Source organism: Molossus molossus, unplaced genomic scaffold (assembly GCF_014108415.1).
Source record: "Molossus molossus isolate mMolMol1 unplaced genomic scaffold, mMolMol1.p scaffold_m16_p_3, whole genome shotgun sequence".
NCBI classification, from domain to species: Eukaryota; Metazoa; Chordata; class Mammalia; order Chiroptera; family Molossidae; genus Molossus; species Molossus molossus.
The window spans coordinates 92521025-92662329 of record NW_023425366.1 but is presented as its reverse complement, the minus strand read 5'-3'; the positions used below and the strand labels follow the sequence as shown (position 1 = coordinate 92662329).

General features: G+C 43.3%; 1 protein-coding gene, 1 non-coding gene and 1 pseudogene across 3 annotated transcripts; all 3 read right to left on the bottom strand.

Annotated features, from left to right (window-relative positions):
* Positions 1-23038: 23038 nt before the first annotated feature.
* LOC118642079 lies at positions 23039-31135 on the bottom strand (annotated as a pseudogene).
* Positions 31136-36859: 5724 nt separating this feature from the next.
* Positions 36860-92017, bottom strand: GRAMD2B (GRAM domain containing 2B). 2 transcript variants are annotated; one of them, XM_036280665.1, is made up of 15 exons: positions 91850-92017; positions 61574-61693; positions 58197-58308; positions 55679-55745; positions 54609-54712; positions 53358-53453; positions 50696-50767; positions 50516-50596; positions 47560-47671; positions 46886-47008; positions 45956-46049; positions 44718-44822; positions 41854-41947; positions 41172-41262; positions 36860-38035 (listed from the first exon to the last, which is right to left on the bottom strand). In XM_036280665.1, exons 1-14 carry the CDS (start codon positions 91930-91932, stop codon positions 41203-41205), a joined length of 1323 nt encoding a protein of 440 aa, XP_036136558.1. In that variant the 5' UTR covers positions 91933-92017; the 3' UTR covers positions 36860-38035; positions 41172-41202. The 2 variants fall into 2 exon arrangements, with proteins under 2 accessions (XP_036136558.1, XP_036136559.1); XM_036280666.1 differs by lacking the exon at positions 41172-41262.
* Positions 92018-107318: 15301 nt separating this feature from the next.
* LOC118642931 lies at positions 107319-107425 on the bottom strand. The gene has a single exon (XR_004961840.1). It is a non-coding gene; the product is annotated as a U6 spliceosomal RNA (small nuclear RNA).
* Positions 107426-141305: the final 33880 nt, after the last annotated feature.

Genomic DNA, 141305 nt, shown 5'->3' with positions numbered 1-141305 from the left:
TTACTTATACTTATATGATACTATGTTCCAGGTATTTTTCAAAACCCTTAACAAATAACCCATTTAATACTTATAACAACTCTCCAAGGTAAGAAATATTATGATCCTCATTTTATTAGTGAGGAAACAGGAACAGAGAAGTTAAGTAACTTTCCCCAAGTCACACAGCTGATAAACAATGGGGCTGAAATCAGAACCCAAGCGATCTGGCTGCAGAGTTGGCACTCTGGTGGTATGAATTGCCTGCAATTGTGGGATTCTTATAATGAATGCCCTCCTTCTCTGTCTGCCTCTCTCGTAATTACTGACCCTTCATTTTTTTCTTTGGTAATGTTCTTTATTTTTCATTTTGACATAATCACAACCTTAAAGAAAAACTGCAAGTACAGTACAAAGAATTTTCCCTGTAACTACGTGAGACTATGTTGTTGACCTGATGTCCTATCACCCCAAATACGTGAGTGTATATTGCCCACAGACAAGAACATTTTCCTACATGACTATAATACAGCCATCAAAATTAGGAAATAATTGGTATGTTACTAACATATAATTCTCAGACCCCATTCAACTTTTGCCACTTGTCCGAGTAATGTCCTTTATAGCAAAAGGAGCTGTGTTGTCACGTCTCCTTAGTCTCCTTTAATCATCCTGACTTTCATGACTTAGACACTTTTTAAAAAATATGTTTTTATTGATTTTCTTTAGAGAGAGAGGACTGGAGAGGGAGATAGAAATATCAATGAGAGAGAAGCATCAGTCAGCTGCCTCCTGCATGCCCCTCACTGGGGATCGAGCGCACTACCCGGGCATATGCCCTGACCAGGAATCAAACTGGGACTTCTCAGTCCATGAGATGATGCTCAGTCCACTGAATCACACCATCTGGGCTTTTTCATTGATTTTTAGATAGAGTGGAAAGGAGGGAGGGAGGGAGAGAGGGAGAGAGAAACTAATGTGAGAGACACATCAATCAGCTGCCTCCTGCCTCACCCCCACTGGGGATCGAGCAAGTTCCCCTGACTGGGAATCAAACTCACGACGCCTTGGTCCACGGTCAACGCTCTAACCGCTGAGCTAAACTGGTCAGGGTGACCTTGATACTTTTGAAATTAAAGGCCACTCTTTGGTAGAATGCCCTCTAAATTGGTGTTTCCCTGTGATTAGATTCAGGCTGTGCGTCTTAAGCAGTACAGTCAGAAGTGATGCTGTGGGCCCCTCATTGCATCCTGTCAGGTGGTCCTTGATTGTGATTTGCCCATTACTGATGATGTTAACACTGACCTCGATTAGAGTCTGCCAGCTGTCAGATATTTTCCCCCTAGGAAGCCAATGTCTTTTGTGAGGAAGTACTTTAAAATCACCATGTCTTGTTCTCCAGCCTTTCCATTTATTCATCTATTTGTATGTTCTTACATTTCCCTCTTTTATCCAATAAGGTATAATTTATTTATTACCCTACTTATTTTGATGTGTAAAATACGTTTTGATGTCTTTGTTCTTTTGATGTGTCCCGTTCCTTGAGCACTTTCTTACTTTCTGGAACAAGATGTCCTAGCTGCTTCTTGGCCTTTCCCTGCCCCGGCCATGGAATCAGCCACTTCTCTAAGGAGAGCCGATTTCTGTCAGTGAAAAGTCATAAGCAGGAGCTCAGGTCTGGAGTAGACATGCCTGTCGACATGAGGAGGTCACTGCTCCCAGGTCCTTGCTGGGGACGGCGCTGGGAAATACATGTACACACAAGTACATCTATGTTTACCTGTAAGTCTGTCTGCTTATGTTGACCACAAGTTCACATGAAAACTTCCATGTTCAGTCCAACACCACAGTGTTCATTTTAGTTTCTTTTTTTCTTTTTTTTTTCATCCTCACCCGAAGACATTTCTGCATTTAACTTCAGATGGAGCAGGAGGGAGAGTGGGGGGAAGAGAGAGAGAGAGAAACATCGATGTGAGAGAGACACATCGAGTGGTCAGCACCCACACGACCCCAACTGGGTCCGGGGACAAAGTGCAACCGAGGTACGTGCCCCTATTGGGAACCGAACCAGGGACTCTCTGGTCCGCGGGCGGACGCTCTAACCACTGAGCCAAACCGGCCAGGGCCCTTCCAGTATTTTCAACTCTTGTTTCTCATTCCCCTGAATGCATTTTCTGGTTGGTGTAACCAATCTCCCATCCTTTGAAGGACGCCCTCCTCACGTCTGAGGGTGCTGGTCTAACCCCCCACATGGATGTCTTCCTGACTCAACTCAGGCCCTGATACCCACGCAGAGCTGCCCCTGTGTGAAACCTCTACTCGTCCAGCTAGTGGCTTTAGGACTGACCTGTCCAGGAAGAAAGGAGGCAGAGAAAGAGGACCTTTCCTTAAACGCAGAACTTTCCATCAGCAGCACAATGGCACCTGACAGCCCCCACCCTGCCTACCTGCAGAGGGAGCAGCGATGTCTGGATGGGGGTGGGGTGGGGTTCAGCTGGATGTACAGGGTGGCGTGGGTCTGAATCTCTCCGTTTTGGACCTGGTTTGAGCTGGCCAACTCAGGTTCAAATCGCTTGCCTTTCAGCTGTGAAAAATCCCTTTGGTGGGAGGAGGAGACGTTTCCCCTATGTAGTGTGTCCTTCGAGTGCGCTACTGATGTGAGGACCACGAGCCAGGAAGGGGGGCTTTGCTCCGTCTCAACAGTGCCCATGAGAGAGAAGCATTGCCTGTGTCCTCTGTTGGGGTCTAGATGATGCAGCACCTTATCTTTGCTGGGGGTAGTATGAGGGGACCGTGTTTCAGGGCCGCATCTTGCTCTATGTTACACGGCAGTTGAGAGAATCTGATGTTTTGGACCACCGCTCTCTGTATTAACAGCTTCCATTTTTGAAATATAGCAAACGGTTATGAGAACAATCAAGATGATTCACTGAAGATTTTTCTTACTTGCCATAGGTAATGATCTGTTCCAACCTAAATATGTGGGCATAACCTTGGCAATGCTTTTCTGGGGTTTCAAATCCGGATACCCGAAACAGTGATCCAGTGACTTTAAACCTCTTTAAAAGGGGTGGAAACCCTCTGCAGAAGAACTTTTCTACGGCCCTGCAGCGATGATTCAGGGACCTTTTTATTCTCATCAGAAAAAGATGTTTTCCCACCTCTGCCTCCTTCCGCCTCCACAGCCAAGTAAATGGCAAACCCTCCTCGCATTTCCTTCGAACAAAGGTGAGCCGAGGGCCTCGGGCCTCATTCCCCATTTGTATGTTTTGACCTCTACACATGTAACGTTGACTTTCTGGTGATCACACTGCCTCCTTCCCTCCTTGGGGGTTTGTTTTATTCTTGCTCTCAGACAGCACAGAGCCCGCGGGCTGCAGCCGGTTCGGCCTCCCAGGCCCCGATGGCAGCCCACCTGCTGGAGTCCCCATCCCCTCGGCCCATCCTGGGGGGGGGGGCACCACTCTCTCCCCCAACAGGATGCTTCTCTGTAAAAGGCTTTCTCTGAAGTCAGCGAAAGCGTAATTGTTCCCTCAGAGCTACCTAAACCACTTGAAGGGCTTGCATTTTTAGTAGCTTTCGGAAACAAAAGGGGCTTTTTAACTGGACAAACTATTGCCTCCAGCACAGTTCCTTTGGCTGACCTTTATCATTAAGCAGCACAGAGCGAGTGGCTGGTGGCTTCCAGTCAAATAATCACTACAGGAAATGCGCTTTGGGGCTATAATTGGATTTCCAAGGTCGAAGTCTGCTTTGTTATTTCTTTGTCTTGCTTGTCTCCCTTAAACAATAAGGAAGAGTCCAGAAGCTTTGCATGACCGTCCTCACCACAAAGTAAAGTAGACTCTTTCCTCTTTCTGTCCCCGACGGTTACAGTGCACCAAGTTTTTAAAGGTCCGTTTCTTAGATCTCTTATCCTTTGAGACGACATGGAGGGACCTGGAAAGTATTATCCTAAGTGAAAGAAGCCAAGCAGAAAAAGACAAATACCACATGATCTCACTTATATACGGAATATAATGAACATAACAGTCTGAGGAATACAGTAGACCCAGACACATGGAAGTAGGGCACAGACTGACATCCCTCAGAAGAGGGGGTGGGGGGTGGGGGGGTGGGAAGAGGTAAACCACAGAACTTATATGCATGTATGCATGACCAATGGACATGGACAACTAAGCCGGGGACAGGGTGGGGGTGGGGGGTGGGGGGGTGCCAATGGGGTAAAAGGTAAAATATCTGTAACAAAAAAATAAATAAAAATTCATTAAAAAAAAAATAATAAAGGTCCGTTTCTCTTCCTAACGAAGGCTCCGTGAGGTCGGGACCTTCTGCTTCTAGCAATGTGTCTGCACACTGTATGGGATCAGTGGGTGTTTGTTGAATAAGCACATAAATGGAGGCTTTGTGAAGGCTTCTGCTTCTTTTTGTATGCGTAGGGGAGCAAAAACATCTTCTCTGCCTTCTTAAATGCTTTGATTGGGACCTGCGGATTAAGCTGAAAAAAATAAAAAGAGAGAGAGACATTAATAGGAGAAAAGGAATACACATTTATTGGATGCTACTATTTTGTGTGCACATGGAGTCCTTCATCAACATGAAGATCGGGGCTTATGTACCATTTAAACAAAGGGTGACAAATTGTGGAGAAATTTTTTTGACAAGACAAAAAAAGGGGGGTTGGGCCTCCACGAGTGTTCAATTGTGGGAAGGTGACTCAGTGGGGGTAACTAATACAAGGTAAGTGTTGTCTACTAAGCGTTAGTTTATGGAGACTCATCTCAGCGTCCTCTCCATCTCTGGGGACAAAGAGGACCCACCTGCCCTGAACTACACCCCCAGGTTCTTCTAAGACAGAGAGATCGAAAGGATTAGTAATGTTTTAATAGGTAAAGGTAGAAGTTTGCAAAAGGCGGGAACTGCGGAAATTGTGTTGCTTGCATGACCTTTGCTCAGCCTTCTGCTGAGTACGAATAAGGATTATCTGGATTATTCGCAAGGCCATGGATAACCCAACAGATGCTGAGGAGATACCAGACCAGTCCTACTGCAAAGTGGACAATGGGCCAGACAAAGTACATCAGCAGGAACTGCCAGAAGCTAAAAGTAGAGTATATAACTGACATTCCAACCCAGATTCGAGGCTGAACCCTCTTCTGCTCAGCCCGCCTGCACCCAGGCACATGCAATAAAGCCATTTGGCTCTACATTGGCCTTGTGTTGTGGATGTGGTCTCCCGCCGGCTCAGACCTTTTAGAGATAACCTTCTATCTTGTTTATGCTGCTATAATTTTGGTGTTTTGTTTATTACTTGCAGGTATGTTAATTTAACATTTGCATATATAAGGACCAGGAAGAGATTGGGATTAAAAATCTAAATCTAGCCCTGGCCGGTTTGGCTCAGCGGTTAGAGCGTCGGCCTGCGGTCCTGAGAGACCCGGGTTCGGTTCCCGCTAAGGGCGCGTACCTCGGTTGCAGTTTGTCCCCGGCCCTGGTCGGTTGTGCGGGTGGCAGCCACTCGATGTGTCCCTTTCACATCGATGTTTCTCTCTCTCTCTCTGTTCCTCTCTCTCCCTCCCACTCTACCTGAACAAAAAAATGGAAAAATGTCCTCGGGTAAGGATTAAAAAAAAAAAATCTAAATCTAGCTAGGATGACCATTAGAAAACTGTCAGTAAGAGGTGTTCAGAATCTTATGAGGTTATTTTCTTTGTTAATTTATTTCATATTCATTTCACAAATGTGGACCACGTCCTCCCTTTCCACCTTACCCCTTGACTCTGAAATATTAATAACAAATTAGTACATTAAACTGTTGATATATTTCATGCATCCTGTGAAGCTGAAAATATCTGTGCACCTGAAACTGGCAACAATGCCGGGAATTTGGTGTATTTTTTTACCCTTAGTCACAAAAAAAGGCAACCAATTGCTTTTTTGGTGTCTTTTAAGATTTTCCCCTATTATTTTTATGTCACGAGAGCCCATTTCTTTTTCATGGCTTCCTTTAAAGGGTTTTAATTTATTGCCTAGTTCAACTTAGCTCATATGAGTAAGAATGTCCCTGACAATGAATGTTTATTTCTTAAACTAGTTGTTTCCTGAATACATTGGTTCTCTAAACTGTGTTTCACTTACCTTCGTCACCATAAAGGAGCAAGGAATGTCTGTCTGTCTGCATGGAGTGGAGGCTGTGGGCAAAGGCAGACAGTGGGAGGAGCGAGCTGTGAGTTACACCCGGGAGGAATGGGTTTGTGAGCTATGGCTTCACGAGAAAACTCCTTTCCTTCATTTTAAGTAAATAATACCTTTTCTTTTTCCCCTATAGGAATTCCTATTAAGCTCAGACAATCATAAACTTGGGAGCTGCATGAGTCTAATGGGAGCTATGGGACACATTAAAATAAGAACTTCTACCCCTGAATGTCCCTGGACCCTGAGCTAGGAGGGATCGAAGGGCCGAGGGTCCGGTCCAGTCGGGCCGTGCAGGAGTTCTACCGGTTCGGACAGGCCTCGCTGGGCTGCAGAATGCAGATCATTAGGCTCCCTGCTGGCCCCCAGGATGAAACACACCAATATGCTGAATTGTATCACATGGCCATTTTGTTTTAAGCTTAAAAAATCGTCAAATTGGCATTTGGTTTAACCTACAGAGGAGGTTTTAATTTTCATGTTTGTTATTTTTTCCCCAAGAAGAGTTAACGTCTTAAAATACAAGCATAAGTATTACCAGGAATAAAATATTGTCTATAAAACAATGGTGGAAAATGGATATTTTTAAAATGAGTAATTTGTAGACAAAGAAATTAAGGCTCAGAGAGTTGCGGTTATTGCCCATGTGCTCAGAGCTGGGAACCTGGGTCTGGGGGAACCTGAAACCCATGATCTTTCCATCCAGGCTCGCTGTCTCCTCCCTTGTCTTCAGTGTGGTAGCCTCCTCCTTGGTCAAGTTCAGGAGACAGTCTCACTGGGGACATGAACCTCCCTCGTTCCAGAGCTCCTGGAAAGCCTTGAGCCGTAGTGTGCGGCTCCTTGACGTTAAACCAGCACTTCAGTATGTTGTTAACATGAACATTCACCTTTTTTTTTAAAATTTTCACCCAAGGATATTTTTATATTTATTTTTATACAGAGTAGAAGGGAGAGAGAGAGGGAGAGAAACATCGATGTGAGATGCACCAAGAGGTCGCTGGTTCGATTCCCAGTCAGGGCACATGCTCAGGTTGTGGGCCCGATCCCCAGTGGGGGGCCTGCAGGAGGCGGCCAACCCGTGTTCTCTCTCCTCGATGTTACTCTCTCTCTCTCTTCCTCTCCTTTCCTCTCTCTCTAAAATCAATAAAGAAAAAATTTTTTTAAAAAACCCACCACCTACAGTCCTGCCAAACCAAACTGCTCAGGTGTAGGGGGAAAGAGCATTTTGAAAGACAATGCTGCAGCAATGACTCAGCATATCTTGGGTGGCACTTGATGACAGGCTTACCCAGGACAAAGCACACAGACGGCCAGGGGCCTTTCCCACGCGGTGAGTACCCTCCCAGGTTCACGCGGGTCTCAGGGAAGAGCAGTCCTTTCCAGCCTCGGGCACTGGGAAGTTTTGCTGGGTCGCCTCCTCATTCTTACTCACCCAGTTCGAGGGGAAAGCCACTCAGTCCGCACTCAGCCGGAATTCCCCGTGCGATTTACTCTTTGTAAAACCTCAGAGCTGAGGAGTGACGGCTGGCTCCACCCGTAGCCTTTTGAGTCCAGAACATTCCACCACTGGTGTGGATGGGTGGGCGGGGGTGGCCACAGACACTGCAAATTCAGACCGGTTTGAGATTTAGAACATTTGGGACCATCATCCTTGGCAGTTGTTTTCCTGAATTATGAGGAAAAAAAGAATCAAGTTAATACTATTTGGTGATTGCTTTTTATGAATTGTCTCCAAGTAAAACTTAAGTTTCCTGGTCACCTGCGGAGGGAGGAAGATGCATGAAATGCATTTTATTAAGCAAATCTTTAGCCCAGAAAGAGGCAAGAAAACTGCCACCTGTGGTCAGGGTTAGGGAAGCTATGAGGTTCCAAAAGGAGGGACCGGGCGCAGCATGGGCAAGGATGGGTGGAAGTCAGCGCGTGGGTTTTCTCCACTCAGTGCCTCCCAAAAGCCCGGACACTCTATTTAGTTGAAACTGGAAATAAACTTATGTCATTGAGACATGTTAAAAAAAGCCTCCTCCAGGGTTATAGGATTATTTACCTGGTTTCTCATTCAGAGTTCGGCCTCACCTGGGCCTAGAGAATAGGAACACGTTGCAGGTGTTCTAAGCTTTGAGGGACCTAATGAAATAGTAGAGTTTACTGAGGTGCTATTTAAAAGAAACAGTGATGATCTCAGTGATCCCACAGTAGGGGCCCAGGAGTCCCCATGGACATGGCATTGTCCCAGATTGCTCTGTACTTACCTAGGCTCTGGAATTCATCTCCTAATTTCGGTGGGTTGGAAGCACGTTACCTCTGCTTTGATGGACATCTATTTAAGGTATCAGTGGCTTCCTTTTCTTGAACACTCTGTACCAAGGGAAGCACACACAGCCGTTTGTCACAGACTCTGTGGTGAACTTCGGACAGTTCCTGCAGGTGCAGAAAGTGTGGGCGAGGCCAGGAGTCAGCCTGCAGCATGGCCACCAGCGAGGCCTCGGAACCAGGGCGTCAGGTCCTGGCTCCGCCGCTGACTGGCCCTGACTTTGGATAAGTTAACTTCTCTGTGACTCAGTTTCACTGCCGACAAAATGCCGTGGGGGGATGTGGCCAGTAGGATGTGCTTTGCAAACCTCCGACTGCAGGGAGCATAACCGACCAAGGGCCCCTGGCCACTGCTTGGACGTCTGTCACAGGCTCCATGGCAGCGCCTAGCCTGCTGAGTGTGGTGGGACGTTCAGGAAGACCCCACACAGCCAAGCCGACCTGCTTTGTTTGCCACTTTGCTTGAGGGTCCCTTGATGGCTTTGTCTAGCTGACCCTCTGTGATCACCTTCCCTCGGGCTCCCGGCTGGGCTCAGCCTTGCAGCACAGCCCGGGGTTCTCCCAGCCTCCTCCGGCTCCCACCCTCTTTCCCCTCGAGTAGGCGGTTCCCCTACCACAGGGTTGTCAGCTTAAGCAACAAATAACGAGGTGACCAGTTAAATTTGAATTTCAGAGCAATAATTTTCTATCATAAGCATATTTAGTTTTTTAAAAAATTATTTTTATTAATTTGTTTTTGTTACAGATGTTTCTTCTTTTTCCCCCATTGACACCCTGCTCCCCATCACCCCCCCGCCCTATCCCCAGCTTTGTTGTCTATGTCCATTGGAACATATTTAACTTTTAATAGACTCATTTTATCTGGCAAAAAATCTGGGCAACTTTATTTTATTTTATTTTTTTATCCTCACCCGAGGACATTTTTCCATTTTTTGTTCAGGTAGAGTGGGAGGGAGAGAGAGGAACAGAGAGTGAGAGAGAAACATCGATGTGAAAGGAACACATCGAGTGGCTGCCACCCGCACAACCGACCAGGGCCGGGGACAAACTGCAACCAAGGTACGCGCCCTTAGCGGGAACCGAACCCGGGTCTCTCAGGACCGCAGGCCGACGCTCTAACCGCTGAGCCAAACCGGCCAAGGCTGGGCAACTTTAATACTATCTTGGTACCTGATTCTTGGAGAATCTTCACTAACACATAATCTTCACTAACACGTAATCGTACCTACCTCATAGATAGAATTGAATGAGCAAAAGATGTCCTGAGGGCTGGACTTAAACTCAGTAAGTGCTCCATCAGTGGCAGTGACTGTCAAGTCCGAGTGTGTGCCAGTACTGAATGGGCTCCTTGGGTCTCCCAACCTTTCTCCCCAGGTGACGGGGGTAGGTTGGCATCCAGGCTGTGCACCAGGTGCAGGGCACCTCCCCACACACAGTGGTCTGGTGGGGGCACTAGCAGGGCTGGTAGAGGGTGAGTGACCCACTCCGAGAGGGGCTGCCTGGCTGTCACCATCCTCTCCATCAGCACCTGTGTGTCACCTCCCTGCTCTTTCTTGCTTAGCATCTTGTTTCCCCGGTGCTGCATGGCGTTCCTACAGAGAGCCGGGCCTGGGCACCCCAAAACTAGGGTGCTCTTTCTCTTCTGGAAAACCTCCAAAGTGTGGTTCTCATTCTTCTTCAGGCTGTTCTTCTTTCTTTTTAAATGTTTTTATTAATTTTTCAGACAGAGAGGAAGGGAGAGAGAGACAGTAACATCGGTGTGAGAGAGAAGCATCAATCAGCTGCCTCCTGTATGCCCCCCCGGGCATGTGCCCTGATGGGGAATCGAACCGGGACCTCTCAGTCCATGGGATGATGCTCAATCCACTGAGCCACATCAGCTGGGCTGTTTCTCTTTTTCATTGTTTGGTTTAGTTTGTTTTACCTTTCCTTTGAGCTCTCAGGATTTGAGGTAGTCTGGTTGCTTGTGAATTTGGGAGGCTTGAGATCTGGGTAGCTGAGGTGAAGTCAATGAACATGTCGGAGTAGACACTAAAGGCACAAATGAGGAATTTCATTGTTATCTGGGACAAGAAGAGAATGTTTAAGCTCAAAACAAAATGACTTGTATACTTGGAATAGAATTTGGATGTTTTAAATCTCATGTGTTAGGATCAGAGTCATAGGAGATATTCAATAGCAGTAGTACAAGAGTTGATTTACCTTTCCCTAAAATCCAGAAAACTGGAATTTCAAAATACTATGTGAACACACATGAATTCTTATTAAAGATAACTTTGTAATGAATTTGTTTCCCCCGTAATAGCAGCCTTTTATGTGCATTACAGTCCCTCAGACTGATGCAAATTACTGGGTGCAAAAATTTAATCACAAATACTGGTTTACAACTGAACTTAAACTTCAGGTCTCATTAAGGTCATAGGATCATAACACTAGGACTTTGAAAGGCAATGGAACCCAACATTTTGCCTTTAAGCAAAGGTGGGTTGTCCCAAAAGATTAGAGTCGAACTATTGCAAAGTTTCAGAGGAGAGTTTACACAATCTGAGGCAAACTGTAAATCCTTTTTTTTTTTTTTTTTTTTTTGTTTTTTAATCCTCACCCGAGGATATTTTTCCATTTTTTGTACAGATAGAGTGGGAGGGAGAGAGAGGAAGGGAGAGAGAGAGAGAGAAACATCGACGTGAAGGGACACATCGAGTGGCTGCCACCCGCACGACCAACCAGGGCCGGGGACAGACTGCAACCAAAGTACGTGCCCTTAGCGGGAACCGAACCCGGGTCTCTCCGGACCGCAGGCCGACGCTCTAACCGCTGAGCCAAACTGGCCAGGGCCAAACTGTAAATTCTTGAGCTGCTACTGTTATACTTAACAAAAACTGCAAATTGGGTTAGTTATTTCAAGAATGGTTGTGTTCATCTTATCCATGTAATAGCTCGTTTGTGATGCATTTACTGGTTTATGAGTCGTAATTTAACATGTAGTCTACAATAATCTTAATTTTGGGAGTCCTTTGGAATGATTTTTCCCCCTTAGTAGTTAAGAGGTTTTTCAAGACATGATACTCTGCATTTAGGACAAAATCATGAGACATACAGTGTGATGGGAAGAGGATGGGATTTGGAATCAGGATACCTGGGTTCAAGTGCTTTTTCCTGCAATTTAGTCCCTTCAGTGCTACTGAGCTTCCGCGTGCAGCTTCCTCATCTGTAAAATGCTCATGCTGACAGGTGCCTGGTTTTTAAAAAGTTTTTATCCTCAACTGAGGACATTTTTGCATTTATCTTCCGATAGAGTGGGACGGAGAGAGGGTGAAAGAGAGAGAGAGAAACATTGATGTGAGAGACACACATTGACTGGTTGCCACCCACACAACCCCAGCCAGGGCCGGGGATGAACTGCAACCGAGGTACGTGCCCTTAGTGGGAACCGGACCCGGGACTCTCTGGTCCATGGGAAAACGCTCTAACCACTGAGCCAAACTGGCCAGGGCTGCTTTTTTTTACCAGATTGTTTTACGGCTTGAAGGCAGATTGTATAAAAAAGGGCTTTGTGAGGGAGGGGCCGCCACCTCTCCCCAGAGCCCTGGGAAGGAGTAAGATGACCACTGTCTTGCGTGGCTGCAACTCAGCAGAAGCTCTGAGCGCCCTCCAAATCCCGAGTGTCCCCACACAGTTCCCGTCCAGTCTGCCCTCCTCTGCTGGAGCCCAAGGGATCAAACCTGCAACCTTGGCGTATGAGGACGACACTCCACTCGACTGAGCTACCCAGCCAGAACTGGCCTGATTCCCCATTTAATTAAAATTGCTCCTGCTTGTGCCATTATGATCAGTACATACAAATTTGGAGAGGATTTTTTTCAGAAACAGGGCACTTGAAGACAGCAATACTAGTGATGCTGTTTCAACTTGAAATAACCATGGCTAAGTAATAAGATGGAGACTCTTAGGCAAGAACCTTTATTTTATTGTACAATGACTTGTATCTTTCTTGCTGATAATTTAAATGAATAGAAATTTCTACCTTGACTCTAAATAATGACTTATTTTAAAATAAATTGTGTTAAAGGTGAAAGATTTATATGATCTGAAGAGAAACTGCAAAAGACATTTCAGAAATCACAACCATGGAGCGTTTTTACAAAGAAAAATGATTCCTTTGCACTGGAAGCAATAATGTCTTGAGAGTTTGCTATTAAAGAACTAGTATTATAGACTGTTTTTGCAAGAGGGGGGTTTACTGATTGTATTAAATGATCACTAAGGTCAAACTTGGGTGTACAGTGGAAATCAACATTGTATTAGACTAGTAAAGATAATGTTTAGCACCAGAAGATCCTCTGGTTTCAGCCATGTATTTCATGTGTGACTGGAGTTTTCTAGGTCATTCTATTGGCTTGATATTATTAATACAACATCAGTTACAAAATTTCCCTCGGTGATATGTATCTCACGTTAGTATGCTAGGACAAGAGACTAAACAGGCAGATTTCTTGAAGAAAGAGCTTTTGTCACTGTGGGCCAATTTCTAAGTAATTTAGCTTATGACTATAGGAATGAATAAAAAGACTGTGGCAATAAAAAAATTTTTTTTTTAAAAAGGGCTTTGTAACAAGTCAAATTTCTGTTATTATCTGTACGAGGAAGACACTGTTTCTATCATTTGTCACTCCTACAAAAAGAGCACGGTGAGTTCATTCCAATGGATTTGTTAATTTCATTCAGTTATGAGGGGCTCATCTTCAGCACAGGTGATCTTTAACCAAGTTTTAAAAAACAACAACAACAAAACAAACAAAGGGGAAGTATGCATGCACCGTTCCCGGGAGGTGAGGCCCAGGCTCCCTGCCCACGCAGCTGTCAACAGTGTCAGCACCGAGCGCTGGGTCGCTGCTCCTGCGTCTGCGGAATGGTAGGCCTGAGCCCCATCACACGTCATGGGACCGATGCTCTCAAAGACAGGGAGCTTTGCCACACCTCGCCATTAGTAAGCCCCAGAAAAAAATATGAATCTAGAGATTGGGGTTCCAGAATCCAGGCTCCCAACACTTGATACCATTGCCTCTGAGCTCACAAAGTTACCGTCTTCAACAGAGCATCTCCTCTCTCAGGACTCCCGAGAATACCAGTGTCTTTTGCCTGGCCTGAGTCTGATCTAAAAATGCAAAATTCTTCCTGTTGTTCCAATGGATCAATGGCACAAACTTCCATGGACTCTACTTGCTATTATAGGGGTGGAGACACTTTTCCTCTACCTTCTCAGGCTCAGTAACTGGGGGTGGTGAAGCAAATTGACAAAAGGCAGATTAACGGGAGAAAAGGTATACAGATTATGTTGATGTTAATAATGTAACATATATGAGGGACTTCACAGAAAAGAGGTGAAAATCCCAAAGAAGCAGTTATATTTGGAGGACTATATACCTAACTTTATGGGAGAAAACACTTCTAGGAAAACAAATGACCTGTAGGAAAGATAAATGGCCCCTTGGGGACAGAGGGAGATACACCAGTCTTGTGATAAGGTCTGTTTGGGAATAATTAGATCAAAGTCTCAGGGAGAAGATTTGTGACAATTGAGCTTTTTGGGGAGGCTCTGCTTCTAGGTAGATAAGAAATTTCAGGGACTCAAATGCCTTCAACTCAAAATAATTCTTATAAAACAACTATGAGGTATCAGCTCACACCTGTCAGAATGACCGTCATCAACAAATCATCAAACAAGTGTTGGCGAGGGTGTGGAGAAAAGGGGACTCTCGTACACTGCTGGTGGGAATGCAGACTGGTGCAGCCAATATGGAAAACACTATGGTGTTACCTCAAAAAGTTAAAAATTGAACTGCCATTTGACCCAGTGATCCCACTTCTAGGAATATACCCTAAGAAACCTGAAACACCAATCAGAAAGAATATATGTACCCCTATGTTCATAGCAGCACTATTTACAATAGCTAAGATCTGGAAACGACCCAAGTGTCCATCAGTAGATTAAAAAGCTGTGGTACATATACACAGTGGAATACTATACAGCTGTAAGAAAGAAAGATCTCTTATTCTTTGAGATGGCATGGAAGGACCTAGAGAGTATTATGCTAAGCAAAACAAGCCAAGCAGAGAAAGACAAATATCACATGATCTCACTTATTTGTGGAATATAATGAACTAAACAAACTGATAAACAAAATTAACCCAGAGACATAGAGGTGGGGTACAGACTGACAAACCTCAGAGGAGGGGAGTTGGGGGGGAGAGATAAACCACAGAACTTACATGCATGTATGCATGACCAATGAACATAGACAACAAAGCTGGGAATGGGGTGGGGGGAAGGGGAGGAGGGTGTCAATGGGGGAAAAATGAGAAACATCTGTAGCAAAAACAGATTAATAAAAAAATTTAAAAAAAAAAATTCTTGTGCCCAAATGTCATATTTTGGGATGTCCTGTTGTGATCCTTTTAGTATGTTGGACTGAATACTAAGTTCTCAAGGCACCTAATAAATGTGACATTTACAGTTACCACTATCTGGTATATCTATAAAGACAATCTTATTCCCGTTGAAGCTGGTAAGCAAACCCGTTGTAGGGGGGGTTTCATCTTTGTGGAGGCAAAGCATGGAGAAGTTCCCTTGGGGACAGAAAGTAGGTTCCCAGTCTGGTGAGGCTGGCTGCCCAGGGCAGCTGCTGCCGGTGGTGCAAGCTCAGGGGAGGCCATGGTGTGCGGTGACCTTAGCAAAGGGCAGGCTCGGGTCAGGGTGAGAGGACTGCAGTGCGCAGCACAAGGCTGGTGAGCGCCTGGTGAGTGCTCTTCTCGGGGCACCTCCACCTGCCAGTAGGTTGGCACATTCACAGACTTGCACCAGGTCTTTGGAAGAAACCGATGGAGACAGTGGTGCCCGGGAACCAGCACCCACAGGCACAGAAGGGGCAACACAGGCACCACGAGGAAGAAAAAATGGGGGCAGTAAACCTGTCAAACAGAAGAATACATTCTTTTTGAGCAAAAAGTAAATATTGAAAACCACGTATGTGATGGTGAATTTCGTGTCAGCTTGAGTAGGCTCAGGGGTGCCAAGGTACCTGGTAAACACTTGGGGGTGTGTCTCTGAGGGTGCCTTGGGAAGAAATTAGCTTTTGAATCAATGGACTGAATAAAGATCGCCCTCCCCGGTGTGGCTGTGGGTGAGCATCCAATCTGTTGGGGCCAAACAGAATAAAAAGGGCAGGGGAAGGGTGCGTTTGCTCTTTCTGAGCTGTGACATCCATCTTCTGCCCTTGGATGTCAGAGCTTCTGGTCTCAGGGCTTTGGACTCAACTATATCACACCACTGGCTTTCTGGTCCTCCAGCTTTGTAGACGGCATGTTACAGGATTTAACCTCCATAACGTGTTAAGCCAATTCCCATAATAAATCGCCTCTTCTATATCTATATATCCTATTGGTTCCGTTTCTCTGGAAAACTCCAACACAATGCTCTAGGCCACAGAGGATGTCTTAATAAATCCTCAAAGGAACACTATCATCCAGATTATGTTATCTGATCACAACTGTCAATAACATTAGAAATCAGTAACAGAAAAAAAGTTTAAACAGCTCATATGTTGGAAACCAAATAACATTACTAAAGAAACCTTAGATTTAGAAAGAGCTCATCAATTTAAAAAGAACCCCAAATTAAGAGGTATTTGGAACTGAATGACAGAAGAGGTGAGGCACTGCAGATACGGACCCTCATGGACTGAGGTTAGGTCCACCTGCATCTCCGAGGAGCAAGAAGGCCAGAACTGTCATGAGCGTCCGGACACCAGAATCAGCCTGTTGCTAGAGGATTCTGAGGCTTTGCTTTCAGTATCTGACCACCAATAATGTTGCAAAGTCTTTCACGAGCATGTGCACATCTAGATGGCTGGCATGCCTACACTGTTCTTGAAGGACACGTTATGAATTATCACTTGGGTGGCCGCAGGCTCAGCTCTCCGGGATAGCTCTGGTGTATGCCTGCAGCCCCGGTGGAATTATTGATGGCGCCACCTTTCACTCTGAGAAGTGCAGATGATTAATTATGTCATTACCCTAATGGTCAGTCGCCACTTAAGCTGGCCATGACCTGGAGGTGTTGATATTTTTGTATTAAATAACACATTTGTGAAATTATTATTATGGTTTTGCTTTGGTCATTGTTTTGTTCTTGTGTAATTGCTCCATTATTACCATTTTGATTGATTTGTTACTCTCCTTTAATTCTGTGTTGTGCATCTCCCCCCACCCCAGGGGGAAGGTGGAATGTGGGCAAGCTGTGGGGACTCTGTTCCCTCAAGTGGAGGAAGTTCAAAAGCAGTTGGAGCCGTACTTCCGAGGACCCTGCCGCCGAGGCCGACTCCCGCTGCAGTGCTCATTTCCGAGCCCGAGACAGCACATCTGAGAGTCTTTTTAATGGTTTTTCTTGATCATGTGGTTTTTATCCTTCATTCTGTTTATGTGGTGCATCACATTTATTGATTTGCGAATATTGTACCAGCCTTGCATCCCTGGGCTGAATCCCACTTGGTCATGGTCATTTTTTTTGATGTATTGCTGGATCCGATTTGCTAGTATTTTGTTCAGGATTTTGGCGTCTATGTTCATCAGGGATTTTGGTCCGTAGTTTTCTTTCTTTGTAGTGTCTTTTTCTGCTTTTGGAATTAGAATTATGCTGGCCTCATAAAACGAGTTTGGAAGTCTTCCTTCTTGTTGAATTTTTTGAAATAGGTTGAGGAGAATGGATGTTAGTTCTTTGAATGTTCGGTAAAACTCCCCCATGAAGCCGTCTGGGCCTGGGCTTTTGTTTGCTGGGAGAGTCTTCATTACCTCTTCAATTTCCTTAGTTGTTATTTAATTTTTTTTATTAATTCATTTTTGTTACAGATGTTTCTCCTTTTTTACCCCCCGAAGACACCCTCCTCCCTATCCCGCTCCCCTCTCCACGCATTGTTGTCTATGTCCATTGGTTATGCATACGTGCATATAAATTCTTTGGTTTATCTTATCCCTCTTCCCCCCCCTACCACTCACCTCTCTCCTCTGAGGTCTTTCAGTCTGAACTGTACTCCTTTCTGTGCCTCTGGGTCTCTTTTGTTTATCAGCTTTTTCTGCTCATTATATTCCACAAATAAGTGATAGCATGTGGTACTTGTCTTTCTCTGACTGGCTTATTTCACTTAGCATAATACTCTCCAGGTCCCTCCACATCTTAAGATTCTCAACACTGACGCTCCACCAAGAAACTCACTTTCTTTGATGGGGATGCAGTCTATTTAAATTTCACCCAGGCAGGAGAACAGCCAGGAATACAAAGTAGAACAAATTGACCTGATTCATCATCTAGGCACGAGAGCCTCCCTGTCCTAGCAGCCCACAACGGGGTGATTTCAAGGACCTCTGGCTCTGGTTTGGGACCACAAACATTGCCTTGTCTCTGGAGATGCTCTCAGATCTAGACAGGCACTACTGAGTTTGCAGCAATAGACATGTCTGTGTGAAAAGTGCTCTGGCATCCCTTGAAGAACATTGTCATTCACGCTCTGTACTAATGACGGTGCAGACCTCCTCTTGCCATTAATCCACCTGGAACAGGCATAACCAGTGTGCTGTACAAACCAGGAGGACCACGCCTAGTCATGTCCTCAGGGCTGAGAAGGAATCTGGGCCGGCCTGAAGGATGCGGGGCCTGACCTGAGCAGAACGCAACGTTGGCTTCATCTTCCCGCTTCTCATGACACGTGGCCTCGGATTTTGCTTCATTTCTAAAGGATCTCATGATTGTCAGCCAGGGCCACTTTAAATTTAACCATTTCACTCTGCTGTAAGTGAGTGACGCTAGGTTCCCAAACCCACTACCAGAAATGGTGATTCAGGATATCTGACGGTGGGTTCAGAACCTGTTTTGACAATCGTCTACCTTCAGGTGACTTAGTGGTAGGCATTCCTTGGACCACACTGTTTTGTGGAAGGGCCAATGGCTTTAATTCCATGGCAAGTTAACCCCGGAGGAAGCTGGGGCTGCTGGCTGGAAGGGCCCAGTCGGGGAATTCCTGCTCAGGGTGGCCATGGTCCCTCAACCGTCAAGCTCGGGTGGAGGGGCAGATGGGCGGTGTGTCTGCGGCAGGCCCACTTTTCTGCTGGGCCACCAAGAGGAGAGCCTGTGACATCTCAGAAGGCAGGTGGCACTTAAATACCTGGGAAAAGAGCAGCTAATGCTTCACGTGTTCCAGCCCCGAGCAGGGTTCCTGCCCCAGCGGGTTTGTTAGGGTCTCATCCAGGAAATCTGGGGTCTGGTTATGTTGCTGGGTACTGTATTCATTATTGGTGCCAAGTACCAAAACATAAAGAAATAATATTATGAAATGTAAAATGAAAGTGTCTATGGATCCTAAACCCTTCACGGAAACCAAATTCCTGGGAGGAAAAACTAAGCTGCATGCTCCCTCGTTCCCTCTCCCCTGGGTCAGGGCGGTCGAGCTGCGGATGAATACAAACAGCCCTGTGGTGAGCGCCTACGTTTGCAAGGAAGCGGAATTGTCTACAGCAAGGCCCCTTTGGTCCGTCCTGCCTGGCCTCCAGAAAATGACTTCACCTCGCTGTCTCAGGCACCGTCTGCGAAGTTGGAAGCCAAGGAGGGGGGTGACATATTTTGTCACTTATAGACGTCATGGGTTGATTTGTTAATATTTACCTAGATGTCAGGAAGTCATTCTATGGAAAAAGTCTGCTTGTACCCAAACAAAAACTGTAAAAATATTGATTTAGAAATAGATGCACCTCCTGCTTTTCCAGGAAGATCACGGTCCTGGTTCTGTGCACCCACCTCAGCGGCAGGCGTGGCCCAGAGGGAATATTTACTTGGCCGCCTTTCACACAACCCTATTCAAGCCATCAGGCGTAGTCATTTCAGAGAAAATGCAGCTCTTGGTGCTGGGATCCTCTTATAGTTTTATGTCATTTTATAGCTTCACGGGTTTTAGGGTGTCCTCATTCCACATTCATTACCACTCTCCAGATAACATTTAGCAAACTTTTTTTTTTTTTTTATCCTCACCTGAGGACATTTTTTGATATTTTGTTCAGATAGAGTGGGAGGGAGAGAGAGAGAGAGAGAAACATCGACGTGAAAGGGACACAGTGAGTGGCTGCCACCCGCACAACCCAACCAGGGCCGGGGACAAACTGCAACCGAGATACGTGCCCTTAGCGGGAACCGAACCTGGGTCTCTCCAGACCGCAGGCCGATGCTCTAACCGCTGAGCCAGACCGGCCAGGGCAACATTTAGCAAATTTTTAACCTTCATTTAGGCACCCTGTAAAAACAGAAGAATCTAGTTCTGATTGGACTCTGTCATGTTCTTTTCTTCCTGGATAAATCAGGGGAGGGTGCATTTCCAGATCCTTCTTCTGGAGACTATAACTTGATGTCAAGTGTGGACTCTCACCCAATTTAATACTCTGCCCCTCTGAAGGGGAAATGAATCAGTTGCTCAGGAAGGTTTATAGTTGCTCCAAAAGACCACCAAATTCATCCTACCTTCGGAGACTTCTTTTTGTATCATTTAGTCTTTGAAATGAATCATTATTCCTGACATTGAAAGTACAAGAAAAAAGATCAGGAGGCTTGGGTGGGCTCAAGTCCCCCCCCCCCCCCCCCCAGAGAGTCCATTTATAGTGTTATTTTCTTATAAAACTTCATTCAAAAACCCATTTGGGCAGTAGGATCAATACCATCATGAGCCTGAAAGATAGGCCTGCCTTAAGCTGAATTTCATGTTGCAGCGTTAGAGAAATGAGTGTTCGAGGAGACCATCAATATCATCCACGACTCACTGATCATTCAGAAGGATGTAAAATACAATGGAAAATCTCCCTTAAGGTTCCCAAGAGTTAAAAAGCAATGACTGACAGCTAAAGGATGTGTGTGCTGCCCCAAAGTGTATTTACTTCCTTACCAGGCTGCCAGCAGGATTCTGCTCAGGGGGAGGCATTGGAGCCCGGATGGAGACTTATTTACCCGGCTTTAGCCCACTAGGTGACTGCGGATGGGGAGATGCAGGTAGCAGTCACCTTGTGTTTTATTGCAAGTGAATCCCTCTTTCTTCTTGTTATTTAATTTTCTTTGCTGGGGGTGGGGGAGACTTGAGGATTTACGTAGCATTTTATTCAGTTCAGCAGCCACTTGGCTTGGATTGTGCCATCAGTACTGCGCCTTCAATTTTCTCCTGTCAGTAAACTGCCTTCTGGAACAACTGCCTGGCAAACGAATTGAGTCACAAGGTGCTCGTCGGTAAGCCGACAGCACGGCACATCCTCCACGCCACGTTACACAGATCAGCCGTGTCCGGCCCCGCGTCATCATGCGGCGGTTGTTCTTCTTTCTGAGTTTAGCAAGAAATGGCTTCATTTTCCATGGGTGACTTTACCTCTTGAATGGAAATTTGCCACAGCCTTAAAAAAAAACAAGGGAAAGGGCAGTGGAGGAAATGCAGATTGCACACGTACCACTGTTCTCTCCTGAAATAGTCAGCAGAACGACTTAATGCCGAGCAACCTGGACAGTATTTTCACACCCCCTGATAGCTGTCTGGCTCTGACTGATTCCTCACTGAGCAGTCATTAAATAAGTGACATTTTAACAAGTCCATGCTGATGGCAAGGGAGACTGGAACTTGTGAATAGCCCCCCTCCCCCCTTTTGGAAATACAGCTGTAAGGGCTCTGCATTCAATCTAAAACAACCCTTTGAAATTTAATCTTTAAACAGAGAATGAAAGTTGATTATCATGATGTCTTATTCTGGGTTCATCTGCACAGACTTTCCCTCACCAAGGCTGACCTGGTTGAGTGCCTAACCTGGAACAGCAGAGGTAGTCACTCAGCCTTCGCTAGAGTATCATTCTCCTGCGGACTTCTTCCGGGGTGGAGGGGAAAGAGATGTGTTTTCTTTGGGATAGATATGTGTTCTTGATATTGATCTTCCCTCCTTGTTCATAATGTTTCTGCCTTATTTACCACCATGGTGACTTCACGCTGCACAACATATTGCTTCTGATCACAGCAAAGAAATTTCAGCGGAGGGCTAGTGCTCATGGAATTCATTGGTTTCTATCACATATTTCATCATTCAGGAGCTGCTGGCTTAATAGGACAGTGGCATGGATTATTGAGGACATCGTAAGTCTGCTTATTAAGAGAGATCCTCTGAAAGTATGGGGTTCTACCTTACATGCTACAGTAGATGCAATGAAGGAGAAGCCAGCACATGTGTGCCCTGCCCACAGCCATGGGTCCAAGAGTCAAGGTTGGAGGTAGGAGTAGCTCCTTTCATTATTACAACTAATAACCCACTTGTACAATTGTTGCTTCCCATCCCTGCAGTTTTGAGCTCTGCTGGGTTGGAGATTTTGCTTCCTAACAAGACATGTTTCCATTGAATTGGAAGCTAAGACCTTCAAATATCCATTTTGGTCTACTAATGCCATTGAACCAAAACTCCAGCAGCAGCAATCAGAACAAGAAAGAAAAGAAAACAAAAGCAAAGGAAAGGAAAGAAAGAGCAAGAAAGAAAGAACAAGAGAGCTCTGGCTGGTTTGGCTCAGCGATTAGGGCACCGGCCCTGGGACCAGAGCCCTGGGTTGGATTCCAGTCCAAGGGCACGTACCTCAGTTCTGGTTGGTTCCCCGGCCCTGGTCAGGGTCGTGTGGAAGGCAACCAGCTGATGTCTCTCTCACATCAATTTCTCTCTCTCACTCTCTCTCTCCCTCTTCCTCCCCCCACCCACTCTGTCTGAGGATAAATGAAAAAATATCCTCTGGTGAGGATTTTTTTTTTTTTTTTAAAGAAAGACAGAACGAGAGAGAGAAAAAGAAAAGGCCTGAGAATTCAGACCCTCTAAGGGATAGAAATTTGGGTCATCTCACCTCAGAATCGTGGCCAGCTGGATTTTTTTTTTTTTTTTTTGAGGGCAAAGAAAAGATAAAATGGGCAGTGGAGAAGGTTATAAACGTATCTTTGTGATTAGTTACAGAAATGAAGACTAGGGCAGCTATCCATATTTCCTTCTCGCTTCGCATGTGTTCACACATAGTATGGTATGTATATTATAAATGTTTGTCAGCAATAATTTTCTTTTCTCCCTTCTTTCCCTTTAATATTTTATACAAGTTTTGTTGGAGGCTAACTTTACAATTTAGTTATTAGGGAAAAGAATGGTTTAGATGGTACTGTGACCAAATTTTATTTTTTATTAATTAATAATAATTATTTTTTATTATTTATTTTTGCCCCTAGCGGGAATCGAACCCGGGACTCTCTGGTCCGCAGGCCGACACTCCAACCGCTGAGCCAAACCAGCCAGGGCGATTAATTTTTTAAAAGGGGGTTTTGAATTCATTATTTTCCCCATTCTTGGTCCAGTTACATCCAGAAATGGTCCCTGGATTACAAGACCAAGCGATAAGGCCAGGTACCGGGAGAGCAGAAGTGGGTGCCTGGCAGGTCTGGAGGCAGGGTCCTGGGGCAGGGTCCCCTCCTTCTCAGGGTAGGAGTTTGGACCCGGGCAGGTGCAGGATTTCGCCTGCCCCTTCACGTACTCTGCTGCCTTCTTCACACCGTGCCCGCAGGCAGGAGCTAGGTCACTGGGAACGTCCCGAAGCAGCTGCGCATGCGTCTGGGTAGCCCTGCAGAGTCCAGGGTGGTGCCTGCCTTCTCCCGCAGGGCCCGGCGATGAGCTCTGTGGCTTGGCTTAGACAGGCAGGGGCAGGTCCTCCTTCCTCTTGTCCTCCTCTTCCTCCTCTGTCCCTCTGGTTCCAAGGTTCCCGGTCCAGCCTTTTGGACTCTGCCTGTATCGCTGCCAGCTCGCCTGCGTTGGTGAGACCCGGGCCAGCACCTTCTTCCTTGGAGAAGGGGTTACGAGGGCGAGCTGGGCCTCGGAGCGGGGAGGGGTCTCCAGCAGGGAAACTGGACGCCTCCCTGGTGCTCCCACATTTGCAGAGGAGATCCAGGGCCTCCTGGGCAGGGCTGGGCCGTGGGGCCTCCTCCTGCTCCTCCAGCTCCTCCAGGCCTCCTCTCTCCGTGGGGAGAGGCTGGGCAACCAGACCTCGCTGGGCAGTGTGGGGATCCGAGGGGGTGGCAGGATGTGCAAGTCCCTAGACCCCTCGGGGACCCTGTCACCTCCCTGTCCTGAACGAGCTCCTTGAGTTGGGGGCTGCTGTTGAGCGCCAGGACGCGCACAGGGAAGAAAAGCAAGGCCTCAGCCCCCTGGCGGGCTCCTTGATCACCGAGGCCAGACACCTGGCAAACACCTGCGCGCGCGGGGAATGCTGGGAACTCCGGAGGAGGCGGGAGAGGTTGCGGCGAGTGCCGGCCGGGTCTCCAGCCGCGCGCAGAGGTCGCTGTGGCAGAGATGGACGTGGTGACTGTCGGGACTTGGCAGCTCATCACTTTCAGGTAAGGATGAGGACGTCTTCCTTTGTACGAAGTGTAGTTGCGTCTCGTTAGACGGAAACAGTTGTGCTTCTTGTCTGAGAGTTCAAATATGTATAGAGAGGTGTGTATGGCTGCTGAGTGGACAGTGAGTGGATACTAGCCACTTACTAAGCTATTACGTCTTAGTCCAAGCCCTCCCTTCTGGACCCCGCTTTGTGATGCTGATGTTGAGATTCTCCTAGCCATATTTCTGTTGCCAGCGTCTCCCGTTGGATTCTGCTAACACAGGGTACCAGCGAGAGCCCGTGAGGCTGGAAAGGAGGAAGGGATTGCTCCTTCCTGCTTGCTCTGGAGAACTGGAAATTCTCCTGTTCCAGTGTCACCTTATTCTCGCCTCTTCTTCACCTTGGGAATGGCCGTTTATTCCTTAGCAGCAGCTGAACACCAAGTGCAGCTTTCCCATGTACAGACCCAGCCTGGTCATGCCCCCTTCCTCAGAGCTGTTTCAGCTCCATGGAGCCTCTCCTGGGCTTCCAGCCTTCATAGTTTCAACCACGTCTCTCGTGTCCCCAAACCTGGCTTTGCTACGTCCACACTGCCTTGGTGCTATTTCCCTCTCCGGTCACCAAGTTAATTTTTCTGTTGGTTCACCATTCTTGATGTCAAATGTTCTCTGGTGTGGGACTTCCATTTTCACCCAAGATGGACAAACAGGGACTAGATTTGATTTGACCTGTGTCAAAAGTTCAGCCATAGCTGAAGAAAACAAAAACAAAAACAAAAACAAAAAAAATGAATCACTAAAGTAATGATTAGTTTATCATGTGCACACCAAAAAGTTCCCAAACTAGGAGCACAGAAATCAAACTTGGAATGAACCCCGGGGCTTATTGTTGTCCAGCAGGGAGAAGGCTGTGACTATTTACTCTTCACTGTGATTGGCTATAATATTAGAGGTTTTTTTTTTTAATGATGGGGAATTGGTCAGTGGTTACCTCGTATCAACCTTGGAAGCAGTTCAGGTTTTGCTTATAATTTCCAGAGGCATAAACAAGAAATGACCCAGGTCAAATTCGTCTTGCAAAATAAGCTCAATTAAGCTTTGCTTGTATGACTAAACAGGTTTTTGTCTGCTCAGGGAACGTTCGTGGCTGGTCTCCAGTTGCTTTTTTTTTGGTACGTACCCCTAGTGGGAACCGAACCTGGGACTCTCTGGCCCACAGGCCAATGCTCCAACCGCTGAGCCAAACCGGCCAGGGCATCCAGTTGCTTTTTATTTTTATTTTTTAAACACCTGAAACAATGAAAAAAATCCAGACAAAATATATATAAACAATGGTTTTCTTTGGTTTTTTTTTTTAATCCTCACCCGAGGACATTTTTCAATTTTTTTTTTTTTTTGTTCAGATAGAGTGGGAGAGAGAGAGAGAGAGAGACATTGATGTGCAAGGGACACATCGAGTGGCTGCCACCCACAACCCAACCAGAGCCGGGGACAAACTGCAACCAAGGTACATGCCCTTAGTGGGAACCGAACCCGGGTCTCTCTGGACCGCAGTCTAACGCTCTAACTGCTGAGCCAAACTGGCCAGGGCTGAATGATGGTTTTCAAGGCATTGGAAATCAGGTAATGAAAAACAGGTCACACCTGCGAGAAGGGAAACAATGGGGGTGAGCCCTATGATTGCCCCCATCCTCCATGCCTGCCTGGAGTGTTCAGGTTGTGGTGCAAGGAAGGGACCTAGACAGACATGAGCTACAGAAGTGGAGTTGGGAGTGAGCCTAGGTAGCTAAAGTTTGCAGAGCAGAGCACCAGAGAGGAGAGAACTTCTCTTTGAAAGACATAAAGAGAATGAAAAGCCAAGCCACAGTCTGGGAGAAAATATTTACACATTACATACCTGATAAAAGACTTTTATGCATAATATATAATGAACTCTAAAGCTCAATAATAAAAATAGTCCAATAAAAATGGGCAAAAGCTTTGAACAGACCCTTCACCAAAGAAGATATACAGATAATGTCAAATAGCGTATGAAAATATGGTCAACATTAACAGTCATTAGAGAAAGGCACATCAGAGCTACAGTTAGATACCAAAACACAGCTGCTTTAGAAACTCTCTGGAAAATTTCAAAGAGATCATATCAAGGGTTGGTGAGGATGTAGAGGAACTGGTATTCTCATACACCATTGGTGGGAATGTTAAATAGTACATTTTGGAAAAACAGTTTGGCAGTTTCTTAACATGTGTACCTTCCATAAGACAGCCATTCCATTCTGAGGTGTTTACCCAAGAGAAATGACAGTGTATGTCCATATAGAGGTTTATACAGGAATGTTTATGGCAGCTTTATTTATAATAAATAAAAACTAGAAACACCCCAAATGTCTGTTTACAGGCTGAGGAATAAACAATTTGTGATACACACACACACACACACACACACACACACTGGAATACTATTTGGCAATAAAAAGGAATGGAATATTGAAACATGCAAAAAGTAGATAAATATTAAAATAATTGTTCTTAATGAGAGAATCTAGACCCAAAAAAGAGAGAGCAGGAGAGAGAAAGTATATGTTGTATGGTTCCATTTATATAAAATTCTAGAAAATTAAAACCAACAGAGAGAGACAGAAAGCAGATCTGTGATTGGTTGGGGCTGGGGGTGATGCAGTGAGAGGCACAAGAGAGGAATTGCAAAGAGATTACTTTTGGGAGTGATGGATATTTTATTATCTTGATTGTGATGTTTTTCACAAGTATATACTTATGTACACTTTAAATTGTACACTTTAAACGTGTAGTTTACTGTATATAAATTATACATCAATAAAGGTGTTAAACGTTAGAAATAAAACAAATTGGAATGATGTTAGGATGATGCTGGTTAGACAAAACTACACAAACTTTCCTTTTGACAGCTAATAAACCCATTTCTCTCCTATCCTACTGTCTTGGACTGGACTCTCACTAGAGTAGTGTTTACCCTGGGGCAGCAATCCCCAGTTTAGTACTGGGGAAGGTTTTTGTTACTTCCTACTGTGGCCCATATGTGTGCAGAGAAGAAGGAATAGTTTACAGTCATAATCTTTAAATAGGGAAAGAATAAAGGGGAGATGGGATCACTTCCTGGCTAGCGCCCAAGAATGAGGGTGAGAGCCTGCGCTGCTTGGGTCCAGAGATTATTGCCTGTTCTGTCACCCTGTTCTCAGATGGGGAGAAAAGAATGAATATACAGCTGAAATTATTCATGCACATATAGCTTAGGGACAATCAGAAACAGAACAGGCAGCATTGTGAAAATACACAATTGTGGCTGTTTAGAGACAGAAGGAGGCATGCTAACATGCCCCCAATTGGTGCAATGGTGGCAAGACAGAGGGAGGCATGCTGCCCTGGGTGGCTCCCTCACAGTGTGCATCAGAAGGCTTTTTAGAATCAAGGTCTATTTCAGAAACAACAGTGAAAGTAAGACTTTCTGGCAGAAATTTTAAAGACTTAAGGAAAATGGGCTACATTGTTTTCACCAAGACCTATTGAGATAGTAGTCTATGGGAAGCAAGGGCTGTCTTCCCTTCCCACTTTTTATGCCACTACTGGGATCATTGTTATGGTGGATGGTGTGTGTGTGTGTGTGTGTGTGTGTGTGTGTGTGTGTGTGTGAGAGAGAGAGAGAGAGAGAGAGAGAGAGAGAGAGAGAAGAGCGAAGAGAAGAGAAGAGCGGAAAAGAGAAGAGAAGAGAAAGACCATATAAAGTGGTTAGAAACATAAAAAGAAGAGAAACTATAAGAAGTAAAGTGACAACAGTCAGGTCCCTGGGTTTGTTTTTTTCAAATTAAAAAAAGGCTTACATTAAAAAAAGTATCTTCATTTGTCAAATAATAGCAATATTAAAAGAAAACCATCCTGTGGTTCACAATTTCATCACTTTAACACAACAAGTATTTTCATTACTTTGTATTCCCTTCCAGGGATTTGTCCATGTGGGTGAATATTTTTACCTAGAAGTTGTCAGATAATTTTGCAGTCATATTTTTTTTCCACTGGTCATCATGCCATTGAACATATCTCTTTGCTGCTTTTTAAAATATTCTTTGAGGAAATACCCATCCCTAGAAGACAGAATTAAGCCTATAACAGCCACTCATGAGATGAAAAGCAGACACAAAAGAATTTCACTTAGCAAGTTTAGCTGAAAATAATTTTTTTCTTTTTAAAATTGAGGTATAATTGACATATAATATTATATATATAGTTTCAGGGGTACAGCATAATGATTCAACATTTGTATAAATTGCAGAATGATCATCACAATAAGTTTGGTTAACACTGGTCATCACACATAGTTAAAACTTTTTTTTTTCCCTTTCCTTTCATTTCTTTCTGAAACAAGGAGAGATACAAATAGAAGTAATGTAGGGGGTGTGCAGGAGGAAGCCAGTCCATGTTACACTCTTTTTTTTTTTAAACTTTATTGTTGAATGTATTACAGACGTTCTTATTTTTCCCCCTCCTCCCCACTCCCGTCTCCCCTCCCACCTTTCCCACACTATTGTCTGTGTCCATTGGTTATGCACATAAGTTCTTTGGTTTATTTCTTCCCACCCCCCAACCCCTTTCCCTTTGAGGTTTGTCAGTCTAGCAAGGAATTTGTACTTCTTAATCCCTTCACCTTTTTCACCCATTCCCCCAACCCCCTCCCATCTGGCAACCAACAAAATGTTCTCTGAAACTATGAGAATGTTTCTGTTCTACCTGTTCATTTTGTTTGTAGATTCCATTGTCGATAGATATGTATTCATTGCCATTTTGTTTGTTCATACATTTTATCTTTTTCTTCAAAAAGACCCTTCATCATTTCATATAATAACAGTTGGGTGGTGATGAACTCCTTTAACTTTTTCTTGTCTGAGAAACTCTTTATATGGCTATCGATTCTAAATGACAGCTTTGCAGGATAGAATAATCTTGGTTGTAGGTTCTTGCTTTTCATCACTCTGAATATTTCTTGCCACTCCCTTCTGGCCTGCAAAGTTTCCTTTGAGAAAGCAGATGACAGCCTTATGGGAACTTTCTTGTAGGTAACTAACTGCTTTTCTCTTGCTGCTGTTAAGATTCTCTCTTTGTCTTGAACTTTTTGCATTTTGATGATGATGTGTCTTGGTGTGAGCCTCTTGGGGTTCATCTTGTTTGGGACTCTCTGTGCTTCCTGGACTTGTATGTCTGTTTCCTTCACCAAGTTAGGAAAGTTTTCTGCCATTATTGTTTCAAAAGGTTTTCAGTTTCTTGTTCTTTCTCTTCTCCTTCTGGCACCCCAAGATGTGAATGTTGGCATGCTTGAAGTTGTCCCAGAGGCTCCTTACACTATCCTCATTTTTTTGGATTCTTTTTTCTTTTTGCTGTTCTGGTTGGGCGTTTTTTGCTTTCTTATATTCCAAATCAATGGCTTGCTTCTTGGATTTACATACTCTACTATTGAATCTGTGTAAATTATTCTTTATTTCAGTTAATGCCTCCTTCGTTTCTGACTGTGCATCTATCATTTCTGACTGGTCCTTTTTTATGCTCTTGAGGCCCTCACTAGGTTCATTGAGCATCCTTATAAGCAGTATTTTGAACTCAGCGTCTGTTAGGTTGCTTATCTCCATCTCGCTTAGTTCTTTTCTTGGGGTTTTGTTTTGTTCTTTCATTTGGGACCTGTTTCGTTGTCTTCTCATTTTGGCTGCCTCTGTGGGTTTTTTTGTGTATTACTTAACGAGAGGTATGGGGCTATCTGAGACCAGATGCTGCTTGTTTGAAAGGATTTAGGAAAACCTGAAGCAGGATCCAAGACAGGCCAATCCTATGGTTAAGCAACTGGCAACAGCTTGGGTGGGCCTGAAAGTTGGGTGGGGCGGGGCCTCAGGGAGTCACCAGGGCAGGGCTACCAGTGTGAGCCAGGTTGCTGGAGTCCCAGATATGGCAGCTGTCTGCCGCCCCAGGGAAGGGCTCACCAAAGGAACAAAGGCCTTTGACAGCACATTTGTCACGGAGAAGGCCCCCTTTCCAGCCCTCACTCCAGTGCTAAACAGCTCAGTTCTTCCCTGGATGTCTCTGGTGCCCCTGGAGCTGCCTCCCCTCCAAGCTTAGAGGGAGAGAGTCTGGTAAGTTCGCGCGGGCCCTTTAAGGAGCTGCCTGGGGCTCCAGCCGCTTCAGCTTCCCTGAGCCTCAGTTCCGGCTGGTTTTTCCAGCCAGAAGTTATGGGGATTCTCTTCCTAGCACTGGAACCCTGAGCGGGGTGTCTGATGTGGGATGGGGACCGCTCAGTCCTCAGGAAGGACCTTCCCAGCCGAGGTGTCCTCCTGATTTTTATCTGCCACACGTGGGTGTGGGACCAGCCCATCCCCCCTTCCCCCTCCTACCAGTCTGGATGTGGCTGCTGCTTTAATTCCGTAGTTGTAGGACTTCCATTCAGCTTGATTTCAGATGGTTTTGAATGATGGTTGTTCTGTAGTTTAGTTGTAACTTTGATATGGTTGTGGGAGGACGTGATACCGCATTTACCTACGCCGCCATCTTGACTGGATGTCTGTTTTTTTTTCTTAAAATTGGTACTTTTAAGATCTATTCTCTTAGCAACTTTCAAATATGCAATACAGTATTATTAACTATAGTCACCATGCTGTATATTACATTCTCATGATATTTATTTTACCCATTCCCCTACCCCTTGCCTATGACAATCACCAGTATGTTCTCTGCATCCATGAGTTTTTTTTTTTTTTTTATGAAGCTGCATATAAGTGAGATCATATGGCATTTGGCTTTCTCTGGCTGACTTATTTCACTTAGCATAATGCCCTCAAGGTCTATCCTTGTTGTTGCAAATGGCAAGACTTCATTTCTTTTTATGGCTGAATAATATTCACTTGTGTGTCAATCCAGTCATCTGCTGACAGCCACTCAAGTTTGTTCCATCTCTTGGCTGTTATAAATCATGCTGCAATGCCCCATTTACACGGGGTCCTTATATCTTTTCAAGTTAGTGTTTTCATTTTCTTCAGATACATTCTCAGAAGTGGAATTTGAGGAACCTCCAAACTGTTTTCCATAGTGACTGCACCAACTTACTTTCACACCAACAGTGCACAGAGGTTTTCTGTTCTCCACGTCCTCGCCAAGACTCCTTACATCTCTTCTTTTCGATAATAGCCATTCGAACAGAGGTGAAGTTATAGCTCAGGTGGTTTTGATTTGCATTTCCCTGATTATTAGTGACGCTGAGCATCTTTTATTTTTTTATTTTATGAATTTTTATTTATTTTTTTGTTACAGATATTTTACCTTTTTAACCCATTGGCACCCCCCACCCCACCCCCCCCTCCACCTGTCCCCGGCTTAGTTGTCCATGTCTATTGGTCATGCATACATGCATATAAGTTCTGTGGTTTATCTCTTCCCACCCCTCCACCCCCCATCCCCTCTTCTGAGGGATGTCAGTCTGTGCCCTACTTCCATGTGTCTGGGTCTACTGTATTCCTCAGACTGTTATGTTCATTATATTCCGTATATAAGTGAGATCATGTGGTATTTGTCTTTTTCTGCTTGGCTTCTTTCACTTAGGATAATACTTTCCAGGTCCCTCCATGTCGTCTCAAAGGATAAGAGATCTTTCTTTCTTACCGCTGCATAGTACTCCATTGTGTATATGTACCACAGCTTTTTTATCCATTCGTCTACTGGTGGACACTTGGGCTGTTTCCAGATCTTAGCTATTGTAAATAGTGCTGCTATGAACATGGGGGTACATATATTCTTCCTGATTGGTGTTTCAGGCTTCTTAGGGTATATTCCCAGCAGTGGGATCACTGGGTCAAATGGAAGTTCAATTTTTAATTTTTTGAGGTAGCACCATATTGTTTTCCATATTGGCTGCACCAGTCTGCATTCCCACCAGCAGTGTATTAGAGTCCCCTTTTCTCCACACCCTCGCCAACACTTGTTGTTTGATGATTTGTTGATGGCGGCCATTCTGACAGGTGTGAGGTGATACCTCATTGTTGTTTTAATTTGCATCTCTCTGATGATTAGTGATGTTGAGCATTTCTTCATATGTCTTTTGGCCATTTGTATGTCCTGTTTGGAGAGGTGTCTATTCAGCTCCTCTGCCCATTTTTTAATTGGGTTCTTTGTCTTCCTTTTGTGGAGTTGTATGAGCACTCTATATATATTGGAGATTAACCCCTTATCTGATACATCATTGGCAATGATGTTCTCCCATACAGTGGGTTGCCTTTCCATTTTGATGATTGTTTCTTTTGCTGTGCAGAAGCTTTTTAGTTTGATGTAGTCCCATGTGTTCATTTTCTCCTTTATTTCTGTTGCCTTAGGTGATGTATCAGTGAAAATTCTGCTCCGTATGATGTCTGAAATTTTGTTGCCTACATTTTCTTCTAGAATTTTTATGGATTCACGGGTCACATTTAAGTCTTTTATCCATTTTGAGTTTATTTTTGTGTATGGTGTAAGTTGATGGTCTAGTTTCATTTTTTTGCATGTAGCTGACCAATTTTTCCAACACCATTTATTAAAGAGGCTGTCTTTACTCCACTGTATGCTCTTGCCACCTTTGTCAAATATTAATTGAGCGTATTGAGCATCTTTTTATTACCTGTTGGCCATCATATGTTTTCTTTAGAAAAAAATGTCTATTCAGATCTTCTGCCCATTTTAAAAATCAGGTTGTTTATTTTTTGTATTGAGTTGTATGAGTTCTTTATATATCTTGGATATTAACTGCTTATCAGATATATTATTATTATTATTAAATATGCTTTTATTATTGATTTTAGAGAGAGAGGAAAGGAGTGGGGAGAGAGAAACATCATGTGAGAGGGTAACATTCATAGGCCGCCTCCTGCAACCTACTGGGGATCAAGCCTGCAACCCGGGCATGTGCCCTGACCAGGAATCGAACCAGTGACCTCTCAGTGCATGGGACAATGCTCAACCAACTGAGCCACACTGGCCAGGGCAGATATATTATTTATAAATATTTTCTTCTTTTCTCCCACTTAGTAGATTGCCTTTTCATTTCGTTGATAATTTCCTTTGCTGTGCAGAAACTTTTTAGTTTGATGTAGTCCCACTTGTTTATTTTTGCTTGATTGCCTTTGCTTTTGGTATCAGATCCTAAAAATCTGCAAGACTGATGTCAAGGAGCTTTCCACCCATGTATTATTTTTTAGGAGTTTAATGGTTTCAGGTCTTACATACAAGTCTTTAACCCATTTTTGAGTTGGTTTTTGTGTATGGTGTAAGATGGTGGTGTACACTTTCATTCTATTGCATGTGGCTGTTAATTTTCCCAGCACCATTCATTGAAGAGACTGTCCTTTCTTTTTTTTATCCTCACCCAAGGACATTTTTTCCATTTTTTGTTCAGACAGAGCGGGAGGGAGAGAGAGGAAGAGAGAGAGAGAGACATCGACATGAAGGGACACATCGAGTGGCTGCCACCCGCACGACCAACCAGGGCCGGGGACAAACTGCAACCGAGGCACGCGCCCTTAGCGGGAACCGAACCTGGGTCTCTCAGGACCGCAGGCCGATGCTCTAACCGCTGAGCCAAACCGGCCAGGGCGAGACTGTCCTTTCTTTATTGTATATTCATGGCTCCTTTGTCATAAATTAATTTACCATGTATACAGTAGTCTATTTCTTGGCTTTTTCTTCCCATGAGCTATGTGTTTGTTTTTATGCCATTACCATACTGTTTGGATTACTATAGCTTTCTAATATAGTTTAAATCAGGGAGATGGTGCCTCCATCTTTGTCCTGCCTCAAGGTTGATTTGTTTGGCTATTTGGGGTCTTTTGTTTTTCCAATGAAATTTTAGGATTGTTCTCTATTTCTGTGAAAAATGGCATTGAAATTTTGATTGTGGTTTTATTGAATCTATAAATTGCTTTGGGTAAGGCTTCACATTAGGAAAAAACACCTAAGTGCTGGTAATTTAATGATCAAAGATGCTTTATTTAATGTTGGATTTTTTATTATAGTCAAGAACTGGTAATATAATCATTAGCAGCAGGGATAGGCTTAAAAGAAGCACATAAAAAGAATATTATATTCCTGAGCAGATCAGGTTATGGATCCCAAGTGACAGCATAACTATTACTGATGTATAGAATTTTGACTTTTCAAAAAATGTTTGAGCAAAATCACCTGGGCTATTTGCAATATGACATTTTGATCACCAGACACAAACAGATAAACAAGGAAAGCATCTCCTGAATTTCACTATTAGGATACATAAATCAAAACAGCATATGAGACAATTCATATTTAAGCTGGAAGTTTTTTGGTCTGACTTCATGAATTTATGAATTAGAATGAGTTGTGGAAGGCAAGGAAATGCATCTTTAAAAGTGTCTGGAGCCCTGGCCGGTTTTGCTCAGTGGTTAGAGCATCAGCCCGCGGACCAGAGTTCTGGGTTCGGTTGCTGCTAAGGGCACGTACCTTGGTTGCAGTTTGTCCCGGGCCCTGGTTGGGGTTGTGTGGTTGGCAACCAGCCGATGTGTTTCTCTCACATCGATGTCTCTTTCTCTCTCTTCCCCCCTCTCTCCAAAGATAAATGCAAAAAATGTCCTTGGGTGAGGATAAAAAAAAAAAAAAAGTGTCTGGAATGGTTTCAAAGAATTGCATAAATGCATACCTGGGAAATTCCTTGGAGTGTTGTGAAGTATATGTAGGAAGGTACCTTAAATGTTGGCATAGCTTGAGAAGTCAATAATAATAGCTTTTCCCATTTATGTGAGGCTAATAATTTCTATTCACCAAAGTAGTATGTAGTCATAGATTAAAATATCAGAATGTACTGGAATAGCATTATGACCAATAACCTCTTTTTAAGGTTTATTCTTTTCTGATTTTATAAAGGTAATACTCAAGTTTTAAAGGGAAAGGTATGTGGTGGACATTTGCTATTATTTTGGCCGCTCGGCATCTGAAACCCCTTCCTATGTTAGAATTCCCTACTTTGATAGCTAGGTGGTAAAGGCTTGCTTCCCCATGCTTCTTTGTAGTTAATATGCAGACACATATGACCTGGGTGTCACCCTCTTCAGGGGTGGGGAACATCTAGCCTGCGGGCTGTACAAGGCCTGCAAAGTCAATATCAGCTAACACCACACGCCTCACCAAATTAGCCTGACCAAATATAGCAGGCTAATTTTTAAACTGATAATTTTGTATGGCCTGTGAATAATGTTATAAATATCCAAATGGCCCTTGGCAGAAAAAAGGTGCCCCGTCCCTGAACTTGCACCAGATTTTTTTTTTTTTTTTTTAATCCTCACTGGAGGATATGTTTTTATTTATTTTTAGAGAGAGAGACATCAGTGTGAGAGAGAAACATCGATTGGTTGCCTCCTGTGTACAACCCAACCGGGGATTTAACCTGAAACCTAAGTATATGCCCTGACTAGGAATTGAATCCAAAACCTTTTGGTGTATGGGACGACACTCAACTGAGCCACCCGGCCAGGGCCTCTTGTGCCAGATTTTGACTCAGGAGCTAGTTATAAAAAATAAAACAAGCAGTAAACACACAATACAATATATAGATGATGTATTGTAGAACTGTCTACATGAAGCCTATATAATCTTATTAACCAATGTTACCCAAATAAATTCAATACAAAAATAAGGTAAAATAAGACAAGCAGCAACATCCCCAAAGAAAATAAATAAATAAATAAAACAAAATCTAGAAATGATGAGGCACTTTTTTTCTCTTTGCAAGAGTCAACCATAGTGATTGTGGGAAAAAAACACTGTACACATGGCTGCCGGTGCAGAACTAGCCAGTGTTGGGAGGGGGAGGTGCACAGCTGTAGACGCTGATTCCCTGAGAACCACTTACTATTTTAAATCAACCTATCTGATTAAGAAAAAAGTAGTAACTATTCATTATGTAAAATTTAGAGAATATAGAAAAGGTCAATGTGTGTGCTTCCATATATATATATATATATGTATATTTATATATACACACACACACGTATGGGTACACAAACACATGTAGCAGTTTTTTATACAATTAGGATCAAACCATGTAGTTTTGTGCCTAATTTAATGTAGTTTTGTGCCTAATTTAATGCTGTTTTCCATGCCATTCTTTGACAGTACTTTTCTAAATAACTACCACATCATTTAACTGTTCTGCTGTTGAATATTTATAGTCTCTAATATTTTGCTGTCAAAAAGTTTCAAATAATTTTCTTGTGTACAAATCTTTGACTAGATCTCTGCTTCTTGCTTTAGGATAAATTACTACATAGCAGATTTACTAAAATTTGAACCTTTTAATGGCTCTTCATACAGTTATAAAATTCCTCTCCTGAAGTGGCTGACCCACTTTTAAATCTCTAACGGGTTCTGACTATAAATCGTTGACATAAAACTTTTCTAAAACTGGACTGCCAGACATGAAAACATTTTAAAAAATAATGAATATGGTACCTGTAATGAGAGTACACTATGTGCCTGACACAGCAATATACTTTAGAGACATTATCACGTTTACTCCTCAGTGACACTTTTCCTCGGTCCTTCCAGCCTAATCAATAAAATGGGGGAACTGGCCAAATATCTTGCTTCAGGTCACACAACTCAAAATGTAAACCCAGGAATCAAGCGTTGGTTTTCTGACTTCAAAGTTCATTTTCTTTTCCTCACATTATTGTAACCCAAGAATTTATTTTTTTGAGTTCTGAAATGAATCCTCAGGAGTAAAGAAGTATGAGTGAGTTGGAAGTAGCAGAGGAAGTAGGAAGCAGTTAAAAAGCATACTATCTTAGTTAAAAGAATTTAGAAATTGATAATGCACAGTGTTAGCAAGGTGTTTTAACCAATGAGTATTTATTAAAAGCCAGGGTGCACCAGGCACAATTCTTGTCCAGTAGGCTAACAGAAACAAATGATGTAACCAATTCACTTATTAGCTTACCTGATTAAATAAAATACATTTCATAGAAATGATTATAATATGCATTACAGACAGAAACAGAGTATCCTTTATATTACAGATCTTTCGGTACCTAAATAATTATTAAAACCAGGTAACCATATGGTAAAAGGAAGTTAGCAAACCACCAGTTATTTCTTTATTTTAGTCAGCAAAAGGAAAAAAGCATGCTATCGTCATGCGGAAATGGGTTTCAACAGTCAATATGATGTCCTTTTTCAAAAGTAACATAGTCCACCTAGAATCTTAAAAATTTGGTGCTTTTTATCCTGTATCAAATCACATTACCCTTTTTGGTGTAAAGATTAGTTTTGGTTTCAGAGTAAGCTTATTTAGTACTTCAGTCCCATGCCTCACGGATTCTTGACTTGGGGTGGGTGAGAATCAGTCCAATTAAGTATTAGTTAGAGGAACAAAACATAAATGGTTTATCTGCCTTGCTCAATATTCTTGCCAATATTCAGTCGGGAAGTTAAGATGCACAGATGATTTAAACCAGAATGTAACAGGAGAAGGAAGAAACAAAAAGGACACAATGCTGGTGTTATTTCTTTGAAGCAAGTCTGTCCGTTAGAGCTCTTTATTGCCTTTTGGAGAGTTACGGCTAATTCTTTAAAGGACCACGTCAGGTTGTTGGCACATGATATATCCCTTGGTGTGAAGGCGGGGTGTAAAGGAGGGCGGGAAGGGCTGAAAAGGCGCGTTGTGGAGTGTGTTTGCTGACACAATCATGGTGGCCACTGGACCACAGTCATTTCAAAGTGCCCACCAGGTCCTTCCAAGACCTCCCAAGACGGGTCTGTTTCCTTCAGGCAGCAGCACTGAAAACTTCCTCAGAGAGTCAAGGTCAACTTGTATTGCACAGGAACCAAAATTATTCCCCCTCCCCCTTGTCCTGAGCCGGAGACCTCCAAGTGCAAACAGGGCTGGGTGCCTCTCTGCTCGCTCCTCTGGCCAGCAGGGAGCGCTCCACGGGGCGCCTCCAGGAGCACCTTCTTCAAAGGGAAGCACGAGGTATCATGTTGGCCCGAGCGATCCGGTTGGTCAGTCACCATTCTCAAGCAACTTTTGTAAGTTGTTCTGTATCTTGAAATAATAACAGAGGAGCTCCTGTTATTACATAGAATGTAGTACATTAAGGGCATATTTGCAATGGCCTATACTACACATGGTTTACATTTGGGATGGACTAGAACTCAGTTTGACCATCCACTTTAAAAGGAAAGAAGAGAGGGCTGGGAAAGAAAGTGTCACAAAGATGGAAATGTCACAGAGACCAAGAGAGATCAGATGGAAGAAAAAGAACAGCAGCCCTGGTGATACGAGGTGTGACCCACAGTGTTCGGACACAATGGGGAGCTGGTGTTTACAAAGCCCACTGGACAAGTCTGAATCAGACAAACACTACTTGACAATGTTTAACACTCCTATTAGATATCACACAACATTTCCCAGAAGACTGAATTTCACAGGGACGGGGACCATGCCACAGCACTGGATCTCAAGACTACAGTACAGTGCTGGGCATTAAAAATGATCTTAGTAAGCCCTGGCCAGTTTGGCTCAGTGGTTAGAGTGTCGGCTCAGCAGACTAAAGAGTCACTGGTTCAATTGCAGTCAAGGGCACATTCCTTGGTTGCAGTTTGGTCCCTGGCCCTGGTTGGGGTCGTGTGGGAGATGACCAGCCAATGTGTCTCTCTCACATCAATGTCTCTCTCTCTCTCCCTGCTCCCCAACTCTATCTGAAGATAAGTGGAAAAATATCCTCAGGTGAGGATAAAAAAAAAAAAAGACCTTAATAAATGTTTGTTGAGTAAATGAGCTTTAAGGAATTCAGAGCAAGGAATTTTCAACAACCAGTATTCTGATGGGAGTAAGGAACCCTGAGGAACAGAAGCGAATATTCTTTTGGAAGAAGAACCTGTGATGTCCTACAGGCACACACAGGGCAAGTGAAGAGGGAGAATCGAACACGTCTGTGCCAGGCACTCCACGCATGCTCAACTTAACCACACACCACCACTACCACACAGAGGCAGGCCTTCCCCGTGAACTAAGGGCCTGAGAGGCTCTGGAACAAAACCACTCACACAGACAGTAAATGGCAGAGTAGGACTAAGAACAGAGGTCTGACTCCAAAATTGATGTGCTCTCTTCTGTACAGCTCCACCATAAATGCCAGTACTAAGAAAATAAGTCCTCACTTCCTTACCCATAAAAGGCACTGCCTTCATCCTCCACACTCCTACTTCCTGTCTTCCCTACCTCTCCACAGGAACAGAGGTAAAAGCAGGAGTGGGAAGACAGAAAAAGAAATGAAACCAAGGACTGATGTCCGAAATAGATAAACATACCTACAAAGTGAAAAAAATAACAAAAGCAAAACAGAGGAGATAAAAGGGAATTTATAGAAGAAAATGCAAATGGCCAATAAATATATAAAAAGATGTTCAGTCCGGCTGGTGTGGCTCAGTGGTTGAGCGTCGACCCATGCACCAAGAGGTCGCTGGTTTGATTCCCGGTCAGGGCACATGCCCAGGTTGTGGGCCCAATCCCCAGTGGGGGGCATGCAGGAGGTGGTCATTCGATGTTCTCTCTCATTGATGTTTCTATCTCTCTCTTCCTCTCCCTTATTCTCTCTCTAAAAATTAATAAAAGAAAAATATTAAAAAAAGATGTTCAACTGTGATAGTCATCAGGAAAATGCAAATAAAAGCCATAAAGAGGTCTGGACACCCACTGCTAGACTGGTAGCAGGGACCAGAATGGACAAAGACGGTGGCCCCGGGAAGAGACTCTGAGGAGACACTGGCAGACAGACTGCATAGGACTTCTCAACTAACTAGTCAACTAGTGGCAAGTGAAAGAGAGGAGGGGGAGTCAAAAGTTATTCTTAGATTTCCAATGAGAATGACTGAAGGGGACAGGCTGCCATGAACAGAAATCAGGAAGTGGCCAGCAGGGCAGACCAGGAGGGTGGGCACGAGCAGCCCCTGGAGGACAGGAGAAAGGGTTGGCTGCTGCGGAGTGAGATGAGGGACACATGGCTCCTGTGTCTCCACCTGCTGCACACTTAGCTGCAGGTTCCCGCCGGGCTGCGCTGCACTAGGCAGACCGATAGAAAGAACGGGGGGGTGTGCCCAGCCGGTGTGGCTCAGTGGTTGAGCATCGACCCATGCACCAAGAGGTTGCCATTTCGATTCCCAGTCAGGGCACGTGCCCAGGTTGTGGGCTAAATCCCAAACTGAGGGACATGCAGGAGGCGGCCAGTTGATGTTCTCTCTCATCGATGTTTCTCTCTCTCCCCTCCCTTCCTCTCTCTCGAAAATCAATAAGGAAAAAAAATTTAAAAAAAAAAAAAAAGAATGTGGGTGTGGCCTGGTAACTTCTGCTTCAATTCCTTTGAGCCTGGTGTGCAATTTAGAACTTTTTGGAACGTCAACCTATGCATTCTGACTCTATACCCAATTTGACTGCTTCTGCTTTGGGACAAAGGTTTCTGTTGGTACCACAGGCCTCTTAGCTGAGTAGCTGGGCTCTATCTGAGCTCTTGTTTCTCTGTCCCTCAATGTGGGGCCCCAGCCAGACCTGGCAGGAAAATGGGAAGAAATGTAGGAGAGGGCACCAGGATTCTGTGTGCTTCTGGTCCAAAGAATACTGGTGTATGCCAGAGTGAGCAAAATAGAAAATTAAAATTAGCCCATTCACTTGGTCAGCCTGGAAGCCAAACATTGGTAAACATTTCATTATGAAAAAAATTATCTTTACTTCTCAGCAACTATGCTCTAGAAAGGCAAACAATTCTGGTTGCTACCCTATACCTTCTCTAGGTTGATGTTGATTTAAAAGAGAAAAAAGTTTCAAGTCCGCCCATAGATGAAATGATTCGACAGGAATTATCTGGCATGCCTTGGTTTAAGAACAGAAGTTTGAAAACACGTTTGCTCTCAATCCTTCAGAGGTGAAATACTAGATAGCAGTTAGTACAGCAATACAAACAGGGTATGACTCATTTGTATTTCATGTTTCTTCCCCACTAAGCGTAACTGCGTGATTATGGAAAGCTACTGGGCACTTGTGGGTTTGAACTGGACACTTAACTCTAACCCTCTCCTTAAGGACTAGAGTAAACACAAAGTTTTAGATGGGAAGGGATAAACATGTTGAAAGGAGTAAGTAATGTTAATTAGGTTTCACTTTGGGGTATTTCTGGGGTGCCTACCTTTTTCTCCTGTTCACTCTCCTACTGAGTTCTAAGAATGCCACAAGCGCTGAGGACAGGTCTGCCCTAAAGTTGCCTTATAAGGAGATACCTGTAGAAGTACAGGTACATCAGTGGCCTTATCAGCAAAGACAAAGGTTGGATTCTGGGGGGCATCCAAGCACAACTTTGAAGTCACACAGACCTGCTTCAAATTCTAGGTCTGTCAACTTTCTAGATGTGTCTCCTTGACAAGTTTATAGAAGCTCAGATTCTTCCTCTGTCAGATAAGAACGATATCCGCCCCCCAGGGTTACAAGCGGGGATGAATGCATTATTTTGTGGATAGCGACAATCGGCTTGGGTGGAGGTGGGGCTGCACTCCCAGGTTGGGACACGCCTTAATGTGTCCCTCCCCTGAGCCCGGTGTCACAGGTCTCTTGCCACTGGGCTCAGTGACACAGGAAATATTTCTAACCAAGGAGGAAAACCAGAAGACAGACCAACAAGCAAAATGAGATCGAAACTTATTTCTTGGTGGAAATAAAAAATAAGTCTTTCACCTTTACCTTGGAACCCCTTGGCTGGGTTTGGTCATTTAGGCTGCCTGCTGCACCCTGTAAGTGTTTTAATGTGTAACCACTGATCTGTGGCAATCGACAGGCACTACCACGACTGCCCCCGACACAGGAAAATTGGTCACCTTTTCTAGTTTCATTATGTTAGCTGTAAGCTCCCGGCAGAGGACCTCCACGTTTAATTGTACTTGTGACCCTAGGCCGGGTGGCGCTGCTTGCCTGCAAGAACAAAGAGAAGAATTACTGTGGGCAGGAATGGCAAAGAAAGAAGCCGAATAAACACATCTGAAATGTATCTGTACAGAACACTAGGTTGTAATAAAAGAGAGGGAGCATTTAACTTGTTAACCTCAGAAAGGCCCGGCAGTAATCCAGGACTCCAGACTCGATGTTTGGGGACTAATTCTTAATAGCTCAGCTGGAAATCTCTTCAGCTATTTTTGTTTAAGTGGCTGTGTTGTGTGTGCCTTGGCTCCCAAACAATCAGACAATTGCTCTCAAGCACGTGGTTTCTTAAACCCCTTTTATTAGCCTCCAATATCCTCTCCCCCCCACAACAGCATACATTTGCAAGAACGATTGCTGTTCTCAGTCACAGATGGATTCTTTGTGGGAGCAGGAACTTTTTACCCAGAACTTGCAGAATGTTCAGGACTGCCTTTCATTACTTTCTGTTGAAGTGTGAGACTTCTGTAGTTCTTTGAGACTTGCCATACAAATGTAATTTGTCCTTGTCTTATAATCTATCAAATGTATTCATTATTTACCATGAGACTATGTCTGGCATGAGCTTGTTTTTACTGTGGGACCCACCGGGGTCCTATACCAGCTAAAACTGTAGGACTTTAGAGATGAATGTACAATTTTCCTGGAGAGATGGTCTAAAGCTCTTCATCAGATCTTTATGTTAATGTGAAGAACCACTATCTGTATGTTCTCTGCAATTCTTCTTGTAATTTATTTGCAGCCATTAAGTTTTCTGGGGGTAATGACTGCTCTAATTTATTTTACGTGTGATCTGTTTTTGAGATATAGGCACTTGGTAAATTATTGATGGTTATCTAAATGTTAAGAAAGCAATCAGATGTTTTTCATTTACTAGTACTGAAACAGTTTTTTTTATCATTGACCCATACTATGAAAATCTTGGACCACACCCCCCCCCCCCCCCAAGGAAACTGAATCTAAATCTTTCAGTTTCTAGATGGGGGATCTGAGACCCACAGTGCAGATTTATCAACATGAAATTCTGACAGTCCCGAGGCTGTCAGTGTAGTAACAAAGCTGGTACAAAGTACGGATTTAAAAGGATGGCTCTGTAGCAACTAAACAATCCATGAGGCGGGTGGACATAGCGACCTGGGCAGGGTGGCTGGATTAATTACCCTGGAGGTAGGAAGGTACTGGGGAAGCTCAGGTCCTGTATAAGTACTTTAGTCACAGTCCTTTCCATCATGAGTGTATCCTTGATCTCATGTCATATATGCTCTTTGTGAATTTTTCCTTTGAATGATTATTTTTCAGATGGTACTTCCTGAGTTGATTATTTAAATAGTAGAAGAAATTTCATTTGCCTTTGTTGGTGGAATTTCCCTCTCATCACCACCAAGTTAACTGAATGCTAACAGGCCTTGGTGTACATTTTCTTAGAATAATCAAACCCTTATGTGACAGTGAACAGAACAGTCTGCCGTAATCTAGAGTCACCTCCTAATTCTAAGTGTAAAACCTTTTGAACAAGAGGGGAGAGAGTATGGGCAGGGAATGAATTTATTCCAAACCACCCTTTAGACTTCTGTGTTCCTGGTTCAAACATATATTTATAGTTCAAAAATAACCTCTATGCCAGCATTCTAGTAAGCCACAGAGTAAGACTTTTAGTTAACTGTTAGAGCATAAAGAAAGGCCCTCACAGGATATAGCATAATAGTTCTCAAAGTGTAGACCACATCAACGTTACCTGGGAACTCGAGAGAAACAAATTCTCAGGCCGGATCTCAGATGCATGTATCAGAACCTTTGGGGACAGGCCCTGTAAGCTGTTCTAACAAGCCCTCTAGAAGATGCTGAAGCACACTGAAAATAGCCTAACCCAGTTCTAGGCTGTTTCTCACAACCAAGGAACCCCTGGTGGACTGGGCAGCCTATGATCTTTGTAGTCACACAGACCCACATTTGAACCCCGATTCCATTTCAAACTGTAAGACATGAAGCTAATTATTCCTCTGAGTCTCAGTTACCTCATCTGCAAGATGGGAGGAATGGTTACCTTATGAGGTATAGTGAGAGAAAATTGTATTTGTTTACGTGTCCATTAAAATAGAATCAATAGCACATTGTATGTACTCTGGAAACTTGACACTTAGAAAACTTGTGCTGAAAGTTATGTTTTCTAACATGGAATAACTTTTTATTTTACTTTTTAGGCAGTATGTCAAAATCCTTATGGAAATGGGTTTAAAGCAAAGGGCTCTATGTCTGAATAGGCTTCATTAGGTCAGGCCTGTCAAAATGACTGTGATGGAAACATTTTACAGACACAGTTGACCCATTACTAGTGTAACTTAACAGCGACCAAAAGTTCTGTAAATAAATGGGCCAATAAAGAGTTACAGGTGATAAAATGTGCCAAATCTTGAATTGCCTTTCTCCTATGAATGTCTTGACTCCCTGCCATTTTACTAAGATAAACTTCTATATTTCAATAAATGGGCCAAGGTCACATAACTGAGTCTTAGGATAACAAGATAATGTAAAATTAGACTTGTTTCTTGCCTCATCACTGGCAACATTATAGCAACTCAAGAACATGCACAATCAGGTCATTCATTTCTAGGACCTTCCCACCTCTTCCCATATGTACACTTTAAATGTCACATACAAAATGTATCCTTAATTAATATTTGCTAGGAAGGTTGCTAAGCTCAGGGCAAACATTATATTAATCTGAATAGCAAGCAGATGATAGCACAGGAGGGAAATGTCTTACTCAGTATGAAGGGTATCCATAACGGAGGTCAGTAACCCCAGCTGCTCCTCCAGAGTATTAATTCTATATCTCATGTAGAAGGTCGAGATGATTAATGCGCAGACACTAGAAAGGGATAGAAGAGAAATCTCAGTGGTCAATGGCCAGGCCCTGACGTTCGTAAAATAACAAACTCAGAGCCAATGTGCATTCGAGGTGAGGTATTTTCTAAAACGACTTGGACAAAGAGATTTTTTAAAAAGATCTTTATTCAACAGGCTGATGCTTGTCACAAAACTCTAGAGCTAACAGGGGATTTAAAATTTGTTAGCCCAAGTTCCTCAATTTACAAGATATTCTAGTAGGGTGTCCTGGGGCCATACACATGGCACTGTCTCCCTCACTAGAAGGGCCCAGCCTCATTCTCTGGTGACTCACAAATTCCCTAATTTATCTGGAAACTAAACTGGGCACATCCTTCTTGGTCTTGAGAAACAGCCTAGAACTGGGTCAGGCTATTTTCAGAAGAACAACTGATTAAAGACTGGAAGTGAGGGGAAGTTAAAAAAAATCCACGCCTAAGTTTTCAATAAAGGGGATGACATTTAAAGTAGGTTTGGCCTCTATCCAGAGAATAGGGATTGAGTGGGAAATAAATAATAAGGACAAAGATGCTCCATTGTAATTTCCCAACTAATGGTATCCACTCAGAACTTAGTCCTCGCATGGATTCGGCATGATCATTTTGCTTTTCCTTCCTCCTTTCTCATTATTTAAATGAGAAGGGGATGAACAGGAAAATGTGACCAAAAGCCTAAGGAACAAAACAGCAATGTTGAAGTAGGAGACAAAAATTGTTGAAGAAAACATTTGGGTCACATTAGCCACAAATGAGATTTATAATGGCTCTTGGCAACATAAAAAGGTTATTCCTTTAAACAACTGAATCATTTTCTTTTTTTTTTTTTTTTTTTAATCCTCACCTGAGGATATTTTTCCATTTTTTGTACAGATAGAGTGGGAGGGAGAGAGAGGAAGGGAGAGACAGACAGAAACATCGACGTGAAGGGACACATCGAGTGGCTGCCACCCGCACGACCAACCAGGGCCGGGGACAAACTGCAACCGAAGTACGTGCCCTTAGCGGGAACCGAACCCGGGTCTCTCCAGACCGCAGGCCGATGCTCTAACCGCTGAGCCAAACTGGCCAGGGCCTGAATCATTTTCTTATGTCACTTTTTGTAAGTTCATTTACTTACACAATTGCGTAGAAGATAAGAATATGGCGAAGAGTTGGACATTTCTGGGACTTGACTTTGTGTAAGATTCCAGTGGATTCTGATTGACCAACGGCTGGGTGGAAAACCAAGAGGGACAGTTTTAAAAGACGTCATCCAGCAATATTACTAAGGAGAGAGGTACTTGGAAGAGATAACTATTCCCAACTAAGAGAAATCACAGAAATACTAAGTGAAGCCTTCCAGGTGTCATTTTAAGCAGTAGTTACAATTCCTCCCACACGTTTTATCAGTCCATGTTTCCTGAGAGCCTTCTCTGTGTCAAGCATTGTGTTGGAGTGAACGGTGAACCTGACAGATATCATCCTCGTTCTCATACCAGTACAACTGGTAACCAGTTATTAGAGTAATCAGTAAATAAGTAATAACTCAATAATTTGCATTTTAATAGCATTTTTTGAATCACAATCTCAAAGTATTCAGAATAATGGAGGGGCCTCCATGAAGGCTATTCACCTTTATTTTTATTAAAAAAAATTTTTTTTTTCTTTTTTGATTTTAGAGAGAAAGGAAGGAAGAGGGAGAGGAGAGAGAGAGAGAAACATCGATGAGAACATCGATTGGCCGCCTCCTGCATGCCCCTCACCGGAGATCAGGCCCACAACCCAGGCATGTGCCCTGAACGGGAATCGAACTGGCAACCTCTTGGTGCATGGGTCGACGCTCAACCACTGGGCCACACTAGCCGGGCAAGGCTATTCACCTTTGTATCCCCCATAGTAAACCAGAGGACTGAGTAATATTTGTTTAATGAATAAATGCGTTAATATGCAAAGAGTTAAAAAAGAAAAAAAGGAGGGAATATGAAAGGCAGTCCAAAATGAAGCATGAGGGCCCTTTAAAAGTTACCAGCAGACCCCTCCCCTGGCTCCCCCATAATCCGTTCCTTACCATGTGCAGGGAGACTCTTGGCTTTTCCTTCAGGTACTCTGTTCACATGGGCATCTGCCCTTGTTGGTTTTGCTTCTCCCTTGGAGACTTTTAGAACTGTCTGGGATTCTGTCACATGGAAATCTATCAGGCCAAAACGGGGCTGGGTGAGTTCTTCCCTCAAAACATGTAAAACGTAGTATCAACCACAAAAGCAAATCAAGCTCTCAACATGCATAATGACCAAGATCAATGGGTCTTCTCATAGTTGGCTGAGTGGTTGGGGATTGAAATCTAATGATCAAACAAACAGGTAATAAAATGATGTAAGGGCAGTCTGTCTTTGCCTCACTGGCTCATGGGGACGATTCAGCTGTAACAATAATATTATTAAAGAGGGAGGGGAACATTATATGTTTCTTTCTTTCAAGCAACCTAATATTATGTTGATTTATGAGACATTTATTAAATATGTATAAATGGGAATGGAATTTTACCACATAGGCAATTCCATTTTCTGAAACTTGCAAACCACCCTTTCCCCAGATTCCTGTTTCAATTCTTAACTAGGAAAACAAGGGTTGTGTGTATATGTGTGTATGTGTGTGTGGTTGGTTGGTTTTGTTTTTAAGGGGTGGGATGAAGATATTTTGTGGAGAATTAACTTTTAGCCAAGATACAGAAATTGCCCAGACCTCGCGAGTTCTCGGATTCGGGAGTCTGAGAACCAGAACTGCTGTACCCTTCCATGTCTTGCCGTCTTTGCTGAACCACTCCATCCAGATCTGAGAATTCATCGTTGAAATCCTGGAGGGAAATAATGAAATGAGGAGAGGCTACTTCCCCTCACTAAAAGGGCAGTTCCTTGTGACCCCCGGCCTTGACTTAGGCCTGACCTATAAAATGTGGAAAAGAAGAAAGGATTACCCGCGACTACTGGGATCTTCCCAGCAGGTCACTGAGTACCTGGTTACTGAATCTATCAACAAACAGTGGCCAGCTTGTTGGAAACCACAAATGTCCAGAACACAAACAATCTGAAATGCCGACGCTTGAAATGCTTCTCATCAGAAGCTTCCATTAGCACTATGGAATGAGAAAAGTGACCAAAATAGACATATCTGAGAGAAAAAAGTAAGACAGAAGGATCTAAATGCATGTTTGAATGTGCAGACACAGAGAAAGGTGTTCTTCCATTAGTTAAAAAAAAAAGGTGTTGGAAACAGATAAGGGAAAATGGCTCTAACAATTAAGACCCCAAAAGGAAAACTTCAGCTCTTTTTCTTCCCTCCTCTAAATCAAAACAGGGTCAGTGTTGTCACCTTTACATCACAGAAGGATGGCAGAGGAGAGAGGAGTAGGGGAAAGAGCAGGAACATGTTCCTTTGAACCCCCTCATTCCCCCAAAGTGCTTCAGCACCAGAGACGAGCTGTCATTGAAACACCCCATGAAGGTGCAGTGTTGGGCGGAGCCCTCCGTCCAGTTAGCTGTCAAATGGAGAGACTCGCCTTGTAAGCAAATGACTAACCTTTTACCTTCAACTAGCTATGTTTTGGTCATTTCAACATTCATTTCAATTTTGTGCAAGATTTTTAGAGGGAAAGAAAATGGAAAAAATTCAAGTCTCTTCAATTTAATAATTATTTATCAACTGCCTGTCATGTGTCAGGCAGTAGGCAGAGCTTACACACACGATGCACTTCACCTCCCCGGCCACATCGTGAGGTTAGCATTGTACTAGATGAAGAAACAGAGCAGTCGGAGCCTGTTCGATGGCATGGCTCAGCTGGGCGGAACCCAGCTCTGAAATCAGGATCGTCGGATTCCAAATCGTCTGTGTTTAATTCTGTTTTGTACTTCTTCCCACTATTTTTAAAAAGTTTTATAAAAGTTTTTCTTTTTTTTTTTAATTGGGATAAAATTCACAACATAATAACTCACCATTTCAAGTGTACAATTTGGTCACTTATAGAGTATTTACAATGTTGTGTAACCATGACCACTATCTTATTTCAGAACATTTCCATCACCCCCCAAAAGAAATCTTTACCCACTAGCAGTCATTCCCATTTTTTCTCCCGCCTACATCCCTTGGCAACCACTAATCACATTTCCGTCTGTATGGGTTTGCCTATTTGCAACATTTTATATAAATGGAATAATCATACAATATTGTAGTCTTTTGTGTCTGCCTTTTTTAACTTAGCATAATGTTTTCAAGGTTCACCCACATTGTACTGTGTAACAGTAATTATTCATTCCTTTTTAGGAAAATAATATTCCATTGTGTGGACAGATTGCATTTTATTTATCTATTCATCAACTGATGGACATTAGGGTTGTTTCCATTTTTTGGCTATTATGAATAATAGCTATGATCATTCTTGTTCAAGTTTTTGTGCAAATATATTTTAAACCCCACTACTTTTTTTTAACAGCTCTCAAGAAAAAAAAAGATCTGTAGATGCTGAAACCATGGGCTCATACCACTTCATCAAAGGTATTTCAACATTTATAACAATAATCAATTTGGGGCCCTGGCCAGTGTGGCTCAGCTGGTTGGGTGTCGTCCATGCACTGAAGGGTTGCCGGTTTGATTCCCGGTCAGGGCACATGCCAGGTTGCAGGCTCCATCCCCAGTGCGGGGGCATGCAGGAGGCAGCTGATCAATGTTTGTTTCTCCCTCACATTGATGTTTCTCTCTCTTTCTCCCTTTCCCTTCCTCTCTCTCTAAAAATCATAAAAACAACTTTAAAAAATCAATTTGGGCCAGGCCGGTGTGGCTCAGTGGTTGAGCGTTGACCCATGCACTAAGAGGTCGCTAGTTCGATTCCCAGTCGGGGCATATGCCCAGGTTGTGGGCCTGGTCCCCAGTGGGGGGCATGCAGGAGGCAGCCAATCAATGTTCTCTCTCATTGATGTTTCCATCTCTCTCTCCCTCTCTCTTCCTCTGTCTCTCTAATAAATCAATAAAAAAAAATCAATTTGGGAATACTCATTTGAATCATATGGCTAGGACTCTTTCTGGGCCAACTTATACCATCATAGGTATACATCCTGTACAAATGGGGGGTTACTCCCCACTGGAAGTTTACTGTCTACCAAGTCTAAAGAAATCAAAGAATCTCTACCTCTCACTTGGGCATTGCAGATTTCTTTTTTTAGTTACTTCTATGTATTCCTCATCTTCTCCACTAAGCTGTCAAGTCTTTGAAGGCAAGAACTAGTCTAGATTTCTCCTGATGTCCTTATAGCATACTCGAACACAGAGCCTTGAACACAGAACACAGAACCACTTGTGGGATGAATCATGCTCTGCCCCACATAGATTGGTGAATCTCTACAACAGCACTGACAAGCAAACACAGCAAGACGTAATGAACACCTCTGGTGAGCAGTAGCCCTCAAGGCAGCCCACTATCCTGTTTCTCTTCCCTTGGAGGGCCACCCCTCAATTACTTGAAAAAAGTTTATGACATCCTTTGGTCCTCCACTTACTTCTTCAGGACAGAAATGCCCTGTTTCTTCAACTTGCCTCAAATGTTACGGTCCCAAGTTCCTCCTGAACCCTGGTCATGGTGTAAGGAGAAGTGTAGCTGTGGGATATATTCCCTTTCTTTTGCATTTAGATAGTTATGTAGGCAACTCACCAGAGGCAGAGATGAAGGGCGGTCTGCCCGGAAACTGTTTTCAAGAGAAGACGGATTGGGACTGTTCCCGACGCTTATATTCTGAAATTATTGAAACAAAATGAAACTCCAGATTAATTACGAAACCACAAGGAACAGAGAAGACAGACAGCAACTGAGGCTCAGCAAAGTCGTACTCACTTCTAAGTGTCCACAAACAGATTTTAGTAGTTTATAAGTTGAGTCTCTGGAGAGGAAGGAGACAAATATGTACTGAAAAACAAAACAGAGTAATTAATAACATATGGCCAGACGAGAAATGAGTCTTCAGAGTTCAAAAATTTATTTGTATATATTTTTTCATTTTAAATGATGCAGACCATTCTCTGGTCTATATTCTCATTCTGCTCACTCACACATTCAGTTTTTTAAAAATATTTTTTTATTGACTTTTTAGAGAAGAAGTGTGTGTGTGGGGGGGGACAGAAATATCAGTGAGAGAGAAACATGGCTCGGCGGCCTCCTGCATGCCCCATACTGGGGATCGAGCCTGAAACCTGGGCATGTGCCCTGACCGGGAATCAAACAGGTGACTTTTCGGTGCATGGGACGATGCTCAATTCACTGAGCCACACCAGCCAGGCTCACATATACAGTTTTTATTCCATTCCTGGACTAAAGAAAATATACTCTTGCCCTGGCCAGTTTGGCTCAGTGCTTAGAGTGTCAGCCTGCGGACCAGAGAGACCCCGGTTCGGTTCCCACTAAGGGCATGTGCCTCGGTTGCAGTTTGTCCTCGGCCATGGTTGGGGTCATGTGGGTGGTAACCAGTCAATGTGTCTCTCTCACATCGATGTTTCTCTCTCTCTCTTCCTCCCTCTCTCCCTCCTGCTCTATCTAAAGATAAATGCAAAAATGTTCTCAGGTGAGGATAAAGAAAAAGAAAGAAAGAAAAAAAATATACTCTCCAACAACAGCAACAAAACTCCCAAACCCAATTTAAGTAATAAACAAACAGAGAGAAAAAGGAAGGCTCCCATACCCTGATAAAGGTACCACAAATAAGCACAAGTAGGAAAAGAACTGGACATTAAAAAAAAGATTAGTGATATTCACTGGATCCTTTTTTAAGTCTCTAAGTCTCTCACCCCCCCCCCTTTTTTTTTTGAAGGTATTTAGCAATTCCTGAAGGTCTGCTTTCTCTGCCCTGACCTAGCTTTCCAATGAAAATTTCCCAGGGGCTCAGATGGGCTCGTTCCTTTTCAAACCACTTCGAGATCCTGCCTTGTACAAATATGGAGATTTCTGTAGTCGATGCTTATAAGTGAGTTATGGGAAAGTAGTAAAATCAGAAGTAGACGAGTAATTTGGAGACCAATGACAAAAGGAAAAATGATTTTACCCTTAATAGTACATTGAGAAAACCTTAAAACTGACCCTTTCTCCATCTATCTGAGCCATGGAATCTTCCCAGGCTTGCTTTCCCAAGTTAGTGATTACCTCTCTCATTCACCCATGGAAGAATTTGGTACAGTTTCCAATACAATAAAGTACTGTATCCCAAAGTGGTTAACATTATGGGTTCTGGCATTAGACAGGATACAGTTGCAAATTTTGGCTCTGACACTAAGTAGGCAACACTGGGAGACTGCTTACTTAAGGCCTCTTAGCCTCCGTCTCTTAACAACACCTGCCCCTTGCAGGGGTGGGGACCGCCCGACGGGCCGAGTACCATCTAACATCACCACCTCACCAAAGAGAAGCAGTGCAGCCATCATGTTGGGGGTGAGTTAATTCAGTGTTTGACCAAATACAGCAGGCTAATTTTTAAGTTGATAATTCTGTATGGCCCGCAAATGATGTTATGAATAGTTATAAATATCCAAATGGCCCTTGGCAGAAAAAAGGTCCCCCACCCCTGCCTTAGAGGGTGGAAGTGTGGAATAAATGTGAAAACATAAGGAAAGTATTTAGCATATGCCTGGCGAGAAATTCCTGATGTTTATTCGCCATTAGCGTATCTAAAAAAATTTTCAAAAACAGATATTAACATATTTCCTAGCTCATCTGCATAACCTCTTTTATCTTCATCTGTCCAGTATGGTAAAAAAATGACATGTGCCTTTTATGCTTCCATAGAAATCGGCAAAATATCAGAAAATAATTTCAAGTGAAATATGGGTAACCAAAATATTCCACTCCCTCTCTCTTCCCCAGCTAAAAGAACACCTCTCAGTACAGATATGTCTGGTCGCACGTGTCTGTGGTAGCCCGACAGTCGACACCAGCTGGAGAATTCCCACAGGAAGTGGGATAGTTAAGGCAACCTGGAGGCAAAGCGGCCGGGAACTGGCCCGAAGCTGCAGGTGCGTGGCAAGCGCATGTTTTATGCATTTGGGATGCCTTTGGAGAGGTCCCACTGAGGCTATGGGGCGGCTGGCCACGCCTCCCTCCGGGACTCCTTGGTGTCACCTGCCTCAGACTGCCAAGAAGGTGGTGATGGTTGTTGTTTTAAATCGCAGGAAAGAAATGGAACATCAGGTTAGCCTGACCTAACAGATATTAGGGAAAGGGGTTGGGAAAGAATTATATTTTTTCTGACCTTGGTCGAGCAAATATAATTAAGTCAGCAGGAAATTAAAAGTTGTCAACAATTGTATTAGAAGAGTTGTCCTGTGAGGGGAAAAACACTACCTGAATGTCCGAAGGCTAGGAATTTACAACTTAGTCTTACGTATATTTCCTGATTCCCTGTGGGAGATAATGACATTTGTGGTCCAAGGTCTTGGTCCTGGCAGGAGGCCCCAGGGCAGTTGAGATCGGAGCAGGACGGACAAGGTGCCCGTGCTCTGTTGGTACTCACCCTGTCTGTGACTGTCGCTATAATCAGGGCATTTGGCACCAGCAGGGCAGTTTTGGTTTTCTTTATTAGGGTTACAGAGAAGGCCGGAATAGAGATCTGAAACAGAATCACCGAGTTAACATACTGGCTGACTTCACGGAACACTTCAAATCTTCCTGTTCAAGGAAAAAAGTAAACAAACCGATAACAAAGAAACCAAAACCAGCAGGCTCTCCGGGATCCATGAAAAAATGCCCTTCTTAGCCCTGGCCAGTTGGGCTCAGCAGTCAGAACGTCAGCTCATGGACCAGAGTTGCAGGTTCGATTCTGGTCAAGGGCATGTGCCTCGGTTGAGGTTCGATCCCCGTCCCAATCCCTGGAGTCGTGCGGGAGGCAACCAATCGATGTGTCTCTCTCACTCTCTCTCTCCCCCTCTCCCACTCTATCTGAAGATAAATGGAAAAATATCCTTGGGTGAGGATTAAAAAAAAGCTTCTTACTCATAATCACAAATCAGAATGCTTGAAAACTCACTGAGGTCACGCACACCCAAGACGGTGTTTCTTACTCCTTACTCTGGTGGCCTGAACGTGACAGCCCAGCTCACAGGGAAGGAATGTCAATGGGATGCAATTATCTTTTCCCTTCTTATGCCGCCCCCATCCCAAGGTCCTTGTGGTAAAAGGCGGCGCCTTGGGAAACCACCAGTTCCTTCAGGCGAGTCTCCTTAGTGGCTCAGTGTGTCATGGCCTCTGCTCCCCCACATCGGTATTTAATGGGAATGGAAAGGTGTCAGGCAGCATCCACTGGGGACTGGGGCCCTATGACTCCCTCAGACTCAGTCTTCAATGCTGCAGTTCCTGCTCCTTTGTGCTGGGGATGGTACAGAGTGAACTCTAATAAGTAGCTTATGGAGAGGCCCGTTCTTCTAGACATCTTTGATAGTTAACTGATACGAACACACAACAAAATCAGTATCTCTTACAATGGTTTTAGGTTTGCTGTGCATCTTTGAAATGGATTATGGACCCCTTTTTATATGAACGTTGGGAGTTCTCGGGGACACCTGCCTGGGCGGGTCCAGGGCAGGGAGAGGTGTGTCATCCAGAGGCACCCAGAACCCCTGCTGTTTGGAAGCACCATAAAAGAGGCTCTAAGTAAGGGCATAATAATGGCACAAATATTTACAAGTATTGCTACATTTAAAACAATTCATATTCACAAATATAATAAGGTACAGGGTTAGCTTTCTTTCCAAAAAATTATACAAACCCTGGTGTCTTTTCCAAAGACCTTGGAATGAAAACAAATCCAGTTTTCTGATACAAACAGCTTCCCTTGGTACAAAAGTTCTTTCTGTAGAGCACAGGTAAAACCTGAGAAAACACACACAGGTATTATATTCTTTAGAATTTACATGTACAATGAGAATTCTGTATAGATGCTGGTGACTCAGGCATGGGCAGAGACAATACACTCACATACTCAAAAGGTTTATCAGCTTCTTTCAATCATCTTTAGTGCAATAAAAGTATGGAGATGAGAGTTATTTTTTCATTCAAAGTCTTACAAATTTTAGTCTGAAAATCAAAATGGAGGGGCAAATCTATCTCTATCTCTACAAATGAGGTTCAAGAGGGTGTTTCAAACATCTCCTCTAGGTGGGAAGGTGTGTCACCTTTGTGCTAATGTAAACACTCTGGCTCCTCCTTCCCCAGGACTGTCACCAATGACTCCTTTTGAAATAGATGGTCTAACCGCAGGAAGAGCGCATGACCCACACCTTCCTGTTTGGAGCTTGTGGCTGGAACCCAGCGTCTTGCCTTACTTAACACTGTATACGGAGAGGCTAGAATGGAACACTGGGCCCTGATGAGCCACAACAGACACAGGTGCTTGACTGGCCTCCTGAGCAAGGTGCTCAGATGTGATCACTGCACCCTGCACAGTGCAGGTATCAATGCATGTCTGTCCACCTGCATCTGTGTTTCTTTTTAGCCTTCTTTTAGTGGCCTCTCTTGCTCCAGTCTTGTTATCCCAAATCTCAGGACAATCCAAACACAATGCATGTCAGCAGTCAATATGAAGGGGAGGACATCATTCTGGAATCATACTGGATCAGTTCCATATCATGTAGAGAGGTCCCACTGCCCATCTGACTTTCTTGTGTCTGAAGGTACTTGGTGAGAGCCGACTGGACGAAGCTGACATTGTTGGGGCATCATGATTTTCAGAAACCGATCATCCTGGGTGATTCAGTCCCCAACCCTCTTTCTCCCCTCAAAACCAATTAGCATCTTTGCAAATATGTAGCTTAGAAAGTCAAACAGGTCAGAACTTACTTTGCCGCAACGGTTCTTCAGTTGGGACATCAAGAAACAGCTTGTGAAAGTGCATGTTCGCCTTGCACTGCAGAGCGGACAAGAGAGAGATGGCCCCGCTCTCAGTTAGATGGCAGGATACACCTCCCTTCCCTTTTTGTAGCATCACCCTGCGTTCCATCTCTCTGATCTTAGCCTCCAACACGACCCCTCAGTGCAAAACAGTGGAAGACAGGGCACCAAGTTTCCAGTTCCAACCAGACTAGTGAGTGACCTGCTGGCTGCACAGACAGCGATCATCCGATGCAGCTGGGGGTCAGCCTTCTGCCCAGGAGCTAAAGATGTCCCACCCAAGAAAAGAGGAGGCATTCTAAGGAACCTCACTAGGGAAGGGAGGTGATCCCAGGGCACTAAAGATACTAGTGACTGCTCTCATAAGAGGATGGTGGTTAAAATCTTTCTAGTCACATCAACCTGAGTTTAAGTCTTGGCTACACCTCTTCTGTGGCATGTGACTGTGGTCTAGCCACTTAGCCTCTTTTGGCCTCAGTCTCCTCTTCTGCATCAGAGGACCAAAACAGTACTTGCACCCGGCCAGTGTGACTCCGTGGTTGAGCATTGACCCATGCACCAAGAGGTTGCTGGTTTGATTCCCGGTCAGGGCACGTGCCCAGGTTGTGGGCCCGATCCCCAGTGGAGGGCATGCAGGAGATGGCCAGTCGATGTTCTCTCTCATCGATTTTTCTGTCTCTCTCCCTCTCTCCCTTCCTCTCTCTAAAAATAAATAAAGTTATTAAAAAAAAACCCACAAAAATAGTACTTGCCTCAGTGGGGTGCCATTAAGCTCAAATGGGACAAGACAGCTAAAGGACCTACTGCCTGGTATTGTCACCAATACTATTATTGTTGTGAAGGCATTTCCTTAGCCAGTGTCAGGGGGAGATGACTGTCAAGACAAGTAGGATTTATTTCTCTCGAGGGAGGCAAAAGGCCCAAGAGTCTGGAATGCTGAAAATCATGTCATTTTCAAGGCATCTATTCCCACCACTGTGACCACAGCGTACAGACTGCACTGGGCATTGTGCAGAATGCGCTCACATGCCACCCCCGCCATAACCGGGAACTGCCGTCCACATCACACGGGTCAGGACACTGTGCCTCAAAGGTACTGAGTTAACGGGAACCACAGCTACTCAAGGTAGAGCTGGGTCCTCCTTCTATAGGACCACTCTGCCTGATCAGTGCTTTTGATAAAAAAGTCTTAGGAGAAAAATAGAGAGAGATACTACACTTAGGTCCTTGATGTTTTATTATCTAAACTAGGTGTGGTCTCAACGGCAAAAACGGCCCTAGTGTTGCTGTAAAGAAGAGCTCCCAACAGGCCTTGCAGATGACAGATGGTCCCCCAAGAGTTAGCTGCTTGACAGATCAACACCTCGTGTAAAGTAGGGCTACCTCACGGTGCCTCCTAGGGAGCCACCTGCACCCAGGGCAGTGCCTTGATTAAAGCGAGGTGTCGAAGGCTTTTACTGACACTGTATTTTCAGTGGCTACAGTCAAACTGGTTGCCCACTGGACTTACAGACATCCTGGGCCACTGACTCTTCAAACATGTCATTGTGATAAGGGTTTAAAAAAAAAAAGGTAGTGGGACTAACTGAAATGAAAAACAAAAGGACAAATACATGTAGTACCTGGCTCTTGACCGGATGTTAAAGAGAGGGAGACAGACAACCTTTCTAAAGGTCATTCTCTGCTGGGGTCATGGTAGACGGCTGAAAATTGATTCTATATTAATAATTTTTTTTTTTTTGTGGTATGTGCCCCTAGCAAGAACCGAACCCTGGACTTCTCTGGTCCGCAGGTAGACGCTGAACCGCTGAGCCAAACTGGCCAGGGCAATAATGTATTTTTTTATATTACTATTTAGTTACATTTTTTGGGTGTGCCAACAATGTTCTGTAATAGTTCTTAGGAGATACATATCCCACTACTTAGGGGTAATGTATCAAAAACACCCCCTGTTGGCCCAGTAAGTGCGTCACACGGAACCGGGCTTCAATTCCTATCTAGGTATTGAAGAGCAGAAGCAAAATTACGTCTGGAGGAGAATCATGACACTGGTCACAGGTTTTCCTCCTGTGTGCAGCTGGGTGGCCTTCTGTTCACACAGGTGCCTTATCAGACTCTTTCGTTTTAGTGCAAGGATGTCACACCTCTCCTGGTCCTGGCCAGTTACCAGACAAGCACATGACTCAGTGCTGGTCCCTGCTGGGGCGATGCCCGTGGGCACCTGTCAGAGTTAGAGGCACAGTGTGGAGCTCACTACCCACTCAGTATGTGTTGAAAGATCAATTGTGAAATATGATATTGATGGAAAATCAAAGGAAGGATCTGCAGCCCGTCCTTTTCCCAGATTCTCTAAAATCTACACCTGTCAGTCCTGACCAGCAGACGGCTGCCCACTTGGGTTCTTTTTCCCACTGGCTTTATGCTTCTGTCACCCACTGAGACCACACACACCCCATTCCCTGATTACCTGGCTGGAAGACGAAGACTTTTTCCTTTCAGTCTTAGCGTCATTTTTGCTTTCTGATTTACAGTCGTTCTTATCGCTTGCTACAGAGGCACCATCACAACTGGATTTTGACCTGAGGAAAGAAAATCCAGTGAGTCAATAGAATGAGTTTTTTAGAAGAAAAAATTTTAATATGTTTTTATTAATTTTTTTATAGAGAGAGGAAGGGAGAAAGAAATAAAAACACCAGCTGTCTCCTGCACACACCCCACTGGGGATCGAGCGGGCAACCCAGACATGTGCTCTGACCGGGAATCAACTAGGAACTCTCAGTCCATGGGACAGTGCTCAATCCATTGAGCCACACCTGCTAGGCTAGAATGAGCTTTTTATGCTACTCATTAATTTTATTGTAATACATCTTGATTACTATACCATCTCACAAGAAAACCTGCTGTTTTCTTTTCCCTTCTAGATGTCAGTAAGCACTCAGGTGCCCTTGAGGGCTTTACACAGAGTTGTAGGACTAGGATGATGTAGCAGGCTGGGATCTCAAACTGAAGAAAAGGTCATTTGTAGAAGAGAAAAATAACAATCTAGTTGTGAAAATAATTATATCATCTCAAAAGTATTTTAATCAGCATAAAGAGTATAGGAGGCAAATTATTAAACAAAATTGCAGCTATGGTGCAATCAACACTTTTTATTTCAGAAATCTATTCATATCGAACAAGTGTCAGTTAAGTGGGGCATTGTGTTCAAGGCCTTGGGACACACAAGACAGTCTTCACCCTTAAAGAACCTGTGTACAAATCAAACATCTTTTTAAGTCCTCATCACAAGAGAAAAATTTTGTAACAATGTGTGGGGACAGATGTAAGTCAACTAGACTTATGGCAGTGAGCATTTCGCAAGGAATACAAATACTGGGTCATGTGGTATACCTGAAACTAATATAATGTCATGTGGCAATTATACCTCAATAAAAATACATTAAAACTAAAATAAAACTTCTTTGAAAGGCAGTATATGATTTAGCACCAAAACAAAACATATCATAGGCATTAGGAGGAGGTATAGAGACAATCGGTCTGTCAGGAGGAAAGAGAGGAGGCCAACAGAGCAATGTGGGTTTCATACGTGGGGCCTCATAGGATGAGCAGGATTTGGGAGAAGAGAGACGAAACATCTCACAGTGGGAAAACGGTCAAGTGAAATTAGGATAGAAAAAGAACATGCTTGGAAGTCAACCCCAGGATTCCCTTTGAAGTGGTTCTAGCCAAGGCCCTTCACTGAGCAGACTCGTGACTCAGCACATAGCCTCAGCCTGACTCGGCACTGTCATTTCCAAGTGGGACGCAGGTGTGATTTTTAGGGCTGTGTGTGCATAGTTATACAGATGAGTTTCAAATGTCAGATATCTTTGACTAAGGAAAAAAAATAAGTTTTATGATATGACTATGCAGATTTCTTTTGTTTATTGGGGAAAATGACACATGCCAGCCATGATTTCACAATACGATTCCTTAGAATGAGGCACCGTTAAAAAATTTTGGTGCAAAGCTGACTTTAAGGAGAATCTTAAGCTATTTATGGGTGTGACAGAGGGACATTAGGCTCTGTTTTTCTCAGCTGTGAAAAGACATGCTACATAATGTCCCAGGCCCCTGCCAGACTCCATTTGAATCTGTGATGTTCAAACCACATACCGCTCAGCAATTCAAGGGACATTGACTGGATTCAGGAACTGGCCACTGAACCTACTCACAGACAGGAATTTCTTTAGAATTCTAGGGATTACTTTAAAATCATTTTTTCAAATATTAAATTTCCTATTATTTATATTACCTACTAATTTGAATTTATCAACTCTACTGATTCAAATGAACAAATATCAATGGACTTGTCAACGCAACAATCAGACTTTTGAAGAACAATGGACAGGAAGTAAATGTGACAAGTAGGGCCCTATACCCTTGACAACTTCAAGAGGAACAACACAAAGGACCTACGGTCTCTGTGGTGGTGGTGGTGGGGGTGCACATTTAAATAGTATTGATTCCTTCTGGTCTTCTCCACCTTGTTATTCTCACTTCTCACAAGTGCCTATGAGCAGGACTAGTGCACAATGAAAATGCAGGGCCCCTTGTTCAAAACCTAAGAATTTCCCTGCAGCGAGAGCAGAGCCTTAAACCAAGTGCTGAGGTCTTTGCAAGTGCATAGATCACACGCCCTGTGAAGTTTAACAAGCATGCCCTGATGATGAGGGTATTGATCTCATTCAGAGCCTGGGGAAGTTGGAGTAAAATCAACAGTGTTTTAAAAGTGCACGCTGTAGCCAGCCAACAGCGGTGAAAGACACATGCTCAGCGCCTCTGGGGAGGGACCGTCTGGGGATGACACAGGATGCCCGGGCAGGAAGCAGCCACAGAGAACATGGTCGAAGTGAGAGATCGGCTCAGGCATGCAGCACAGATGGAGAGGGTACGGGAGTGACAGAAACATCGTGGGGGGAGAGTGCAGACTTACACTTGGTCCTGCAGGAAGTACAGATGTGGAGAGAAGGTATGGGCTGGGTAGCCAGGAGGGAAGGGAAAGCAGGAGTTATTTAATCATCCTCTAGCAGAGGCCAAAAGACGCAGAGGCGGCAGTTCTGACAGCTCTAACGACCGGGAGGAGAGCGAGCACTCCTCACCTCCTACAGATCAATGGCCACACTGCTCCTACGTGAACATTGGTTTAAACACCCTCTTCGAAGGGCTCAAAAGCCACTCTTCAGTTCCTACTTCTTCCTTCCGTGTGAAGGAAAGCACATGATGTCTCTGAGGGTGATGGAGACATAGCTCCACATCTCAAAACTGTCTGTCCCCCCACAGCCCCACAACCACACTGTGGTCCCAGCACCAGCCCCACAAAATGCCCCCCACGCGTACCCTGCCTGGGGGTCCCAGGCGGGGCTCCCCTGCGCTTTTCCATGGCTGCCAGGGAAGCGAGACAGCAGGTGTGCACACCCAGAGGCTAGGCAGACACTCCAACCTGGGCGGGCCTCACAAGCAACCTGGCCAGCTCTCCCAGGTGCTTTGTAAACCTAGTCCGGAAAGAGGGCCACCCTGGCTTATCAGTGAGCAGAGTCAGTACATCAAATAAAAGGGCAGACGTTCCGCAGAAGGCTGGGGTGGGAAGGAGAAAAAGGTGCTTCTAGGAAGAGATGAGCAAGGAAGGCAAGCGCCCGTGCCGAGAATTCAAGAAAAACACCCCACTGCTTTCTCAGGAGTGTTATTTGTCTATAGACAATCCTCACTCACTCTTTTAACAACCACCATAAAGTTAGAAACACCAGCTCCTCCCAGCAACCCCTCCTCCCCAAAAGGGCAAGAACAGTCAGTGCGAGGACTCACCGCAGGCAGATGACTCTCTTCTGGTCTGGGGACTCGGCCTCGCTGGACGGGGTGGGAGACTGGGCTGTTGGTGACCTGCAGACCTTCTTTTTCTCCTCCACACCATTCTCAGCCTCTGAGCTGGAGAAGAGAGAAAAACGCTTCACCTTAAACATCCAGAGCAGGGGGTGGATGGAAAAAAAAACGGTGAAGTCACCTGGCTTTTTGCAGAGTGGAGTGATCTTCAACCCCCACCACTGGCTGAGGTCAACTTGGGCAGCTGCGCCCTTTCCGAATCTCCATTCTAAGCCCTCTCAGCTGGCTTCAGCGGGTAAACATCTGACTTTGTGGGGACTTGCTGCCTCCCAGCTCTGTTCCCGTGGGCCCTGCTCTGCCCGCTCGCCGCTGGAGTGGCAGAGCACCTGGAGGCTGGGAGGGCCCCTGCGCTGGCTCACCGCCTTCAGCCAGGTGTGAGCCTTCCTGCTGGGCAGCCCCACTGCTTTTGTTTGTACTTCTCCGGTCACTTAATCACCTTTTGTTGTGGTTGTACAGGTCCCCGCTTTGGGTTGTTATTTAAAGCAGGCGCCTCTTTAGGCAAGTTCCAGTCTCATCTGTCTGCAAACCGCCCAGGCCCGTCGGATTACCCCCACGGTATGGATGTGGAATCCGAGACTCTCAGTCAAGATTTTACCCACGCAACCGGAACTAGCATCCGTCTGAGTTGATTCAAATTCGGGTCTGTCCATCTGATAGGCCTTTGTGTGCATGTGTGTTCTCTGTCTCTCCCCATGCACACTCCCTCCCCCCACGCTCTCAACCACCCATCTATCCATCTAGCCCCCTTATTAGCTCTTCAGTGCAAAAGCTCCAGGGTAGGGTGGGAAGCTTACTGATTTTTATACTGAATACGGGATCTAGGATAGAGGTGGTACATAGTCATGATCAACAGGCTTCTGGAAGACCCGTGTTGACCTTGGTAAAGAGGGAAAGGAAGGTCAGTCAAGAGGGTCTGCATGCTGAATCACTGTGGGTGGAGGTCAACCAGTGTGGTAGACTCGGGAGTGTCCCTTCAAACTCAGGAACAGAAGAAACCATTTCCACTGTGGGAAGGAGAGGAAGGCACAAGGGAAGGAAGAAGACGTGTTCCATATAGGGATCAGAACTTCCTTGGTGTCAGCCTGCACTGCAAAGAACTCAACATATTTCTAAGAACGTGAGAGCCCCATGGCGACTAAGCATAAGGGAAGACGCGTTTATTTGGCATTGCCATGACAGTTCAGCTCATTTGAATCCTAATTTAGCATCCCTTTTGCTAACTTCACCTGCAATTGAACACACAGGTAGGAAATGTTATTGGTTAGTTTCAGCTTGGTGGTTGCTGACTTACCACTTTTTACAGCATATGAACATTCCATTGTGGTGTCAAAGTCAAGACCAAGTATCTCTGACAACGTATCCATTATAATCCCCATGCACAGCTGATGCTCTCATGTTGGAGTCAGCATTTCTCTTTTCCTATATTTCTCTTTTCCCAAGTAGATTAAGTGTTTGAGGACAAAGGTCCAACCCTCGACTCTTCAGTTCTTTTCAAAGTACTCAGATCACTTACGTACAATAAAAGGGGTCTATCCGTAACCGAAGTGCTTTATGTGACAAAAGGTACATGGAAAGCCTTGAAATAGTAATAGGACAACACTGCTTTGGTTTTTTTAAAAAAAGATGATTTTGTTAAACTTTAGCATCAAGTTTAGTTTATGGACTCCAATAATTTTAGAACTGTTAAGGGCACTTCCATCATACCTCTGCCCACCCCCCTCCCCCGCACACATAGCACTCCTGTTCTTCAAAAGCTCTGGGCAGAAATCCAGAGGCCCTCCTGAAGCAGGGAGACTGAGTGTGTGTGGAATTCCAGTAATCCACCTCAGCATCCATTCAAACACTCCCTGCATTTCGGGCAGGGTCGGATGAAGACTCGGAAGCAGAGCCACCGCTGTCCCATACAGCACCTTTGTGTGTGTAGAAAGAGCCACCCTCACACATAAAGAAGTGCCTCTCTGTTTGGATGTAGTGCCCCTGATACACAGCCTGGCAGAGACAGGGTGCCCCTTGCTCCAGGCAGAAACAGCCCAGCTCCAAGGTGAAGGGAGCAAAGCTCGGCTGGATTTCCGCCTCTCCCTGCGCTTGCTGCTTAGGGCAGGGCTCGGAGTGCTTCACCACGCGGTGGTCCTGGTTCAGCCCCCACCCCCAGCACTGAAAAGATACAGTGCTCACCTCTGTATCAACCCACCAAAGCAATGCCTCTTTTTTTTTTTTTTAATGTTTTTATTGATTTTTTTAGAGAGAGAGAGAGAGAGGAAGGGAAAGGGAGAGAGAGAAACATTGATGAGAATCAGCTGCCTCCTGCACGCCCCCATCTGGGGATTAAGCCTGCAACCCAGGCATGTGTCCTGACCGGGAATCAAACAGGAGACCCCATGGTGCACGGTTCACGCCACCACTGCGCCACACCGGCTGGGCTGAAGGCATGCCTCTTCAGGACAGAACACGCTGGTCTGCTCCGGTGAAACAGCTTCTTTCTAGATAGTCTCCACCCACTTTCCCTTACACTGGCGCTTGGCCTCCAGCGCTGGTTCTGTCCTTGAGGGGCACGGGTGGAGGGAGGGGCCAGCCCCGCAGCCTTCCGCCCCGCAGTCTTGGCTCTGCTGCTGCCGGCTTTGCGCACCAGGACCCTAATTAATCAACGCCTTGTTCTGTTCATGTTTTTCTCCCAAATGGCTTACTGAAGCCAACTGCTAGACGACATTCCTTAAAAGCAGGGATTCTGTTTTTCTCTCCCCCCACACTGCATTTGGCTCAGCATGTCGCTCACAGTGGTCATTTATGTGTGTTGACCAATGTGGGATTAGTTCCGTAGTGTCTCAAAGAGTTAAGTGAAGTTCATCTACGGACCAACTCACTTTTAGGTTTTTGTTGACTTAACGATGCTGCCGAAACTCAAGCAGGTTAATTCCCCCCACAGGAGAGATTATTCCGCGAGCAAGCGCCCTACACTGGAGGTCTCCGCAGCAGACTGAGACCGCGCAGCAGGGACAGCAGAGCCTGGTTTGCAGCAGAGCGTGGGAGGGCGATGGAATGCCTCCTCGAGAAACCGACAGCGAGCCGAAATAACAGGTCTAGTTCAAATCATGAAAATAAAGAAACCAGTTTTTGTTTTTTTAAACAAGGCCCTTTCAGGGACACTAAAGAGTCAACAAAACTAAAATTAAAAACAAAACAAACCCTCCAAACAGCACTCTTCTTTCAACACACGTGTATGGAGGAGTCCCTGCTTCGGCGGAGCTCAGAGCTGGGCAGGCGAGAGCTTGGTGAGGGGTAAGTCTAAGTAGCCCCAGAAGCAGCGGAAGAGGCTGGGAACACAGGATCCCCCTTTCCCTGGCCACGGCAGGTGGTTTCTTCTCTCATCTCCAACCCAATGTAAGCGCCCATTATGGGCCCCCAAAGCTTTTCAGTAGGAATTTCGGAGCAATGAGACGGATAGTTATGCTTGTACCAACCAAACCTGACGTCTCCTATTAGGGGATGGCATTTTACCAACGAGGAAGTCTTGTTTCACTAAGACACTGTCCACAGTTACACAATCTATAAATACCAACAGGTCAGACAACCCCTATCAACAGTTCAATATCTGTCAATTGCCAGACCTCATCACTCTGATGACAACTTGATTGGGATTTCACCACTGTTCAGAATTAGATTCTTCCATGGGGGCCACTACCATTCCTCCCAGAGAGAGACTGTGTGTTTAAGGTAAACTCAGCACTCTGTCCTCCTGACACAGCGTCTCCCGGCGGCCCGGCCCGCCTGCTGACGATGTGTTGTACTCAGGCATCCTCACACACAAGTCTAATAAGTAGCTACTGGCCACAGTGATGATTCAGCTGCATCTCAGGTTCAGGAAAACAGACGCCTCACTGTGGTTCGGCCCAGGAAGCTGTGCTCCTTTCCAGTGACTGCGGCAAGCACTTTGTATGAGTCTAGCTTCGAGGTAAATGAGTCTAGGCTAAGGCATAAAAAAAGTCACGAAACTCCCTCATGATAGTATGGGGGGTGGTAGTTTTACACCCATTATCATTTTTAAATTTTATTCACTTATTTTTAAAGTCATTTTATTTTATTATTATTATTATTTTTGTTACTCCTCACCTGAGGATATTTTTTCATTGATTTTTAGATAGAGAGGATGGGAGGGGAAGAGGGAGAAAGAGAAACCAATGTGAGAGAGGCACTGGTTGCCTCCCGCACGACCCTGACTGGGGCCAGGGGATCGAACCTGCAACCGACATATGTGCCCTTGACTGGGAATCAAACTATCGATCCTTTCTGTACACAAGCCGATGCTCTAACTGCTGAGCCACACCGGCCAGGGCCATTATCATTTTTTTTTTATCTTCACCCGAGGACACTTTTACATTTATCTTCAGACAGAGTGGGAGGGAGAGAGGGGGGAAGAGAGAAAGAGACATCAATGTGAGAGAGACACGACGACTGCCTGCCACCCATACAACCCCAACTGGACCAGGAACAAACTGCAACCGAAGTACATGCCCTTAGCGGGAACTGAACCTACAACTCTCTAGTCTGCGTGCTGATGCTCTAACTGCTGAGCCAAACCAGCCAGGGCTATCGTTTTTAAAAAAAAATCACTGATCACTAGGCCCTGGCCAGTGTGGTTCAGTGGATTGAGTGATGTCCCATGCGCCAAAAGGTCACCAGTTCAATTCTGGTCAGGGCACATGTCCAGGTTGCTGGCTTTATCCCCAGTAGGGGGGGTGTAGCCAATGGATGTTTTTTTGCATTGATCTTTCTTTCTCTCCCTCTCCCTTCCTCTCTCTCTAAAATCAATAAAAACATTTTAAAAAAGAAAAAAAAAACAAAAACAACAAAACTCACACACACAACCCCCCCTCCCAAACAACTCCTGATAACCATTTCCTAAAACCACAGTCTTGACCAGCAAAAGTTTAGAAGTGACTTAAAAGATCGGATATGTTTCACCAGAGGATCTCCAAGCACAAAATCCTCGCAATGGGATTGTTGTGACTTAGGCCAGGTCTGTGACAGTCCTGTGTTGCCAAAACCCTGTATGAAAACTGGGCTGCACCTGGCCTCCCCCAGCCCTGGGGCCGTGCAGACCCTGTGTTGGTGTGCTGCCTGCTTAGTGGCTCTGTGGCTGGCAGGCGACACTTGGGAGGCACAGAGATGGGCTACAGGGGAGAGTGCTGGGGACTGCTGGGCAGCAGCCCTACTACAGAGACATCAATCACATTAACCAAAAAAGGAAGCAGAACGGGGTGCCCGACGTGCAGGGGTTGTGGTTGTGATGGAGACAGGACCTCCCCAAGTCCCTCAGCCTCTCTAACTGCAAAGTCAACGCAGAATCTCCCAGAGGATAGTCTTTCATTTACAATTTTGACATAATATACACTTTACTTCTTTATATGTCTACACATTTATTTCTGAATAGGTACTAGAAGCACAAGTCCACAATTCAAATGTTACAAATGGAAAAACAAATCTCCCTTCTACTTCTGTTCCGTGGGGGCCCTGTTTCTCTCTAGAGGAATTTACTGTTGTTCCAGCTTGTGTGTGTCCTTCCGGGGACAGTCTGTGTGCATGGCTGTGTGTATTATTTTTAACCACAATGATAGCCTGCTATTCTCTACCTGGGTTTTTATTTTTTTAACTTACTGTATCTTGGTGCTTTCCCTATCACCACACAGTTTCCTCATTCTTCTTCTTTTTTTTAAAAAAGGTTGTGATTGAGTTTTTAGAGAGAGAGAGAGAAACGTCGATTGCCCGCCTCCTGCATGCCCCCCACTGGGGATCAAGCCCACAACCTGGGCATGTGCCCTGACTGGGAATCAAACCAGGACCTCTCAATCCATGGGACGACTCCCAATCTACTGAGCCACACCAGCCGGGATTTCCTCACTTTTCTTAATGACTGCATGTAGTTCACTATAATGGGTGAATTACAATCTAACCAGTTCCTTATTGATGGCCATTTAGGTGGATTTCAGTTTTATTACAAATATAAACAACACTGCAACTCATTTCCTTGTATGTTTATTATGTGTGCGAATACTTCCATAGCATGATTTCCTGGAAATGGAACTGTATCAAAATGTACATAATTTTATAAACTAGTCAGAGAAAGACAAATACCCTATGATCTCACTTATATGTGGAATCTAATGAACAAGATAAACTGGTCAACAAAACAGAACCAGAGGCATGGATACATGGAACAGACAGGTCAGAAGGGAGGGTGTATAAGGGGACTGGATAAAGGAAGTGAAGGGATTAGTCAAGGAACATGTATGCATAACCCACAGACACAGACAGCAGTGTGGTGATGGCCAGACGGAAGGCGTGGTGGGGACTGGGTGGAGGTGGGCAAAGGGAAAAATGGGGGATACCTGCAATAATGTCAACAATAAAAGTAAAGTTGAATAAATAAGTACATAATTTAAAATTTTTAGGTATCGCTAAATTGCCCTCAATAGAGGGTTTGTGACCCACGCCCAAGACAGTAAGTTCACAGTCTCACTAACAAGGTGTTAAACTTAAATCCCATTATAGTTTTGACATTTACATTTCTCTTCTTATGAATAAGGTTGAGTGTAGTATTTTCATATGTTTAAGATTTTTTTTCTAATTTTCTGTTTTGTATATCAGCTGTTTGTCTATACATTTTGCCATTTTTTTCTAGTGGGCAGGTTGATTAAAACATGTAGGGAAAACAATTCTTATCATAACTGCCTCACCAATTCTTCGCAATATTCTAGAATTGACTTTTTAAATGAATAATCTTAAAAATTTAGAAAAGTTAAGCAGATATTAGGGGGTCAATATAATGTCAAAACACAATGTTAGGGACAAGTTAACTTTTGTTTTCCTTGACAGGCTTACTGGCAGATAGAAAAAAGAAAGAAAAAAAAAAGGAATGCCAAAAACATTGTCTTCTCTGGTTTCAGCAAAACCTCTAGTAGAGCAGACAGGCCTCCAGGTTCAGGTGCAGAACAGGAGACAGGTGTTTGCCCTCCTCCCTGGGGCCTGCTAACAAGAGCACTTACAAAAGTAATACTCTTGCTGCAGCACTGGACGTTAACCATCAACAGAAGAGTGATTTCCCCAGATCTCTGGGAAACGGAAAGTAGAAAGTAAAGTACAATTCAACTCTTGCAGCAAAGCAGAGGCGCCCATGGCAGAGAAAGTGATCTGCTGGAGTTCCACAAGGGGCTACCATAGAAAAAGAGGGACAGTTGTGATACTTTCAACAATAAAGATATGGGGGAGGGAGGAGAAATGGATGAAAACATCTGATTAAATTAAAGGTGTTCTGGTGGGAAACCTGACTCTCCCACCCACTCTCGCCAGGTCAGGTACTTAGGCCCAGCAGGGACGATATCAGAAAGGTTGTCCACTAGAAACTGAGCAACTCGGGTGCAGAAAACCAGAGTATCTAGTATAGAGGGTGGAGCCCAGAGCAAGGCTCTTCTCATCCTTCCGTTTTGAATGAAGTCATCTCCAGGTGAAGTGCCAACTCCCTACTCGTGTTCTCCAAGGCGGCTCTAGCTCATTCTTTTTCCTCACTCATTTCCCATAGTTCCTCATTCTTACCTGTGAAAGCACAACTAAGCATTGCCAGATATTCGAAGAAAATCTGCAGTCTTACAGAAAAGACCAAGATAAACCAACAAGAAAGTAAATTTCTTTGGAAACTGACTTCAGAGAGCAGAAGAAAGCTCAATACAAGAAAAGCAAAACCCCCAAACCTTCTAATTAGTATCTTCAGAGAAAGAAGGTGGGGCCCATAAATCAGATCAGTGTTGTGGAAAAGGAAACCTTCCTTAACTCCTCAATTCTCTGAGTGCAAATCTTAATAGCCTACGAGGCACTTTGTGACCTGCCCTATCCACTCACCCTGATCTCTGACCCCCTTCTCTGCGCTCCCAGGACAGAACCTGTACACCGGCTCTCCCTCTGCCGGGAATGCGTTCGGTCCGCGCAGCCATGGGCGGGGCTCTCTCCCGCCCCTCCCTTTAGAAATCAAATGCTACCTTCTCAATCAGACCTATAGATTTAACCTAAGGGTTGAAAGATAGCATCAAGATACAGAAATAGAAAAAGAGAAAAAGTGAGGGGGAACAACAGACATGTTTAAGCCAGGCATTTCCATATCAAATGAATGGAAGTTTTAAACAGAAAAAAGGAGCCGGTATTATTAAAAAAAAAAAACAAAACTGAGCCCTAAAAGAGTGAAAGAAAGACAGAGGTTACTAATTTCTTATCTTAAAAAGTGTGGAGTCAAATTGATTTACCAAGAGATTTAGGTTGATGTCTTCTTCAAAGAGACAAATGTATGAAAATAGGAACTAGAAAGAGATGCCTATTGAAAATTGGGAGTGGGAAGAGGGAGGCAGGGAGTTAGTGTGAGTTGACTCTTATTTTCCATCAAAACAGGAAGTTGAGAGATAAGGTTTAAAATTAGAAAGAACAGGATGCATACATTTTTATAGATAATACAGTAAACCACTACACCTCAAATCAGGTACAGTTACAAGAAGCCACTGGGAGGCAGATGGAGAACGGGAAAGGGGACTGAGTCCTTAATAAACCTGAATGTACTACATTATTTTGATAAACATTTATAAAATATATTTATTAATACCCTCAAGGAGAAGATGTAAAATAGAGAGTAGGTCATAAAAACAGATGGATTTACTATCTTCAAATGTTTGAGTTCTTACTAGGTGTAGATAATGCCAGATGCTGGGCTCTCAAGGGACTTAGCCTTTACTGGGTTAGTTTATCACATAAATAAAGCATGATCCAGGTTTTGCCAAGGGATATCTCCCATAAGGTGCCTTGGCAATTCAGAAATCTCTTCTACTTGTAAAGAGCAGAACCAGGGAAGTTGTGTGGAGGAAATAAACAGGAGCTCCTGTGAGGGTGGGTCAATATGTCTTTTCTAATTTAGCAAACAAATATTATAACTGTGCTTCTACTGAAATGTATTTCAGGGGAAACCAGAAATGTAAATTATATTTCTATTGGTCCTATACAACAATAAAAATAAAACAGTTCCTTTGATGGAAAAAATCAAAACCTTCCATTACCACAGTGCAGCCATCGGTGTGACCTCTCTATCCAAAGAAACACTGTATTGGTGCAAAGCTTCTCGCGGAAGGCTTGACATTTGAGCTGGGTACACATAATCTGGACTTGTGGAGATACCAAAGGGCAGGAGAAATACAAGGAAGGGCAGAAGTGAAAACAGGCAGACAAGGAAGAGTGACACGCACAAGGAAATCTAGCACTGGGGTTTTATCTGGAATGCGGGGAGTAGAAAGAAGCAGAAATTAGGTGGTTGTGAAGTTTGATTCCTAAGAAGAGAGGGCTCCTTTCAGACTTCATTTGGTTCACAGTAGGGGTTAATTGAAGACTTTTAAATAGAAGGCAGGAAACAAGGGGATCTGAGGTGCCCACCTTGCCCCACACATACATCATGGGGGCTTGTGAGTTATTTGCTTCTAGAGGATTGAATTCCAACCAGTGTACAAGAATGGCGGGGGCGGGGGGAGGAGGCTGGAGGGTAGATAGGGGGACAAGTTTGAGGGCAAGAAGCAGAGTCTGCATTGGAGAGACAGTCCAGAGATAACACCAGAAGGAATACAGAGAGCAAGCAATGGAGAGGAACATCCAATAACCCCAAGGTTGTCCAGGGGATGGAGAAGTTGGCCTTGCCATGAACAAACAGTTACAGGGAACACGAAAGGAAGTGTAGTCTGGTGGGAGGGACTTTGCGAATGTAGTTTCAGTATAATAGACTTCCATTGTGAGCAGGTGTAAACTGTATCTAAAACCAAAACAGCCCCAAAGTACAACAAAAAGAGTATTGTCAGGTTTTACAGAGGAGGGGGTCTGCTGTTGAGGCCCAGCACGTGGCCGCAGCAAAGAGCAGGACCTAAAGCTCAGCGGCAATGCCAGGGCTGGAAGAATGGCTTGGCACAGGCCCCCCACTGGCGCCAGCACTCCTGTGACCTGGTCTCCCCGAGGTCCCCTCTGTGCTCGTGCACGTGGAACAGTCACTGACCCATGAACAAGCTTGTGGTTCATTCCCACCTTTATATCTTCTCCCAATTCTATTTTCCTAAATCACTGCTTTTCTTTCAAAGCCCAAGGCAACTCTCAACCCTCCAAACTGTTTAAATGTCAGAAATTCTGATTCTGAGAGGACAGAAACCCAACTCAAATGAGCTTATATTTAAACTCCCTGCCCCCACCCCCATCCTCACCCCCAAGGGCTTTTGTCACTGGTATAAGATGAAGTCAGCAGCAGAGAACAACTACAGACATTTCCCTTCAACCTTTGAGCACACAGCAGTGACCTCCAGGGTGTCCCTCTGCCAGTCAACTGCTCCCGAGACACTGCCTCCATGACGTGTCACTGGCCCAGAACCAATGGCTTTCCAGTGAGCACCACGGTAAGGCACCTGGAGATGAGCCAAGACCCTCCGAGCTCTGCAGTCTCCCTCTACTTTCCAGAAAGAATTCTCCATGCCAGCCGTGGTCTTCCCCACGGCCTCGCTTACATCATACATCATGCTCCATCCTCTGTGCACCGGCTCTTGTTCTTCTGCCCTGGAAGGTCCTCTCTGCTCTTTCCTTACTACCCACACTATCCGCTGTTCAGTGCCAGGACGTGACCAGTTATATACCCTTCTGATGTTGGCCCCATTGCTCCATTTCCCATGTTTGGATGTAAGAAGTGGGGTGATTAACACTTGTTGACCAGACAACTTTGAGTACATTCGCAGGACAGGGCAACACTCAGCATTTAATAAAGGGCTTGGGCTTGAATTCTGTGAGTTCTTCCAGAAGAGGGTGGTGTTGAAGGTGGGGGAGGGGAGAGGGTGGCCATTTCTCAGTGTCCCTTTCACGGAATCAACATGTGTACAAGCTTCGTTTTCAAGCCGATCATCACACTGTCCCCACTGCTAAAAGAAAAATCATAATCCAACTAAAAAACTTCTCAGCAGTGGTATTTTGAGGTGAAGCATCATTAAAAACAACAAAAGAAAATGACAAGAATATGCATCGAGGAGGCAGTAACTGACTTTTCCAATTCCCAGGAAAGGTAGATGGATGCTCTGGTACGAGTTCCTTTATTGTTATTTACAGCCTCAGCATGTAGACATTATTTGGTATGTACTGCTCAGTGCTAACAACATTTCTACAAATACAGATTTAATATATCGCCTTCCAACCAGAATATAATTTTCTCAGGGGCGGGGACTTTAAATATTCTTTTTTTGAATTTCTATCTTCACTCCTTTTTTGAAGCTATTCTTCAAAACAGCTTCAAAACCAGCAATTGCTGTATATCAAAATAAGCCACTTTTCATATACTTCAGATATACCAGAGGGAACCTATTTCATTAAGGTGTTTGGCCTGGAGGATGTGTTTGGGGGAAGAACTAGATTTTAAAAGTAGAATGAAAAACTTACCAAGACAGAAAGATAGGAGTGCAAAAGAACAGGGCATGCAATCCAGGAAAAATTTAGAGAAAGTATAATATTAACTTCTTTAGCTATCATGCACATAGTCAAAATATCATAAATATCAAATAAGATCGAAAAGTACCTCAGGTGCTTTAGAAATAATTATACACGAAAACCTAGATTACAGAAAGCACCTGGATCATTGGGAATATTTGGGGGGAGGTAATACAGAAAAAGAATATGCCATGCAACACACTGAAACAACCATTTGGAATTAAAGACAGTTCTGAATGATAGAAGGAAGCGAAGAGGTTTGCATAAACCGAACTTGCAACTGGTCAAATTCACAACTATGCCCAGAGCAGGAACCTTAGAACTTAAGAATAATTCAGAAGTTCTTTCGCGTGGCCTTGGGTAAGGCCACAAGTAACAATGTCAAATGGGAATCTGGTCTACTTTTAAGCACCTCTGAACCAAAGGGATCCCATACCCTCGATGATCAGCCAGTTGGATACCGAGGACTACTCTGTTCTCAGTAGAAATGAAGACATTAAGCACACACGAGAAACAAAAGGCACGAACGGCTACACCAACCCCGCTAAAACCCAGAATAACACATGTTAATGCCCCCATCTGGATTTTTCGCAACTACATGGGGGTCCATCACTGAGAACAGCATGGGGAGCCCCCCTTAAAGGGACAGAGGACCAAGGGTCGCACAACATCGGGAGGGTGAGGGCTTGAGGCAGAGTCATAAACAGATTCGGTGTGTGAGGAAGGACGAAGGAAGAGCAAGTACCTCATCTATCAGGAATGGCAGACAAGCGGTGGAAGAGGGAAGACCCGAGAGCTGGGCAGCAGGGCAGGGCTGGAGGGATCCGGGTGCCACCGAGCAGAGGAGCTCGGGTTCCGAGAGGAACACGCCCGCCAAGGTTGCCGGAGATGGGGCCCGGCTTTATGAAAGTGACGCTCCTGAGAAAATCACTGCCTGTCTCCTGACAGGTGGGGACTGGAAGAGAGTCCCGTCGGAGACCCGAGTCAGACGCACTTGTTCAGGAAAGAGCAGGAATGAAGACTAGATGGTAAGTGAGAGAGGGAAAGGCGGGGAGACACCCCCCCAGTAACCTCCATGGGCAGAGGGCTCCTTCGTGTTAACACATTTCCTCTTCAATTAACTTTCACTTCTCTTGTTACCACACCTATGGCAACTTTTATTTGGAGAGAGAAGGAATGTATCATGCCAGAAATACATGTATTTAGCTAGAAGGGAATATCTGACCTATTAATAGCACAGTAACATTTAAGGCCTTAAAAAAAAACAAAAAAAAACAATTAAAAAAACCCAAGGCCCTTAGAAGCTAGAAGCTGACTTGCGAAGAGAGAAGTGTTTGCTTTTGTTTTGAGAACCCCCCTGTCTCCATGGAGACGAGCTGTGCTACTTTGGCCCTCAGCTGTCGGAGGGGCCTTTTGGACTTACAGCACCGGAGGTCGGAGCGCCTCCTGCCACCCCGGCTGTGATGACTAAAGCGCCCTCTCTCCTCTTACACCCTCATTTCCTGGGACTCTGTCCTGCTCTCCCACGGGGGGAGGGGACTCGAAGGCCAGAGAGCTGGAAGACCAAGGTGTGTGGGCATCGCGGCAGAGTTAAAAGAGTCCAAACTAGCACCAGAGACCGCTCCAGAAACCTGGCTTTGCTGTTTGCCCCCAACTCAAAGTGGGCAGCACGACTTCCTGTCTCCTGGGGTCTGACGTCATGGCTGAGAACGGCGAGTGCCTGAGGACGGCTCGCTGTCCGTGGGCTGCCACAGGGATTTCCCCGAAGTCAGCGCCCCACCTCCGCCCCCTCACCGCAGTGACCACGTGGGCGTGGGTGCGTGGCTGTCACTAGCACCCGTGAAAATTCTCGTTGCTGAAATGCTAGGTATTATTATTATTTTTTATCCTCACCCGAGGACTTCCCCCCCCCCCCACTTTTTTGTTAAGATAGATTGGAAGGGAGAAAGAGGAGAGAGAGAGAAACATCGATGGGAAAGGGACACATCGAGTGGCTGCCACCCACACGACCAACCAGGGCCAGGGACAAACTGCAACCGAGTTTGCCCTTAGCGGGAACCGAACCCGGGTCTCTCTGGACCGCAGGCCGACGCTGTAACCGCTGAGCCAAACTGGCCAGGGCTGAAATGCTAGGTATTATTAAAACCCAGATTCCTTTCTCGTGAAAAATTCCTTTCTAAAGAAGAAAGGTGCTGTCACTTTATAAAAACAGGTTATCTACATGTTAGAGAATACAGGTTTCTGTAAAAGGCTTTGGTTTAACCAAAACACTTCAAACTAGATATACTTACTTGAAAGAACAGTTCATCCTATCCTATGGCAAAAAATAAAAAAAGAGTACATTTTTAGTTATTTCAAGTTGTAAGGTTGAAAGTGTTAATGTAACCTACTTATGGAGGTAAATCCATTGCCCAGCTGGTGTGACTCAGTGGATTGAGCGTCGTCCCATGGACTGAGAGGTCCTGGTCCATTTCCCGTCAGGGCACACGCCTGGGTTTCAGGCTCCATCCCCAGTAGGGGGTGTGCATGAAGCAGCCGACTGATATTTCTCTCTCCCCCTCTCTCTAAAAAATCAATAAAAAAATTAAAAAAAAACTTTTTTTAAAGAAAGTAAACCTATTAACTGCCTCTTCTCTGTATTTGTTTTTCCCTGGAATCTATGCCTGTGTTTTATACATATTATTGTAAATGATATGGAATTATTAAATATTTATACCACAACATATCATATATGATATAAATAATATACCATATATCATATTTTATATTATGTTATATATTATCATTGTTATAGGTATCAAAATATGGAATAATTATAGAACTAACAACTCCTCACTGCTGTTGAAGGACAATGTTTGTCCTATTTTAAAGACAACAAACTTGCACAGGACAGAACTAGAATACATGTAACTTATACATGACAATTACTACCCTTTTCAAGGAAGTAAGCAGTAAGTTGCAATAGATTTTAATAAATCTTACATCTAACATTCTCACTTCCTGCTCTCAATTTCTCCCATGGCAAACGTATATTTTCCCTGCCTGTGCTGACACTATTCCTTTGGAAAACACCTGATCTCTGCCTCTTCCCTGCCACTCCTTCCTACTGGATTTTCCAGATGACTTTACCTTTATACTGCTGTTCTCAAAGAACATTCACACCCACACCATGATGCCATACCGGCCCTCACGCCAATTTGATGAGGCAAATCTGTGAGAAGTGTTATCCGTATTTCACAAATAAACAGCAATCTGCGACTGGCCCCTCCATTGCTCTCATACCAACACCGGTGGCTTCGACCGCCTTCATATTTCCCACGTATAACCCCCTCCTGTTCTTTCCCAGTTCTGGTGGCTTAGCGAGGGTCCTCAATGTCAGGTCCTCCCGCCCAAACCACTGCACCTCCCTACCGCACTTGTGACACTTCCTCTTACCGCGCTCCGTCTACATGGAAAATCCCTTAGCCCTGTGATCTTTGAAAAGCCCAAATGTGACATGATATTCACATCATCTCTCAACCCCACCGTATAAAACCTTTTGTTCTCCGCTGCCTGCAGGACAAAGCCGGATCTGAGTACCAGAGGCCCTGTGCAATCGGGAACCTCCCTCACTGGATTTACCCTCTGTCAGGTCTCCAACCCTGTGCTCAGGCTGCCCAAGCCCTCTGCCCCGGCCCTGGCAGCACTGCTCATCTTCCAAGATTCGGCTCCGGCGGGGCCTCCTCCTCCAGGAAGCCTTCCCAGCCTCTTCTGTGCCCTGAGGACTGACCCTCCTCTTTTTTAATGTCCTCCTCAGTACCCCTTAAGGTATGACTGCCGTGGCAACTGTACGATTTAACACGGGGTTTGCTTTAAATTATGAATGGGCTACTGTTTACTTGTCTTTCCCTCCTTAGACCACAAGCCCCTGGAGGGCAGGGTGTGGATCTAATACCCTCTGTCTCTAGGGGGAAGGTGCTCCACTCATTTCCCTTAAGTACTCATGTCTGCAAAGCAGCACCAGAGGCCAGGCTTTCTGGTTTCCAGCCCAGAGCCCTTTTTGGCGACACCAGACAGTATAATTAGCAACAGGAAGGGATGTACTTCACTTCAAATTCCTGCACTTGGGAAGACTGGCATGGCAGAGGCCGGGGAAGTTTTCTACGGGGGTTTGGATCGTGTTCTTTCACAGACTGATCTAGTCAGGGGCACTTTTAGCAAGGCAATGGCCCAGCCTTCCAGGCCTTCCAAAGACCTGCCAAGCCCATCCCCCAAGCTGTGGGTAAAGAAGAAACCTTTTCCTTGAGGAAGCTTCACGGCTTCTTCCCGCGAGACTGGGTGAACGGCAGTGCAGGCTGCCTCGCCGAGGCCAAGTGAGCTCCTGGTTAATGCTGGGAGGGGCCCTCAGGCCTTAGCTGGACTTCAAAGGGCAATGCTTAGATATAGTCCATTCCAAGAAACTAGAAGAAAGCAGGATTGCTTTTCTTCATTTTATACCTCTGGCACAACACAGATAAGGCTCAAGGAGGATAATCTATTCCAAAATCTGTCTTCGTATGAGGAGCCCAATGCAGTTTCTGGGAGTGGCATCTTCGCAAGGATGTTTATCATAATTCCGCATCTGACTGACAGGCCAGTTTTCCCGCCCCCACACCAGGCCGGCCCTCCCACGTGTTACCGGCTGTATGTATGGAGCTGATCTTTGTCACATTAAGCTTGAGTTCAGAAAACACATCCTTTCTTTTTCTTCTTCTTTTTCATTGAAAAAGTGTTGGGTAAAGGAGCTTAGGGGATGTATGCATGTCTCTATGACCCATGAAACTAGGTGGCGGTGACAAGAGGTATAGGGGCAATGTTTGAAGATCAGTCACAGAATTCATTAGAGAAAGTCAGACTGGTCTACTTTTTTGGGATTACTACTTAATAATTTACGTCCTACCTAACTGAGTAATTAAAAGTACTCACTTAGCCCTGGCCGGTTTGGCTCAGCGGTTACGGCCTGCGGTCCAGAGAGACCCGGGTTCAGTTCCCGCTAAGGGCACGTACCTCGTTGCCGTTTACCGGCCCTGGTTGGTCATGTGGGTGGCAGCCACTCGATGTGCCCCTTCATCTCGATGTTTCTCTCTCTCTCTCTCTTCCTCTCTCTCCCTCCCACTCTATCTGAACAAAAAATGGAAAAATGTCCTCCGGTAAGGATTAAAAAAAAAAAAAAAATAGTACTCACTTAGCCCTGGCTGATCTGGCTCAGTGGTTGGGGCATCAGCCTGCAGACCAAAGAGTTGCGGGTTTGATTCTGGTTGAGGGCATGTACCTCGGTTGCGGTTCGGACTCTGGCCCCTGGTCAGGGTCATCCAGGAGGCAACCAGTCGATGTGGCTCTATCACATCAATGTTTCTCTCTTCCCCTTCCCCCTTCCACTCTATCTGAGGATAAATGGAAAATATCATCGGGTACAATGTACCCACTTGTTTTCACAAATGATTAGAAAAATTTCCACTCACTTTCTATGATAACTGTGTGAGATACACAAAGAAGAATGAGTATCTACTCACAGGGATCCTGTTTCACCTGGATCCTCGCCCACTCCTCCCACCGATTTAGAAGCAAATCCCATTACCTCCGCATCTTTAACTATTGTAGTATGTAGCTCTAGAAAACAAGGATTCTTTCTTCATTCTTTCCTTACCCCTCTTCCCTCCTTCCCTTCCTCCCTTCTTTTTTCTGTTAATCCTCATCTGAAGATATTTTTCCATTGAATTTTTTTTAGATGGAGTGGAAGGGAGGGAAGGGGCGGGGGGGAGAGAGAGAGGAGAGATACATTGATTGGTTGCCTCCCACATGCCCCTAACTGGGGCCAGAGATTAAACTTGCAACCCAGGTATGTGCCCTTGACCAGGATTCAAACCCGTGATTCCTTTGCTTCCCGGGCCGATGCTCTAACCACTGAGCAAAACTGGTTAGGGCTTTCTTTCTTTTTTTTTAAGAAAAAAGGAAAAACATAATACCAATATCAAAACCGAAGAAGATTAACAAGGTAATTGATTTAATAAATAAGTGAAATCTAGCTGTTCCTCAGGGAAGGTATTAGCATTATGTATTATTGTTGACGCTAGCAGGACATGCCAGCCCAGAAGATGCCACTTGGGTTTATTAGTTATTTAGAGCTGTAGGTACTTGAAGAACAGCAAATGCAGGGAGACTTCCTCTGATCTGCCTGAGGACAGATCCTTCAAAAGGAACAAGACTGTCCTAAGTCCCTCCCTGGGAGTTTCATCAAGCAGAGAGGACGGGGTCATCACAGCAGAGGAGACTACAAGTTATAGGAGTTTCAGCCAGGAACTCAAAGGGCTAGAAGAAAAATTACTTTCTTTTTCTCTAGTATTTAGGATTAAAGTAGAATACCTCATCTCTAGGCACATTATTTGAGTGCCCAGTGGGATTTGGGAGAGGTCACATTCCCCGAATTAGTTTGCCTGACCAGCTTGGCAACAGCAGGTACCTACCTTGATATCTTCGCTTCCTTTTATTTGGGAGCCTCCCTGCTCTGACTACTCTGAGCAGAGGAAGAAACAGACATGACATTCCCTGATCTCGATTTCTGGGCCAGATTAACTTTTCTTAGGAAGGAAGGAAAAGAGAGTCACCATTACATGGGTCAACATGAAGCTAGCTGTGATTGTGGGCAGAATGTATCCAACCGGATGAGCTCCCATGAGCTCCCATGATCTAGGTGGGATGATGGAGCCACACCTGTTTCCTGCCTGTGCACTCCCCGCTCACACCCAAGGGCCAGTCTTGACAGAAACCTGAGCAGCAGCGGACGCAGTGATAGCTCAGCCGCCCACTTCCTCTGGCCCATCACCGTGTGGTCAGAGTCTGGGCTGTGCCGGCACTGGAGGCTGTCTGTGCTTCCCACACGCAGGTTCATTTTGCCTTTGAGAATTCGCAGCCTTAGGTCAGACCTTGCGAGCATAGAAAAGCGACAATTCTGCACCTATCTAGAAAAGAAAGCAGTATGTGGGTTTGAAACAAAATATGAAGTTGAAGGGCAAAGACAGATTTTCTCAAAAGATGAGATTCTCATAATCTGTCAATTATAAATATATGCCACAAATGGTACCTGCCGCTTACCCACGTCTGATATATCCTAATATACTTAACCCACAGCACCGTGCCTAACACTAGCAGGTCCTAATAAAATGTGTTAAATTCAACTACTAATGTAAATAAAAGTATTTTAAAGAACATAAAGTGCTTTAAAATTGCTATAATAAGTATTAAACTGAAGTGGTAAGCTAGTTTCCCTGACTTCATTTCTGAGAAAAAAGCTTTGTTAAACTTCAACTACATTTTTAAAATTGTTTTTTTTTTTTTTTCTTTATTGATTTTAGAGAGAGAAAGGGAGAGGAAGAGAGAGATAGAAACATCGAAGAGAGAGAAAATCAATTGGCCTCCTGCATGGCCCCCGCTGGGGATTAGGCCCACAACCTGGGCATGTGTCCTGACTGGGAATCGAACCGGCAACCTCCTGGTGCCCGGGTCAATGCTCAACCACTGAGCCACACCGGCTGGGCTTCAACTGTATTTTGTATTCAAGTGCAATATATGATTATTTTCAGACCTGAATTATACTGGAAAAACTGGCAATTCTACTGTCTGGTCCCCATTTGTGTTATAGGTTTCACATTAGGTTATTTGATGAGCTGCTTCGACTGTGATGGTCCAGAAGGCACGGTGGCCCTGCCGGCTGCAGCCAAACGGCCAGGGTTATCTGAATGCACAGGAATGCTCACATGTATCTACAAACGTGCAAGAGGATCCTTTCGGTGTGTGGCAGTGGCAGTCCTGCCTTAACCAGGTACAGTTTACCCAGCGAGAGAGAAAAAAGAAAAATAATACAAGAGGCCAGAGCTAGGATTCTATTCATATTCAAAATGCTTTCCACGGTTGTTCAGTCTGACAGAATTCTTTACACAAAGGAGAGCAGAGAAGTAGGGCAGGTTCTTCAAAGACTCGCACTCTTCAGGTTGGAAGGGATGTAACAAATCGGGCCATTCAGTCCTCTCTCTTTACAGGGGAGGAAACCGAAGCCCAGACGGGATGATTTCCCTGAAGTTTCAAAGAATCAGTAGTAGAGCCAGAGCTGGAAATGAGCGAAGAGAACAAAGCGAGGAGGAGCATTCTGAAGGGGGGCTCAAATCCTCCCCATTCTGCTCTAGCTGCCAGTCCTCCCGCCCCAACCGGTCTAGCCACAGGAGACCCCAAAGTGCTCATCAAAAGTTCGAATTTGAACTTTCAAGCAACCTGTCCTGGTTCTCCCCTCGCCGAACGATCTTCTCCATCCAGCGGAAGTCAAGTACTTTCTTCCTCATCAACCTCACGTCCCGTATCACCTCTTAGCTCAGCTCACCTTGAGAAGAATAATTGCCACATCTCCGTTCCCATTAGCAGCTGATAACCGCTGTGGAATTCTTATCACGTGGTGCATGTGTGTGTGTGTGTGTGTGTGTGTGCACGCGCGCGTGCGTGTGTATGCACATCCTGGTCTCCTCTCCCCATACTGGCAGCTCCTAAAGGTACTGCACCCCTTTTTTCAGCCTTGTCTTCCCAGCACAGAGTAAGTGGTAGGGAAATGATTGTTGAATTACACTGCATTAGAGGAGAGGAGAGACATACCACACAAAATTTATGGAACAATACAGTATTAAAATCAGGTCTCAGATAAAAACGCTGTGCTAGTAAATCCATTCTGACCAAAAGTCAAGAACAGGGAATAAAAAAATATGCTTGAACAAGCTGGTGTGCTCAGGGCCTTACCAGCCATACACAACTCAGCTTACCGACATTCACTAGCAGGTGATGCTTCGACAAAAATACGAAAGCTTCGTGCTGGTCATCGATGGCTTCCATGTGGGCGGGTTAGGAGGAGGGCCTTGCATGCAATGCAACAACTATGATATGGAGAGGGGATCTGAAACAACGTAATGTGTAAACACATCCCACCTGTGTGAGGAAGGAGCCACCAGCACATGAAGACTAATAGCTGAACCTTCACGGTCCAAATTTATGGAAAGTTTTCAAAATTTGTGTTTTCCATATACATATGGAATACTCCTCAAGAAAAAGACTTATGCCCTGGCCGGTTTGGCTCAGTGGTTGGAGCACTGGCCTGCGGACCAGAGAGTCCCGGGTTCGGTTCCCGGGGGAACGTACCAAACAAAAGAAAAAAAAGAAAAAGACTTACATGCATGACGTTTGCATCCTCAAAGTATTTTTTTTAAATGTGTATGATATGCTCAACCCTACCTGGATATAGTATAAACACACAAAATGCTTTTCGGGCAGGATAATAACTATTACATCTTATTCTTTCCATAATGAGGTTAAAAGTATTTAAACTATTGTTATCCACCTTATTCACCAAATTTGGCATCGGGCTGTTCCCAGAATTTATTCCCAAGGAAGGGGGTTTGCCAACCTCACGACTATTCAAAAAATGGGCACTAGGCTTTGAAAGTACCTCCACAAGAAGACTGCCAGAAAGATTTTGTGCAACAGCAGCATTTTTGGAGAGGTTCTCGGGTTCCTTCAGTGACTACTGAAGAGACAACACTCAAATGCTTTTTAAACAAATCAGTCACATTACTTTGTCGAAACACTCTGTCCCTGGGCAAAGCACTTTGTGCTTGTACTTTGTACTTGTGTTTTTAAAAACTGGAATCTATGAATGACCGCTGTGCAAATCACAGTGTAAAGCTGCAGCCGAAACAGTTAGGTTCCCTACTGTCAGGCCCGAACACAGATGAACACATCCAGACAGGCCCCCATGTCTGACAACGCACAGAGAAAGCACCAGTGCCCAAGTGATAGCTAAAGGTACTCTCTCTGCCCTGTCCTCTACAGAACACGAGAAACCCTTCCAGTGGTAGAACTGTAGAAAGGAAATGAGTCTTAGTTCTATAGTTAAGAAAACTGACCTTCACAAGTTAAGAGATGCACGGACCCTTAATGGGAGCCACTTTGCCCTCTGCATCTTTGGTCCTCCTAAATCTAGTGAGGTTGCTTAGGAATGATTTTAGGAGGCTCAACACTTCAACAGCTGTTATGGCCTTGGGCAAGTCACTGTGTCTCTGCTATGCATAAAATGTGATAACACCTAATTCACTACATGCATATATGTAAGAGCACTCCGAGCAGTACCTAGAGTGCAGAGCAACAGTATTACCCATCTCAGCTGACATACCTCCTCTGAAAGAACATCAAATCTCCAAACAAAATACTCCTTTCCTCTATTTTCCCTTTGGTAAAGGCCTTATCGTCTTCAACTCGGTGACTGTCGACACTCAGCAAGGTGCCCCCCACACAGCTACTCAGTACATTCACTTGAGAACATGAGCAAATGTCTCTGGTCATTATCAACTGTTAAGTGCTGTCTTTCTCCTAGCTCATAGGATGTTTTTCCTCTCTCAGAAGTCTGATATTTTGTGATTTTAGAATATGAGTTCAGAAAAAAATAAGTTTTGGGTAAATTTTTCTGAAAAGATTCTGATTATATCAAGGAAAACTACCAACTTCATGTCAAAATGAGTCCAAATTTATATACTACAGAAGAGAGAGGGAGGGAAAGAAATATATTCTCGACAGTTCATACAGGCTCTCAGAGCATCGCACTGCATTATATAAAGCAGGAGCACAACATTTAAGTCATCAGAATCAAATAAGGAGCTGTTTGCCAATGAATTATGGAAACAATACACTGATAAAAGTTGTCATGATGAACCAGTTTTTCACTCAGTTTACAATACACTTTTTTTCCCAGCTACACACACTTGGGGTTTCAAAATAATTTGTAGGATCACAAGGTGCCTGTTTCGAGATAATCATCCTTAATAGCAAAGATGTAAAAATTAGCATTTTTCTGAGGTTCTTTGTAGTTTTTAAGTCACTGCACATGGAAGGCATAGAAGATAACAAATATGGAAATAATCCGACACCTGATATATATGGACTGTAAGAAAACAGCCACATTCGCACACAGGCCACTATCTCCATCAGGGAAGAAGACGGCTCAGCCTGAGACTTCACCGAAGGGCACAGCATAGCAAAGGGAGAGAAGTGAGGAACCCGCCAGGATGCAGCAGGAGATCACACAGGCTGATGGTGAATACGCATTTTCTTCTTTCTCTTTTCAATATCACTCAGAATTAGAAAATTCTTTTCCAACTCTTTTCTCCCTATCTCCTTACTTACTGTCTTTACCTTCACATTTCCATTTCTCCACTTTGATCTCTCTTTTTATTAATCCATTGATTTTCAGAGAGAGTAGGAAGGAGGAAGGGAGGAAGGGAGGGAGAGAAACATTGTTGTGAGAGAAACACATTGATTGATTGCCTCCCTCATGACCACAACCAGGGCCGGGGATTTAACTGTAACTGAGGTACGTGCCCTTGACCAAAATCGAACCCGAGACTCTTTGGTCCATGGGTCGATGTTCTAACCACTGCGCAAAACTGGCCAGGGCTACTTTGGTCTCTTTTTAAGCAGGTCATCATTACTGTGACCTCTATCTAGTTCTTCATAGATGACCTTAGATATTGCTCCATCATCAGATTAGGGGCCTGTCTAGGATGGTCCGGTTAGAAGAGTGGAACAGAACAGAAAAGCAGATGAACCGATAGCTTGAGAGCGGCTGAGTCAGAAATCAATCCCTCCATTCAACACTGCGTGTTCCCTTTGTAGGTCACCCTAACAAAGGTGTGTCCTCATGGATTTATCTATCTATTAATGTTCATTTAAAACTGTGTGCGTTACTTTACTGATGGATAACTATTCTGCAAAGAAGTTTGGAAAAAAGTGGTTTATGAGAATAATGCCCATGTACTAAGCTCTTGTATGGTATGCAGGGGGGTACGGTATGATCATATTTAATCCTCATGACAAGCCCATTCGCCAAGTCCAACACACTTATATGTATACTGAAAGGTGGATATAATAAGGAAAAACAAATCAACAAAAATTCTATGACATGTCAAAGATGTCTCAATAAAGTAATCTGCCTCTTGAGACATCATGTCCCATTATGAACACGGGGACCCAAGGCACACATGGAGGGACCAATGAGAGAGCGCATGTAAATTAGTTCACCTCAGGGAATGCAGTTTCAGTTGGTTCTGCTTCTCTTCTATGGGTAAATAAACTCAGGTTTGGATAAAAAGACTCCCTTTACGAAGAAAGAGTAGTCATTACGGTGGTTGCGGAGGAGTCCCTCTCCGGCACCTTTGCTTTATGCCATCTGAAAATGCTTTTGTGCCTAAAACTGAGCACTTAAAGAAGTAGAAAGATGTTAAAAAAAGGATTCCATTGGACCAGCAAATGGAAAACACTCAGCCATTTGAAGAGGAGGAGTCACGAGAGAAAAGCCCAGTGCAGGAAGCAGGGTCATAGGTAAAAGTAGTGGGCGGCAGATGTCACAGTACCAAATCAGTAAGTCAGGTATAAACAAGCTGGCAGAATGGCATGTCATCCTTTTAGCATAAACTAGACACCGAGAAGCCACCGGATTCATGGCAGTACTCAGATACTGTCAGTGTCCTCAGGCTGAAATGATGAACAAAGGCTCACTCAAGAGAACCCTGGTGCTACTGCTTTTAGCCCTTTTGAATTCTCACTATTTATTTTAATTACCTTTTCTGTCAGCCCCCCACCTCCACCCCACAGCAGGCCCCAGATCCTCAACTGTGAGTGAGGACTAACAGCTACGGTTTACGGAGAATTGGCTGGTGGGGCACCGTGCAGAGTGCAGCTCTCACATTTCCTATTTAAGCTTCAACGCGAGCCTCCATGGAACAGCTGCCATGGGTAGCACCCTTTGCAGATATGACCTGAGAATGAGAGGGCGAAGTAACTTGCCAGGGTCACGCTTCTAGGCGACGGAAAGTCAGATTTAAAGTCCTAGTTCCCTAGAGCCTTTATTCTTAACAACTTGACGTGTGGCCTCAATGGAGCAGCATCTCCTAGAACTGGTTTGGCTCACTGAATTTCTTTTCAAAACATTTAAACCAGAACACACGTTGTTTTTCTCCATCGTTTCAAGCTCCTCCACGGATGGCTTTATCTTAATGTAATTTTTATAGTTTAAATATATTATAATTTTGCCTGGCTGGTGTGGCTCAGTGGTTGAGTGTCGACCCATGCACCAAGAGGTCGCTGGTTCGATTCCCGGTCAGGGCACATGCCCAGGTTGTGGGCCAAATCCCCATTGCGGGGGCGTGCAGGAGGCGGCCAATTGATGTTCTCTCTCATCGATGTTTCTATCTCTCTCTCTTCTCTCTAAAATCAATAAAGAAAAAATAATTTAATATATTAGAATGATTCCTTCCTACCCCAAATCTTATATTAAAGAATGCATGGGGTAATCTGTAAGAGCTAGGGACCTGAAAATTAAAATTCAAAAAAAGTATGTTACAAATACACACAATCAGAAAGATAACTGATACAGACATAATATATATGATAGAGATTCTCTTGCTAAATGGGCACTTCCAAAGTCTGCAGTTAAGTAAGCACTAAGAAATCAAGCTATATTCAATAACTATTTGTCTTTACTCTTCTTGCTTCCAATTCAAGATCCATTCCCAAGTTCAACCCTTATTCTGCTTGTCAAATATCCCCAACATGCCAAGACAGGATAACTGGATAATAAATGCTCTTCCTGCAGGCAATTTATTTTTACTTGAATTCATGATTTAAAGGTAAAGGATGCCCCTAAAATCATTATCACTTCTTGACAATACCAGAGAATCTCCTTTCAAGGTAAATGTTTATGTTGTCCAAATCCACCTACTCTTTCTCCATCTGTATGTGGTTGAACACATTTCTAGAATTCTTACATCCCAAGTTATTAAAATGCAAGTGTTAAAATTCAATTTGCATTACAAGCATATGTTATGTATAAGGTAATTCATTATTTGAAATACGAATCAAAATATTTTTCCCCGAGATATATCAGCATTAGTTTTAAATACTATTTGAAATTGATTAAAAGTAACCTGGCTATTACTAAATCAGAGAATTTAAGAAATAAGAGTGTTTCTCATAAAATGTGTCAGAAGAGTTAGGCTGTGTTAGAACTGTCTACGTACTGGGAAAAACCAGGATGTCAAAGGACCAGGCTGCTAGCTGACCAATTCTTGGCAAGAAAGGGTCTCAAAATGCACTTTGGTGAAAAGCAAATCTGCAGCCTCACTTTTAGCATGAAGATAAGTAACTAAGCCACAGCTCTCGGCAAGCAACAGTACCTAAAATTTCTACCTGCTGCTGATAGAAAATCTGAGTAAGAAATGTCAAAACAGTGGAATTTCCCTGAGATAGTCCAGCTGAATGCCAGCTATAAGCACATATATCTTAATCAGGGCAAATGGGGTCTCAGCTTCCCCAGCTCATGAACAGATGCTTATTGAAAGTAATTATGTGTTGGGCCCTCTGAGAAATTCAATAAAGGAAAATATGGTTGGTGTTTGCAATCTATTTAGGGGAAAGCTAACTAATATACACTAGACTAGTATGCGAGTTACTGTATGTTAGCAACGTAAACTTAAGTCCAAGCACTTTGTATATATTAAATGTTCAATAAATATTTACTGTTAATTAATAATAATAGTAATTGTGACAGCAGCTACATTTTATGGGGCTGACCACATACATACTACGTAAGCACTGATGGGAAGAGATGACTATGGCCAGTGATAAGGAAAGGTTTTAAATGAAGGAAAACTTGAGTTGATTTATAGAAGCATAGAAACAGAAGAGAGGGAACCAACTACTTGTGCAAAAGAATAGAGCTGAGGACAAGAGAAGAATGAAGGGAACTTGATTCAGCACTGCCTGTTCCTTTTCTCCTGTATTATGACCTCTTGAGAACAGGGATGTCAGTGTGACTGTTTGGCTATAAAGACGTGCATGCCGCCTAACATTGGGAAATGAGGTTGAAATGGTCTACGTGTGTTCAGATATCTAAAGGTCTTAAATTCTTGCAGAGGACCCTGTATTTTAGAGTAGGTCATGGAGGGCCATCATAGGTTCTGGAGTAGAGTACAAATTAAGTATTCAAGTTCAGGCTCTAGAGTTGGGAGACCTGGACTTGGCTTGGAGCTGTTCTCTTAGTAACTGTGTTCTCTTATTAACTAGCTGCTTAACTTCTCAGAGCTCCAATGTCCTTACTTGTAAAACGCAGACACTGGTGACTACCCATTCTGTATGAGAATGAATGTCAAGTGTTGAGCGCACTGCCCGTCACCCAGCAAGCATTCTCAATAAATGCCAGTTACTGCTACTAGGAGACTGGGTCCTAGGAGATGAGGCCTATGTGGGTGTAGTTCAGATGCAGGGAAATGGGGAAGAGCGAGCCATTCTGACACTCTTGATAGCAATGTCCATAGGGACACTGAACTTCCACACTGAGCTTAGTGACCACTAATCTAAGTTATAAAGTTTAAAACAGAAGTTAGACTGGGTTTCCAGGTGTGACAATTTGACCTACTTAAAATGATTTCAAATATGGAATTATCACGCCATTATCATGCTGTGATAATGTATCTACCTCCCTCTTAAATGGACTCTTCTGTTACCAGAGCAAGAGTCTAGGAGCTCAGAGGAAGAGAGTGTCTAAAATCTTAGACTGAAGCAGAAGGGACTTCAGAAGGCCTGGAAATGACCACTTTGAAGGGGAAAACAAGCACAAAAACACCCCCAATAAACAAAGACAAATTTAACAACTACCAAAGGGATAAACATCCGAACTGTGGAGATTGTTATGGGCCAAACTTTATTATTAGTAGTATTTTTTAAATCCTCACCGGAGGATATTTTTCCATTTATCTTCAGATAGAGTAGGAAGGGGAGGGAGGGAGGGAGAGAGAGAGAGAGAGAAACATCAATGTGACAGGGACACATTGATTGATTGCTTCCCACATGACCCTGACCAGGGCCAGGGACTGAACCCCAAATGAGGTACGTGCCCTTGTCCAGAATCGAACCCGCGACTCTCTGGTCTGTGGGCCAACGCTCTAACTGCTGAGCCAAACCGGCCAGGGCTGGGTCAAACTTTTTATAGCATCTTATTTGTGTGTTTTGTGTGACAATCGCCACCAATGTCCCTAGAAGTATAGTAATATACCAATGTGCCTCCTCTCCAAACTGTTCTTGAAGTTCTAGAAGGGCAGATACAGCATCATATACATTCTTGTATTCCCACCATTATGGAACAATTAGCAGGTATTCCATTATTTGTTGAACTGAACTGAATTTGAAACTGGTTGTTCCCCATGAAGAGCTATGTTGGGACCTTGAGCTTCAATGCATATCATCTACAAAAATCTTTCCCCGACATCTAAAGCATTTTGAGTTAAGAGAATTAGTCCAAATACTGTAGAAGACTTTTTCAATCATTCAAAACAATCTCCCTAACTGAACACCTAGATGACTAGGAGTGTGAAGATTCCGAAACTCAGTAGCTGCTGCGTAGACTTGAGTCATTCTCCATTGTGTAAAGACAACTAAACAAATATTGCCTGGGAGTGAGTTCTGGACTACAAGTTTGCAGTCCTGAGTTCCAGTCTTGCTTGTGCCATCTCACATTCCTGTTCCCTCCAACATCTATGAAATAGTGATAAGACTATCCACAATACCTCTCCTTCAGCGAGTAACATAAGAGAATGATTAAGTGCAAAGGACATAGCTAACATTTGACGGCTCATCTTTTTCTTGAACATGAATTATTAGCATAGAGTTAGGTTTTTATTTTGGGGTGAGAAAACAAAAACATTTTTGTGAAGGTTATACCGATAGCAATTTTTCTCCATCATCGATTTGTATGTAAAGAGAAAAGAACATCAACCGAAGCTGACAAAGCTGGGAGGGCAAAGGAGAGAGCAGCCATGGACAAGAATATGACCAAAACCTTTAAACGATAAACCAAAGAAGCTAATGAAGCTCTTCTTCCAAAAGTCTAGCCCAAATGTCAACAGACACACAGATGAAATATGCTTTTATCAACACAAGTCTTTATGTGGAACCAGGCTATGGGTTTTAAAAATCAGTAAAAGCTGACATAAAGAATGATAAAGATTGAATCTTCATTTAAATAATGCACCATCTTCGCCCCTGCCGGCCGGGTGGTGGCTTGGTTGGAGCATCATCCCCTGCCCCAAAAAGGTTTTGGGTTTGATTCCTGGTCAGGTCACATACCTAGGTTGTGGGTTTAACCCCCAAGTTGGGGTGTATACAGGAGAAAAGTGATCATGTTTCTCTTTCCCATCGATGTTTCTCTCTCTCCCAAAATCAATAAACATATCCTCTGGTGAGGATTTAAAAAAAATAGAAAAAGAAAAAACAAATTTATCATTTTTAAATATTATTATCAAGAAAACATTTTAGCCCTGGCTTGTTTGGCTCAACAGTTAGAGCGTCAGCCTGTGGACCAAAGAGTCCCAGGTTCGATTCCAGCCAAGGGCACAGACCTCGGTTGCAGTTTGTCCCTGGCCCCGGTTGGGGTCATGCAGGTGGCAACCAGTTGATGTGTCACTCTCACAACTATGTTTCTCTCTCTCGCCCTCCCACTCTGAAGATAAATGTAAAAATATCCTCAGGTAAGGATTAAAAAAAATTAAATTAAAAGAAAGCATTTTAGGTACCCCAGCAGTTCGGTGCCATAAAAAAACTGGGCTTATTTAGATATTACACCTTGATATCTATCTTATTCAGATATTTATCTTAATATCACAATGTTATGGTGACTCCAAATAAGCAAATGCTGAAAGATTCTTTTCGTTCTTAAAAGAAGAATGTTTGGGAATAACAATCATGTAAATAATCATGTTTCTGGATAAAAAAAGAAAAACAAAGTACAGGCAAAGGCGTTTCATTACAGAAAGCTACTAATCCCTGTGACCAAAATATCTGCGTTTTCAGTTTCTTAAACCAGAAGAGTGGTATAGGTCAAACAACGTGCAAATCCTATTATACCCATCAATCTCTTAGGAGAAGTCACAACCCAATATTTGAAATATTTTATCGTATATTCATTGTATTCCTCCACGCCTCTCCCGCACCCTCTCTCAAAAAAAGTGTCTAACAAGTTAATGTTAAGTACCCAACCAAAGGTGGGCGGTCTTGGAGGAGGAAAGAAAGCATATTTCATATTTTCCACTATTTTCCCACTCCCTTGAGGGGCAACAGTGAAGCGAATGGGAGAAAGACACCCTCAAGCTCTGAATCAAATGACCAACATACATCACTGTGAAACTAATGACCAGTATCATCTACCAGACAACTGCGTCTTCCCCCACGTCCTTAAGAAGTAGGGCGCCGGCAGTAAATGTTAGCACTCTGTTCTTGACCGGGCTCGGAGATCTGAATGGGTCCCCCAACCCTCCCTTGGGAATCACAAAACACGAACCGTACTCTCGGCCCCCCGAACTCATCCCCACCGGACGTCACGCTACAGTACCTTCCTGAAATGCTACTGTGCCTTTTCTCTACCACGGAATCGGAGAAAAAGAGACCGGGCGCCGCAGAAAGCGCCCAAGCCTCCGGGCGGTGCGTGTAAAAGTTCCGAAAACTGCTGCCACCCCCGACTCTGCCCTGGCACAGAGGTTTGGGCTGCGCGCCTGCCGCCGCGGGCGGTCCCGGGATACTCACTGGGCTGAGCCCCCTTTGCCCTCTCTCTTCCCGAGCACTTTGGCAGGCTTTGTGTCTTCCACATCTTGCTGTAGTTCGGTCATCGGGGCCGCGTCTGGAGGGCACCGGGGGACCTCCGCGCGCCTGCTGTCCCGCTCCGCTGCTCCCGCGGCTCCCACCGTCGGGGGCGCAGGCCCTGCGCGCCGCCCCGCGCCTCCCCCGCGCCCGCCGCCGAGCGCATCCAGGCCGCCAACCTGGACACGTTCGAGCCGCCACGATTGGCCCAGCGAGCGTGGCCGAGCCGCGAAGGAGGGAAGGGGAGGGCCGAAGCGAGTGACAGCCTCCTTCCCCAACCCAGGGGCGGAGGAGGAGAAAAAGGAAACCTGTTGAACTAGTCTCTCTGCGAGAAGCGGCTAATTGGCCAAGCAGGTGAAACATTTGCCTAAGAAGGCAGCAGGCACTGTATTTAGCTTCTGGATAAAAGGGGCTCTTTTTCTGCCCTCGCTGTAACCGGGGGATTGCAGAACGGCCAGCCGCCTGAAGACGCAGGAAGTGGGGACGACTGAGCGAGGCGCCCGCACAGATGCGCCGTGGGCTGGCCTGCGTCCTGGCCTGAATTATTCACACAGGATATGGCCTGGTGGAGGGGCGCTTCCTGGGGCCTTAAGCAATAGATCCGTTCCACAGCAAAGGTGATAAAAGGTGGTTGCCTTTAGTGGTTGTCCGGTTGACCATTCCTAGTTCTGTGGGGGAAAAGCTTTCATCGAAATATCAGAGCGACTTTTTTTTTTTTTTTATGCACCCAACCAATAGAATGAATCCCTCTTCTTCCCGCCCCTTGGGGAGGTTTTGACTTGCTGGTTTTGTCTGAAGTTTTGCATTGGAAGTATCCATTGATTCACTGAACACATTTTTGAGAGCTACCTTGTTTCAGGCATCTTCTAAACATGCGCTTATTGTAGCAGATAACTTACGGGGTTGATGGTTTTCAAACTTGTGGCAGAGTGCTTGAGGACAAGAATAACTTGTTGGAAGCCTAACTTTACAGCACTTAACACTTGGCAATAGTAGAGCGTGACCTGGCTGGGGAAAAAATTACTCACTCTGTGCTCTGGGGCTGCCAGTCCGTCATTTTTCTTTTCAAATTAATTTTAGGTTTAAGAATTACAAAGACTATGCAACCATAGTGTTTATATAAATGTATGTATGTGTGGGTGTAAAAGAAAACACCTACCCTTCTTTCCAAGTCTTCTTATTCCCTCTCTATTTATAGCTTATATCATTAGAAAAGGAAAGTATATTTTTTGTAGCCTGCTTACTCCAAAATCGATTCTTGTGACACTTGAAAAACAAGTGGAAGACAAACGTTTATGTAAAATTCCACGAGCAGTCTCTCTGCGTTTTCTTGGGTTTTGTTTAGTTTAGTTTTTTCTTCCTAACCACTGACCCTCTCCTGCAGGAGCCCAGCTGGGCAGGGCAGGGAAGGTTCTCAGTGACCTGGAAGCTGGCAGTGATGCTCTGCAGGGTGCGTAGCTGACTCTTCCTGGGAACATCATGCTTTCAGCCTCCACATCCTTTCTCAAGCTCCACCCTCTACTCAGGATGGGGATGGGCTTGGAATATAGATGAGGTTGTCACCCTCCCAAACTATGGGTAGTGACTCTGCCCTTAAATCTCAGGTGCCCGCCAAGCTGCCCCCACTACAGAACTCAAGCCAGAACTGACTTTTTCCACCCTCAAGTAATTTTTTTCATTGCAGTAAAATATGCATAATATTTATCATTTTAACCATTGGTAAGTGTACAGTTCAGTGACATTAAGTGCACTCACAATGTGTGTAACCATCACCACTATCTATACCCAAAACTATTTATTTTATTTTATTTTTTATTTATTTTTTCCTCACCCGAGGATATTTTTCCATTTTTTGTACAGATAGAGTGGGAGGGAGAGAGAGGAAGGGAGAGAGAGAGAGAAACATCGACGTGAAGGGACACATCGAGTGGCTGCCACCCGCACGACCAACCAGGGCCGGGGACAAACTGCAACCGAAGTACATGCCCTTAGCGGGAACCGAACCCGGGTCTCTCCGGACCGCAGGCCGACGCTCTAACCGCTGAGCCAAACTGGCCAGGGCCAAAACTATTTTTTTTAAATGATCCCCAACATAAACTCCATATCCATTCAACAATAACTCTTCCTTCTTCACTCCTCCCAGCCCCATAGACTTTTCTGTCTCATGAATTTGTCTGTTCTGAGTACCTCATATAAGTGGGATCAGATGATAGTATTTCTTCTGTCTGGCTTATTTCACTAAACATAATGTTTTCAAGGTTCATCCCTGTTGTAGCATGTATCATTACTTCATTCCTTTTTATGGCTAAATACTATTCCATTATATGTACATTTGTTTATTCATTCATCTGTTGATGAACATTTGGGTTGTTTCTGCCTTTTGGCTACTGTGACTACCTTTTGGGTATATACCTATAAATGGAATTGCTGGTCATAATGGTAGTTGTATGTTTAAACATTGACAAACCATGGTCAGGCCTCTTTTACTGCACGAGTAAGGGCAAGTGTTCCCCAGCATGGGCTTACAGCTTAATTAATGGGCACTTAAGTTGCCCTGAAATCTGTTCTTTAGTGTGTGGGCTGAGGACTTCATAGTATGATCTTCAGTGAGAAAGGGGGGGGGGGGGTGAGGAGGAGGGGCCTGTGGGGAAATAGTCCTTTCCTAGAGTGGGGAGGAATTAGAAAGGAGCAAGTAGGACATCATTTGACATAGTGACATTTGCCTACATTTAAAAGACATTGTGAAGCAGCTTCCTAATTTGTTTATTCTTGGGGCGATTATACAAGAGGGAGTGCAGTATTTAAAAGGTGGCAGCAGCCAGATGATAGGGGAAATGTCACTGTAGTGTGAGAAAATAGACTTAAGATTGTGTCTAAAATATATCTTAGGAGGTTCTTTGATTTTTCTCCAATAAAAAACCCTTTACTTTTCTTCCTCCAAGCCTCTGGGAACATCATTTTTTGTTTGTAATATCAAAAAGTCGTTCCAGCCGATGTTTTTTCCAGTTATTGAAGCAGGCCAGTGGTAAAGACAAGCCTACCCACCTGTCAGGAGGTAGGAGCTTCCATTTAAGAGCTTAAAGCATTGATCAAATGTTGGTTTCTTTTTTTGTTTTATTTTGTTACACCTCACCTGAGGATATTTTTTTCCATTGATTCTAGGAGAGAGTGGAAGGGAGGGAGAGAAGGGGGGGAGGGAGAGAGAGAGAGAGAGAGAGACAGACAGAGAGAGATTGGTTGCCTTCTGCACATGCACTGGGATGGAGCCTGCAACCCAGACATGTACCTTTGACCAGGAATCGAACCCGAGACCCTTTGGCCTGTGGGTTGACTCTCTAACCACTGAGTCATACCAGTCAGGGCAAATGTTGGTCTCTTTTTAAGACTGATCAGATACACTGTGCATCTGTCCATAGTCCCAGGGGCAGAGTTCAAACAGGGCTTTGGAGATTTGACTGGAGCTAAGGTTGCAATGTATAGTCAAGTAGTTACCTAACTTATGATGCATGGCAGGTTAAGTACTTATTAGCTAATGTGAGTACACATAAAATGTTGTCACATGCCTGTGATTTAATGCATATTGTCAGAGGACATGTTTTAGAAGATGTTGATGCTCTTATCAAGGTGGAAACTGGAAGCTCAGTAATAGTTTAACTATGCATAATATTTAATATAACAATGTCATACGTCAAAGAATTCCAGGAACACTCATCACACCATTCCTGTTTCTAAATTAAGGTCACTATCCAAAGGAGGAAATGGGAAAAAAATACTGAGAGCTCCGAAGAGAGCTATATAGGGTAACACTAAAGAACTTAGTTATAAAACTTTTAAAAATATATTGTAAGAATGAAAGTTGAGAAGCATTACATGAAGGGACCTTTACTGGATGACTTCTGTCAGATACAAAAGAAAGTGTCCTGATGAACACAGTCATTAAACATCGGGATGGGATTCTATGGTGGACTATGAAATCTCTCAGTAAACAGGCCTTTGGAAACAAGATTTAACAAAAAAATCAAATAGAATAGTTCTGCACCAAGTCAAGTTTTTCCTCAAGCCAAGTGATACTGCAGATGGGGAAATCTGAAACATGTACTCTATTTTTCTGTCTAGGGATGAGGCAAGTTCTAAGATTAGCACCTGTGTTGGAGGACCAGGCAAGGTGGTCAGGGCTAACTTGTCTCGGGCAGGTGCTGATTGGGAAACACTAGTCAAAAATCAGATTCTGCGATAAAGCAGAAGCAATGCAAACTCTTCCAGTTCAATACTTTAAAAAAATTAAGATAAATGATGCCACAGAAACGATAAGTTCAAATCTACCCCAAATTTGAAAATATATGTCTAGCCCTGACCAATTTTGCTCAGTGGTTAGAGTGTCGGCCCTCGGATCAAAGAGTCATGGGTTTGATACCTGTCAAGGGCATGTGCCTCAGTTGCAGTTCGGTCCCCAGCCCTGGTTGGGGTCGTGCAGGAGGCAGCCAATCGATGTGTCTCTCTTACATGCATGTTTCTCCCTCTCCCTCTCCCTCTCCTTCTCCCTCTTTCCCTCCCACTCTATCTGAAGAGCAATGGAAAAATATCCTCAGGTAAGGATTTAAAAAAGTAAAATATATGTCTATTTTCTGTGTGGTAAATATTATAGATCGCAACATGTGACGTGGGGAGACCTCTGAGACCATTCAGGAGCGTGATTTTCCCACCAGGTTCTGAGGGAGTTCAGGGGGTCTTTGAACTAGCGTGGGGCGGGGCTGGTGTTTGAAATCAGGTCTTCTTACTTGACTGCCTACCTCTTACCACTGCTTGGACATCCAGCCTCTCCTGTCAGTTACACCCTCCTGTCTCTATTCCTGTGTCCCTGCTCTGCGTTAGTTTCTACATGAGGGTAGGGAAAGGGCTGCCTGCCACACACTAAACAAAAGGTAAAAATCCAGTCCTCAGCATTGTTCTTCAGAGAAGAGCCTGAGCTTCAGAGAGGTTAGCGACTTGGCTAAATGACTGTCCCATGAGGACGAAGATCCGGCTTTCCTGACTTCCAGTGGGTGCTGGTAGGTACAGGAGAGTGAACAGAACAAAGCAAGGTTTGTCATGGCAGAGAAACGAGCCTTATAGGAGTCGGGGAGCTCATGGACCCTCAAACATAAAAGTTTGCAGTTATAACATCTTGCAGTTATAACTGCATAACTCACCACTTGAAAGCTTGGTGGCCTAAAACAATGTTTTTTCTCTCTCTCATGGTATGGTGGATTGATGGGGCTCAGCTGGGCAGCCCTTACTTGGGGTCTCCCATGCAGTGGCAGTCAGACGGCACCCCGAGTTGGAGTCATTTGAAGACACCTGAGCCGGATGTGTACTCCTCTGTCTGGTGCTTCAGCTGGGACAGCTGGGGACTACTGAGCATTTTCGTCTCCACACGGCTAGCTTGGGCTTCCTTACAGCAAGGCAGTCTCAGTGTAGTTAGACTTTTTACTTGATGGCTGGCGTCCTTCAAGCCTGTGTTCCGTGATCCCCAGGTAAAATCTGCAAAGCTTTCTAGGAGATAGACTTGGACATCAGGCAGCTTCACCTCTGTCGCATTCTATTGGTCAAAGGTGAGCCACAGGGCCAGCCCAGGTTCGAGGCCAGGTATGAATACAGGAGTGTAGTTTACTGGGGACCATCTTTGGAGACCAGCTACTGTAGTGCAAATAATAGATCAGGCCTTCTGACTACAGATAACTCTGTCATTGGGCATGTGAGAAAATGGGCATTTCTAACAGCACTGTCTAAATGCATGACATAGAAGTGAGTGAAACAAACCCATTCTGCCAGGGCTTTTATGTTCTAGTGGGAGAGACCAAAGGTTTAAAAGTAAGCACATCACACAGTTTCAACGGATGAAGATGTAAAGAAGGTAAAATAGAAAGCCACGGAGAGCGAGGAAGGCCTGTTTTACACAGGAAGACGAGGGAAGCCTTTCTGAGAGGTGACATCTCAGCTGAGACTTGAACAAGGGAAAGGAAGAAGCCACGTGAAGTCTGATTGCAAGGGAAGAGGGTGGAGGACTCAAGGCTGAGACTGGCAAACTCTGGGAGCAGTAAGAAGGCCCTTGTTCTCCACTGTGCCTGAAGTATGAGGAGGGAAGAGAAGGTTGGTGGGAAATGGTCTCGGAGAGGTATTATCTTCTCTATCCATTTGTTATTTTCTGTCCTCTCCTACAAGAATGGAATCTTCTCAGAAACAAGGGACATGTCTGTCGTGTTTACCACAGTGCTTGTCCACGTTAGACACTTAGTATAATATTTGTTGAATGACCGAATGAATGAATGAATGAACAAGTCACTGGGCTGTTTTTTCCAACCAGTGTTCCTCAACCACACTTTCCCGGAACTCTGGCTGACCTGAGATGTTCTAATGTTGAACAGTATTGGTCTTTTTTTGCATCTTGCAGGGGAAGAAGAGGAGTGAATGAAAAAGAAATATAACTTGCCAGCCGGTGTGGCTCAGTGGTTGAGCGTCAACCTGTGCACCAGTTCGATTCCCAGTCAGGGCACATGCCCAGGTTGTGGGTCAAATCCCCAGTGGGAGGCATACAGAAGGTGGCCAATCAGAGCCCTCTCTCATCAATGTTTTTATCTCTCTCTCCCTCTCTCTAAAATCAATAAAGAGCCCTGACCGGTTTTGCTCAGTGGTTACAGCATCGGCCTGTGGTCCAGAGAGACCCAGGTTCGGTTCCCACTAAGGGTACCTTGGTTGTACTTTGTCCCTGGCCCTGGTCGGGTTGTGCGGGAGGCAGCCACTTGATGTGTCCCTTTCATGTTGATGTTTTTTTTTCTCTCTCTCTCTTCCTCTTTCTCCCTCCCATTCTATCTGAACAAAAAATGGAAAAATGTCCTTGGATGAGGATAAAAAATAAATAAATAGATAGATAAATAAATAAGATAAAAATCAATAAAGAGAAAAAAGTAAAAAAAAAGATATGTAAAGAAAGGCTTTGGCTCATGCTGCTTATCACTTGTCTGCTAGTTGACTGCAAATACTTCAGACAGGTCAGGGAGGTCCCATGACTCCCAGATGGTCCAGCTCCAGAGCACATCCAAGAATCACTGTTTATAATCCACAGGCAACAATTTAAAGTTATGGAATCTCCCCTAGTTTCTTAGAGAAACAGTCATACAGTTACTTCCTTTCCTTGTTTTGGTAACTAATGATCACATCGTCCATGTGAGGACTGGTCTTTGTCTTTCCTCACACCGTGGTTCGGGGTGTTCTGTGCCCCTCCCGGTGAGACGTTTTGCCAGTGCAATCTGCACATTGCTTTGAGGCAGTACAGTAACAGTTAATTATTGTTCAAGTTGGTTCTGGGTGTTACATTTTCTTTATGTTACCCATTGCATACTTTTTATTGCTTTTTCTGATTTTTTATTCCTTTTTTTTTTTTTTTTTAATTTGCATGTTTTTTTCCACCAATTTTTATAAATTTATTTTTGTTACAGATGTTTCTCCCTTTTTCCCCCTAGACACCCTTCACCCCATCTTGCCCCCCCCCCCCAGCATTGTTGTCTATGTCCATTGGTTATGCATACATGCATATAAATTCTTTGGTTCATCTCATCCATCCCCCCTGCCCCTACTCTGAGGTTTGTCAGTCTGAACCATACTCCTTTCTATGTCTCTGGGTCTGTTTTGTTCATCAGCCCACCTTGTTCATTATAGTCCACAAGTAAGTGAGATCATGTGGTATTTGTCTTTCTCTGATTGACTTATTTTGATTTTTTATTCCTTTTTACCTACTTTTTTTTTAATTAAAAAAATTATTTTTCTTTATTGATTTTACAGAGAAAGGAAGGGAGAGAGAGAGGGAGATTGAAACATCGATTGGCCGCCTTCTGCATGCCCCCAACTGGGGATCAGGCCCACAACCTGGGCATGTGTCCTGACTGGGAATTGAACTGGCGACCTCTTGGTACATGGGGTCGATGCTCAACCACTGAGCCACACCAGCCAGGACCTTTTTACCTACTTTAATTTTATTATTTCTTCTTGACAATTTTTATTAGCATTTTGTTATCTTTTCTTCTAATCTGTTCTCTATGTAACACTATTCATTTTTGAAAATTATCCAGTAGATACACTGGCAAAGAAGAACAGGAGAAGGGAATGTAGAAAATACCTCAGGCACATATTTTTTATTTCTCTCAAGTAGCTTCAAAATCTTTTGGTTGAATCATAAACAGATTCTTCATTTGAAACAAACTGAACAGCCTATCCATGCTTCCTTTTTTCCTTCCTCCCTTCCTCCCTCCCTCCCTCCCTCCCTTCCTCCCTCCCTCCCTCCCTCCCTCTCTTCCTCCCTCTTTTCCTTCCTTTCTATTAACATTTTTTTGTTTGTTTGTTTTTGTTCTTTGGTGCCTATTGTGTGTCAGGCTATATTCTGAGTGATGGAACTATAAAAATAAATAAGCTTGCTACAAGTGAGTTTTCAATCCAGTGGGAGAGAGTTTGATAGATATTCACAAAACATGCATGCACAGAACTTTAGTAAAAAATGATCACATTCATATGTCACAACCAAATACTTGGGCCAAGTGACATCATGATGTCAAATGATGGGAAGGGGCAGGAGATGGCCCCGTGATGCTTCATGTTCTTCTGTTTTGGATCACCCCCCACCCCCCATCCGCACAAGTTGTTGAAAAGGCCCTAGACTGAAAGTCAGAGGAACTGGGCTCTAGTCCAAGCACTGTGCTTTGTGCTGGAATGTGAATCTATTAATGGAATACAGCATTTAAGTCACAGAATGCTGTCCTCAAGGAAAGGCCCTAGAACTCATGGTTACAGCAATATCACTTTCTGCCTTGCATAGACTGTAAGGATGAAGGAAAAGAGCACCAAACTTTTTACACAGAAATGTTACATCGACCAAATTGCAAACCAGCGATTTTAAATAAATTTTATTTGGAGAGAGGAATTATCGAAATCCATTCACTTGGGAAGCTCAGGGCATTTACCTTCCTACAGGGCTTTGTGCTTCTTTGTGTGTTTCTCCTTTTAAAAGCAAACCAGATGCTCACACAGAATGTTTCCCTGTGTAAGATCATGACCAATTAAAGTCAGAATTTTATTTTTATTAGTAGTCAGTCAAAGAAATTAATTTAAAAGTTTATTTTTCTCCATACCCAAATGTGTGTGTGTGTGTGTGTGTGTGTGTGTGTGTGTGTGTGTGTGTGTGTGTTAAGCTCTTTAGTAAGACACATAATACAGTAGAGGGAGATTCAGATAGAAATGTTGGCCCTGTAGAAACCCAGGCCTCTGGATATTGAGAAAATATTGTATAAATTTGTAGTAGACAGAACAAAGGAATAGGGGTGAGAGCTGGTGGGCATGGTCTTGGTTCCCAGCTTCCTATTGGAAACCCCTACGGGTCCTACAGCTTTTCTGTCCTTGTCCAAGGCATTGTCTGTGGCATCCTTTCAGTAAACACTCTTGTCTGAGCTTGTTGAGTGACTTGTTCTGGCAACAAAATAGCCCTGACTGGGGGCCCGGGGGTAGAATAAGGGAATGATTAAGAGACTGATCTGAGAATACTAATATGCATCTTGCTACCTCCTTAAACTTCAGTTTTATCATGTCAGGAAAAAGAAGGGGGAATAGCAGTAGTATCTATTTTATAGGGGAATTTAAAGAGCGAATGCATATAAAGGAATTAGTACAGCATGCCAGGTACATAGTAAACACTCAATTCATATAAACTATTGGTTATCATCATCACATTATTATTGACCAGAATAATATTTTAACAAATTGAGGGTATTGCCTTTCCTCAGTTCATCGACCCTCAGTGTTTCACGACAGCATACAGTGTGGAGTATCAGGTGTCACATGCTAGAGGACGTCACTAAAGCTGTAGACGGTGTAACCTCTGTGCCCTGCCGACTCCTCTTCAGGCTGATTTCTTTATGTCACAAGCTAAGGCTGCAAACGCCAAACAGTGGCGTTGATTTGTTTAACTCACTAGATCTCGGCTGTAGTCTCCCATGTGTCATTGGATTTTTTCCTCTCAGATGTCTTTGCCACTGTCAAAGCTGTAGCTTAACTAGTAAAGGAGTCATTGAATTAAGTGAATCAATAGGAACTCTTATGGAGTGGAGGCTTATGACAGCAAGGGTGACTGTGTTTGCTGGGGACTGTCCTGATTTAGTCCTGGGTTCTGGCATAATTATAACAGAGTCCCCTTTTGAAAAGGTGTTCCTGTTTGGAAATTTTACCGATAGCCAATCTATAGTGTTGATCAAACTAAAGTATCATATTAGCTGAATTGTTTAGATTAGGTATCTAATGAACCAAACTCTTGGATCTGATTGTCTTGCTGCCTAGTAGGCTACCTTCTATCACCTATTCCCAACTTTTATTAAATGACCTGAAAGTTATCAGATTGATGAGGTAAAAACAAATGCATGCAAGAATGTCAAATCATTACAGTTTCTTGAAAAACAGCGTAAAGCTCATGTTCCATTAATGTCAAATCAGAGACATCCCATGCAGAGTGGATAGCTTCATGACCCAACCAAGCGTTTGTGTCTAATGGACTCATTGTTACTACTTATAATGACTTCACTAACCATAAGGCAGAATTTTTGCATTGGGTTCACTGAGTCACACTTATGTAGACACTGAGGTTGTCAACAATCTAGTTTAATTTTGCAGATGTTTTCTTTAATGGATCATCTGACTTTTCTACAGTAAGAACTTGAAAGCCACCCAGGCCAGTTTGGCTCAACGGTTAAAGGGTTGGCCCATGGACCAGAGAGTCCCGGGTTCGGTTCCCGCTAGGGGCACGTACCTCAGTTGCAGTTTGTCCCTGGCCCTGGTTGGGCTCATGTGGGAGGCAACCAGTTGATGTGTCTCTCTCATATCGGTGTTTCTCTCTTTCTCTTCCTCCTTCTCTCCCTCACACTCTATCTGATCATAAATGCAAAAATGTTCTCAGGTGAGGATAAAAAAAAAAGAACTTGAAGGCTGTTTCTCTTAAGCCTCTTAAGGCTGGTTTTCAGTTTATCACCAGTGAGCTAATTTCTTAGAGCCTTGGGTATCTAATGGTTACGGAACCACCAGTGAGTAAGCTTGGTAATGAAAAACTCTACCACTTACAGCAAACACAAGAAATTCAGGTCTAGGCCTTCTTTATTTATTCTTTCTTATTTTCTATTTTTTTTTGTTACCTGCTCTATTTAAAAGCGTGGATAGTGGTTACCTTGTGAGTATGGATTGACACGTGGGTAGAAGACTTTCAATGGTGTTGGAATTGTTCTGTCTTGACCTGGGTGGTGGTTACGTGGGTATATGCATGTATAAAAATCTGTGGAGGGTACACTTAAGATTTGTGCATGCCAATATATTTAAATTAAACCTCAAATTAAAAAAGTAAAAAGAAAAAAAAAGCCTCAAACCTCTTTAGCCAAAGCTAGTTTAAAAAAATGTACTCTGAGTTAATCAAATAAGAGAAAAGAGAAACAGAACACCTACTTACATACAGTTTTTAATCTCTTTTTCTCACTTGGATATCAAATTGTTGCTTTATTTCCTCTTTTATATAGATCTAGGTCTCATTAGCTCTCATTAATTTTTAATAATAAAACTTAAAGTCATGACAACAATTTTGGGAGAGGACTTTTTCTACCCACTTTCGTTCACATATTTATTTCAGTATATAACATTACAAAGTTTTATTTTATTTTAAAAAATTTGGCCCTGGCCTGTGTGGCTCAGTGGTTAGAGCGTCGGCCTGCGGTCCAGAGAGACCCGGGTTCGTACCTCGGTTGCAGTTTGTCCCCGGCCCTGGTTGGGTCGTGCGGGTGGCAGCCACTCACGTCGATGTGTCCCATTCACGTCGATGTTCCTCTCTCTCTCTCTCCCCCTCCCACTGTATCTGAACAAAAAAATGGAAAAATGTCCTCAGGTGAGGATAAAAAATAAATAAATTTGTTTTCCTTTATTGATTTTAGAGAGAGAGGAAGGGAGAGAGAGAGAGATAGAAACATCAATGAGAGAGAACATCAATTGGCTGCCTCCTGCATGCCCCCCACTGGGGATTGGGCACACAACCTGGGCGAGTGTCCTGACCTAGAATCAAACCAGTGACCTCTTGGTCCATGGGTCGATGCCCAACCACTGAGCCACACCAGCCAGACAATGTTACAAAGTTTAAACCCTTAACTATGAACTTTTTGCAGAACCTGTGAACAATCTACTGAAAGGTTCCTGACTCATATTGGTCATGGCTTGTGAATAGTATATATCTTCACCTCTTGGTGTAAACCGCATGGTTTATCATGTGACTGTTTAATAAGGCAGCTGACTTGTGTGATTAAAAGGGTCAAGAGAAACAATCAGTATTTTAACATAAAATAGATGTATTGAAAATTAAACCTTCCAGGTATTTTAGAAAATGTTTGACACTCTCAAATATTCTAAGTGTATTCTACTAACATGGACAGTCACACAATGAACTAACGTTTAGGTGAGTCCAAGAAAAAAAAAAAAAAAAGGAGAGGGAGATACGAAAATTAATTGAATGCCTCTTATGTGCTAGGCGCTGTGCCTAGCGTAGATTATTCACCCTTTACAACAACCCTCTGAGGGTGGTCTCATTGCATCAATGAAGAAACTAAGGTTCAGAAAAGGTAAACAACTCTCCCACGATCACACAGCTATTAATTCCGTTGTGTTGTTTTCCCAAACTTCCTCTTTTTTTTTTTGGTGCTATGTCTGATAATGTCACAAAAGGTGAATTCCAAGTGATTAAAATACTTAAAGGGATTTTCAGAGATAATCTCATCAATTCCACTTACTTGGAGGTAAGGAAGCTGGATCTAGGGAGGTTATATTGTGTTCATCTAGGCAACGTACATAATGTACATCTCAATTGCCATTCCTCCTGGAAGCTTTTTTTTTTTTTTCCCCTCTCTCCATACCTCCACCTCATCCTGTCTCCTGAACCCACCATAGTCAGAATTAAAATCCTTAACATGCTATATTGTGTGGTGGGCAAGGGTGAGTAGCATTTGGACACGGTTTAAATTCCTGATCTACCACTTATGAGCTGTGTGACCTTGGGTAAGTTCCTCAACCTCTCTGAGCTTCAGTTTCCTTACTGTAAAAAGGAAGTAATAGTACGTAGCTCCTAGAGTGGTTGTGATAATTAACTGAATTAATACATGGAAAGCCCTTTAGAATAGGGTGTGGCATGTAATAAGTGTCTCATGACTATTAGCAGTTTGTTTTTATTATTATGCTGCATACTACTTTTCCCTTGGTTTATGGTAACGTGTACAGGCATGTCTCCCCAGTGAGACAGAGATGGTGTTCTGCTTTGTAATCTCCCTTTGGTGCCAAGATCAGTGCTCAACAGTTCTAGACACTGAACAAAGCCAATTGGATTGACCTCATTTTCCTAGTTAATGACTTTCTACATTTTCCAAATTTCCCCAGTTAATGGTACCATCAAATACAGAATACAAGCCTTCTAGACCTTTTTCTGCTACTGGAAGATCCTGAAAGTTGATTTCCAGGCTGGTATTCCCCCCAGGATTCCCCATTGCTTTTAGGAATCAAAAGTACAGGGGTAGTTGCATATGCCCATGATTCAATTTCAGAATTAGTTATTTCCTTGTTGTTCCTTAAGGGGATTAACATCCAGTATGGACTAACTTTCTCTCCTTCGTATTATGTGGTTGATGCAGACTGGTCTAATGGAACAAGTAAGTAATTTGAATATATGCTTTCTACCCCGTTTCCCATCTCTTTTGACACTGGTACCTTCAACTCCCCCTGCGCGACTTCAAGAGGAAAAGTGAGGCGTTTAACTCGTTTTGCTTCCCTTTACACCCCTGCTCTATGAAATGTTGCTGTCACAAAAAGGACTAGTGCAAGGCTTCATTTCCTTGGGTTGTGTTGAGGCTGTGGAATCTTGAGATTTCCTGATTTCAAGGAAAGTAGCTATTGTGTTTTAACTTCCACTCAGACAGTTTCATGTCGGGATTTCAATAGCACCAGACCATTGTTTTCAAAAGTATGGCTTAGATTGTGCTGCACGTAAAATGTTGTGATAAGCTTTCTAAAAATGCGGACTACAGCTATCGGACGTTGGCCTTCCATTCTCTTTTGGCAAAGCTGAAGATTTGTTTTGTTTTTTTTTGGTGATATCGCATTTTATTTTATTTTTTTAAATTAACTAATTAATTTTTGTTACAGATGTTTCTCCTTTTTCCCCCACTGATTCCCCTCTCCCCCTCTCTCCCCGCCCTGTCCCCAGCTTTGTTGTCCATGTCCATTGTTCGTGCATACATGCATATAAGTTCTGTGGTTTATCTCCCCCCCCAACCCCTCTTCTGGGGATTGTCAGTCTGTACCCCAAATCCATGTCTCTGGGACTACCCCATTCCTCTGTTATGTTCAATATATTCCACAAATAAGTGAGATCATATGATACTTGTCTTTCTCTGTTTGGCTTGTTTCGCTTAGGATAATACTTTCCAGGTCCCTCCATGTCATCTCAAAGGATAAGAGATCTTTCTTTCTTACAGCTGCGTAGTACTCCATTGTGTACATGTACCACAGCTTTTTTATCCACTCATCTACTGATGGACATGAACATTTGGGCTGTTTCCAGATCTTAGCTATTGTAAATAGTGCTGCTATGAACATGGGGGTACATATATTCTTTCTGATTGGTGTTTCAGGCTTCTTAGAGTTCATTCCTAGAAGCAGGATCACTGGGTCAAATGGCAGTTTAATTTTTAATTTTTTGAGGTAACACCATATTGTTTTCCATAGCGGCTGCACCAGTCTGCATTCCCACCAGCAGTGTATTCGAGTCCCCTTTTCTCCACACTCTTATCAACACTTATTGTTTGATGATTTGTTGATGGCGGCCATTCTGACAGGTGTGAGGTGATACCTCATTGTTGTTTTAATTTGCATCTCTCTGATACTTAGTGATGATGAGCATTTCTTCATATGTCTCTTGGCCATTTGTATGTCCTGTTTGGAGAGGTGTCTATTCAGCTCCTCTGCCCATTTTTTAATTGGGTTCTTTGTCTTCCTTTTGTGGAGTTGTATGAGCACTCTATATATATTGGAAATTAACCCCTTATCTGATACCTCATTGGCAATGATGTTCTCCCATACAGTGGGTTGCCTTTCCATTTTGGTGCTTGTTTCTTTTGCTGTGCAGAAGCTTTTGAGTTTGATGTAGTCCCATGTGTTCATTTTTTCCTTTGTTTCTGTTGCCTTAGGTGATGTGTCAGTGAAAATTCTGCTGCATATGATGTCTGAAATTTTGTTGCCTACATTTTCTTCTAGGATTTTTATGGATTCATGAGTCACATTTAAGTCTTTTACCCATTTTGAGTTTATTCTTGTGTATGGTGTAAGTAAAAATATGGAATGCTTGACGAATTTGTGTGTCATCCTTGCGCAGGGGCCATGCTAATCTTCTCTGTTTTGTTCCAATTTTAGTATATGTGCTGCTGAAGCAAGCACTGTCGATTTGTTTTTAATGACAAATTTCAGCTGTCTTGTTTTAAGATTCAAATATTGACTGTCTTCATTTTTAGGAAAATGAGGCTGGTATTCCACTGTGAACTTTGTAAATTATTCTTTCACCGAGAGCCTCTTCTTTATTAGCAGAACTTGGGGGGTAAATATATGTATTTAGACATTTGCTTTGATCTCTGTGAAGGTTTGGAGACTTTAGTGTTTCTCAAAGGTGAATCTTTCAGTGTGTCAAATTCTATATCAAGAAATATGGAGCTGCTTTATTTTATTTTATTTTAAAAATCTCTTTTGTTGAAAGTATTACAGATGTTCCCTCCCTTTTACCCCATTGACTCCCTTCTCTTCATCACCCCCCACCTTCCCTACACTATTGTTTATGTCCATTGGTTATGCATATATGCATATAAGCTCTTTGATTTATCTCTTTCTGCCCCCCCCCCCCTTCCCTTCTCTCTGAGGTTTGCTAATCTGTTCTCTACTTCATGTCTCTGGATCTATTTGATTGTCAGCTTATTTTGTTCATTATATCCCATAAATAAGTGAGATCATGTGGTACTTGTCTTTTTCTGACTGGCTTGTTTTGTTTGGCATAATACTCTTCAGATCCCTCCATGTCATCTCAAAGGGTAAGAGATCTTTCTTTCTTGCAGCTGCATAGTATTCCATTGTGTATATGTACCACAGCTTTTTTATCTACTCATCTATTGATAGACACTTGGGCTGTTTCCAGATCTCAGCAATTGTAAATAGTGCTGCTATGAACATAGGGGTTCATATATTCTCTCTTATTGGTGTTTCAGACTTCTTAGGATGTAGTCCTAGAAGTGGGATCACTGGATCAAATGGCAGTTTTATTTATATTTTTAATTTTTTTATATATATATTTTTATCCTCACCTGAGGACCTTTGTTTTTTTGTTTTTTTTTCCCACTAATCTTCAGATAGAGTGAGAGTGGGAGGGAGAGAGAGAGAACATTGATGTGAGAGAGACACATTGATTGGTTGCCACCTACACAACCCCAACTGGGGCAAGGGACAAATTGCAACCGAGGTATGTGCCCTTAGCAGGAACTGAACCCTGGACTCTCTGGTCCACGGGCCAATGCTCTAACTGCTGAGCCAAACTGGCTAGGGCTGGAGTATTTGTTTTAGATTTGTGAAATATGCCATTGGTACTTTAATAGAGATTGCATTGAATCTATAGATTGCTTTGGGTGGTATGGACATTTTAATGATGTTAATTTTTTAAATTCATGAACATGGTATATGCTTCCACTTTTTTGTATCTTCCTCTATTTTTTTTTCAATGTCCTGTAGTTTTCTGAGAACAGGTCTTTTACCTCCTTGGTTAAGTTTATTCCTAGGTATTTTAATTTTTTTGTTGCAATGGTAAATGGGATTTTTCTTTTAGTTTTTTAGTTCCCCTTTCTGAGTGTTTATTATTGGTGTATAAGAATGCCATCAATTTTAAGATGAAACTCACCATAGGAGAGTTTTAATGCATAAAATTATAGTCATCCCTCTAGAGTGAAGCTGCGACAGTCGAAGTGTGAAGTGGCGAAGGACGACTGTGTCTAAATAAAGAGTCCTACTTCGTGGAAATTCATTTATCGCGGTAGAGTCTGGAACTGATTAACCACGATAAACGAGGGCCGACTGTTCAGCAATGAAAATGGAACTTTAATTTTACGTTAAGATAAGTTCACTTTAACTTGTGTTACATTTTTCTCCTGCTCTATCTCCCCCTAGTGTCTAAACTGTGTGAGGGCTGGCTCATTTTCTAGTACAGTACCTATTTTCGAGTACCTCTATTTCTAGTACCTATTATTTCTTGGATAATAATAAATAATGACAATTAGAAAAATGGTGTGGCCCTGGCTGGTGTGGCTCAGAGGTTAGAGCATCAGCCTGAGCACCCAAGGGTTGCCATTCCAATTCCTGGTCAAGGGCATGTACCTGGGTTGTGGATTCAATCCCTAGCCCCAGCTGGGGCATGTGCAGGAGGCAATCAGTTGATGTGTGTCTTTCACATCAGTCTGTTTTTTTTTTTCTCTCTCTCTCCCTCTTCCTCCCTTCCTTCCTTCCCGCTCTTACTAAAAATCAATGGAAAAAATATCCTCGGGTGAGGATTAACAACAACAACAAAGAAAAGCTGTACATATTATAGGCAACATCCAACTTAGAAATGCACTGTGTTCTAGATGGCATTTTGTATTTCATCATCTGAGATGCAGAATATATTTTCTCATGTAAAGAGTAACATTCCTAGGTTTACTCATAAAAGTGACTTTGTCCCATATTTAATATCCTATTGTTTCAGCTATTCCAGAAGCAAACTTTTCTGGGTTAGCTTGGGAATCAAATCAGCATGTTAAAACATGTTTATAAAAAGAAGACACTTCTTATTGTACGGTGAACTTGCCACTGAATGCAGAGGTAGGTTTTCCTCCATGTAGCTTCCTTCCCAGGTGCATATTAATCAAAGCTCTGGAGGGAGATGAGGAACTGGCCCTAAGGGGTAGATATTGTCTTCTTCGGGGCTTTGGGGAAGACTGTACCCTAACTCCTGGCTCTATAAATGCACTCTCCTCCCATTAAATTTCAACTCAGTTGTGAGGACTGTACTTTCTATGTGACTTTCACCTTTTAGCCACACATCCTGTTGCCTCAGCCCCTTGTGGAAAAGAGAAGGAAAACTCTGGAACTAATTTTGAAGCTACCACAGATCCACGGGCCTTTATCCCAAACCCCGGGGCCAGATGTGTTTTGGAATTCAGAGTTATTTTTGGATTTTCCAAAGGTAATAGGACAGATGTGCTGCACGTTCCAGAATATTCCCAGCGTGTAATTCCACAGCAACATCTCTGCAGCCGAGTGTGTGAATATTCCACTAAGGCAGATAAACAGATGCTGCTTACAGCCTCACGTGTCTTCAGTTCAGGTTTGCTGCTCTTTCTAGCTCAGAGCTGCTGGCAGGGGGTTGTGGAATATGTCTCAAGGAGGGAATGATGACCTTTGTGTCAGTCCCTGAACCCTGGACTGGGTTCTCGAGCCACAGGGACCCTATGCAGAGGAAAGAGAGGAGAAGCACCTCCTTGGAGGATAAGGCTGAGAATGGGCTTCCAGGTGGCATTTTACCAATTTGTTATTAGTGGGCTTATTGCCGGGCTTTGTTAGTTGGCTAAAAGAACTGTCACACTTGGAGAAGAAACCTCTTTCTACTTGGGATGGATGACAGAAGGCACAGTGATGGCCCAGAGCTCCAGGGGGGATGTTAGCAGGAGCCCCAATGAGACGTGAAAGCAGGGTGGGGGGTGGGGTTGCTACCGAAGATGCCGGAGGGGAGGGTCTACACTGGAACAGGGTGGGGCCTGAAGCCTGATTCAGGGACACTGCCGCCCACCCTCCCTAGGCTTTTGATTTTTTTCCCTATGATTAATTCAGCAGTGACAAAATAGTGGCCTTCAGCTACAGATGTTTTGTTACAATTTCAAAACCTAACAATAAACTGGGAATGTTCCAATTTATTGTCGGTCCATGGTCTTTATTATCTTACTGCTATGATTTGCACACAGTGTCTGTCCCTGCTGTATGACCTGGGGTCATAAGGGTTATCTGGGTAGTTCATTGTCTGAGCCCAGCCAGCAGCAGACTTGGTCTACTCGGGACACGGTTAAAAAAACCTGTAAAATATTGTAAAGCATCGTTGTCGTACTTGATAGACAAGTTTTCTGTGTAAGTACCAGGTAAATCAGATCTGTGTCCAGAAGTTTCAAAACATTCCTCTTGTTCTGGAGACTGAGCCGCATGTGCCCGCCCCTCTCAGCTTTTCAGTCCCTGCCGTGTTCTAGCGCTGATTAATGTGGAGGTCGCTAATAGGTTTGTTTTGGATTAGTCTTAGTAATAATAAAAAAAAGCTTAAGAAAATGAAATGAAACGAGCTTTTGTTAATGCTGCTTTCTTTTCCATGAAGAGCTGTTTGTGATTCCGTGTGCCGGGGGCCTGCGGGGAGTTCAGTGAGGCTAACCTGGAATTCCCCAGCCCTCCCCTGTCCAAGCTAGGACGTTTAGCTGCAGCAGGTCGCTCTCCTTCGCCAAGCTAGGACGTTTAGCTGCAGCAGGTCATTTTTGCAAATCACCGCGCGATTCAAGACTAAGATCATAGTTGTTACATTTAGATTAGGGTAAAGTGATCAAACCTTGATTAGGAAAGTGATTAGAAAATGAATTTCACGAATTATAATTAATAAGCAAGACTAGATTGTACTTAATCAGCTTTGTGCATTAAGGAATTTAATTACGAGACTGAATGTTAACTATTTTTAAAAATCCTTCTTAGTATCATCCTTAAATATATACCAGGTTAGTGTTTCTTTCCTAATTACAAAACACTGTTCCTCCATGTTTCCAAGGGAAAAGCACCTTCTAACCATAAAAAAAATATTTAACTCTAGGATGTAAGAACTGTAAATCAGAGCAAAAGGAAGATTCTACATAGCTACTTTAGAAAAATGGGTTTGAGGCTTTTATCATTAATGTGCTTTGCAGACTCACAGCTATAACTTTAATGCCTTGACCCCAGCAGTATTCTGAATATTCTTTAAATTAGCCTTAAGCTATTTCATAACTAAGGGTTGTTAATTTGGATGTCTCATTCTTAGTAAGAAAAAAACAAAAACAAAAACCACCATATTTGGTGGCTCTCCAAATGGAGAAAAACCCTGACCTTTATTTCATAGAATTGGTTTCTTGAGATTAGGAAAACTTCACACAGCCTATCTGGATGTATGTTTGAATGTCCTCTATCATCTGACCAAATTACACTACTGGACTCTAAGTTGGGTGTGAGCAGGAACGTGTCTATTTTTTTCACCTGTGTGTAGCCTGTGTTAAACCTCCTGAGTAAATATTCAATAAAGAAATGCAGAATGTTGAATGAATCTATCAAAGACTTAGATAGCTCTGGCTACAGGGAATTCATTACTGTTCACGGAGGCCCAGTCCATCTGGCAGTTCCGATTGCTGAGAGCTGTCTTTTATAATGATTGGACTCTCCGTCACCTCTTCCCACTCATTTGTTCCATTTTAGCCCTTAAGGTGTCTAGAGTTGCTCTGACACATGACAAACCTTTAAATATCTGAGTTGACCCTCAGGCCCCAATCCCTCCACCTGGCATCTGAGCTCTGCTTCTGCAGATGAACATCCCTATTTCCCAACAGACATAGATCTGAGTGTCCCCTGTGCTCTCACATGCTCACTTCTGAGCATGCTCCAGATGAGCACCTTTGCCTAGTACACAGGATGGTTCAGGGAAGGCCTGACCTGCATGGGATATTCATTTATGCATCCTAGAGTCTATTTATGACATTTGTTAGCAAAGTGAGTTTTTATGTTTTTGGAGGAATAATTTTTTTTTTTTTTTTAGCTTTTCAGAAAGAACTTCTTTTTTAGTTTTAACAAAACTCTGCCTCTGCAGGAGGGAAATTAAATGGGAGATATTTATTATCTAGGAGGTAGCGTTAATCTGCTAATAGTCCACTTGTTGTGCTTTGTTTCCAAGTTGACTTATTTAGATAAGTAAATTTTTGAGATAATTTGTCTCTTTGTGAAGCTTAAACTTGGAGAGTTAGATGGAGGGTCTCTCCCCTGGATGAATAAAAACCCCATGATCATATCAATAGATGCTGAAAAAGCATTGGACAAAATCCAGCATCCATTTCTGGTAAAAACACTCAGCAATGTGGGAATAGAGGGATCATATCTTGCCATAATAAAGGTCATATATGAAAGACCTACAGCCAACATCATACTCAATGGACAGAAACTAAAAACATTTCCATTAAGAACAGGAACAAGACAGCGATGTCCACTTTCGCCACTCTTATTTAACATAGTACTGGAAGTCTTAGCCACAGCAATCAGACATGAGGAAAAAATAAAAGGGATCCAAATTGGAAAGGAGGAAGTGAAACTGTCATTATTTGCAGATGACATGATATTATACATAGAAAACCCTAAAGACTCCATCAAAAATCTACTAGACTTAATAAATGAATTTGGCAAAGTAGCAGGATACAAAATTAACCTCAAGAAATCGACAGCATTCTTATACACCAATGATGAACTCACAGAAAGAGAAACTGAAAAAACAATCCCATTTATCATTGCGGTAAAAAAAATTAAGATATCTAGGAATAAACTTAACCAAAGAAGGAAAGGACCCATTTCCAGAAAACTACAAGACATTGAGAAAAGAAATAGAGGAAGATATAAAAAAGTGGAAGCACATACCTTGTTCATGGATTGGAAGAATTAACATCATTAAAATGTCCATACTACCCAAAGCAATCTATAGATTCAATGCAATCCCCATCAAAATACCAATGACATATTTCACAGAACTAGAACAAACACTTCAAAAGTTCATATGGAACTAAAAAGGTCCCCGAATAGCCACAGCAATTTGGAAAAAGAAGGACAAAGTAGGTGGGATCACAATACCAGATATCAGGTTATACTACAAAGCGACTGTAATCAGAACAGTCTGGTACTGGCACAAGAACAGGCATATAGACCAGTGGAACAGAACTGAAAACCCAGAAATGGACCCAAGGCAATATGCTCAATATTTGACAAAGGTGGCAAGAGCATACAGTGGAGTAAAGACAGCCTCTTTAATAAATGGTGTTGGGAAAACTAGACAGCTACATGCAAAAAAATGAAACTAGACCATCAACTTACACCATACACAAAAATAAACTGAAAATGGATAAAAGACTTAAATGTGACCCGTGAATCCATAAAAATTCCAGAAGAAAATGTAGGCAACAAAATTTCGGACATCATATGCAGCAGAATTTTCAGTGATATATCACCGAAGGCAACAGAAACAAAGGAAAAAATAAACACATGGGACTACATCAAACTCAAAAGCTTCTGCACAGCAAAAGAAACAATCATCAAAATGGAAAGGCAACCCACTGTATGGGAGAACATCATTGCCAATGATGTATCAGATAAGGGGTTAATTTCCAATATATATAGAGTGCTCATACAACTCCACAAAAGGAAGACAAAGAACCCAATTAAAAAATGGGCAGAGGAGCTGAATAGACACCTCTCCAAACAGGACATACAAATGGCCAAGAGACATATGAAGAAATGCTCAACATCACTAATCATCAGAGAGATGGTAATTAAAACAACAGTGAGGTATCACCTCACACCTGTCAGAATGGCCGCCATCAACAAATCATCAAACAACAAGTGTTGGCGAGGGTGTGGAGAAAAGGGGACTCTAGTACACTGCTGGTGGGAATGCAGACTGGTGCAGCCAATATGGAAAACGATATGGTGTTACGTCAAAAAATTAAAAATTGAACTGCCATTTGACCCAGTGATCCTGCTTCTAGGAATATACCCTAAGAAGCCTGAAACACCAATCAGGAAGATTATATGTACCCCCTTGTTCATAGCAGCACTATTTGCAATAGCTAAGATCTGGAAACAGCCCAAGTGTCCATCAGTAGACGAATGGATAAAAAAGCAGTGGTACATATACACAATGGAGTACCATGCAGCTGTAGGAAAGAAAAATCTCTTATCCTTTGAGACAACATGGAGAGACCTTGAAAGTGTTATCCTGAGTGAAATATGCCAAGCAGAGAAGGACAAATACCACATGATCTCACTTATATACGGAATATAATGAACATAACAGTCTGAGGAATACGGTAGACCCAGAAACATGGAAGTAGGGCACAGACTGACATCCCTCAGAAGAGGGGGTGGGGGGTGGTGGGAAGAGATAAACCACAGAACTTATATGCATGAATACATAATCAATAGACATGGACAACAAAGCCGGGGACGGGGCGGGGGTGGAGTGGGGACGGGAGTGCCAATGGGGTAAAAAAGAAGAAACTTCTGTAACAAAAAAATAAAAAAATTTTAAAAAAAAAGAAAGAAAAAGAAAAAATAAACAAATAGGACCACATCAAACTAAAAAGCTTTTGCATAGCAAAGAAAACCATCAACAAAACAGAAAAACAACCTACTGAATGGGAAAAGTTATTTGCCAGTGATATATCCAATAAGGGGATAATATCCAAAATTTATAAAGAACTCCTATAACTCAACGCCAAAAAACAAACAATCCAATTAGAATGTGGAAACAGGATCTAAATAGACAGTTCTCCAGAGGACATACAGATGTCCAATAGACATATGGAAACATCATCAGAGAAATGCAAATTAAAATCACAATGAGTTATCACCTTACACATGTCAGAGTGGCTATCATCAATCAACAAACAAGTGTTGGTGAGGAAGTGGTGGAAAGGGAACCCTCATGCACTATTGGTGGGGTTGCAAATTGGTACAGCCATTATGGAAAACAGTGTGGAGGTTCTTAAAAAATTAAAATAGAGCCCTGACCAGTTTGGCTTAGCGGTTAGAGTGTCGGCTCGTGGTCCAGAGGGACCTGGGTTCGGTTACCGCTAAGGGCACGTACTTTGGTTGCAGTTTGTCCCTGGCCCTGGCTGGGTTGTGCGGGTGGCAACCACTCAATGTGTCCCTTTCACATCGATGTTTCTCTCTCTCTCTCCCTCCCTCCTACTCTATCTGAACAAAAAATGGAAAAATGTCCTCAGGTAAGGATACAAAAAAAAAAATTAAAATAGAACTGCCTTATGACCCAGCAAATTCTACTTTAAGTACAGTGATACCTCGGTTCTCGAACGCCTCGGTTTTCGACCAAATGGAGATTCGAGAAACTTTTGTCTCGGAATCCGAACAAATATTTGGAACTCGAACTTCCGAGATGAGCCGAGTTGAGCCGAATGGCGTTCATTCGGCCCAGCGCGCCTTGCTCGCGTCATCAGTGTGAGTGCAGAGAGAGTCACGCTTTGTGGAGTCACGCTTTCCTATTGGTTTCATTGCTTCGGTTCTCGAACAATTCGGTTCTCGACCGTCCTCCTGGAACGAATTATGTTCGAGAACCGAGGTATCACTGTATTTATTTATTTAAATGTGTAAGTTTTTTTAAAAAATGTTGTTATTGATTTTTTAGAGAGAGAGGAAGGGAGCGAGAGAGAGAAACATCGATGTGAGGGAGAACCTTTGATCGGCTTCCTCCTGCACGCCGCCTGCTGGGGATCGGGCTGGCAACCTGGGCATGTGCCCTGACCAGGAATTGACCTGGGGCCTCTCAGCCCATGGGAGGGCGCTCAATCCACTGAACACACTGGCTTGGCACACTAAGTATTTATTCAAAGCAATCTAAAACACTAATTCCAAAAGATATATGCACCCATATGTTCACAGCATTATTTACAATAGCCAAGATATGCAAGCAACCCAGGTGTTCATCAATAGAAGAGTACATTAAAAATCCACTCTTCTATTACAATAAAATATTATTCGGCCATAAAAAGAATGAAATCTTGCCATTTGTGACAGCATGGATGGACCTAGTGCTAAGTAGAACAAGTCAGACAGAAAAACACAGTACCACATGATTTCACTTATACGTGGAATCTAAAGAACAAAGTAAATCAACAAACAAAATAGAAACAGACTCATAGATACAGAGAACATTTCGATAGTTTCCAGAGGAGAGGGGAGTCGGTGGGCTGGGTAAAAAAGGTGAAGGGATTGCCCTGGCCGGTTTGGCTCAGCGGTTAGAGCGTCGGCCTGCGGTCCAGAGAGACCCAGGTTCGGTTCCCGCTAAGGGTATGTACCTCGGTTGCAGTTTGTCCCTGGCCCTGGTTGGTCATGCAGGTGGCAACCACTCAATGTGTCCCTTCACGTGGATGTTTCTCTCTCTCTCTCTCTCTCTCCCACTCTATCTGAACAAAATATCAAAAAAAAAAAAAAAGGTGAAGGGATTAAGAAGTACAAATTGGTAGCTACAAAATAAGTCTTTGGGATGTAAAGTACAGCATAGGGACTGTCGTCAATAATATTGTTATAATTATGTATGGTGCCAGGTGGGTACTTGATATATCAGGGCATCACTTTCTAAAGTATATGACTGTCTAACCACTACGCTGTACACCTGAAACTAATACAAAATAATATTGATTGTAAACTGTAATTAAATAAAATAGCCCGGCTAGTATGGTTCAGTGGTTGAGCATCGACTCAAGCACAAGAGGTCGCTGGTTGGATCCCTAGCTAGAGCACATGCCCAGGTTGTGGGCCCCATCCCCAGTGGGGCTGCATACAGGAGGCAGCCAATCGATGTTCTCTCTCATCGATATTGCTATCTCTCCCTCTCCCTTCCTCTCTCTCTAAAATCAATAAAGAAATATTATTAAAAAAAATAATAATAAAAAACCCAAGTTGCTGTAAGCAAAATGTTATGCCAGTAGCAGCCTCATACATGGTGTTATCCCATCTGCTCATTACATCACTTTCTCTTGTGCTAGATTTAATCCTGTGTTGTTTTGTACGTAACATGCTCTTCTACAGGCTTGTAGGAGCAATAGGCTATACCATATAGCCTAGGTATGTAGTAGGTTATACCATCTAGGTTTGTGCAAATGCACCTGTAAAGTTCGCACAGTGAAATTGCCTAACGACACATTTCCCAAAACATAGCCTTGTTGTTAAGCAGCACATGAGTATACGTGGATTTCTCAAGACCCTGCCTACATCCTTTTCCTTATGACCCAGCTTACTATATCACAGTAAAAAGTCTTAGTCTTGCCCTGGCCGGTTTTGCTCAGTGGTTAGAGCTACGGCCTGCGGTCCAGAGAGACCCCGGTTTGGTTCCCGCTAAGGGCACGTACCTTGGTTGCAGTTCATATGGGTGGCAGCCACTCGATGTGTCCCTTTCATGTCAATGTTTCTCTCTCTCTCTCTCTTCCTCCCACTCTATCTGAACAAAAAACGGAAAAATGTCCTCAAGTGAGGATAAAAAAAAAATTTTAGTCACGTGTTCAACTATGTGCTGAGTTCCCATGAGTCCTTTTGGTGGCTCTCTGAGTGAGGGTGGTCTTGGGGATCACTGACACAATTCCCTTTGTTTTAGTACTCTTCCTCCTATATCCTTGTTTTAACCCTACAAGATTTCAGCAAAAGGATAAAAGGGAAGTGGTTTTGAAAAGCTAACTGGAAAATAAAATATTGATCTCGAAGATCTAATGTAATAAAAATGCGTCAATCCGTTTAGAACTCAGGGAGCCAGTTTATCAGTTGTAGAAAAATTATTTATATACTTTGCACTTAGAAAATATGAACTTTCCAAAAAAAAAAAAAGGAATGATTTCTTAGGCTTTCACTAGCATTAAAAAAAATAGTAGTTTCACTGAGATATAATTCATATACCATGAAATTCACTCTATTAAAGTTTACAATTCAGTGGTTTTAGTCCCACTACACAGAATTGTGCAGCTATCATCACTAATCCAGGAACATTTTCATCACCAGAAAAAGAAACTTTGTAACGATTAACAGTCAATTTTTGTTGTTTTCCCCCCCAAGTCCCTGAGAACCACTAATCTAATTTCTATCTCTATAGATTTGCCTATTCTGGACATATAAATGGAATCATGTGGTCTTTGGTAACTAGCTTCTTTCATCAACGTTGTGGCTTATAACAGTACTTTATTTATTTTTATGGCCAGATAATATTCCATTCTGCAGATATACCACGTTTTATTCATCAGTAGATGGACATTTGGGTAGTTCCTACTTTTTAGCTATTATGAGTAATACCGCTATGAATATCCATGCACATGTTTTGGCATGGACATGCAACTTCGCTTCTCTTGGGTATATACTTAGGAATGGAATTAATGGATCATATGATAGCTCTATGTTTAATTTTTTGAGGAATTGCCAAACTGTTTTCCAAAGGGGTAGAACCATTTTGCATTCGCACCAACAACGCAGGAGGGTTCCAGTTCCTTCCTCTACATGCTTACCAACATTTGTTATTTTCTGTCTTTTCAAGTTTAGTCATTCTAATAGCTGTGAAGTGGTATCTCATTGTGGTTTCAACTTGCATTTTCATAATGACTTATCATGTTCAGCACCATATTGCATCTTATTGCCCTTTATATATCTTCTTTTTAGAAAAAGCTATTCAAATCCTTTTCCAATTTTTAAATGTGTTGTTTTTTATTACTGAGTTATAAAAATTATCTATATATTCTGGATACTATGCCTTTATCAGGTAAATAATTTGCAAATATTTTTTTCCATACTGTGGATTGTCTTTCACTTTCTTTCTTTTTCTTTATTGATGTTCGAGAGAAAGGAAGGGAGAGGGGGAGATAGAAACATCAATGAGAGAGAACATCAATTGGCCGCCTACTGCATGCCCCCCACTGGGGATTGGGCCCACACCCTGGGCATGTGCCCTGACTGGGAGTCAAACTGGCGACCTCTTGGTTCATGGGTTGACATTCAACCAGTGAGCCACACCAGCTGGGCTTTCACTTTCTTGATGGTGTCCTTTGTATTTAGTTTTGATGAGGTCCAATTTATTTATTTTTTTATAGTTCATGCCTTTGGTGTCATACCCTACTCTCACATCCAATTTTAATCACCCTGCTTACTTAGGAGGTCAGCTTCCACTGGCCCCCTGACTGCATCACTCCACGATGGGAGGAGCTGGGGTGGGAGGAGCCGGAGGAGAGCGAGGCAGCAATAACGCTGGTTTCAGTTTTAGGATTGAGTTCAGCTCTTCTATCATGGGAATAAAGTATCTAATCATTCCAAGGCTCAGTTTCCTATCTGGAAAAGGGGGTCATAACAGTTTCTATTTCGTAAGTTACAGTGAAGTTTGAATTAGCAAATTTGTGAAAAAAGCTTGGCATGTACCTGGCACACAGTAGACGTCGAATAAATGTGAAGTTGTCATTGTTAGTAAGATGTTGTTAACGAAATCTGGACTTAACCAAGAATTATCTAACAGAACTAAAGAATCACTGCTCCTAACCGTGCATTTCTGAAAGGCAGCTGGTAGTACATAAAGCTGTAGCTCTGCTTACGGTATGTAGCCTTGGGGCACCATGGAAAAACCTGATAGGCACACAGCAGAAGAAATTTATTTCTATTGAATTCAGGAATAAACAATGCTGTTGCTCTTTGGGATCCAAAAATGAGCCCCGGTCCAAAAAACTGTGGTGTCAGCATAACTGAATGTTTCATCACAGCGTGTGCTTACTATTATTTGTAATTAATTAAGGGCCATTTATATAAGTACTTGGACATTAACAAAACTCCTTCCCTGTCACCTAGATGTAAGACTTTAAGAAAGGTCACTTGATATTGCAGTTAAATATTTACCATGCTTTACAGCATTACCTCGGAACTTTCATGTTCATGATCTAATCATTTGGTGTTCACAAGTACAGAGTAGTTTAGGGCCACAGTGAAACACCCTCTGTTTTATTATAGTCAATCTAGATACTGGTGAAAGTTCAAAGTCAAATCATCTGCAGAAACTGCTACTGCATGGCAGGTGGACAGATAAACAAGGTACCTTTCAATAGAGATATACTTATTAATACTTAATAGGAAGAGGCCTTGAAAAAAAAACTTTTGTTTAAACAACGCAGTGTAAAATGTTGCCACTTTATTCATCATCAAAAGTTAAACTCTCGGTCATTAATTGGCATCATTTCATTTCCTAATGTGGACAATTTAAAAAATATTTATTTAACAAATATTTAAAAAACCCTTTTGAAAAATAACATAATAATCCTGTGCTGTCATACATTTACTTTAAGTTAACCTACATGGTTTTCTATTTTTGTTATTATCTTAATTTGCAATGTAAAAAAAAAACCCCACTTAGGGATTACAACACCTTAGGGGGAATACAAAATAAACAAGTAGTTCTCCTACTATAAATGTGGCAATTCAGGAGCTGATGTAGAAGAAAGATGTCACTAATGGGAGAATGACAGTGGAACGAAATGAAAAGAAGAAAACGTAATCATTCCCCAGGCTGATAAGGCAGCTTGGGAGATGGCAGCCTGAGTTAGAAGTCGGCCACAGGTGTTTTAAGTAACACTTAGGCAGTGCTTCTATATGCGAGGTGGTCTCCTGAGCACCTCACAAGTATGGTACCTCCCTCAGTCCTTACAACAATCCTGGGAGGCAGGAGCTACCACTCAGCCCTCAGCAGGAGAGGAAACCGAGGTCCAGACGTGCCAGCCACTCAGATGACATGGGAACCCATGGAGTCTGGCTGCGGAGTTGGACTTCTTAACTAATCTTCCGTGCTACTTACTTCTCAACTCAAATAGGAATTATTGGTGGAGTAGCTTTTGGATTTCTGGAATCACTTAAAAAAAAACACACCCAAAAAAACACCTCTAAAATGTGGGATATAATGTAGATAACAAAAAGATTCAATAATTTTTTTCTCTTTTTTAAGAAAGAAAATATAGATGCTACCACCTTGATCTATGTTTTGCTCTAAAATTCAGTTCTACATTAAGTGTATGTCATATACTCTAATATATATGGGCTATATGATACGGTCATTGTGGATAATGACAATATGGATGTTCCCCCAAAAATGATGTCTTTGTAGAGGGTACATTTCATTTCCATATTTTCTAGGAATCAGTCATTTTGGAAATACCTTTCCATACCATCATAACAATTTCTTATTTATATTTGTTAACTGTTAGTAAGTAATATCCCATTTCCTGATAAGAACTACTGATGATAATATTTGGAAAATTGGTCTTGGTTGAAAAATACATCTTTATGTTAACAACAGCTACTGGAGCAAACTCAGTTTCTTCTTTTTTTTTTTTATCCTCACCCAAGGATATTTTTGGATTTATCTTCAGATAGAGCAGGAGGGAGAGAAGGAAGAAGAGAGAGAGAGAGAAACATTGATGTGAGAGAGACACATCGATTGTGCTGCCACCTGCATGACCCCAACCTGGGCCGGGGACAAACTGCAACCAAGGTACATGCCCTTAGTGGGAACCGAACCCGGGACTCTCTGGTCTGCGGGCCGACGCTCTAACCACTGAGCCAAACCAGCCAGGGCTAGACTTAGTTTCGTAGGGCCTGGAGCTCATACAATGTGGGGCATTTCTTTAAGGAAAACAATACAAAATTAGGTGCAAACAGTGAATATTGACTAAGAAGAGAGTCATTCAAGCAATGGGCCCTGACGTTTCAGCTTTACTAGCTTCATGGTAAATTTACCACTTCAGATAGCAACTAAAGTACATTGTTTAATGTACCATAAGAGTAAGTATAAAATAACACCTGAAAAGAATTCTTTGTTTTTTTCCCCCTACGAAGAGCTTGTAATTGAAATTTTATGTGTATTCCCTCATTTGAGTCCCCCTCCTTTTTCAGCTTTCCACTGTCTGGAAAAATCCTGTTCACAGTAGCTCCACTTTGTGAGAGGAGGAAAAGCTGAGGGTCAGTAATTTTCTCCAGGTCACGGAAGCCTGTCAGGCCCGGGCGCTTTCCACTGTACTTTCTGTATATGAATTAGGAGAAAAAATATTTTGAGTCAGATAAGAAGAAGCCTCTTCTCCCAGTGTCTTTTTTTTTGTTGTTAAATTGATTTTTTTAGAGAGGAAGGGAGAGAGAAACATCAATTGGCTGCCTCCTGCACGCCCCCTGCTGGGGATCGAGCCCACAACCCAGGCATGTGCCCTGACCGGGAGTTGAGCCGGGACCTCTCAGTCCATGGGACTTCGCTCAGTTCGCTGAGGCACACCAGCTGGGCCCTCCCAGTGTCTTTATTCTTATTTTACTGGAGAAGACACAAAGGTTGGAGAAATTCACAACAAAGGCAAAGCACAAACTCTCCAATTCCTGAACATAGAACATTGTTCAACCTCGTACACCGGCAGCAATGTTGGAAAAGGTTTCATTTAGATGTGAGATGAACTTCACCATTTGAACCTATCTTTTTTGTAGAGATAATCACTGCCCCCCCCCCCCCAATCTGGCTCTGACTAAGTCATTTATAAATTATGAAGGAATGCATGGGGGTAATCAAACCAACAGGAAATAACCCTTTGAGTTTGACACAGGGTTGTGTGGATTATGACTTCCAGCTCTGTTTCTCTAGTGACACGCCACCTCCCTTGCGACTATACTACTAGTTCACAATTCTTGAGTCCTCCTCCTTGCCAGCCACCATGTGTTACTCACACCTAATCCTCAACAGTGTCCTAAGAGGTAGGTGTTACCTTACACATGAGCAGACTGAGGTTTAGAAAGAGTCGATAACTGGACGAAGGTGACAGCAAGGGCTGGAGGTGTGATCAGATACAGGTCTGAGAACTCCCCGACCACCGCCCTTCCACCGCCCCCCACCTTTCAGATTAGAGAGAGGTGGTAGTTTGGGTGTCAGCCACCGCTCCTGTGGCGGCCGGCCTCCGAGGTGGCCCCACAGGATCTCCCCCTGGGGACTCTCCCCCTCCTCTCCTGCCCTTTCACACGGAACGCCCACGGCTGGCCTCTGAAAACAGGATGTTGCAAAAGTGCCCCATCCTGTGGATCACGCCCCGTTCGAGGGCGATGTCATTCCAGGCAGAGAGGGAGCAAGCGTGGAGGCGTGAAGATACCAAGTCTGTGGCGTGTGTGAGGGATTATTTATGAAATTAAAAATCGATGCTTTATTAAATTAAATTCTTATTTCTTTCATATCGACTTTAATTCAATTTTACAGTAATTAGGTTTCTTTTAAAACTTAATTCAATGTGAAATTAAGTTAAAATTAAGTGTATGCTTACACTTACGGAAAATGAAACGTCAGCCTCTATGGCTCCCTGTAGCCTTTTAATTGTGTAATTTTTTCCCCTCTCTTCTCGTGGCGAGGATAAAACACAGGGGACCGACATCAGCTCAGACTGCATGATAAACCCCCTGAACAGTGAGAAGGTCCTGGCTCCCGACTCGGAGGTGTGAGTGGCCCTGCATGGAGCAGGTCTCGACTCGTGCGCCCTGGCTGTTCTGCTGAGCTCCAGCCTTCCTGGGGTGAGCAGCACCCCCGCAGGGCCAGCCTTGCTTGTCAGCTCAGGGGAGCTCCTTTACCCGTCACCCAGCACCGTTTATTCGCCCATCCGACATTTACCGATGTGTACTTCGCCAGGGGCTGTGCTGAGGGAGGGTTGGAAACCACAGGCAGCAGAGTGAGGAAGAGAGAGAGCTAAGAACAGCAGCGATTTGCTGTGGGCTAGATCCTGTAATGGGGTAAAGGATACTGCAAACCCAGGGGAAGGAAGACCGGTGTCAAGGTCGGCTCTCCCAAGGCAGTGATGCCTGGTTGAGTTTGGAAGGAAGCTCAGGATTTACTCTGCCAGAGCACTGGAGGCAAGGAAGAAGGTCCAAAGCTTGGAACAACGTGCATGGCTGGCGTGTGGTCTTCCTGGGGCACAAAGAGGGCAAGAGATGGGACCCAGGGAGCCAACCAGGTCACAAGGGTCCTCCTCAGAGTCCAGAGCACAACCCTGTGGGAAACATGAGCACATGTCTACAAAGTCACTGTTCCTACTTCCAGGTTTCTTTTCCCTGTGGCAGGAGCACGCCTGGAGCGAGGCTTGTTCACGGCACATTGCTCTGCCACATGGGCTTATTGGAGGGAGTGAGGTAGGTTTCTTGTTCTCCAGTATCATACTGGCAGCTATTAGTTCTTCACATTAGGCAAAGTTTATTTTGTTTCACCAAGTCTTTGAAATGTGCAGTTTCTCTCTAGATCTAAGTATCGCAGCGTGGGGATGAACAGGACACGGGCTGCGGGAAGTGATCGTTTGGGGAGGTAGGCTAATCATTTCATCTTCAAGGGGCATGCACACTGCCCGCCTCCCATAGAAGCCTGGGCGTGTGTCTGTCACCACAGAGACTGCAGCCCCGGGAAGCAGGAGCTGGGTCTTCAGACACTTATTTACTCCACAAGGGTCTCTTTTCACCGCAGAGTTTCTTCTGTGTGCTAGGTGCTGGGGATAGAGAGGGAAAGATGGATGCCTAGCCTCTAAGAGCTTTGGGTGATAATTGTAGCACCCATAATTCCTCTATGGGTCTCCCCCACTGTCTTATGAACCCACAGCAAGCATTCGAACATTTGCTGTGTGCCAAGCACTTCCTATATTATCTCATTTACTACTTTCCACAATTCAATGATTATACCCATTTGCAGTTGAAGTAAGTGAGGCACAGAGAGATTGCACAGCTAGTAAGTGATGAAACCAGATGTGTGCAGCAGACAGTCCTCCCTATACAGAGCACCCTTACACAGAGATTCCTAAGTATTCCATAACTCTGTTAAATGAAATCGCCCATCCTACTTGTTAATTCACCACTTCTCAAAAGTACATAGGGTAAATACCCTTGCCTTTTTTTTTTCTTTTATTGATTTTTAGAGAGAGAAGAAGGGAGAGGGAGAGAGAGATAGAAACATCGATGAGAGAGAACATCTACTGGCCACCTCCTGCATGCCCCCCAGTGGGGATCGGGGGCATGTACCCTGACCGGGAATTGAACTGGTGACCTCTCTTGGTGCATGGGTTGACACTCAACCACTGAGCCACACCAGCTGGGTAAATAACCTTGCCTTTTTACATATAAATTGAAATGAAACCCATAGAATCACATAACAAACCAGTATAAAACTGAGTCCCAGGTAGGTCTCCTTAACCTTGCTTATTCACACAAAGTAGCGTACCTATTTCTAACACCAGTGTCCCCTCTGCAGTTATAAATGTCACCCTGGGTGAGATGAAGAAACTGAACTCAATGACTCTTGAAGATGGACTTGATTTTTGGAAATAGTCCAAATAATTTGAAGCCAAGCCCGGTGTGTACATTGGGCAGGGAGTTGTATAATGCTTGTTCTGGTCATGTTTCAGGCTGTGCTTTTCCTTGCACTAATTGTGTCTTAATTTTGCCCTACAGCAATAACACAAAGCTTCTTTTTCTTTTCTGTCACTTGGTTTCTCATCTAAACAGTGCAGAGAATAATCTCCACAATCCATCTACCGCAGTGAAAAGCCACAGAGGTTTATAAGGCCACATCTGTAAAAAGTTCCCATGAGTAAGCCAGGGTGCAAATAGAAGAGACTGTTCCTATTATGACTGCCAGACAATACAGAAACTCTCATTCATCACACAGGGACTTCTTGGAGGTGGTTCCCAATTTGCCCCCATGTAGCTCCTCCTAGTTACTCCTGGGGGCAACTCCTGGGGCTTCAGTTCAAATTACACTGGTCTGGTTCTGTTTCTGTTAAACACAGGAGGGGGGTGTGGAGAGAGAAAGGAAGAGCGAGAGTGAGAGCGAGAGCGAGAGCGAGAGAGAGCGAGAGCGAGAGAGAGAGATGAAGGGATGTAAATGAAGCTGGTTGATTTTTTAAAAATCTGTTACCTTAAATAGTTCTTGAACTCATCCAAAATAGATTTCTATGAGGTTTTAAAATTTTACTTAAAAAGTGAGCCAAAGAGTAAAGCATATAGGTTATTAAATTGACAATTTTAGGTATTCTGAAAATGAAGTGAACACAGATCAAAAACATTTTTATAAAATGAATGCTTTTATAAGTATTTTCAGAATTGCCAAAAGCGAGGGACTGGTAACAGGCAGTTGCTTACAACTCCGCAGGGGAGTTCGCCCCGCCGGCAGATCCCTCGGTTCCTCAGCAGCACGGCCGAGTGCACAGCCCGTGCCAAGTTCAACACACACAGGCACAGGTCTGAGAACACAGGCAGTGAAGAGGTTGGAATCGGGGCCAGTCCAGGTTCTGTAGGCCTGAAGCTTATACAACTGCAGGCTCTTCTTTAAGAAAGACTATGAATAAAAAATTAGTACAGAAGTGAATATTTATTTAGAATGAAGAAAGAAATAAAATTATTAATTTGAAAAAGCTGCCCTGGCTGGTGTGGCTCAGTTGATTAGAATGTCGTGCCATATACTGAATGGTTGTGGGTTCAATTCCCGGGCAGGTCAGGGCACATACCTAGGTTTTGGGTTTGAGCCTCGTTGGGGTGGGTATGGGAGGCAGACAATCGATGTTCTCTCTCTCTCTCTCTCTCATCTCCCTTCTCTCTGAAATCAATAGGCATATCTCGGGTCAAGATGAAATAATTAAAGAAATAAATAAATAAAAGAAAAAGCTGACAAAGTCCATAAACATCTCCAAGTCCAGAAAAATAATGTAATACTCTTATGAACTGACTGCCTAATGTACTCTATGATCTTTTCTTACAATTTTTAGCTGATACTAATTGATCTCTTTATATGGCAATAATTTTGTAATGTATTCAATACATTAAACAAAAGATAAGTTAGTCTTTTCTCTAGGAAAACATTTATTTTTTTTATTGATAGGGCAGACATTTTTTTTATCCTCACCCGAGGACATTTTTCGATATTTTGTTCAGATAGAGTGAGAGGGAGAGAGAGAGAGAGAGAGAGAGAGAGAAACATCGACGTGAAAGCAACACATCGAGTGGTTGCCACCCACACGACCCAACCAGGGCTGGGGACAAACTGCAACCAAGGTACGTGCCCTTAGCGGGAACCGAACCCGGGTCTCTCCAGACCACAGGCCGACGCTCTAACCGCTGAGCCAAACCGGCCAGGGCGGGCAGACATTTTTTTTAGATTTAATCAGTCTTGATAATATCATGCATGCTAAGATGTGGTTTACTATGTAACACACACAGAGGCAATGGCTGTTTTCAGTATTCCTTTGGGTTTGTGTCCCATAAACACAGGAGTTCTAAATTGTGCAATTAGCATTAACATTTCTGGTGCTCTTATAATTATGTCAGCTGCACTATTGCATGTATCATTCTAGCAGGAGAGACTTGGCGTTTCTGTTTTGACTTGGCGTTAATGAGACTGGAGTACACGTACAACGTACACAGCTGATGACTGGCAGAATTTGCCAGAGACCGGGTTCTGGTTCCATACATTTCCAGTCTTGTTTACCTTCCGTTGCCCGGGGTAAACTGCCTTAGTGGGTGCTGAGAGTATTCCTGGACGCCAGGGTGACTGGCAATAACTTATGTGCACATAGAAACGATCGTAAATCACGTAAACATCTTTTCACTAGTCCCCAACTCAGTGTATCTCCAAACAATTCCCCCTGAGCTCAGAATGTCACAAATGCCCTGGGCTCCTGGACTAGAGGGATCATGTGACAGAAGGAACATTGGAGTGCAGGGAGACAGCAAGCATAATCGCAGTGAAAGTATTGTCTGAAAAGTTTATAAAAAACTTATGACCGTGCGAAGGGGCCTTTATAAGGGAAGTGGACGCTCAAGCTTCATTTGTTTTATATAAACAAACCCCTGATAGCAGAACATTCATATGTGGTTCAGATGGGATATGGTCCCAACAAATAAGAAAAGGCTGCTAGTTCTGAGGGATGGACGAAGGAGGCCACAGGGAAGTTAGCCAGACCTTTCAGGAGATACATCTTGAAAGACAAATAGGAACTTTTCAGGCAGTCAAGGTGGATTTCAAGTATGTTCAAAAGCCTGATGACAGGATAGCGCATGTATGTGGAGAGACTGCTGAGCGTTTTGTGTGAGGGGACTGTGGGGAAGTGTCCGGTGAAATTGGGGAAAGATGCTGTAGATCTCGTCTCTCTTGGCAATGATAGCTGCTGGGAAGTTCTTTTCCTTCCTGCTGGGAAAATTCTAACCCTTCTATCTAAGTCTCCTGTTCCTCTGTGCTTTGCCTCCTTATTCTAACACCTACGGCCCTTCTCTACACCCTGATGCCTTCACGCTGCCTGCCTCTGGCAGCCCCCTCCCGCTCCTCTTCGAGGTCTGCAGAGCTCACAGGTGTGCCCCCCCCCCAGGCCCCTAAGACCAGATTTACTCTGTTCGCTGAAATCCCTGCTGCACACTTAGGACAAATACCATTTTATATCCTCTCAAGACAGATCTGCTACCTCCTCATCCCTGCTGCTGAGGAAGCAGCTCATTTCTCAGAATTCAGCCTCCCTCCAGCTTCTAAACATCACCCTGATCCCCGTAACTGCAGTGAACGGGAGCTGAGGCCTTGGGCTTTCTCAGTGACATGGGCCATGGTTCCGCATCCACACATTCTTGGTCTTCAGGTCCCAAACAGTGCTCCTGGCCTTTCCCTAATAGCAGGGCAAGCGGGCTTGGCTAAGAAAAGGCAAAGAAAGTCGGTTTGGGAGGGGACAATGGAAGGGGAGAAGGGCAAACGTTTTCTCTTTCATTCACAGGTGGTGGTGGGAGAGGAGAAGGAGGAGAAGTGGAGTCACTGGAGCCACTAAGTGGAGACGTGATGTGACTAGAGGCTGCCTTGGACCTGCCAAGGTGATTGTTGACTACAGCCTGGAGCGGTTCCCAAACCAGAGCACAGAGGAGGCTGAGCAGGTCTGGGCTGTCTCACTCTGGTCCCATATTCTAGCTTAGGGCTGCCTCACCTTTGACTTCTTTGGACCTTTGGACTATCTTGGACCTTGTTTGTGTCCCTGGAGCCCATAACTCCCCATTCTTCACGTTAGCACCATTGGGAAATTGTCACCTTTGCCTCAAATTGAAATAGACTGATACCCTAAGGAAATATTTTGCAAAAACAAATTTATTAAAAGCAATAGAGCTAATGGCTAATTTGCATAATAGTTCTCCAAAAGCCAGCTAGGTAATTTAATAAAAATTTATTATTTTTGTTTGTTGACTGACTAATTTATGGAACTATTAATTCTCCAGAGCCTTTTATAATCTACTTATAAAGCCTACAGCAATTCATGGTTTTCAAGACTGTCTGTTGTTCTGTGTATTTTGGGAATTCACAACTTCTTGTGAATTTTGAATGTGGAGGCACTATGCTCATTATAAATGTCAAAGATTTTCAAGTTAGGGTCATTTTAGAGGAGGCCAGGAACACATGCAATAGTTTTAACAACCTCTTGTAAAACCTCAGTTTGAAGGCAACTTATTTAACCCAAGAAAGACTAATAAAATCTAAAATGTTGAAAGCCTTCCCTTAAAAATCAAAAACAAAAGAAGAATGGCTGGAATTCCAACTTATACTCAACATTATCATGGAGTTCCTTGCTTGTGTAATAAAATGAGGAAGATTTAAAAGGAGTAAATATCAAAAAAGTAAAAAAAAATTTTTTTTATTATTTTAATTAATATTGTCTACAAAGAAAATGTCATAGAGTCTATAGATTAATTATTAAAATTAACAAGATGATTGAGCCAGGATGTTGACTATAATTTAGAAATTTAATTACATTTTATACAATATCAACAAAATAAAATGCAATTTAAAATATATTTCCAAAAAAATAAAAAAATAAAAAAAATAAACTATATTTCCAATAGCAATAAAGGTGTGAAATACCTAGGAATAAATCTGCTAAGTGATGTGTAAGATCTTTGTGTAGAGTATTCTAAAGCTTTATTAAAGGACATTAAAGAAGACCTGAATAAATGGAAGACATACCATGTACACGAATAGGTATACTTAATACCATAAATGTTACATTTCCTCAAATTGAACACAATAGATTCAACACAATTTCAAGTTTAAAAAAGTTGTATTCCATAGGCTGATTCTAAAATGTAAATGGAAGCGCAAAGGGTGAAGAGCAGCTAATCACTTCTGAAGTAGGTAAGGAGTCTTATCAGATAACAAAACTTTTATTATCAAGTGATGGTCATGAAGACAGTGAGGTATGACAGAGCTGGCATTGCAGATTCATGAGGAAAGGAAAGTCTATTCAATAAATAATGTGGGACAATTTATTTTCCATATAAGAATTTTAAATGATGCTCTAACTCACACCAGAAACAAAAATAAATTCCAAAACCTTTAGAGGATCCTAGTTTGAAAGGGAAATATAATTTTAGAAAAAATACATAAGAACATGCTTATGACTTCAAGGTAGGGAAGGATTTCTTAGACAAGTCACAAAAAGTGCAAGTCATTAAGAACATAATTAATAAATGAATAAATTAAAAACAAGAACTCGGACATGATAGAAAACATGAACAGACAAGTCATAAATATTTGCAACACATATAATTAACAAAAGATCAGTATCTGGAGTATTTTAAAAACTATCTAAAAATAAGAAAAAAAGAGTAACCCTCTCTTCCTTCTCCTGCCCCAAAAGGTCATAAATCCACAAGCAGGTGTTTTACAAACGAGGAAACTAAAATGACCAATCCACACATTGCAAAGATGCTCCTCTTATATTAAGGAAAATGCACATTAAAACCACATTGAGATGCCATGTCACACCTTCCAGATTAGAGCAATTAAGAAGTCAGATAATGCCGTGTGTTGAGGCAGAGGAGTCACTACGGGCAGCCAGCAGCATAAGAGGCACAGAACCTTGGAACACAATTCCATGTAATGAATAAGGCTAAACATGTCCATAATCTGTGACTCAGCAGTTCCTCTCCTAGGTACATATCTTACACACACGGGCAAGATGTAGAATTGCTTGAATGAGTAAAAAACAGGAAATAACCCAGAGGGCAGCCAGAATGCCCTTCTAAAGGAACATCACATCATGATACTCTTATTCTAAACCCTCCAGTGGCTTCTTGTGGCAATTAGAATGGAACTATAAACACTTTCAACCTCTGCTAATCTCTACAATCCCACTGGGTGCCACTCTCCCCAGGGTCCACAAGATACAAGATCTTCCCACCTCAGGGCAACATACCCCTTCCTGATCATTCCATGCTTGGCTCCTTCTTCATCCTGTAAGTTGGCCTTAATATCACTTCCTTGGGGGTTCCTTTCTTGCCATCCCATCTAAGTTAGTTTTCCATCTCATTCTTTCTCTCAGCCCTGTGTTTGTTTCCTATAATAAAATGTATTAATATTTGAGTTATATATGTATGCATGAATTTTTGCTTTTTTCCTATCTTTGATATTACACTAATAACCTTCATGAGGGCAGAGACCAGGTCTAGCTTTTTCACAATTGTATCCCCTGTGCTTTCCACATAGCCTGGAATATAATAACACTTACTCATAAATCTTTGTTGAATTGAATGATTGAATAAAAATACTGGATACATTATATCTGTAGTTTATTAATCTGAGAGCGTATTTTATTAGCTCTTATTCATGGAAGGGATAATCGGATACCACAACTGCCACATCAATTCCTAATATTTATTTAGAAGACCAAAAGAAGTGTTTACCTGGTCTTATTTTTGAAATAATTAACCAACATATGCCTGAATTCTTCTACAAATTATTTTCAGTAATTGTATATACAGCATATTAAATAGATCTTTCAACTAGACTGAAAGTCTTCTAATGACCAAACTGGAGATACATGTAGTGTTTTTAGGTTGGTTCTAATACATATTAAAAAAACCCCACTTATAGCCCTGGCCGGTTTGGCTCAGCGGTTAGAGCGTTGGTTTGTGGTCCGGAGAGGCCCAGGTTCGGTTCCCGCTAAGGGCACATACCTCGGTTGCAGTTTGTCCCCGGCCCTGGTTGGGTTGTACGGGTGGCAGCCACTCGATGTGTACCTTTCACATAGGTGTTTCTCTCTCTCTCTCCCTCCCACTCTATCTGAACAAAAAATGGAAAAATGTCCTCGGGTGAGGATAAAAATAAATAAATAAATAAATAAACAAAACAAAAAAACCCCCCACTTATAGATATTAATATACAGCTTTTATGTTGAGTATTTAAATATGCTGGTGAAATAGATCTGGGCTCTTTTTGAAAGCAGGTTTTTATTTTTATTCTATTTTATTTATCTATACTTATTTTATTTATCAATAGTTATTTAAATCATGTGTTATATTTATTTGTATAAATAAGTCAGACAAACACAAATACCATATCGTTTCACTTATACATGGAATTAAAAAAACAAAATAAATGAACAAACAAAACAGGAAGAAACTCATAGATACAGAGAACAAGCTGACGGTTGCCAGGTGGGAGGGGAGCTGGGGGATGGGTGAAAGGAGAGGGATTCAGAAGTACAAACTGGTGGTTGCAAAATAGTCACAGGGATGTAAAGTGCAGCACAGAGAATATAGTCAACAATACTGTGATCCCTGTACATGGTGTCAGACGAGTACTAGGTTTATCAGGGTGATCAATTATATGAATATCTAATCACTGGGTTGTAAACCTGAATCTAGTATAACATTGTATGTCAATTGTAATTAGAAAGAAAAAATATTATAAATTATTTTTATTATAAAGCATTGAGCTCCCAAATAAAATCTACAAAAGATATGGATTGAGCAGACAAAGTGATTTGAGAAATACTTGAATTTCAGCAAAATATGAAACTAAAGCAAGAGTTTTTACATTTTCAAGGACAGAAATTACGCTCTTGCTCAAACAACCATAATGCAAGTTAGATAGACTCATTTTAAAGATGGATGGGAAAACAAAGCCAACTTTAAAATAGATATTAAGCAACATTTTGTGTAAATTCAGACTCTTGGTCTCTCACTCTTCTTTTTAAAAGAAGTTCTGACATGTGAACACCATGAAATGAAATGAGACTTCTGTTCTCTATTTAATTTTTTAACATTATAATTTTGAGCACCTCTTTGTGTACATGACTTAAACTGGTGACAAACTAAGGCCGATGATCAGCTTTGTGGATGTGATGCTATGTGAACTCCGGGTGTGGAGGTCCTTCCTCTGCCTGCACCTGAATAGTTTACATGAAAGGTACACTCAAGTTCACCCCAGAGTTGGATGAGAAACTTTTTCTTATAATTGGTTTCCCCTTGCACTTGCTGTCTACCTCTAATAAGTTGCTCGAGAATTATTATGACACAAAGTGACTAAAGAGACAATAATGAAATTTTCATTAAAAGTATGTAGTTCCTGGAGTGGCATTGATGTAGATACTAATACGTACAGCTAAAAAGAATATACTCTGAATCTGGTCAAAGCTGTTGTCAATCACTATACAGTAAATAGTTGAGCCAGAACATAGCTAGTACTATGTAAATATTAAATTTAGAAAACCAAAACTCGTGCAATTATTTTAATAATTACCATTTGAATAGTAGTACTGGTCATTTTGACGCTGAAGTAAGGCTTCTGGTTCAATTATGGCTTCACTGCCTATGAACCTGAGAGTGAGTCAGGGGTTGGGGAGCTAGCTGTGTGGCTGGCCAGCTAGCAAATACTGAGAAGTCCTACAGAAGGCATTACAATACTTTCCATTAACAGCGGTGAAGTTATTTGCTCAGGAGGTCACATCCTTTGCTATGTACCCCTTCAGTACTGGCCCGGATGCCAAGGCTGTGCCTTCTCTTTCCCCGTGGCCCAATGCTACCTCAGGGAATGAGGAAGGAGCTCCTGAAGGAATGCCTGCCAGGTGGCAGAAGCCATCAGGGGACAGACAGGATGTACCCACCTGAGAAACACTGAGCCGGGACTGTCGGTGGAGCTGTGTGGGGCCTCGGCGAAGGCCTTGCCTGGGCTGCCAGGGACGTCGAACCGGAACTCCGTGTCACTGGAAGACAGCCTTTTCTTCACCATCGTGCACTTGTCGATTGCCAAGGCAAGAAATAAACTCAAAGGCTCATTTCTGAGTCTCCCCCGTGACGCAAAAATCTGCGTTCTCCCTTGCTCTGTTCCTGCATGGCAGGAAGCTCTGTCTTCATATGACTCCTGGTCTAGCTGAGGCTTTTTTTTTTTTTTTAAAATTAGTTAATGAGTAACATGTAAGTATGACACAGGGTGGTTTTCATCTTACTCACATTTGCTCTAAAAGAAAAGTAAATGTGTTTTTGAAAATTCAGCTCCCAATTGACTAACAGTAACACCACAGAACTCCGGGGATTTAGGCGGAAAAGTAAAGGCTTAAAACAATGTGGTGCAGAGAATGGCAGTATCTCCACATTAACAGCAGAGAGACTTGCTAATCCCCTGGGCCTGACACCAGGGTGAGGAATGTGGATGTCTTTATGCCTTTGCACACACAGGAAATAACCAGCCCACCTGCCTGTCACGTTTGGCAAGACGCGCAGGAGCTTAAGACTGCTGCTTGGTCCCTGGGACCTGAAGTTTTGGAGTTCCTATGGAAGCAACACGTATCAAGTCAAGGGACCCGAAAGTTGTGTATTTTGCTGCATTGCAGAAGGCTGTGACCTGTATCAACACAGCAACTAAGGCAAACAAGTAAAAACTCTGGGAGGAGAGGGTTCCTGAGCCCTCGCTGCTGCTTGCTGGTTGGGTGGTCCTCCCTGCTGCTTGCATGGGTGGTCCCAACCCTGCTGAGCGTGGCGTCTGCCAGGCCGTGTCACTGGATTGGGATGAGGATGAAACCCTATAGAACAACGTGCTGTGGAAATTTGCAAACAGGCTATGTACAGGGGTAGGCAAAAGTAGGTTAACAACAACAGAGAGTATTAATACAATAATTAAGAAATAATAATATAAGAATAAACTGTTTCTCGTACTCACAACTGTAAACCTCTTTTTGCCCACCCCTGTATAGAACCTCTTCGCATATTTGTTGTTCCCGGGATTTAGAACCCGTTTAAGTAGGGAGTTCAGAAAAGGAATTTCTTTCGGTGTTGCTCTTCAATCACTTAATATGCAGAAACAAGGAAAACATCAGTGTGTGTCCACCAGTGTTACTAGTGGCAGGGAGGGATTTGGCCCAAGTAGCTGTGCTCTCTCTCTCCTCGTTTCCCTTGTGATCAGTCAGTGACATTGGAGAATGACTGGCTTAAGTGAGGTACACAGAATCTGATTGTGGAAGAGAGCAAAGTTTCCCGGAAAATCAAACCTTTAGCCTTGGCCTCTTGAGCACTGTGCTCTAACCAGAGATAAACTGCTAAGGACAGGGTTGTGCTGCTTTGTGAGCAGTGGACTCTAAACACACTTTTGAAATTAGACAAAGTGTCTTTCCCTGGTGCCTGATAGGACAACCAACTATTCCCAGCGTGTCTGGGATTTTACGGGTTTGACACTGCATACTCTGTATCCTAGGTACCCCTTTAGTGCTGGGGAAAACGTGATAGACGGTCACCTGGTTGCCAGTGCCGTGTTGCTACAGTTCTAATGGTATACTGCACCCAGCTTCTCTCCTTGTTTTTCCTTGATGGCACAACATCTGTATTTTTCCTTCCCCCTTTCTGTGTACAGTTATGTTGAAACGACATTAAATAACTTATAATAAAATGTTGGATTAAACAAATGCATCACTGTACCTCATATAATAGCAATAACCTGCAAAGCAGTTTCTGCTCCTTGTAAAATAAAAAGTCTAATCAGCACAGATATTAGTAATTAATAAAATATAATGTTACTATTTCCCAGGGAAGGTTGGATTTTTAACTGGGGGCAATACTTAACTTACAACAAAATGTTTGTAAAGGAGGAAATTCCAGTGTCAGCAGCCAGTCTCTGGACACACACACACACATATATGTATATATATATATATATTTAAATTTATTTATTTTTTATTAATTAATTTTTGTTACAGATGTTTCTCCTTTTCTCCCCACTGATTCCCCCCTCCTCTTCCCTCCCCGCCCTGTCCCCAGTTTGTTGTCCATGTCCACTGTTCATGCACACACGCATATAAGTTCTGTGGTTTATCTCTCCTCCACCACCCCCTCTTCTGGGGATTGTCAGTCTGTACCCCACTTCCTCGTCTCTGGGACTACCCCATTTCTCAGACTGTTATGTTCATTATATTCCACAAATAAGTGAGATCATATGATACTTGTCTTTCTCTGTTTGGCTTGTTTCACTTAGGATGATACTTTCCAGGTCCCTCCATGTAGTCTCAAAGGATAAGTGATCTTTCTTTCTTATAGCTGCGTAGTACTCCATCACACATATATATATTAACAGAAAAGCTTTCTTAGTACTCACTAAATTAACAATATTTTATTAGCCATGCTCCATGCTATTAGGGGTGAGGGATACCAAACATTTTTAAGAAACAGATCCTTGCTCCAATAATGTAGCCAGGAAGAGACAATACACACATTTGAAAAGTTAACTAACAATCAAAGAGGGAGGAAGGCAGTAAATCAGGCTAGTATTTTTTGAGTCTCTGTATACCTAATATCTTTTGAGTCTATGTAGCATCTCTGCTAGATACATAATAACATCTCATTTAATTGTACATTTTTACAGATGATAAAGCTATATCTTAAAAAGGTTAAGCGAGTTGGCCATAATTAAGTGGTCATAAGAATGTGGTCATGCCTGAATGTATTCATTCATTCAATACAGGTTAGCTGAACATATACATTCATTCTAAAGGAGGCAAGATCACTGGAGACTGGGATGGTTTAGAAAACCCAAGGAAAAGGTGGAGTTTGAGTTGAGCTCTGAAGAATGGGGAGCCTTTGGAGAGGCAGAAAGGGAAGGGAATAGGGCTCATGAGCAAATAAATAGGCATGGACCAGGTGTGCGCGTGAGTGTGGGGGAACTGAGTGGGTGAGGTAGGGGAATCACTTTGGTCATTTAGATGGAGGCTGAATTGTGAAGGACTCAAAATGCTAGTTCAAGCTTTATCTTGTGGGTCATGGGAATAAAATGGTGAAAGATTAGTCTGATAGCCATGTGGTTAACGCTGTGGAAGCAGAGGGAGATGAGTTGGCTCCATACTGCAATCATCTGTTGATACGCCTTTAGGCAGCAACTAACCAGTCTATGGGAAACAGCTCTGAAGTACTTGGAACGGTATTGACTCAGCGCTTATGTAAGATGTTGAATTAATTCCTTATCATAAAAACATGCGTGTTAAAGATGAGACTGTTGCAAATCTAGAGCAGGGGTCACAAACTCAAATGCCTTCAAGAGCCAGAAAGGTAAGTACAGCCAGAGAGGGGAGAGAACCCAGCCGAGTGGTAGCCAAGTGCGCGCTCGCGCCCTGCCCGCGCAGTCACGGGGGAATCACAGGTGCTGGTGGGAGGGGCGACCCAAAGCTGTCTGAGGGCAGCCCTCGGCCACTTGCCCGCAGAATTGCGCCTCTTAGTAGGAGCTGCCTATGCTAAATCTTTCAAAGTTTGCTAAATAGCTATGTTCGGACTTTATGTTCAAACAGGAGTAAGACTCTGATGGTGCATAACCACCGACAGCAAATGTGGATTCAGCCTGACTGCTTTCTCGTTGAGATGAATGGCAGTTGGCGGCCGGGCAGTGATTTACTGGGGTGAATGTGCCGATGCCGTTGGACCCCCTCGGCTGTTCAGACGTGAACTCTGCTCAAAGCCTTCCTAGCCTTTGTCACAGCTTTAGTTTTTATGTGTGAAAATGAAATTAGAGTCCGGGCGATCAAAGATAACCAACTGGAGCAGGAAGGACACTTATGTAAATATAGCTATAGAAGGAGCATACTCATCTAAAAAAAAAAAAAAAAAAATCTATGATAGCAACTTAAATACAACTAAAATAAAGGTAGTAGATACCTTCTATATCCTTCCATGGAAAATTAGATTAAAAATAAAACCAAACCAAACCAGCCCTTGACAATTTGGCTCAGAGGTTAGAGCATCGGCCTGTGGACCGAAAACTCTCTGGGCTCCATTCCGGACAAGGACATGAACCCTGGTTGTAGTTCAATCCGGGCCCTGGTTTGGGTCCTGCCAGAGGTAACCAGTTGATGCGCCTCTCTCACATCGATGTTTCTCTCTCTCCCTCCCACTCTGTCTGAAAATAAATGGAGAAATATCCTAGGGGAGGATTAAAAAAACAAAACCAAACAAGACAAAAATTGACAACGAGCAGGCAATTTTAAGTAAGACTACCAATGATCGAAACATCTCATTTTTCTGATGCTATCCACTAAGCGACAAGGTTACATCTTTATAAACGAGACTGTAAAGGAAAGTCTGTCATGGAAAAGAGTAACACATTTGGGCTCCCCCACTTGGTAAGTTCAGTGAACACCTCTGGGCTTTCCCCCTCTTCTACCAAGGGAAGAGATACGGGGCTATATTTGGCCTGCTGACATGTTCTATTTGGCCTTTACCATGTTTTATAAGTAGACATTTCGTATCCGTTTCATATAAAACATGGTCCTTTGGCCTTGCCTGGAGAGTCATCAGATCTGGCAAGAAAGAGTGGCTGACTGGAGCTGGCTGGGACCCCGGAGCGGCTCTCTGGTGGTGGCAGCTCCCTGCAGGTGCGCAGGCGCGGTCCTCCTCGCCCTCACTCTCCTGCTTTGCTTCCCTGGTTCTCAGTGGTGTCTTCACCACCTGCGTTTGGGCTTAAAGCCCTCAGCCTAGGTGATGTTGAAAGTCTTCCGTAGCTCTAATTTTCCTTCCTTAAACCCCACTCAGGAAAGTTTTACCGTATGATTTTTTTTTGTCTTTAGTGGAGCAAGGTCCATAGATAACTCCAAGAATTTAGTCTTGTGCAATGATGATAATCTTTGGTTATTATATTCATCCATTCTGAAGTCCACAAATAAGGAACTAAAATACCTACTGATGCTAGCCCAGATGGGGGTGGGGAATTCCTGCCCATATATTCTCCTCCTCCAGCCGGAGGTGGGACTTGGTGTTGAGGCACAAGACCCAGCTGAAAATACCAGAGAAGCAGAGCTTCCAAACTGAGTTTCCAGAGGCATGGAATGCAAATTTCCGCTTATAAGTAAACCAGATTTCCTCTACAATTAGGTAGCATTATACATATTTGTGCTTCAAGATTTTTCGGCTGGATTATGCAGTGCTCAGGCTAATATTAATAAAAGTGGTTTGCATACTCTAAGCACATACTACTGCCATTTGGGCAAAGAAGCCTACGGCCTGGTGGAGTTACCTGGAGATTCAGGCTTCAGCATGGACTAGCCGTACGTGCAAAACCAGTGTTAGGTGTAACGTGAATGTCCCTGTGTTCCTGCACTGAGCTGTGTGATGTTGTGGCTTGGGGGTCATGTTGCCTGGATTGGAAGGGTGGCTTCATTTTTTCCTTGCTGTGTTACTTGAGAAAGGTACTTATCCTTTCCAAACCCCTGTAAAAATAGTCATGATTATAGTATCTTCCCCAAAAGGCCATTGTGAGGACTTGATGATAATGTAAAGTTTAAGCGTGAAGCCTGCACATAGCAAGCATTCAGAGAATCCTATGGATGAGGAGGAGGAAAATTATGACTTGAACAGGTTATATTTTCACTCAAGTCGAATGACATCTTACTCTGATACAACTGAAAGGTAGGATTTCTTCTCTGAATGTGACATCAGCGGTGTGTCTGCGTGTGGCTGGAGGAAGCCCTGATCTCAGAGGGAGAGTGAGTGTACGTGGAATGTTGACATTGGTTTAATGCCCCCGCCAAGCAGCCTGGAATATTCCAGTCTCACTAATAGACCAGGTCATCGAAAGTCCCTTCCTCTCACCTCAAGCTCCTGCACTCTGCGGTTTCCAATAAAGATGGGTGAGGAAGTTAGTTCCTCCCCTAAAGTTGGGAACCCTTCTCTTAACAGAAAGCTGTTGGTGTCTGTAGTAACTGGCGACTTTAGAGGGAGTTGTGCCTCCAGAAAGATTAGCAAGTTGACTCTGCAGTTTTAGTAAACACGGCGATATCAAACTTAAGGCAATCTTTCTTTTTGTGTGTTTAGTCTGTGAAACGTGAAGACACACGTACTTACTCTAGGCCCTCGCGCCGCTCTCAGTTGCATTTGCTTAAACGTATAAAGTGAGTTGAGATAGTTGATTTCAAATGTTCTGTTAGCATACATTTTTGTCTATTGATATATTTATTATTTAAACCGTGGTGTGCTGGTAAACAGGGTGGGGGAGCCCTGGTTTGTAGTATTTGCCAGTTTCCAGAGTGAAGATACTCCCAGCATGGCTGATTGTGACTTTGGAAAGAGATGCTGATGATAAGCTCTTTTGAGCCAGGCAATATTAAAAGTCAGTAGGGACTGATCCCCTCACACCACTGTAAACATTTAAACA

Excerpts from the sequence above, each read along its gene's own strand:
- GRAMD2B (XM_036280665.1), bottom strand. The coding sequence starts at position 91,932 with ATGACCGAACTACAGCAAGATGTGGAAGACACAAAGCCTGCCAAAGTG. Across the intron at positions 50,597-50,695 it reads CTGTTTGTGGACACTTAGAA|AATATAAGCGTCGGGAACAG; the intron begins GTGAGTACGACT and ends CAATAATTTCAG. Across the intron at positions 47,009-47,559 it reads CGAATCCGAGAACTCGCGAG|ATTTCCATGTGACAGAATCC; the intron begins GTCTGGGCAATT and ends TTGGCCTGATAG.